This window comes from Centroberyx gerrardi, chromosome 7, assembly GCF_048128805.1.
Source record: "Centroberyx gerrardi isolate f3 chromosome 7, fCenGer3.hap1.cur.20231027, whole genome shotgun sequence".
NCBI lineage: Eukaryota > Metazoa > Chordata > Actinopteri > Beryciformes > Berycidae > Centroberyx > Centroberyx gerrardi.
In genome coordinates, this window is record NC_136003.1 from 5,605,046 (window position 1) to 5,746,319 (window position 141,274).

The 141,274-nt window shown below is 40.9% G+C and overlaps 4 protein-coding genes across 4 annotated transcripts; 1 reads left to right on the top strand and 3 right to left on the bottom strand.

Annotated features, from left to right (window-relative positions):
• The first annotated feature begins 11,530 nt into the window (after positions 1-11,530).
• LOC139919975 (syntaxin-binding protein 4) lies at positions 11,531-82,583 on the top strand. The gene is made up of 21 exons (XM_071909866.2): positions 11,531-11,705; positions 34,759-34,832; positions 41,023-41,118; positions 47,377-47,446; positions 47,572-47,646; positions 51,333-51,412; positions 55,563-55,686; positions 56,315-56,456; positions 65,968-66,074; positions 66,397-66,538; positions 67,240-67,312; positions 72,608-72,696; positions 74,996-75,092; positions 76,292-76,419; positions 76,819-76,911; positions 77,548-77,613; positions 79,104-79,301; positions 80,670-80,786; positions 81,832-81,881; positions 81,990-82,120; positions 82,440-82,583. Exons 1-21 carry the CDS (start codon positions 11,641-11,643, stop codon positions 82,496-82,498), a joined length of 2,076 nt encoding a protein of 691 aa, XP_071765967.2. The 5' UTR covers positions 11,531-11,640; the 3' UTR covers positions 82,499-82,583.
• Positions 82,584-84,112: 1,529 nt separating this feature from the next.
• Positions 84,113-94,872, bottom strand: rrn3 (RRN3 homolog, RNA polymerase I transcription factor). The gene is made up of 17 exons (XM_071909856.2): positions 94,465-94,872; positions 93,870-93,926; positions 93,674-93,763; positions 92,806-92,935; positions 92,492-92,551; positions 92,311-92,374; positions 92,118-92,187; positions 91,807-91,905; positions 90,833-90,928; positions 90,478-90,601; positions 90,120-90,250; positions 88,599-88,729; positions 88,256-88,443; positions 87,961-88,069; positions 87,267-87,419; positions 86,697-86,781; positions 84,113-86,523 (listed from the first exon to the last, which is right to left on the bottom strand). The coding sequence occupies exons 1-17, from the start codon at positions 94,558-94,560 to the stop codon at positions 86,374-86,376; spliced, it is 1,833 nt and encodes a 610-aa protein (XP_071765957.1). The 5' UTR covers positions 94,561-94,872; the 3' UTR covers positions 84,113-86,373.
• Positions 94,873-98,541: 3,669 nt separating this feature from the next.
• On the bottom strand, positions 98,542-100,728 carry LOC139919960 (transmembrane protein 238). Its single transcript, XM_071909844.2, has 2 exons — positions 100,118-100,728; positions 98,542-98,916 (listed from the first exon to the last, which is right to left on the bottom strand). Exon 1 carries the CDS (start codon positions 100,635-100,637, stop codon positions 100,125-100,127), a length of 513 nt encoding a protein of 170 aa, XP_071765945.2. The 5' UTR covers positions 100,638-100,728; the 3' UTR covers positions 98,542-98,916; positions 100,118-100,124.
• Positions 100,729-113,711: 12,983 nt separating this feature from the next.
• Positions 113,712-136,963, bottom strand: gspt1l (G1 to S phase transition 1, like). Its single transcript, XM_071909854.2, has 14 exons — positions 136,537-136,963; positions 135,309-135,353; positions 131,504-131,755; positions 128,930-128,963; positions 128,734-128,811; positions 125,807-125,987; positions 124,900-125,054; positions 124,041-124,181; positions 123,471-123,564; positions 118,161-118,241; positions 117,188-117,361; positions 115,762-115,851; positions 115,404-115,572; positions 113,712-114,081 (listed from the first exon to the last, which is right to left on the bottom strand). Exons 1-14 carry the CDS (start codon positions 136,727-136,729, stop codon positions 114,029-114,031), a joined length of 1,740 nt encoding a protein of 579 aa, XP_071765955.1. The 5' UTR covers positions 136,730-136,963; the 3' UTR covers positions 113,712-114,028.
• Positions 136,964-141,274: the final 4,311 nt, after the last annotated feature.

Sequence of the window (141,274 nt, forward strand, 5' to 3'; positions counted from 1 at the left end):
TGAATGATTGAAATACTGACCAGAGTGGACGACCTGATTTGGTATTCAGGTGCGAACGACAAGGACTTTAACACAAAGACAGTAACAAATTAAAACGGTAGTAAGGGGCATCCTTGTTTTGGCCCCTAAAATTTAAATATACCTCCCATGCAGTTAAAACTAAACTTTGACTCTAAAATATCACTACATTAACTATGTTGATTTGGTAAATTGTCTCATGATGGTTAAAGCTTCACTAGGCAGTTTTATATCAAACTCCAGCCGTCTTATCAGGCTAAATCACAAGGTAGGACTGCAACAGATGGTCCCTGGTGGGAAATCTTCTCCATACAGGAATTGAAGAATCAAAATTTAAGAGTGAAATCCAAATTGTCTTCTAAACAGCAGTGAGCAGCACTCTTTTCAGAGAAAGTTGGACTCTCCAACGTTAGATCTCCTGTCTCTCTTGTCTCTTTGGTTTCCTTTGGTATAAAGCATCACAGACTGGCTGGATTGGTAAACATGAGCGTGCTGTGTGCAGTTTACTGACAACACCTTACAGGATTTCTGGGTGTTGAAGTCCTTAAAATTCAAACAGTTACCTCTCACTGCCTTTAGGGCCGCAGCGTTTGATGTTGCCTAGTGCAGGTTTAAATGCCAAATTTAACTTTATGGCTCAATTAGTGGTTTATAAAGCACCATTCCAGCACCATGTCTAGGAGACCGGTTAGCCTGACTGTTGGAGCAATTAAAGGGTGTGTGTATCAACAGTATGTCAATGACAGGAGTGTCCCGCACTCAAGGTTAAACAAACACTGAGACATTGTTCTGCCATGAAACACACATATAAACACACAAATGTAGGCAGGCATTCATACAAACATAAACTGACAAAGCACGCTGACAAATGCACATATTCACACACACACACCCACTTCAAAACTATGCCAAGCCCTTTTCTGCTTAGCATTATTAAAATGCTCTATTGGCAAGCTACCGACTCCACCCTGCCCTCAAATATGTAATCCATTCAGTAAACACTCTGGTAGATTCCAACAGGAAAAAAAGCCTAATTATCTGTGCTCAGGTGAGGACACGTCTCATCTCACATCTCATTATACTATCACTCATTGTTACTTTAATGCTTCTATTGTAGATTAGAATGTGAGCCTTATCTAATGACCTCAATGGTTGCACTATCAGGGAGAGTTTCAAGTTTATTTAAAGAGTGACTCAAGACTCACAAAAGTTATTGGTTGAAGCATAGAAATATGATAAACACACGTAGTGTTGTTCTTCTGTGAGTGCTGAAATGTATGTCATGAAATTAGAAGACTGGATATTGCAGAGTAATCAAAGCATGATATGAAACATATGAACAACTTCCGAAGCTTGTGTTAAATCCTGTTTGGCACAGTGCATAAGGGAATTCTGGGACAGGGTTAGGGTTTAGCTCTTTAAAGGCTTTGGCAGCTGATGATAAGCAAGGTTATTGTTGCGTGCTTATGTGTGGTTAGACTGATGTATTGGTTTACAAGCCTATATTGTTTTTTTAATTAAAAATCAGATATCGGCTAGTCAGTGTCATCGACCTCCAAATCTGAGAATATTTTTATTTTTAGATATGATTTTGTCCAGTATGCCATGACTATCTTTATTGCAGGTAGAGAGATAACAGTGAAACTATGATCAAAACAGTCATTCTTCTACATTCTCTAATTGTGTTAACTTAAGTTTAACAATTCATCCATTTGCTGGGGACCCCCTGAACCTTCTCAAGGACCCCTGGTGGTCCCTGGACCCCATGTTGAGAACCACTGTGATAAAGTATTTGTATTTGTATTAGCATTTCTCTGGGGGTTCAATAGAGAGTTTTAGTGTTCCATGGTCTTTTCAATCCTGACAAGAATCAAATTATGGGGGAAACTGAAAACCTATAATATTTTGGATTTTTGGGCATAAAATGGTCAATTTTCAGTAAAGATACTGAAACTTGGCAGAAAATATCAGCTATTGGCAGCTTCAGTTTAAAAACATCAGTATCGGTCAAACCCTACATCCATGTTTTCTTTCATGTGTGCTTGTGTGTGTGTGTGTGTGTGTGTGTGTGTGTGTGTGTGTGTTGGGAGGAGAAAGCCCTGGGAGCAGCTGAAGCCAAAGCCCCCAAAACCCCAGCAAAGCCTCTCTGACAGGGAAAGTGCTGCCCTGTCCGTCCGGACTGCTAAGCCATACAGAGCCTTCCCTGGTCGCAGTCAGTGGCCAAACCCACCAAACACACACACTCACATATACACAAACAGTATGTGCACCATCGACTCCCCTTATCATCAGTAACCATCAACTGTGCAGTCCTATAAAGACCCAGAGAAATGTGACTTAGCTTTACCCTTTGTTCAGTTTTTAATCTGTTTTATACTGTTGTAATGTTGACTTGTATTTTTCACTTCTAGAGCTTGGTCCTTTGCCATTGCACATTGTTTCTTGAACTGTGGGTCGGGGCCCAAAATGTGTGGCCACAAGACTGATGCTAGGTCCAAGGTGACAGACTCAATTTTTAATGTAATAATCTGTTTTAGTACTCTCTATGTGATTGATATAACACAATAGTGATTCAACCTATATCCAGCTCATGAAAGCTTTTCCATTTGTTGTTCTAAACACCTGGTGTCTGGCAGCTCTTTCCTGGTCACAGTACTGGACACACTGTTTGATTGACAGGTGATGTCTGGAAAGTGCAGTGCAGAAACACTACAATGAGCGCTTAGCACCAAAGATGGAGAAAAAAAACAAAAAAAACAAACAAACATGGTTCTTGTTGATGACCATTTTGAAAATATCCTAACCTAAACTTCCACATATAGGAAGCTCAACCCCAAGCTTTCCCAGTTGTAGTTATCTGACAGTCAACATGGCGGCATACACTGTAAACACTACACAGCATTACTAAACATGCGTATAATCCTCACAATACACTTCAAGTTCAATTTTCAGCATTGCACATCTTTAAATCTATCAAAACACCTCTGTTGTAAATTGTTAAACATATACATTTGAAATGTGAAGTGCTGTTTACAGTTGCTAGCATTCTATGCTAACTAGCTACAGCTAGCGTTGCCAAATATCGACATAACATAAACTGTTGCATGAGGAAAAACCGCAGCTGTTGTCAGATCCTATTGAAAAGCTTTCCAACCCTTTTTGTGGATGATATGTTGGCCACACTGACTTCGATATATATCCCTCAAGCATAATTCATTCAAACTATATATAGTACATATGTGTTGTAGTGTGAATGACTGTCATCTAACAGTATGCGTTGTGATGCACAGAGAACAACATTGAAGGAAATTTCAATATTTCCATAAAATGTTTTCCATCATAAAAGGCTTGCTGATTCGTTAACTAGGCTGATAGATTAGACCCTATGCAGTGGGTCAAATATTCAGGCTACAAAGCCTTCTCATTTTTATTCCACCAGAATAATCAGGAAGGCTAAAAATATCACCACAGATCCCTCTCATCCGGCATATTACCTCTTTAATCTCCTCCCATCAGGTAGAAGATACAGGAGCATTAAGTGTAGAACATCTCGCTTCAGGGATAGCACCTACCTCAAAGCCATCAGGCATCTGAACTTGCACTGATTATCTCTAAATGCACTTAACCTAGCACTTTAACACGGTATGCACTTTACTACGTGCTGGGATAACGTGCTGTAAATGTAAATTCTGTGTGTTGTATATTACTGTTTACTGTTTTACTGTGTGTATATTGTGTGCTGCTGTTGCATTGTTGTTGTAGGAGAGCGAACCAAGACAAATTTCTATCAACTATGTTGACATGGCAATAAAATTACTGAATCTTGAATCTTGAATCTTAATTCGATAACCTACTGTCTGTCCGCCTACCCAAAGCTTGAGGAGAATAGCATGTAATCGGTGCATGATGCATAATACGACCCCACATTATCACCTGGATGGAGATGATTATCAACTTTGGCTCTCCACCTAATGTCATTGAACTGTTTCCTACATTGGGCAGCAGGTCTCCTAGGACCAGAGCAACACATCTTAAAGGATAATTATTATTTTCAACTCGGGCCTTATTTTCCCAGTTTACTTACTTCACTGTAGAGGGCCAGGGCCAGCGCCAGGTAGACACAAACCAGATGTGTCTCATTACTGTAACTACCAGGGAGGACCAAAAGTCTGCAGGACATGAATACAAATGATTTTGGATGTGGGTGTTCCAACGAGTAAAACACGTCAAGAACGCTTTCAAGCCCAAGCAACGAAATCCCGTTCTTCCACTTCTTCCCATATAACCTGAACGCAGCAGAGAACTGGCAGCCAAAGAAAACAAGGACATGTGTGAGCAACACTAAAAAAGTATCAAATAGACTGAATAATAACTGAAATGTTATGATAACTGTACAATCACAGCAGGTGTGGAACTGAAGTGTGAGTATTATTGTGTTGAAAATGCGTTATACTCGCTTTTTGGGTTCAACTGTTGGAGATTGCTTCAGTGTCTTGGACAGTAGTTGTTGAAGGAGGGGAGAGTGTTGCCCGGTCACTTCCCCCACGCACATTAACCCACTTGGCCTGGGGATTCGAACCGGCGATCTTCTGCTCACGTGTCAGATGTGTGCTGCATCAGTAAGAAATGCTGTCCCATGTCACATTCCCTCACTTCCCATATCTGTGTCTGCACACATGAGACCTTCAAGTGTCTGTGCTAGAAAGAGCCACACCTCATACCGGTATGAGATGTGAGGTGTGTGTGTGTGTGTGTGTGTGTGTGTCCACGCGCACACACACTTTACACCTGCAAGTGTGAACCTGCTTGGCCAGATCTAAACTTTTACGAGACATAATTTACTCTCTCAGTTTGCATTGTGAAGCAGGGAGGGTTGGAGACTTTCTCCCTCAGCCCCTCTCCTCCCCTTTCAACTCTAAAGCCACCAAGTAGAACACACTGCAGTCTTCTTATCAGAGGTGTAGGTCAAATGCTCTCCTCACTGACTGCAGGTCAATGACACCTGTACACTTTACAACAGGGTGGCTCCTGAGGTGAAAAGGCCATTTTGAAAGAGAGGACTAGAGCAGAAGGAGGGAAGGACTGAGGTGGGAGATATAAGTTGTAGCAAATGGAAACAGTGGCTTTTCAAAATAGCACTAGTTAAGATTGTGTAATGCAAGTGCGTTTAGGGGAGAGCGGGGTAAGATGAACCAATGGGTAAGTTGAGCCACCCACTGTATCCTAGCAATGATAAACACGATGTGTCATGTGACCAGGCCTGAAATATGGGTGGAAGCATTTGTTTTAGTTCTGTCTCATTTTTCCCCGCCAAGATAACATTTCGAGTAGAAACTGGCTCATCTTACCCCGATCTCCCCTATGTTTTTTCCTCTGCTTCTGCCCTTTTTAAAAAAAATCTGTGACTGTAACACTCTTGCACTTTTATTATCTCACATTACCAGTTCCTCTATTCCTATTCTCTTGCTTCTCTTTGCACTAGGATTGGACCGATATATTGGCCTTTTATTAAAGCAATAATCCATAACATTTTCATATAAATAAATGTTTGTTTTGCTACTCTCTACCACTGATTGACAGAACTCAATAGTAATTCAACAGCCAGTTCATGAAAGCTTTTGCATTTGCTGTTCAAAACGCCTGGTGCTGGTAGCTCTTTCTCTGGAAAAATCCTCTGGTGCACAGGAAGTGATGCGTTTTACTTTTGCGGTTTGTTTGGAACAAACAGAAGAAGAACTGGGTAGTTACCATGAGCAGTGATAGCCACCATGGCTGAACAGACAAAGAAAAGAGCGCCACCTACACAAACTCAAACTTCATCAACAGAAAATCCAAGCCCCGCCCACACGGTTTGATTGACAGGTGATCTCTGGGAAGTGCAGTGCAGAAAACACCACGGCAATGAGCGCTTAGCAACAAAGATGTAAAATAAAAATAAAACAAACAAGGAACTTGAAGATTACCACTTTAAAGTCACAATGAAATTAAAAATTACTTTTTAACCTATTTAGCTAATTTTCTATGCCATAATATACTCCTATTTGACAATAAACGCCAACAAAGTTAGTTATATATCAAACTCCCTTTAGTTTTAGTGTCCCATCATGATCAAACTGCTGTTTCAGAAACTTTTCCACCCTGATAACAATACAATTCTGAATAATGAAAATGGTCAAATGTGAAGATATTGAATATCAGGGCAAAATATCAGCTATCAGCAGCTTCAACACAAAAATGTTGAATGTCTCTTTCTCTCTCTCTCTCTCTCTCTCTCTCTCGCCCACTCTGTCTCTCTGTCATTTATCTTTCCTTTCTTGTAATCCCACTCCCTCCCTCTCAGTGTATTTGCTTATTCAGGGATTTGTGTGCCTCGCTTTAATCCCAGCCTTTGAATTTGGCTGCTCTCCCACAGATAAGATTGTGTGTATGTTTGTATACATATATATATATATATATACTGTATGTGTGTGTGTGTGTGTGTGCGTGCGTGTGCACGTGCAAAATATATCATTAACTCAATATGGCTGATGCAGCCAGGTTTATTTTTGGAACTGTTTCAGGTGATTTTTAAGTGTACATACAAGCTACACTAGAGCCATCGGGCATCAGCCATGGAGCGAACGCTCCCTTTAAAGTCAGTTGACCTGCTACAGGCTGCTCTGCGTCCAATAGCAGCAACCAGGGAGCATCCAGCATCAAGATTCACCTAGATCCAATTCCTGATGGCTGATGCCAGCTTTCATTCCATTGTGTGAATGGGAAAAATGAATATATTGTTTCTAGTGGCTTAAATTCATAGACTGTTTCTGGTGATTTGGTCAAAATAAATGTCCACCCATATAATAGCCAAGTGCAATATACCTCTAGTATTTTCAGTTTTATGGTAACTAACTTGCTAAATGTTATATAACCTGTCGCCCAGATCATGATGATTTACATAACATTATCAAAACAATATTACTTAGGCATAATGAGTCAGCAATATGATGAGTGTATGAATGAATGAAGCCAATGATCTACCGGGGACACATGAATGATTTTGGTGTCTGTGTTCTTGTCACTTAACAGGGAAGCTGACTAATGGAATAAAACCTTTGTATTTTCATTCAAATGTAAGTATAATCACATTATGGTCAAAGTGCATTAATAAATCTGGCCTATTTATTATCTTCATGGAATTGTGGAACAACATGCTGGAGCAACTGGACTAACTAAATCAGAATCATATTGTAAATCTCTATAAGCTTTAGATAAGTGCTATATACATAAATGTAATTTCAATTGAATAAGTTATCCTGTTCTCTCAGTGGAGAATGAGAGAGGTGGAAGAAGAGCAGCTTGTAATGAGTTGCAGGATTGTCCAGGAGAGGGCGATACATGTCAAGGTGCCTGTTGCCTATAAAGACTCTGTGTTGCCAAGCACATGAACATTCTGACACTGAGCTATGTCTTACGTTGATGTTCTAAACCTCAATATGCCTTAATATACACCCATAGAGCCACAAACTGAACCATTAGATTATGGGATATGGGAGTAAAATTATTCTGTTTTACAAAGCTAGAAATGTCTTTCTATATTCTTCATTTTTGACTATGATATGAAAGTGAATTCATATTATCATGGTGTCCAAAAGACAGAATTTTTAAGGACATTCATAAAAAGGTATATGCATCTTTCAATGAAATTAATGTGATATCATGAACCAATGCTGTTTACAGTGCTAAAATCATTATTTTTCTCACACTTTAAAGGCATCGTAATAGTAACTGTCATTTTGAAAGGGGGGAATTAACAGGCTCATCTGATATCTTACAGCTCCAGTACAACAATCAGCTCTCTAATACATTCTCAAGCTGATCCTATTTAACCCTACTGAATATTTATGAGGACCAGGCGACACCGGACTGCTGCACTATACTGGACACTCACTACAGTTTCCCTGACAGCTGCTGTCATAATTTATGCAAATGTTGCTTCTGACTTTGAATATATTGACATTGAATATCTATTTGTTAACTTAATGCAAGTCATCCTGTCAGAATGAAGGTTTACATGTCTAATATGGACACGCATACAAACACTCTTTGCATTATGACTTTTATTTATGTTGTTAGTGACATTTTCAAAATAGCTAATATTTCATAACAATGCATGAATTTGCTTATCAGAACATTTTTCTTCTGTGGATTAGTCAGAGTGCATTTTCCCATTTCATTCTGATGAATAACTAAATAGTTGTTCATTTACATTTTTTTTAATGTAAAATACCTCATAAAAAATAAATGGCAGAAGATATCAAAAAAGCAAAATAAAGTAAATTATTTGTTATTTGTTTTTATGAAGCAGCAGGTCAAATTTGCTGTCCATATCTACAAGTTAAGCATACAGGGAACATACAGGAAATAAATCATTTTGAGAAAATGGCTGTTACATTTTTTATTTTTTTTAAATTATTTTTTATTTTATTATTATCATTTTTTTAGTTAATTTCCTGTACTTGCTGCAACTGGTATAGAAACTTATAAATTATATTTCCAATTGTTTTTGATAGATTTTTTGTATATTTTATGAAACTACAGCAAAATATAATGTCTCAAAATTGACCAATCCAGCCAAAATAGCCATTTTCACCTGTGGTGCCTCTCCTTAATGTTTAGATGCTCTCAGCTTGTCATCTAAATGCATGCCTTTACTGTATGTGAGGTCCTGTATGACCTTGTACCTTGTCAGTTAGTATGTGACTCTATTTCACAAAATCACATATCTTGTGCATTCATTGTACTTGACCAGAATATTGTGATTCAGATGTTTTCTCCCATGCCTGTTAGATACTCCAACCAATCACATATTTCAATGACAACACCTCACCTTAGGGATGGGACGATATGCTTATCTCACGATACGATTTGATATGTGATTATAGGGTTCACTATTCAATACAACCATGATATGATGTAATAAATAAAATTCAACGACAACAAAGTCTGACTGTGCAGAATTCTGTTTTTTCTGAGCCACAAATCTTTCTAGCAATGGCACTGTCTTGCTAGAATGTAAACAACAATTTAAAAATGTTATTTTATTATTATGTTAATTACAAAGTGACAATAATATAATTTGGATGGAGAGCTTGTGGAATTGTGATGGGCAAGCCGTCTCATTTGTGATACTACAGCAGAATAAAATGGAGCTAATATCACCATTCATTTTTCTGCCCCACGATACGTATCATCACATTTTTGTATCGCGATATATTGAGTTTTGATATATTAGCCCATCCCTTGTGGTTAATGGTCAAAAGGTAATGATCGGTATTTGGATAGAATGATCCTACATCTGTGGCAATGGCTGCTATAGGCAGTTGCCAGGGCATAGAGGAAGAGGATGGGGGATGGAGGGGAGGGTGGTGGTGGTGGTGGTGGTGGTGGTGGGGGGTGTGGGTGGTGGTGGGGGGGAACCTTGGACTTGACCGGATTAGCCCAGGCTAGTGTTCCTCTAATAGCAGATCTAAGATCACAACTCGCTGTCCCCAATCCTATCTGTAACCATTAAGTCAGAGAGGAGATATGCCGCTGGGCGAGAGGCTTGTTAATCTTGGAGCTGCGTGGTGGGATTAAGGTGATGGGAGGATTGGAGTCCAGACACCCTGATGAGAGGCATATGGCTTCTCTAATTACATCTAGTCAGGTGATGGAGATGGATGCCACCAGCGAGGGCAACAACACATCGCGAGTTCCTCTGATCATTAAGATGCGTGGGAACAGTTATCAGTACTTTAAAGGTGCTACGTGTAGCATTTTACCATCAATAAATCATTCATTACCACATTCATCTCGAGACATTAGTATAATTTCTGTAAACAAACAAGACGATCGCTGAGAAGACTGGCAGTCTCTACCAGCCTCTACACTGCATTTTACATTGTGTGCCACCAGATCAGATTTGGAGGGAAATCCGCTGGATTGCTTTACGGCACAAAGGGAAATTGCTTTACAGCACAAGACAGGAGGAGGGCGCTGTAAAAAGAGAAAAACGTTTAATGAAGAAACAAAGATCGTTACAAGAAGCAACAGGGTTTATGGGAAATGTAGTCTTAGTTTTGAGAAACACTAGCACTAACAATACCACTGATGTGAGATAGAGGCAACCAATTATCTCCACTCTGGTGTCATTTGTTTACAGTAATTATATCAAGGTGTCACAATTAAGACTGGAGACTAAATTGCCTGTCCAGGGTGTCTCCCTGCCTTCCAACCAATGCATGCTGGGATAGGCTCACCCACCACCCTCAAAAGCAGGTAGAGAAAATGAATGAATTTGGAAGGTTTTGCAGTGTTGTCAATTATACATGTATTCCATAAAATAAATAAACAATAGAAAAAATACTGAAAATAAAACTGCTGCACTCCCATCTCCAGCCATTTCTTTCACTCGTACAACTTGAAGGTTACACACAGTGAACACAATATACTCTTAAAAGACAACCAAAAAGAAAGCCAGCCTTGCTATGACGTGAACACGAAAGATCTGAGCCTGACCTCTGTGATGCTTAATTTGGAGGAGCTCTAATGCAGCGCCAGGGGTGCTGCCTGGCAGGAATGCTGCGTTCAAGTCTTCTGTGAAAGCTGGTTGACATGAACTACCTACTAGAAAATACCATACGAAATACCACCAAAATACCATCTCAGCGTTTAGATGGTAATTACTAGAAAATACTGTTCACCTCAGGTTTCAGATGGTAAAAAGGCTACTACTAGAAAATATTGTTCACTTCAGCTTCCTGAATTCTAACATCACCAGCAAGTAAACTGTAGTCAAGTGAGATGATTTGTTTATTTCAAATAAAACCAATAAAATGAAGTTAAATCACAAGTCTTCTTGTGATCACAACTGTTAAATGCCATGGCAGGACCAGGACACAACAACTTGTTGGATTTTGGTTTGGTTTGCTGTATAAAAATATTAATTCAAATGTTCACTCACTAGGCAAATGTATTCACTCACCGAATTAATACATTTGCTTAGTGAGTGACTCACTAAGTGAGTGTATGCTAAGTGTGAAAAGAGTTGATCAGGAGCAACTGGAGTCTACAGAAAACTTCAATCAATGGCGTATTTACTGATTCAAATGAGTCCGAATATCGGTACTTTTACCCGTGAAATTTGATCCGACGGTTTTCCCTCGGGTCTTGAACGCAGCATTACTCCTGTCTAGGAGTCCAAGAGACGCTGCCTCCCCAGCATACGGACCCGGGTATCTATAAGAATGAAAGTGGGGATTATTGTGTGCTACGGCTGAAGAAAGATTGAATTAAAAAAACAAACAAAAAAACAAGGTTAGGGTCAGTCAGCAGTAAAAATCCACGTGTCGGTCAGATTAGAAACGGGCCGACTGAGCCCCCGTTACCGTTAGCAGTGTCTGTCCCATTGATTTGAAGGGGAATGAGTGCTGACACATTCTCACAGTCAGCGAAGGCACGCGGCTCAGCGCAGCGCGAGGCCAGTTGAAGAGCGGGCAGAGTGATGCGTTTCTAGGACCGGGACTGTTTGGTACTCTGAAACTTCGCAACCGACACTGTGGGGGCTGAAGAACCGGACCGTACCCCATTCGTTTGGATACTATGTCTCTGTTGAAACAGCGGGGGAGAGAGCTTGAGCGTTTCGATGGACTGTCGCTCATATACTGGTACGTGAGAGGTGAACAAGTTCGTGGCGTTCGCTCTTTTACGGAGAGAAGGTCATGCCAAACTCCATTAAAAAAATCCGGTAGTTTAATGTTGCCTTGTTAATTAGCTAACGTACATTCTCGGTAGAACAGGTCTTAAGACCTTTCATTAATCAATAGCTTCCACTGATAAATTCGGCACACATATAATCCATCAAACAGCTGTTATTTTGATAAAATTCCAACCTTTAAAATTGGTTTACCTGTTCTTCCCATAACCTGCGTCCTCTAAAATACACCGTGGAGGGCGGTAGCGAACAGTGAGAACCAATTCTAAAAGTTAATATTTTATTGAAATAAAGTGCTGCTTGGTGGGTCGGGTGTGTGTGCCGAATTTACCAGTGGTCCGTCATGATTCGTAAAATATCTTAACTGTTGCTTTACGAGGTGTGTACATTTGCCGACAAAGTTTACAAATTGCCAGGTTTTTGAACGAAGTTCGGTGTTGTCACCACACAAGAGGATTGTGATGCTGGCGGGTTACCATGGCACGACAGTTCGACTGACATCCATGTTGACAGTTACGTGCTTGGCGCGTCTCTGGAAATGTGAGTAACTTCAGTGGATTTTTGGGCTGGTTGTGTAGAGGAACACCAGCCTGCTAGTCTAGTTGGTGTTAGGATGTGGTCTAGATTTCTTGGCCCACTCTGGGATTTATTTTCTTTAATGGTTGCTATCAAATCACACAGGATTGTCACACTTATCACACTTACATTAAAATATTTTAGGATCAGAGGAAAGGTCAATTCATATTCGTTTTCACCTATTTCCAATAACCTCAGGCTAAAACCCTTGCAAATCAAGCTAATTAATCCTATGCACTAACAACTGTAGCAAATGTGTGCAGGCAGTTTTAAATGAGATCAAATAAGATAAAACCTTTTTCAAGGATAGCCTATATTAGCATTATATTGTGTATATATATTAAATATATCCTATATTATATAGCCTATAGGATATATGTATTGGTATTTAAAAAAAAAAAAAAAAGACAGAAATTAGCAAATGATACAATAAAGAGTGAAGAAAATAGGAAAGGGAAATATGAAAATGAAAGAAAAAAATATAAAAAGAAATATAGATTCAATAAAAAGCAGTAACCACTAATTACCCCCGCCCACTTAAAAAAAATAAAATAAAATAAAAACAAAAGATCAAACTTCAATGATCCCCTTGGGAAAATAGGGCAGTTTGGTGAGGCAGCAGAAGGGAGAGAGGGCGTTCATTTTGCGCTTGTGCCCTGTCCGGGGGTGGGTGGGGAGGAGTCGGTCAGCCAAATGTAGGTGCTGAGTGGACAGTTGGGGCTGGGTCAGCTGGGAGTGCTTAAAGGGAAGCTGAGGGGAGGCGATCAAACACTGTTGGGTGCCCCCCTCTCTGGACGACACCCATCTTTCCCCCAGGAGGAACCACTGACTGTCTCTCCCGCAGCAGCACCACCCTAAGGTGTCCTCCATGTTTCTCTCCTCCCAGAAGTTGCCCGAGCTCTGGGACTACTTTATGATTTACGTGTCAGGAGCCCTAGAGTTTAATCCTGACAGCAAGCCTGTAGACCTGGGACTCTTTCCTCTCAGGATGAACCCCACCATTAAGACCAGGTAGGTGCCATACAGGGACAGATTGGTTTTCTGATAGGTGTGAAAAGTTGCTGCGTAATTTTCAGGCGCCTGTGCTTCTTGCTTTGGTTCAGGAGAGCTGAGACACCGCTACCCCAAAATGAAAATTGATGTCCGGTAACAGGAGAGGGTTCAGTTTCTCTGGGTTGCTGCCAATCCACGGGTCACTGCTTGGGACTGCTAGAGTTGTAGAAACATGACGTAATATAAACACAATGTAAACTTCAGCATGACTTTTACGTGACTTTGAGGTAGCTCAAGGAAAAAAAAGTTCAATGTCTGGTTGGGACTTGGCAATTTTTGTAACATTATACACTCGTAAAAAATGGTTCTGTATAGTACCAGAAAGCAGTTATTTCGGTTTGTGCCCCAGTAAATAAAAAGGTGGGTAAACTCTGACCTCCAGTCAGTAATCGTCGTATGGGAATCCTATCTTCAAGATACAATGACATATTCTAATCCCAGAAATGTCAACCGGAAAAAGCGGTGCATTCTATACCGCAAATAGAAAGGTAATCAAACTGACTTTAGGTGAGCTTACCCTCCACTGTCTCCCTGGTTGGGACAAAACTATGAGTTTGACAGGACTGTGTCACTGTGCGGCTGCATGATGACGATGGTGAAAATGTGCTGGACACACATGAAGCCCTGAGACGTGACTTAGCAGTAACTGATGCCACTATAAAGCCATAGACACCAGCCTACCATTTCTCTCTCAATACATTTACATGCCAAAACAAGATCCTGAATGCTCAAATATGTTATAATCTTCTGCTTGTAAACACGTAAAATCAAATTCAACTTGAACCCAGATATGCGCTATTTCCAGTGCAAACACAAAATTTAATTTTGGGCTTCAAGGGAGGTGTTTATGTCCTTCTACAGAATTAAGAATGCAAATTTCCCAAGTAATCTGGCTGATTTCACTGCTGATTTAGATTTTTGTCAGTAAAAATTTAATGGCTGTCCTGCAGTTTCAGATCAGTTAAGATATTCAAGAAATGCGAAAGGCCTTTTTCAGTTTTGTGCACCCAAGAAAAAAAGGGTTCTTCAAGGGTTCTTTGGTCGAGGTAGTGGTTCTATATGGAACCATAATGACTCAATGACGCATAGCGTCACTATAGAGCAGTGATTGTCAACCTTTTTCATATCAAGGACCCATAATTTAGTATACATTAGGGCCACGGATTGTCTCTCGGACCCAAATCTGAGAATATTTTTATTGTTAGATATGATTTTGTCCTTTACAATTCCATGACTATCTGTATTGTAGGTAGAGAGATAACAGTGAAACTATGACCAAAATAGTAATTATTCTACATACATAAATAGCATGAAGCATGTAAATTCTATTTTAATTGTCCTTAATTGCTCCTTAGGTTTCACTCATTCTACATCCTGAAACACTTGTACAGTTTCCGCCTCAATGATATCTGAACTATGAGCCGTGTTGCTGCTGCCAACAGAAATCAGACAGACAGACAGATGGTGAATTGCTGAGGGCAAACACTGTTCACTTCCTTTTCTTTTTCTATCTCTGTCTCTTCCGCCTCGATTTCATATTTTGGTCATTTGCTTTGGGCACTTGATTCTAGGGTTAGACTGATATATGGGGGCCGATATTGGCCTTCTATTAAAATTCAGACATTCTTTTAGTGTCGTCCACCTCTGATACGATGGAGGTTCCTCCCTGATCACAGCTATCCATAGCCATAGCATAGTAAGAGCAAGAGCATGCAAAACACAGCATGTCTTGGCTGCATTGCATTCTGGTCTATTGAGGCTCCTGTCAGTGGAGAAATTGGTCTCTCTCCTCTTCTATGATGGATTTCTCCCTGTATGATTGTTGAACATCTCTTGGTGCAAAATGGCGGCTCTAGAAAGAAGCCTTCGCTCTTTGATTCTGAGGGACTGACACCAAAACCTGATGTTTACCACTGATGAAAAAATTTCTCTATCAAACTGTATTTTAGCTGCTGGAAATATTTCAGCATCACGTCGCATCATCTACATTTGGCCATTTATCCCTGGGATCAAGAAAAATACAGCACCAAACAACAAAATGGACCCAAGAATGCAATGTACATCACCAATAGCTGTTTTAACAGTGTTTTGGGGTGGATTTTTCCTTTAAGGAGCTGCTAACCCACCTAAAAGAATTACATTAGTCTGGCTTTCAATGACGAATTTTTCGTATTCCATGATAGTCTAAATGCTGTTTCAGAGGCTTCAGAGACATTTTTTTGGCGTGGAAATACTCAAAGATACTGAATATCAACTATTGGTAGCTTCTATATAAAATATCGGTCAAACCCTCCATGCTCCACTGTGTTTGTCCGACTTGGTGTCCTTGAACTTGAAGATTTTCTATTGTGAAACTCACCAAAAGCTGCGACAGGGGGGACGGCAGGTGTGACTGGATGCGGTGTGACAGGTTATTTACTTGACTCCTGTTCTGTGGATTCAGGCCTGTCTGGTGGTGGCAAACATCACTTTAGCTCTGCTGCTCCAGAGGAAAACAACATGCTCTCATTACGTCACCTGGCCTTAGCGTCCTTCATCTGTTTCACTGGGATGCATGGTTACAATTTACATATGTCTTTTATTCTTGTCCTGTTGATACGGGCTCATTACTGCACACTGACTTGGGTTCTGGTGACTTGGGACATGACTTTGACTTGCACTTTGGTGACTTTTTTTCTGAATTTGTATGGAATGAATGAATGTATTGAAGCTGAAACTGATAGAAATCAAACTCATGATGCTCTTACCAAGTTTTTATCCTATTAAAACCATATTGCATTGAAAAGTCCTTGATATTTAGTTTTCTTTAAGATATTAAATTAATACTGGACTCTTGATTTTTTCTGACTTGACTTGCTGTTCTACATTTAGACTTGGGACTTGACTTGAGGCTTGTGCCTCAAGACTTAAGACTGACTTTGTCACACCTTTGACTCTTTATTTCTGAACATTTTTATTACTATTTTTGTATTATCCTAGTAGTATCATTTTCACTTCAAGATTCACTAGCACAGTAAAAAAATATTGAACAGTATTATAAAAAATCTAAAAGGTAAAGTGGCTCTTTTGTTTCTCAGTTTCTCAGTGAGTCTTTTGTTTGTATCCGGAATGTCATTTTCAATCTTTTTCTTCATGCATGGCCAATGCATATTGATGTGATCCTTGGTCATGGTGTGCCTCAGGAAGCTGTTATTTCAGTTGTCTTGAAGTTAAAGGAAAAATGCACCCTAAAACAGTTTAACACTGGTAGGCTTTTGATGATGTACCTTACATTTCTGGGTCCATTTTTTGTTTGAGGTGTATTTTTCTCATTGGAGAAAAATACACCACTGGCCAAATGTAGACAATGTGACGTCATGTTGAGGTATTTCCAGTGCAGCTGGAGTTTGATAGCAGAAAATGTTTCATCTATCTAAAACATCAACAGTAAACGGTTTTGGTGTCAGTCCTTCCCATCAAAGAGCACACACTTCTTTCTTCTTTCTGGTCTATTGAAGTGAACCAGTCTGCACATAGTCCAATACAACAGTAAAGGTTTATCGTCAAATACTGTACCTTGGTTACATAAATGTCAAGTGTCAGGATATACGCAGCATAGTAACAGCCTCATAAATTAGCACTCAAAGTAGCTTGTCATACAGCATCTGGACCGTTGCATTTTTCCCCCAGGCATTTATTTATGTATCTAGTATCTATCGGTTATTTATAGCATCAATATTTATTTGACCTCTGCTGGGAGGGGAATTTACAGCTGTGATTGGAATGGATTAGCTGGGAGGGCATTTTGGTTCCTGTCCCTGATTTGGACTGCTTGTTGAGAGGACATGACATTGAGGTGAAGAGGTTACGTGAAGAGATCTGATTCAGGGATCTGATGAAGTCCAGGCCACTGTTTTTGGAGGAATGTGGGGATTTGAGGTCATGAATTTTTGTGTGTTTGGTAGATTGTCCCCTTGGCCAGCTTACCCATTAAGTGATGAGAACGTACACACCAAAATCATCCATGTGTCCCTGGTGGATTGTTGGCTCTGGAGCTCCATGCTAACACTTAAGCATGAGGAATGAGGTGTAGTACAAATGAACATATTTGCTAGTTAATTGTGTTGAATTTAAATAAAGATTTCACTAAAAACTCCTGCTGATGCAGTTCAAGACAAGACGACAATCGTTTAGCTTAAGCATGAGTGATCAAATGCTTAACGGCAATTAATGGATCATCAATTCATCATTTACAACCCGAGCCAGAATTAGTTATTCTTAACCAAACAAGTTTGTTCATTATTTGTAGTTGCTACTTGGAAAAAGTTGAAACACTCTGGGGGCTGACTGTGCAGCATCTGAACGCTCCGTTTTGAGGGTGAAAGCTTAATTTTGCTCTCCCTACATTGCCAAGTGTGCACTTGTTCCACCGCGTTAATTGTGTCCGACAAGCTATATCAAACACGCCTCACGTATTTCAAATTATTACAAACACATTCACGCCCAAGTCTGGATCAAATCCACATTGGATTCTTTTTCATTTTGCTGGAAATGTTTTACGATGATTACTGAACATCGGCCTGGCCCCATTCCTCTATCTGTCTAAACCCCATGCATCATCAGCTCCTGCTCCATCCTCAGTTCTCTTTGCATACTCTAACAGACATTGTGAGAATCAGCTCCATTTTTCCTTGTCAGGCAAAATCAATTGGAGGTAATGGGATTCCAATTCACCCCTCATCGACCACTCTTGTCCCTATCCCCGTTGGTGGCTATCGATTTGCCGGGAATGACTTCATTGGTTTTGATTTTCCCTCCACCAGCGATCTAGATCCAGAAGCGAAACGCTGACTAGGTTTGCCCCCAGGGAAGTCCGCTTGTTGCTGATTTTTTCTCTCTCTCCCTTTCAACCTATTGACACTTCCTCACTTAGCTGACTGGACCTTTGTGTCCATTTAGGAGCGTCAACGGTGTTTGACTGGCTGTCCCGCACTGTTTCTTCATTGGAAGTGAGAAGATGTAAATAGACTGTTGATGTGTGCCCATGGCAGTTGTAATTAGCTGAGAAGAGCCCAGCGCCTTTCATTCAACTGAAGGCTAATTAAGTAATTAACAAGGCCTTCACTCATGCGTTTCACCCTCTGCATTTTTTCCTCTAAGATGTTGTAGTTTGGAATTTGTGCAGGAGGCAGATTGTACTTCCACCCCATCTGTGTTAAAGAGCCTTATTAAAAGCAAAATCCACCCGCAAAAAAAACCAAAACAATAGTTGGTGGTGTTATGTACCTTGCATTTTTGGGCCCATTTTGTTGTTAGGTGGGTTAGCAGCTCCTTAAAGGAATCCACCCACGTTAACACTGTTAAAAAACAATGATTGGTGATGTACCTTACATTTCTGGGTTCATTTTGTTGTTTGCAGTGTGTTTTTGTTATTTCTGTGGATAACTGGCCAAACGTAGATGATTGTGATGTCACGTAAAGATATTTCTAGGGTAGTCTGATAGCAGAACATTTTCAGCGATCTAAAACATCAGCGTTAAACGTCAGATTTTGGTGTCAGTCCCTCAGAATCAAAGAGCGAGGGCTTCTTTCTAGAGCCGGCATTTTGCACCAAGAGACGTTCAACAATCATACAGGGAGAAATCCATCATAGAAGAGGAAGAGAGACCAATTTCTATACCAACAGTAGCCTCAATAGACCAGAATGCAATGCAGCCACAAGACAGGCTGTATTTTGAGTAGGATAAGTAAGCTATGTAAATGCCCATATAGTTTTGATTGAACGCAACAAGTTGGAAACGCTCACTCTCTTGTTGTTACTATCGCTATCACTATCACTATCATTATTGTTCTCTCCCAGAAGACGAGGCAGGTTGAGGGAAAGTGGATACAACAAGAAAGTAAATTACAACATGTCATCACAAATTAACTCCTGGAATGCATTACACATTACAAATTGATATATAACAGTGGAGGAGGATTTGGGGGTGGACTTTGTCCTTTAAGATTAAATCTGGTTATTTTGCAGTTTACGGCCATCTTGTGAGAATTTGTCTGAACAACTGTGTTGAGTCTTTGGATTTCAAGCAATGTTTCTCTGATCATCACATTGCTCCCACTGCCCTGCTAGATCCCCCTTTACCCTCTCTCTGATCCTCTTATGTGACAGGTTAAAAACAAAATGTCCAGGTACTCACAGGATATTAAATAGAGCAGAAACAATCTCTAATGCATGTTGTCTCTTTTCAACTCGTATCTATCGAGCCCGGGGCGTTTTTCGATTTTCGTTATTAAACTTTTCAGTCTTTCAAACTTCATCTGGGAGGAAAATTACTCACCTTGAGTTTTGAAAACTTAAATAAGTGACATGTCTTGAACCCTCACCTCCAGGGCTGGAAACAAACTTTTTGTCCACCAACAGTTGTAGGTGAAACCCAAAATTAATTTATAGTGAATTAAATTACAGTGATATTAAACTATTCCTCATTTTGCTGGGGACCCCCTGGAACCTCGTCAAAGACCCCTGGGGGTCCTCGGACCGCAGCTTGACAACCACGGAATTAGAATGTGTCTTGATGCTTGTTGTACTCGCACCTTCTCTTCCTCGGCTATAGAGGGCAGCCTTGTAATTGGAAACAGTTCAGAGCGATTGCCCATATGCCCACACAAAAGGGTTAGAACTTTTATCAACAAGAGTGGTGTGTATGTGTGTGTGTGCGTGTGTGTGTGAGAGAGAGAGTGGGCCCAGGCCTCTGTTTGATTTCTCAATGTGGATTGGATAATCCCATAATCTGATAACAACCCACTGTGCAGATTTAGTGATTAAAGTTCTGATGCAAATGGTCGTTGCCATGGCTGCCAAATAGAAGAAGAGAATAAATCTGGGCGAGGAGAATGTGTGTGTGTGTGGTGGTGGTGGTGTGTGTGTGTGTGTGTGTGTGTTTAGACTGTGCTTGTGAGAGAGCGTGAGAGAGAAAGATTATATTAGTGCACAGAGTAATACAGTGGTATGTGTGTGCAATTACACACACAATGATGGTAGTAGTCCACACGTGGGCATTGAGTGGATTCTTTGAAGAGAGAGAGAGAGAGACAGACAGACAGACAGAGTGTGTGTGTGTGTGTGTGCATTTTTGTTCTTCTGTAGCAAACACTCTGTACTGTATGTTTCCTCTTTCCCATAGTTTCTCATTCAGTGCCAATTAGCCCTAACGTTTGTGTTGCTCCTAATTAGGATTAAAGGAATACATCAAGCTTTTGGTAGATTGTCCTGTTGGTCAATTTAGCCTTTAAATGATGAGAACATGGACCCCAAAGTCATCCAAGTGTCCCCAGTAGATCATTGGCTCCAGTGCTCCAATTAACTGCAATTAAATCCATGCAATTAAATGCAATTAAAAACAGAAAAAAACATCTTAAAAGTGAGAAAATGAGCAGTAAAACTAAATGGTAAGTAATCCTAAAAGCCAAGTTATACTTCTGTGTCGAAGTGCCGCCATAGCTATGCTGTAGGTGTCTACGGCGGTGTGAGCATTTATAGTTCTGCATTGGTGATTCTGCGCGTAGACCACCGAAACACTAGATGGCAGTGTGGTGCTTTGTTGACACGGAGGTAATAACAGCAGAAGTAGTAGTGTTTACATTCTCTGAAGCTCATGTTCTGGGATATTTCTCACCACGAATTCAGTGACATCTGGTTATCTTTATAATTCTGAGATGAGGTGTCGTACAAATGAACATATTTGCGAACCTCCTCAGCTCGTCTCTCTTCGATCTGCTCCATGTTGTCTTCACTATCGGCGGACGTTAACCGGATACACGTAGGAGGAAATACGAAGCGGGCTAATCACAGTTCTTGTGGTCGTGCGTCGCCCTACGCGTAGTTACATTTTTGGACAGGTGCACCGCAAAGACCTACAGCATATCTACGCCGACACTTTGACACAACATTTACATGAAATATGCTAGAAAAATACGGTACTGTTTTAAACTAGCAGGGACTGCTTTCCCTGTTTCCATAGGAAGTCAAGGTGGTGTTAGCATGGAGCCTACTATCACTCAACGTAGTGTATGCTAAAGTGTTAGCATGGAGCCTACTATCACTCAACGTAGTGTATGCTAAAGTGTTAGCATGGAGCCTATTGTCACTCAACATGTGTCGCTTGGTCTCAGTGGTGAAGTCGGTGAATATGCGGCAACACCCTGCAGCACTCTGCTGCTTTTGTTAGGATTTTGTGCTCTTTGCAAGATGCTTTGAAGAACTGTTAAGCCTCTCTAGGTATTAGATGAAAAAAAAAAGTGGGGTTTCATATGTTACGTAATCCAGTGCTGATCAAAGTAAACACAAGTCACCTAAATCAAGGCGCTCATTGAAAGAATTTGGATGGCTGAGCAAAACAAAAAATATTTCACCATCTATAGGAAGTAAAGGAAGATACTGTGGAGCGTAAGGCTTTAGGACTCGGATAGGCAGGAGAGTCACATCCCACTTGAGGGCCGTTGGTAATGATGGATGGAGGAAAAAATTGATAAATTGCCCCATGTGCAACTGGGATCCCTCCTTCATTCCCAGTAACACCACTTGATGCTGTGATTTAGTCACGTGTGCACACAGATACATACAAATACGACCCTCCCACCATTAATCATTACACTGAACAGGGTGAATATGTTGTTTTCCAAATGGATGGAGGGAAGGAGTTCGGGTTAAACCGATATATGGGGCTGATGTTGGCTTTTTATTCAATCAAATCGTCAAATTTAAAGACATATGTTAAAGACAGCTTCAATACAAAAATATCAGTCAAGATCAAAGTAATCCAGCGCACACCAGGATTGTTCAAATCGACTTTTTAAATCAGTATCAGTATCGACCCATATCAGTCAAACCCTAGAGGGATTGAGTGATTTCCTCCAGCAGTAGTGTTGTTGTCCAGTGTTATTTAAGATGTTTGAGGGTTTAGGAGTGTGTTTTTATGATCATAAAGGGAGTTGATTGTCTTCCATCTTTTATTCTCTTCTTGTGCCATAATTTCATAGAGGGATTGGTGTGTGCAAGTGTTACATCACTAAAATGATGAAATTTGCCAGTAAAATCTGTCACTCCACTGTACACACGCGCGCACAGTTGATCATGTTAAATTACACTGAGCCTTCAAGGACTGCCAGCGTTAATCCCCATGGGTGGTGTACAGTACATGATGTGTCAGGCAGCACAGCGTAAAGAAGGGAAAAAAGGAGCAAATGGACAGAAAATTAGAGATCCCTGGAACACTGCAGGGATGTTTGAATGTGAAAATGGAAAGACAACATGCCTGTATTGCCTATATACCTATATTAATAACATTTAAAAATATACACACTTAGACATGTGTTGACTTCAAATGAGAAAAGGGGCTTAAAAATCTGCCTGATCATGTTTAGTTGCACAGGCTTTTCCGAGCTGTTAATTTGTTTCCCTCTCCCTAAATAAGGTGTTTTTTACACAATTAGTGCTTATTTATTATTTGGGTCTACAGTAAATCTTGATGCTGACATTTAGTACAGGACATTCTTTCTGATGTCTGTGGCCCGACAGGCCAGCGTTACCAAACAAGATAACGGTGGTGACTACAAGTTGGCTACCATACCACTGGAGTGTTAGCCAAGCTCACATCTGTGGTCCAAAAGCCCGTCTCTGGAGCCAGTACAAGACCACTGGGTTAGGTAAGAGGTTGGGCACGCTCCAGCGTCTTCTGAGCTGGTCGACTGGATAACCATCAGAAAGTTTGGCTCAACTTTGGAGGGATCGTGGGAGGTCAGTGATACAATGTTGGAGTACAGTCGCAGGTGGAAAGAGTACTGAAATATCCTCCAGTAGAAGTACTGTTACTGTACTCTAAGTCAACTACTGGTGTAAAAATCAACTCAAGTAAAAGTTAAAAGTAGCTAATTTAAAATGTGCTCAGAGTAAAAATCAGATACTGTTACGTATGATCTTTCCCATGCAATTCAAATAAGATGAGAGTTTGAACTAGGTTCTTTTAGTTAAAAAAAATGTATATAAAGTGCATTAACAAAATAAAGCAAAACATTTCATTCAACAAGATTACGACTGGCTAGTTTGTAAAGGATGCAAATTAAAATGGAACACAGTATAATACTCAAGTCACAAATACTTAAGTGATGTTGAAAGAAAGCGATTCAATTTGCAGACTGACTAGTTTTTTATATATTGTCAGAATCTGCTTTGTTCGCGTTTGTTTATGTGCTAGAAGTGTGATTTCCAGACCTGTTTCGCCATACAATGGCAGTGCCACTCAGTCCAGTCACAGCGATTCTCAGTCCAGTTACAGTGTTTCTCGGTCCAGTCACAGTGTTTCTTGGTCCAGTCACAGCGATTCTCAGTCCAGTTACAGTGTTTCTCGGTCCAGTCACAGTGTTTCTTGGTCCAGTCACAGTGTTTCTCAGACCAGTTACAGTGTTGCTCAGTCCAGTCACAGTGTTTCTCAGTCCAGTCACAGTGTTTCTCAGACCAGTTACAGTGTTTCTCGGTCCAGTCACAGTGTTTCTTAGTCCAGTCACAGTGTTTCTCAGACCAGTTACAGTGTTGCTCGGTCCAGTCACAGTGTTTCTCAGTCCAGTCACAGTGTTGCTCGGTCCAGTCACAGTGTTTCTCAGTCCAGTCACAGTGTTTCTCAGACCAGTTACAGTGTTTCTCAGTCCAGTCACAGTGTTTCTCAGACCAGTTACAGTGTTTCTCGGTCCAGTCACAGTGTTTCTTAGTCCAGTCACAGTGTTTCTCAGACCAGTTACAGTGTTTCTCGGTCCAGTCACAGTGTTTCTCAGTCCAGTCACAGTGTTTCTCAGACCAGTTACAGTGTTTCTCGGTCCAGTCACAGTGTTTCTTAGTCCAGTCACAGTGTTTCTCAGACCAGTTACAGTGTTGCTCGGTCCAGTCACAGTGTTTCTCAGACCAGTTACAGTGTTGCTCGGTCCAGTCACAGTGTTTCTCAGACCAGTTACAGTGTTGCTCGGTCCAGTCACGGTGTTTCTCAGTCCAGTCACAGTGTTTCTCAGACCAGTTACAGTGTTGCTCGGTCCAGTCACGGTGTTTCTCGGTCCAGTCACGGTGTTTCTCGGTCCAGTCACGGTGTTTCTCGGTCCAGTCACGGTGTTTCTCGGTCCAGTCACGGTGTTTCTCGGTCCAGTCACGGTGTTTCTCGGTCCAGTCACAGTGTTGCTCGGTCCAGTTACAGTGCCGCTCAGTCCAGTTATAGTGCCGCTCGGTCCAGTTACACTGTTGCTCAGTCCAGTCACAATGTTTCTCGGTCCAGTTACAGTGTTCCTCAGTCCAGTTACAGTGACACTGACCAGGTAACACCCTCTAGGGCAATAGAAATTAATAGAAATTACACTAAGAAAGACAGAGAGAGCTCATATCAACACAGAGGCCTATGAGAATATCTTATGCTCTCTAAGCACAGTAGAAAGTTTTCCCTGTCCACCTCTCTCTCTCTCTCTCTCTCTCTCTCTCTGTCCCTTTCCTCCCTAATTCTTGCCATGTCTTTCGTGTGAACTAGTAATACATTGATGGACTGCCAGTCCCTTTGAGTTAATTACATTTGTACTGTGTTTTATCCAGATGGAGCCCATCTAAACCACTGCGTGTTGTTTATAATCTGCCGATTATGCAACTGTATTGTGAACAGGTCAGTATTGGTGGAGAGAGTTGAGGGCGGGACAACAGTCATACTGAGGACTGGACAGGAGACAGATTTCACCAGTGTTGGGGGGGGGGGTTAGCAATTTATCCTTATAATATTGAAGCGTCGTGACCACCTTTCTCCCCCCAAATCTACGCCTGTTGTTTAGAGTAATTGACTAGCCTTCTTTAAAAGGCCTATATTTAGCATATGGTGCCATATGGATTTGTGCATGATCCTTTTCTCATAAGCTTATCATCTCTTCATCAACTGGCACTCTTCATATCTGCTTGGCAGCCGCAGTACAGCATGACTAGAAATGTTCAGAACCAATGTTAACATCCTAGCGCCAGGCAACCAGGCTTTCACACAAAAACAGAGATATGTTCCAAAGGGTCAAAGTGCCTCTGGGTTTTGCCAGGTAGGTTTTTAACTTATTTAAACACAGAGATAGGCCGAATTTACATAGAGATATTTCCTAGACCTGGATGCCAAGGATAAGCTGCTACGTTGAGCTGATAATGTTGTATTCTAGGAGATAATAATGTCTGATTGATCTGGTTGTATCTAATTAACATTCTGCCGAAACAAGCACATACGATACACGTGTATAAACAAAACAGATTTTTCTATTTTCAGAACAAAAAATGACAAGTATTCAGCGTTTTATTGTCCGAAACAGCATTTAGACCATCATGGGCTGCTGACCGATATCAACCCCATATATTAGTCTATTTCTATTTCTAGTTGTATGGAATGCTTTGGGAACCCTGCTGGTTTGGTGGGGCCCCGATAAATCTGGACAGGGATTTATTATTATCATTAGTAAGGGTTTGACCCGGGGTTAGTACGTTTTTGCATGGGGCTAACAATAGGCAAAATCCCTTGTTGCCTGCACGCAACCACACACGCGCGCACACACACACACACACACACACACACACACACCTAAAAACACAGATGCTCAGTGGCTTGGATGACAAATGACAACGCTATCTAATGGATGACAACATAAGATTAAATTGCTGTTTCCAAATGGAGAGTGGGGCACTTAATGCTGTGATGTGTTTAAAGTCATATAAACCCCACCTGTCATTTCTGTCCTAATTCTCTTTGGCTGAACAAGCATCCATTGTTGTTGTTGTTGTTTTTTTTTCTTTTTGCAGGGTGGGATGGGAAACATTTTATTTAACCCATTTTCTAAGACTGTTTTTGGATTTATTGGAAACTTGTGATACCATTTGTGAGCTTGGAATTATAAGGTTCTGACTTCTTTTAAATGATAATTGAGTTATCCACAAATTCATGATCTTTGAACATTATGCTGGTGTTACTATGTTTTTCATTCTCTTAAAGTCATTTTGATCTAAAGGCTTCTGCTTAAATGCTTGAAATGTGTTTCTTAGACAAATATAAATAGTGAAGTTGATGCCTATGTATGGATTTCTTTCCAAAGCCTTTGCCTTTCCATCAAGGCAAACGGCTGCTACCTTAAAAAAATATGAGATAGTTTGGATTTTTTGGTCACTGCATAATTCCATTTGTGTTATTTCATAGTTTTGATGTCTTTACTACTATTATTCTAAAATGTGAAAAATTGTAAAAATAAAGAAAAATGTGGTGTCCCCAAACCTTTGACTGGTAGTGTCAAAAGTATGTATTTAAAAAGATAGAATAATAACAGCTTTTGATACTCAATATCTCAGAACTGCATCCACCCATAGAACCCAAGCTCGCCAACTGGCAAAGTTCGACAGTTCCCCATCATTTAACTGAGCAATTTAACTCCTGCATATGTTTGAATTTGAAATACCGCACTAAAAGTGGTTTAGGGTATGTCCTTGCACGTGCAATTTTCAGCTGTGGTTGAAAATACTCCTATAAACCACAGAATAAGCCGACTGGTAGTCTACTCTCTCTCTCTCTCTCTCTCTGAAAAACTTGTGAGAGTCAGACCTCCCCCGGATGATTTTTTTTTAAGGCCCATTACATTACACACTGCGCGCTTTTTAAAAAAAAATTTGTTGGTGACTTCTCTTGAGTTATGTAAGCGATTTAATCTGTGGGTGAAGGTGGAGATGTTTCGGAGCGGCCGGTCTGGTTAACTGGAATTAGAGAGGCTGTAGACAGACCATCATGTGGCTGTCTGAAGGCTGAAGGCTTGGGGGAGCTCCGACCTGACGCGTCCTAACCGGGGGAAACGGACTCCGTGTCAAAATGCCAACCTTTTCTGTCATGTATAAAGGAGCCGTCATCATTAGCAGGTAAAAATCGAACGGGAGACGTGGTTTGTTGCGGTAAAATACGGGGTGATAATGCCGTATGCCTGTTTTTATCCAGTAGTTATTTAGTGTGTCTTGTACAGGCGGTGCTGGAGTGGTGATTGGAGCGTCTGGTGCGGGAGAAATAAGCGAAATATTGTGGTTATGTGGGAAAAAAACAGTAGTTTGGAGTGGAAGCCGTGCGCCTTTGAATACGCGCCTCCGTAGGCTTAAGCGGTGATTCCTTGTCAGTCAGTAAACCAGTAAACATGTGGCAGTGATGAAAGACAGCAACCGTGAGGATGACTTTATTCTACCTGTGTTAGAAAATCCTTATTGGTGTAGAAATTCATAAAGTGGAAAAAGAAATTGAAAAAAATGCAGTGGTGCAGAAGCTTTATCTGCACGTTCGTGACATGTTTTAGCTGGATTTTACCACAGTATTTTTATTTATTTATTTATTTCTGGTGAAACCGTGTTATTGTGGCATCCATGGCACAGTACAGAGCAGACCTGCTCATCCATCCATCCATCTTTCGACCATCCCGTTCATGCGCCGTGCGTAATGGTGGATGCTGCCTGTTTCTGGTTTTGAATAAGGTTTTTCAACAAAGACGAAAACGTATAGCCTATTCAAAACCCGTAACTATAGTAACGTTAACATGGATAAACTCAGCGAATGAATTATTGTAGCACCATACTTCCATATAACACTAAGCTTCCAAAGAATGGCCAAAGCTGGCGTGCCCGTGATGCTACTACAGCGGTTAATACTAAAATACAAAAAGCTTATTTATCAAGAATGGTTCTATTAAGCACCCTTAGGGAACTACTAAAGTCTACTGAAGAACCCCTTTTGAAAAAAGGGGTTTTCAAGTGGAAAAAAAACAAGAAATGATTTTGGTAGAACAATTTTTAAGAGTGTAAGGATGAAGTCTAATTACCATTTATTCTTAAAAATCATTGGGGTGAAACTCCTCTAAATTACATTTCCTTATAACAAATGCTTTTGGATTGAAATGACTACATTGCATAGACTTCAGAAAATGTCCAATATATATATATATCTATCTCTCTATCTCTCTCTCTCTCTCTCTCTCTCTCTCTCTCTCTCTCTCTCTCTATGTATATATATATATAATTTTTAACCTTTGGTAGTACTGGAAAACGTCCAAAAACTCTAAGAGGGATGAATTATTTTTCTAACCACTGTATCCATCACAGTCTAAAATGAATATGGATAAGCTGTACCAGTAAATTCCACCTCCAGTATTGTTGACATCACCTCAATTGGCTTTTTGGTAAATATCAGATATCAGCCAGTCAGTGCTGTCCACCTCTGATATGATGGAGGTTCCTCCCTGACCACAGCTACAGAAAAACTGTATGGAAAACAGCAATGAAATTTGATTTTTTTGTAAAAAAAAAATTATTTTATTTTAGTGTTCAGTACTCATAAATATTAATTCAATCTTCATTTAAAGGCAGTAATGTATCCCAGAGTTTGCTCTAACATTGAATAGGTGTGGTGGGTCACCCTGCATTATCTGCTAACCCTAAAATAATCTGATTAGTCTGGGTTTCAATGGAGAGTTTTAGTGTACCATGGTGGTCTAATTGTTGCTTCAGAGGCTTTTCCACAAGAAGACAAAAATTCTGAGGGAAACACTGAATACTTGTATTTTTTTTGCCATGAAAATGATCAGATTTAAAAATATTGAATATTGGCACAAAATATCAGCTATCTGCCATTTATTTCTAAAAATATCAGTAGCCTACTGGTATAGCTTTCAAAAACCATTTGTTGAATCCTACCATGACATGAGACTACAGTCTAATAATTTCTACCACAACCAACTATAAAAGATTTCTCATATGAGCATTGTCCAAGATGTTTTCTAGTGAGCAGTTCAGCTCGTCTCAACTTAACTTCAGTCTATTCATAGGCTATACTGTCTCCACAAATGGAAATTTAAACGGACATATAGCCTACACAGAAGTACATGATATCCACCAAAGTTAAATTATATTCAGTGGTAGAATGGCAGAAACAACACACCTATCTTCATGTATCTTGTGATAACTGCTTAAAGGATAAGGCTGGTGTTTTTTAATGCATTGCTTACCGTCAACAAATCCTATGAAAATAACAAAATCAACAATGATTTTGTATTGCCAACAAGTCTCGTCCATGTAGCCGGTGCCCAATGTAGCCATGTCCCAGCAGCCATAGAACTCCATTGTATTAAAAAAACGGTTAAAAACTCGTCAAAGAGCCATGCTGCTGCTCTGGGCAGCATATTTCATCATCGCGATGCACCGGGCCAGCCGACTTTTTCCTCAAACAGCTTAATAAGCCGGCTGTAAAGACATTTGCGATCTCAGGAAAGTAGTTCTGTAGCACCGAAAATAGTCCCCGGCGTAATGAAGAATTTGTTCCTGTTTGAATTTGATTTGGTAATAACTGACTGACTTTTCATGGTAACAGTTAGCGATTTTTAAAATTGAAACTATGTCTTTGTGAGCTGTATTTAAAGGTTTTTAACTTACAGTTGGAGCCAATGACTTCCGGGTTGACGGCTAAAAACGGTACGTGGGAAGTCAGAAAGTAACGGGAGTAGAGCAAACGCATTGTTGATTGTGTTATTTTCACAGGATTTGTTGACGGTAAGAAATGCATTGAAAAACACCAGCCTTATCCTTTAAGCCAGCTACCTGGAATATTTTGGAATATTTAGTAGCTAACCAGTGGTTTTGCGTGATATTGGCAATATCTGAAAAATGGCTCAAGTTGACTCAAGAATTTTTTGGATAAAATATTGTTGGTGAAGGAAAGGACTGAAGCACATTTAAAGAGAGCCTGGTACCTCCTGCCGCAATAAAAAATTCACACAAGAGAAAGAGAGAGATTGTTCCTTTGGTCAACTTAGGCGTTTAGTGATGAGAACATAGACACCACAATCATGTCTCTGGTAGATCATTGGCTCCAGTGTTCCATGCTAACACTTTAGCATACACTATGTTGAGTGATAGTAGGCTCCATGCTAACACTTTAGCATACACTATGTTGAGTGATTGACTCCATGCTAATACTTTAGCATAACTGGGGCTCATTCAGAGCATTTGCCTACCGCGCCCCTTATCTGTGGAATGGACTTCCATTACATGTTAAAGAAGCAAGCTCAGTTGAAATATTTAAATCAAGACTGAAAACCTACCTCTATTCGCTTCATTATAGCCTACCCTAGAATTACAACTTCAGTCAGGTCTATCACCTTTTTAAACATCCTTTTAATGTTGTTGTTTTTACTGTGGTTGTTTTACTTTAATATTCAAACATCCTTTTAACATTGATGTTTTCAATGTGGTTGTTTTATTTTAACTATTTTATTTTTTTTTGCTGTATGTTTTGTCCTATGTATTTTTTTAATTGTAAAGTGTATTGGGACCATGTTTCATGGTGATTCTGCACTTAAATAAAATTGATTGATTGATTGATTGATTCATAAAACTCTGTGATGTATGCTAAAGTGTTAGCATGGAGCCTACTATCACTCAACATAGTGTATGCTATGTTGACCAACAAGACAATCTACCAAAAACTTGTATTCATTTAACATTCAGTCTCTGTTATCATGCCTCACAGGTTTTCTACTTTATCATGGTAAAATACTGTATGTTCCCTAATGGAGGCATTTGGGATGGTGTGCCCATGACATTATTCTTGCCCAACGTATAGCAAAGAAGTGGCAGACACTGATTATGCAATGCTAACCCAGTATGACTTGAACCAAAACTAAAAAGGAAATCAGGCTTTTAGGCTTAGCCAGAGAAAAAAAACATCTCCAGATTTTTAAGAGAATTAAAGAGGAAATCTTGGCCCTTCTTTGTGTTTACAGCGCTGGCGCCAGACCGTCCTGATTGAACGGAGTGAATGTAGTGGATGATCCCTTTAGAAAAGACTAGTCACTGACTAGACACTAGAGCCACTGGAGGAGGGAGAGGGGCTACAGCCTCTGCTTTGGCTCAAGGGAATATTGGTTTTGTCTAATTTACAGGGGGGGTTCATTAGGGCAGTCCATGTTTCTGCTTTTAAAAGAGTTATAAAAATCACCTGAAAAGCTACAAATTTCATGTTCAGTACAGTAGAAGGTATGAAAATATTTTCCCATAGCTTTGTTAAAACGGTGTTAAAACACAATCAAAAGATGATGGTGTATACATGTTACTGGCTAAGTTGTCTTAATGTGGGACATGTCAGATGCAGTTGTCAGTTTATTTACCCTCTGGGACTGCCGAAATTGAACATACACATGAATTGACATAAGAGTGTCACTCCCAAAAGAGCCTCTTAAATCATGGTGTCATATGAGTCAATAATATGAATAATGATCCATGATTCCTCCCGTCTTCAAACAGAATGAATAGTATGTTCTGCTGCCGATTGCCTGAGGTCGATGTTTTGGTTTGCTGACTTGGAGTTCAATATGTCTTCAATCTGCCTCCTCGTTTTACTGACAAGAGTGTGAGAGTCAGGTTGTTGCTGATGCTGATGTGTCAATCTGAAGCCTCTCCAGCTGAAATATTGATAGTCTTCCCTGCTTCAGGGTGGCAATCAGAGAGGCTATAGGCTCCATCGCTGAAAAGACATTGCTTCAAATTCCTACTATTTTTAACACGAAAAAAACCCTGGTAAGTTCCCACTCTTACCTATCTATGGGGTTTTCTGTTCTCATGTAATCATACTTAATCTTTTAGAGTTTGAACTTTAGGGGGAATAAGTTTGAGGGGAAACCTTATTCAAAATCCTTAACTAGAAGTTTGAGTCATACAAAATGTTTACCGTTGGAACCATTTTTTTTTTTGCCACTGAAGCAATTTAGCCCATATGAAACAAAGGGGCTGAATACTTTTCAAAAATTAAAAATGTTTGTTATTTGGATTTTGTACCTTAGTATAAATTTGGGGTATTTACCTTTCAATTAATGCTACTCTACTAATGCTACTTACAAAGAAAAATGCAATCCTGAAACATGCAATCCTGTTGCACAAGAAAGTGAAGGGAATGATAATGATAGCATATTTACCAGATAATCAACAACAGATATAACTGATAATTTGTACCATAAATTTTCACTCCAAGTAGAGAAACTTTCCTATTACACTGGCTTAGTTAGTTAATCTCCAAAATAGTTTTCTCATTTAAAAAAAATTTTTTTTTTTTTGTAATGTATGTACAAATGGATGCTTTTTGGTAATTGTTACTTGAGCCAATGTTATATGGATTAAAAATGGGGTACAAAATAACTTTATACAAGCCAGGGCTTTCATTCTTAGTTAGGTGCCTAAAGTTCACAGAAGCTGTAGCCCAAAGTTTTTGGAGGCAAAACTATTTTTAGACATGCTAAACAAATTTATAGAGGGCGGAAACCTGTCAGAAAGGGACCTGGCAGTGCTCATGCTTTTAAGACTATTTTTACAGATAGATGCTTCAGTCTTGGATGGGTTGATGTCTGAGATGGCAACAGCAGACAGACACACCAGAACTTCCATCTAACATGCCTGCAGACTGAATATATTTTCCAATCTAGGCTTGTTTATTTTTAACCCAATGTGTTGGAATGCTCTTTTGTAGACAACACAAATGCAGGATTCACAGGCTATCAGTCTTTCTAACCACAATCTTGGATCCAGAGGCATATATTGACTTTTACAACAACAAAAAACAGAAAATAGTCTCAATAGATAGACCCACTTGTCCAGGGATTTAAAGATTTATTTTCAACTTTTACCCAAGACCAGAAAGCCGATGATGCCAGATGATGAAACTTGGTGCACTTGACTGCAGAGATTAATGCACTATAGAGGTCTACCTTGTTGTTCTGTTGTCAATAAACAAGAAGCTGGTCGAGATCTGAGACAGAGCCTGAAGTTTAACCAACACCATTGCCAACTTGGTGACTTTATTGCTAGATTTAGCAACTTTTTAAACCCTCCTGGCGATTGTATTTCTTCAAAGAGTAACTAAACCCGAAATCCAAATCTTTGGTGAAGCCTGACACCTAATGGCGAAAAGTAGGGTAGTGAACTGGCCATCTGCTATTGGCTGGTCTTTGGTGCCAGGTGATGTCACCACCTGTTGTACTCTATAGAGGGTGATATCACCTGGCACCACTGGTCAAGCCAAATCTATTACTACATACATAGATTTGACAAGTTTAAAATGCAGTTTAAAATCAACTACATACATACGGTCCCTACCACCAAGGCACTCCTTCACTTGACCTTTTATTGGTTGCTAAGTGGATATTGACCTTCACTGTTTCCCCAGTGGTGGTATCACAGTGTCGAGCAACATCACCATTTTTGAAAAGTGCTTAAGACAGGGAAACCCAAAGAGATGAAGGTGCAAGCTGCAGCTTAACAGCTGCCACTGTGCTGCTGTAGAGCCAGATGACAGATACTCTGGATGCTTTAGGAATTTTGTGAATGGATGTGGATACCGGTATGTTACTATTGTTATGGTGATGCTGGTGATTCATATGGGCTGTTGTGTTGTGCCAGAGCTTTTGGATAACAGCAGGTGCCTGCAGGTCCTGAAAATCCTGAATTTGATTGCCTAAACTCAAAGCCTCAAAAGTTCTTGAATACTGTTAAATCCAGCCTTTACCACCTCAGTTCTGTTTCAGAGGTCTTTAAGATGTATTGTCTCATTTCATTCTGGCATTAAAAGTCTTGAAAAGTCTTCGAGTTACCTTGAGGAAACATACGGACACCTTGAACAGTATTAAAACCACAGAACTTGAATGGATAGAACGGTCCTTCCACTGTTTGTCATGGTAATTTGGCTAGTACAGCATAAAATGGCAATTATGGAATTTTAAGGGTTAGTTGCTATGGTGACAACACAAGTCTGGGCATTAAGACCATAAAGTCTGTCACACTTGCTTGTGCAGATGTGTCTGTTGCACGAGTGCTTAGCAAACTGTCATAACTCCACTGAAAGCTGACGTTAGCGATGAGGTTAACGTAACATTATCAAAGACTGTAGCCTAATTCTCTCTCTAGCTCCTCCAGTCAACATTAGCATGTTAGAAGGTCCAGAGAAGGTCCTTTGGTTCTTGCTGATAAACCTCTCACCTCAGTGACTTGCCTTGAGTCGGTTTATATGGAAGCTAGCCCTACGGTTCACATAAAAATGGCCACCGCTCTGACTGTTCAGGACGGTTGATTTGAATGGGAATGACCGTTCTATCCATTCAAGTTCTGTGATTAAAACAAAAAAACCTGAGACATCCACACAGGCAGGATCATTATGACTATCCTGAAAATGAAGTTGTTGTGTGAAGTTTGTGATTCACTTTTCACTTTTCACTCACATTTTCTCCTTCTCTCCTCTTTCTCCCCATCTCTCTTTCATCCCCATTCCCTTCATCCCTCTATCTTTAACCAGGACACTAATGGGTCCATATGGAGTAGACCGAGCTGTTCATTCCATGGAGTTTATAGACTGTGAGAATGGTCTGGGTAAGTTGTCTTTTTTTCTCTTCAGTGACCATGGATAGAAAGCCCTCTGCCTAATACCTCTGCCTCTACAACTAGTATGCTTGACTAGATTGCTGTACTTATACAGTAAGAATGTTGTACTTAGACAGTAGTGTTCATAGTAGTAGCAGTAATATTCAGAAAACTCACTGAAAGCTTTTTGTTGGGCTCATAGGCTGATGCAAACATTAGCCTGGTAGATCAGGAGATTGACTTATTCTATGTTTACAATGTCTGATAATTTTTTTTCCTTCCTTATAGTGGTAACACGCAAGATCCTGTTTTATTTTTCCATCTTTGATGGTCATTGCTGTGGTGTTTTTACTTTTGTACTGGTTTTTTATCATCTATATCTATTGATCCCGACCTCGCCTTGACATGTTTGACATGAGTGATGGCTTGTCAGACTCAGGGGACAGTTTACTGTTGATTGGTAATGTCATTTAAGTCCCTCCCCATTACCTGATTGGCTGTATTGATCCTGAAGTTGTATTGAGTTATGAGATCATCATCAGGTATCTGTTGATCCCAAAGTCGCATTTACATGAGTGACAGCTTGTCGGACTCAAGAGAGCTGGTAGTTGATTACATTCACCTGGTGTAATCAGGGGCTAAATGAGACCTGGGGCGCCAGGTAAATGTAATTAACTACCAGCTAGAGTAGAAAACCAGCAGGACTCTGGCCCCTGAGGACCAGGATTGGGAACCACTGCTCTATATTTATTGATCCAAAGATGCACTGACAAGAGTGATGGCTCGTCAGACTCAGGAGTGAGTATGCTATAGAGCAGCAGTGTCAAACTGTAGTCCTCAAGGGCCGGTGTCGGTGCAGGTTTTTCTTCCTCCCTAATAAGCCACACCTGGTCTCAAACCTGGTCTCACACGTTTGCATGCACATACCCTGATTGCCGGGTGTAACTAGTTTAAGGCAATATTTCAATTACAGCATTAATTAATTAATTAATCCCATTATATCAAGATTACGACTCAATCAAACTTTATTTTCTTGTGGTCACAATTTATTATCTCACTATCATTGGATAACAATTTCTCAAGATCAGGATTTAAGTAGGTTACTGATTGTGGTTGCAATTTCTTTCTGTGCCATGCCTTGATTTAATAAATGTGTTGATCAATCGTGATCTCTTCTTCTGACATTGTCAACACATTGGCAACATTATTGGGCTTACTAGGATTGGCAAAGCTTTGAAAAAGCCAAAAGTAATCTGATTTAGGCGTTTAGATGCTCCAAAAAATGGAAAGATTGAGCATAAATCAAGGTGTGTTAACTGGGTTAATGCTTATTCCAATTATGACCTTATCCCGATTAACATAATCCGATAAAGGCGTTTACATGAGAATTTCAATAGTCGCGTTAATCTGGTTAGTTATTAGTGTGCATGTAAACATAGGCAACTCATTATTGCATTATATCAATAGGTGGTAGCAAGAGTTCATTTATTTATATGAAAAACATAACCCTACTCCGTATCATCCTCCACTATCTGGCAACAAAGCCTGTTTGAATCGCTCATATAATGATAAGTCCTACTTTTATAGGGATTTTCTGTGCAGTGAGCAGCTCAGAGTGGGTATCCCTCCTCAGTATCACTGCGTGTATGCCTGGGAGGGGAAGTGGGTCATATGGCAAAGCCCCAACCCATTTAACTCAGCTGGGTTAAGTATGCAGGGAGCTGCTGTTGTTTTTATCCTTACCTCACATCAACATGCACTACATGCTGGTATGGCTTGTACATACGCATAGACAAGCAGCCAATATGCCTGAATACAAATAGTCAGGAGTGGAAAATATAAAATAGGTAGAACATTACTGCTGTAAAAATCCACTAAAATAAAAGTAAAAAGTAGCTAATTTAAATTGTTCTCAGAGTTACTACAAAAACATTGTTAAATTTTCCATACAGTGCCAAAAAGCACAAGGTCAGAATTCAGTATGTGATATTTGACGTTTTGACTATTCTGAGTATTCTAAAAATAAGATTCTGAAATTAATGTAAAAAAACAATGTTGCTGCATTTGTGTTTCTTTTAGCTATTCAGCTAGCTTGCAAGGCTTGGGAACTAGCTAGGCAACAACCAGGCTAACACAAACCAGCCACACTGTAGCTAGTTGGATGGCTTTTTGGCTAAAGGTAACTAAGCTACTATCATGGATAAATTTGAGTATCTAATGTTGCAGTTAGTTAGCTTAACGTTGGTTTAACGTTAACGTTTCCTCATCATATTTGCACAGGTTTGATGCAGATGCAGTTACTCGTTGTCCATCTTCTAATGCAATGCTTGGAGACAAAATTTGTACTCTGTAATGGAAGTGATTTAAAATGTAGTGAAGTACAATACTTCTGAACATACTTAAGTAAAAGTTAAAATACTGCCTTAAAAAAATACAAGTACACAAAAAAGCTATTTAATTACAGTAGCAAGAGTAAATGTAATTCGTTACTTCCACCCTTACAAATACAATGCATTGGCCATTCCAAATGTGTTGCACACATACACACTCACACACTCATTCAGCTTGGTTCATGTAAGAAGGGGATAACTGCCCCCAGAGCAAAAAAGCTAACATCAAGGTAACTGTATACATACAGAAAATCCTTTGAAATGAACTCCTGCTGCAGGGAGATAGTATACTAGAGACAGCAGTAAAAGGCATAATGTGTGAGGGGCGAGGGGAAAGAAAGAGTGTGTGTGTGTGTGTGTGTGTGTGTGTGTGTGGACTCTAAAACCAGCATACAGGTGAGAAGTAAAGCTACTTAGTGATCCAGTAGCAGCACGTGCAGGTTTCACCGTGCCAGTTGTACCTACACATAAAGCCAAAAGACCTACATACATACCTCTAAAGCGTCAATCGCAGCAGGGGGAATGGTTGTTGTTTACACTGTAGTAAATGCTCACGCTGTCCTACGCCAACGACAGCACATGCTAATCTCTTTGTTATTGCAGCTGAAAGCACGTGGGTGGGAGAATGTGTTTATTGTGAAAATCATCTTTGTTGCGGTAATGTTGTTGACATTTCAGTAGAGTCTGGCGAGTGGGTCTGAATAAAGCAGATTTCCAGTCCTCTGATGTCCAGAAATGGCTCTGATTACTTCAACAAACATGTTTTTTTTTATGCTTGTATTATCTTGGGTATTATAAAGCCTATTTCCGCAGCCACTGTACATGTTGAGTGAGTTCTATGATCTTTGCAAGGTCTTAACAAAGTGTTCTGTCTCCCATCCTTGAGAGGCAAACATGCCCTTGAAGCATCAAGAGCAGGAAATAATGACTTGAAAAACAAGATTTGAAATTGAATAGAAAAAAAACATGTCTTTAATATTCTGTACAGTCGCTCATACATTAAAAGAATGTGTTTCTTAACTGATGGTAGGCAGGAAAAAGAGAGTGCTTTGGGGCAGCAGAGAAGAAGGAGGCTGTTTTCCTTGGAGAAGAGAGGGAAAGGGAGGGAGATGTAAAGAGAAACAGAGAAGGAACTTCATAACCCCGTCCCTCCAATAGGAGATAATTAACATGCGCCCCTTCGCTCCAGACCCAATTAGTGTTAACCATTTTGTCTGCCTGGTAACAGGCGAACGGCAGCCTTAAGCTAAAGAAGGCCTGATCTAATGGATAAATGAGGCAGAGTGTGGCGGCCGGGCTTTAGTCACTTTACTGGAACACTAAGCACAGTGTTGGAAAACATCTGTCATGGGGAATTTGAAGGATTGTCTGACACTTCGGAGATTTAAGAAGCTTTCTCACTGAAGGTTGTAGGGTTGGTGTCAGTATACTGTTAATCAATTCAAAATGTAAGCAGTTCACTTACTAATTATAAAGCTTTTATTCTCAATTATTTGTTAATAGGATAGATAGGCCAACCTTTGCAGCCACACTGATCTATCAGAAAACAGACTGAATTATTGACGGATAGATATCTGTCCATTGAGCTGTTTTGGAACGTCAACATGTTGGGCGATGCAGACGTATGCAGACTATACAGTATAAATTAATGAAGAAACTGACCTGTAAAACCTCCAGTCATCCTAATGTTATACCAAGCTTCCTCTGTTTTATCTTTGTGTTGGTCGTACTGTTGTCTCTGTGTTTGCCGCTGTTTTTTCCAAAACAAACGTAGGAACATCTGTAATTGGCTAAATGGACGATGAAGAATCCATCCAGAAAAAGCTCAGTTGGTTTAAACTTGCTGTCCATCAAAACATAGCTGATGGGTTGACCACTTTTGATACAGTTATAAAAGTAACAGTTATATAAGTAATAAGTGTACAGCACGAGAAAAACCTGGATTGTGGTGATCAATTTCTGAAGTGTAGGCACAGAAGTCTGATTGGCTGTTGATGGTCAATGACTGCCAAAAGTTCACCGTTGGTCAATTTTTTCAGCCGACAAGCTACTTGAAGAATGAGTTGAATTCCTGTAATTAGTCCCTTTTGCATTTTGAAGAAAATCCACTTCCTGGTGGATTGACTGGAGTGAACTGACCCCTACCCTGGAGGACAGTTACTGTAACCCAAATGAATGACCATATTTCTGCCCCTTGAAATCAATGAATATCACCATACCTAAGGACTTAGTTACATAACCCTCCCATTCCTCCTCTGTCAGCAATATGCGATTATAATGGCAGTTGCTGACCAATGACATTCCCTTCGGTCCCTCGAGATCACAATATTCTGAATGCCATCTGTACAAAGTAATTACTATTCATTTATGTACTGTACTGCTCCATTCGGAGTTCGCCAGCTTTCTCCTGCTGAACCTGGGACAGTGATATTGACATGTAATAGAGTGTGTTGACCCAAAGGTTGATATAAATCCATATTTTAAGGAGTAGATGCAAAATCTACAACAGACTGAGCTCTTAGTTTTAGTTGACACCATGATATGCAATGTCGAGTTCTCTAGCTCTATTGTGTTCTATTACCCAGGAACCATGGTCAAGTCACTGAGCTCAACCTGAAGGAATCACTTGCCTACCTTGAGGGTTTCCAGGTAGTTCTACACTGTGGTTTCAGTGATATCTGCTGTAGGAGAATGTGGAAAACTCCTAAAACCTAATTTCCATGACACTGGAAAAAAACACAAGCATCTGAACAGTAATTTGGCTATTGCTATTTCCACTTTGTGTGGACAAGAGCAGGGAGAAATTTAGTAGGCAATTCAATCTTGAAGCTACACGAGGCAAGATTTTTTTCACCGGCTCAAATTACGAAGTGGGGCTGCAACAGAAAAGAGTGCCCCATTCTCTCTAGAACTTCAGGAAGAGAAGGAAGAGACAAATCAAAACTAAAGAGTGAAATACAAACTGTCTGAGCCTGAGCGCTCCATCCAGAGAAAGCTGGACTCACCAACGTTAGATCTTTTGTTTCTCTTTTCCCTTTGGTATCCTTTAGTGTAAAGCATCACAGACCAGTTGGTAAACTGATTACTGATGTGTCAGCTGAGTTTGTGTATTGCCATCACCAATTGGATGGTCTATTTAAGCTGTCAAACTCACTTGCTCATTCTTTGCCGCTACTCGTCATGCTGCTGCTGCTGCTGCTGCTGCTGCTGCTACCTATGCATCTCACACCCCACCACCATCTGAGCTCTGTTTCTTCACAGTTCCTCATGGGGGGTTGCAATTGATCTCTCTCTGCTCTCGCTTTTTGGCTTCCTTTGGCTGCCACCTCGCAGGGACTGATACCAGCCTCGACACCATAATAAAATCTGTGTTTATATTTTTCTTTATAAAATGTTTTTATTCAGTATGTGAATTGTCTGACTGAATTATTATTAGTAGTAGTATTAATAATAGTATATAACATAACTTCTAACAAAGGATCCCTAAAATATTGATGTAGATGGGCTCAGGCAGTGCCATATTTCAAATACAATTTCAGTAAAAATTATTTTGAAAACACATGGGTCGATCAGTGAACACATAGGTCATTGATTTCATTCCGTTTCACAGAGTTTAAGAGTAGATGTGGCCTGTTAACATTTTAATTAACATTACAAAGGCACAAACTGACTTTACAATCAATGCCTTGGGATTTGTAATGGTGTTCAAATGGAAATCTCTTACATTCCTTTGAGGTCTGATTGATTTCAAAATCTGTCCTTTGAAAAATGTGTGATTTTTGAAGTGATTTTTCTTTTGTTCCCAACAGGAATCAAAGTGATTGGTGGAGTGAAGGAGGTAACTGGAGAGGAGTTCGGAGTCTACGTCAAACGGATTTTACCTGGTGGCCTTGCTTCAAGTGATGGTAAGTACTTTCCAAGGGCACTTTTTCTTGTCATACTGTGCCTTTGTTTACTTCTTACATATCATTACCCTCACCGATACCTGTTGCACCAACTGCCAGTAACTGTTGTTGGGTGTGTAATCTGCACTGATAGCCTTCCCGATGAAGGATTGCCCAAACATCATCCGCTGATATCCACTGAAATCTGTCATTCGACTGAGCCGTGTTAAATTAAAATGCTCTGATCCGCATAATTCAGGCAGCTTTCACTAATGACCAGAGAGGAACAATCTCATTACTGCAAATGAGGCCTTTGGATAAAAAGCTAGAGGGTCCTTTTTATTCTAACCACAGTGCCTGAGAGGACAAATCAAGTCTGAGTCGAGTTCCGCACATCAACTCTTTGTGGGGTCATTGCACAAAAGTGTTGATGAGCAATCTTGGCCCTCTGCCATAGCAATGACACTTGATGGGGCAGGACACTAGAGACCTGAATGTGGATAGAGAATGTGGATATCTAAGAATGAAACAGGACTACTGGACACATTCATGGCACTCATTGTCACAGTGATGAGCGAGACAAGTCAAGTAGATTGCTTGGGAAGAGTTTAACTATGAAGACTTTAACTCTTTAGACTTTAACACATTTGGTTAATGTGGTACTCTTGTCCCAGGAGAACCGTTTCCCAATGTAGGAAGAAAAAACGTATGGAAATATTGAAATTCCCTTCACTGTTGTTCTCCGTGTGTCATGGCACATGCTGACAGTTCTATGTTGGATGACAGTCATTCACAGCAAGTTCACAACAAGTTACCAAAATACCAAACGGGCGCAGGCCAGAAAAAAAACCTGTGTGCACCCAATGAAAATGCCTCTTTGCCAGCGCAAAGCCCTGTCACAAATATAGAGCCCTGAGACTTATGTCTTTGACATAAGGAAAGACATTAGTAGTAGTAGTAGTAGTAGTAGTAGTAGAAAAATGTAGTAAATTAACGTGGATCCATATGCCTTTTTGTGAGAAGCCATGCCCACTTTTGGCCAATTGGTATGAAAAGTTAATCAGTTCTTCCTTACCCCCTGACCACCCTTTCCACAAAGCTTCTTGCAAATCCATTGATAACTTTTTGAGATCCTGCGAAAAGACAAACAGACAAAATGGATGAAATATCCAACTCCATTGGTGGAGGTAATCAAAAGCCAGTAATTCCAGTATCCTGTATTTATCCTGCCGGAACTAGCCACTAACTGAAAACAACAACCCTTTGTCAACCCTTTTTGGTGAGCTCCACATAATGAGCTCTACTAGCTCCATGTATGTGTTGTCTCTGGTTGGAGCTGCCTGTAGTTCTCCTGGTCAGCATGCAGGAATGTTGCAAAACCACACCACAATGACCCTCATCCCCTTACAATATGAACATATGTTAACACTACATACGTAGAGATCTGTCTGATGACAATCACTGGTTATACACTGTTGGGCAACTGTATATGCAGCACTACTACCATGTGCAGCGGGCCATTAATGCAATAAAATGCATTTTTTGTATGAGCAGCATAAGAATATAAAGGATTGTATCTCATTTATAACCATAAATAAACCATTGTGTAATTCTAGTGGGACTGCCGCGCTTTTATATCATTAACATTTTCAAGTGTACAACCTTGAAATGAGCTCAGTATGATAATGTATTACTGAATACTCTTTAAATAGAATGAGGGACCACTGTTGGTTTTGTCCTTGTCTTAACACTGAACACACAAAGTTTTGAGTAATATAGCCAATCACTGCATCCGTAGAGATTCATGTTTGGCCTCTTGCTTTAATTATTAACCTAATGAGCTCAGTAGAGATTTCATAAAATATTATTCGGATTGTAATTAATGTAGAGTTTGGTGGTTGTCACTGTTTTATTTGAAAGTTAAATGGGCTGGACTATAGTTCATGTCTACTAATGTACATGAAACTAAGATGTAACAATCATGGTTTTGTTTGTGTTAATGCATTGATTTAGAACAAGCATCTTAAAGCTGGGACTGGCTAAGAACAATTTGGCTCAACATCATCAATAGAGGGGCAGCAGCATGTTTTAAGGCTAGGCTTATATATTTGTGCACAGGACACATGCGCAGTTTGGATATATATAGCTATACATATACTCAAAAAGAAGAATTTATATTTATGTATTATTGTATATATGCATATTCATATATGTACACGTCTGGATAGCAATTAATGTAACTTCTTTTTGAGTAGTACCAGTTGATAATGAGTTGATACAGTGAATGTTTGACACAGTGGACTCCCTGTCAAGCTGATTAGCTGTGAAGTGACAGGAGAAGTGTGTTTAGGGTGATGTAGCCTCTCTCATGAGAGCATGATGACATTAATAAAACACACTACAACAATGTCATGGCCTACTTTCACTGTCCCATAAATGTGAGATATAAGGCAGAGATTTGGGGGTGAGAACCTTTGCTATAGAGAGCCTAAGTCCCTCCCCTTCCGGTGGACCACCATGGGACCTTATTTCGGAAAAAATATGTACGGTAGTCAACGGCGAGAGACAAATAATTGTTTGATCCCGTTTGAATTGTGCCATGAATTACACATATGATGTTTTGTCAATTTAAATGATAATTTTGCAAGTCAAGAAAGTCGCAGTTTGTCGTAAAACTGTTGAACTATAAGACTGTAAAAATACGTAATTAGAAAGACTACACACCCAAAAGTCGCGCAAGTGACGTAACTTCCTCTCTCCACAAGCTACCCAGAGCCGCTGAAGCTAAGTCCCTCTCAGATAGCAGGAGTATTATACACAACCTGGAAGGTAGACAGTAAGAATGGATTTAAACTGGTTTAGGATAGTTTTAGTACAGTGGGCGCTAACGTTAACTCGATGCCTGTGTGTTTCCTATGTTTCGTTCCATGTTGGTGTTGGTGACGTATATTGTGCGAGACGAGAGATGTAGTTCACTGAGCGGTTTCACACAAAACTAAACGTTACTGTACTGTTTTACAACAAACTGCGACTTTCTTGACTTGCAAAATTATCTTTTAAATTGACAAAACATCATATGTGTAAGTCATGGCACAATTCAAACGGGATCAAACAATTATTTGTCTCTCGCCGTTGACTACCGTACATATTTTTTCCGAAATAAGGTCCCATGGGGGACAGCGGAAGGGGAGGGACTTAGGCTCTCTATTGTGACTTTAAACAATCACCACATTTTGTGTCTGTGAGATCCAGGAAGATACTTTTGATACAAATTAGGTCAAGTTTAAGCTGGGTTTGCCTATCCAGGTATACTCTTAGAGTACACATTAGTACGGAGAACACTAATATAACCAGTTTTGTCAAATCAGACCATTTCTCTCCAAGGACTCTGCCCAGATCCTTGTCCAAACTTTAGACATCTCTCGTCTGGACAGCTGCAACTTCCTTCCCCCGAAACTCTCCCTCAGCTGGCTGCCTGGAGCTTGTTGTGTTGAAATCAAGGGCTTAGCTGTCCCTTCCCTCCGGCAGCCTGGTCCTGACTCCCCAATGGTACAATGACCTTCCCACTCCAGTCAGAACAGCGGAGTCACGCCCCATCTCCTGCTGTTAAGGCTGAAAACTCATCTTTTTAAGAAGTACCTCACATCACCCTCTCCCCACTGACTCCCACTTTTCCCTCCTTTCCACGCACTCTCTCATTGTTCTAACACACATTCTACCTGTCTCTGGCCCTGATACTTGCACTCCTTTCTGTTGGTGTCTTGTAATTGTAATTGTGGTGATTTAGGAATTGAAGGTTATTCTCCTGTTGCACTGTAAGTCACTCTGGATAAGAGCACCAGCTAAATGTGAACCCACTGTCAGACATTAGCAGGCAAAAGTCTTATACAGCAAATACGGCGAGTTGTGCCGGATAAGGTCAGTTTTCTTTAGCTCTCCGTATGGCAGGTGACTGTTGGTGGGATAGAAATGTTTGGTACTAATTACAGCAGCATCCTACACATGTGAAAGGAGGCTCAAACTCATTTTCAGTCACCTTATTTGCAGTTTTCGTTCCCTTTTATCATTGTTTCCAGTGGAAAGAATGGACTGTTGTATGTTTTCATGCATTGAGGGCTTCTTTTTAGAGCTCAGGGCACTGGGCCCACAAAATTAAAGATTTCATTTTCAGCAGAAGAGCTCTGAGGAGTTTTCCGATGTCATGTAGCAACAGTTGACATGACAGCTAGAGCTTCCCCCCTTAGTGTAAACCTACCATATAGCCTGGCAGAAAACGTATTTTTAACAAGACATGAGCAAGTAGAGGAGGACGGTAAAGGGGCGCGGGATGTGGAGAGTTTCTTTTTATAATTTTAATTTTTATTGCCTTGGACTGCTGACATGGGTGGATCTGCTGCCATGTTTGCCACCTATGTTGACACACTTCCACAATTCACAATGTTAAGTGGGAGATATCGGAGCCTACAAAAAAATTCCCACATGTCCTACTTGTAATTACCTCCTGGAGGCTGAACATGTTTTTCCATTCTGCGGCTCGTATTTACAGAAAGGAGGAACTAATCAGTGGAATCAGCTGGTGTAGTGTTTGGTTCTGTGTTTGGGTCTGGACGGTTAAGAACTGTCATACAATCACCAGGGATTTGAATTGAATATGAGCGGCTACAGGCAGTGTGTTGAGTCTAGAAGTTGGGTGTCATGGGAGAACTTTCTGAATGAGCTGACGGGAGTTAAGGGAGCACTTTGGGAACCCAGCCAGGAGGAAGTTACGAAGATGACTAGCACTTGGAGAGGGAGCTGGGCAGAGTCCCTGGTGAGGAAGTGTCTGATTTGGTGGATGTTGTAAACGTACAAGCTTGTGTTGTTGGGCAATGTGGGTCTTACACAGCATTTGGTTGTCTATCATCAGATCAGTACTCTTGGCAGTCTGGCCAGGAATTTTGGTGGACTGGTGGTTTTTCTTTGTGGACTTCTCCATAGACTTGATGGAGACAAATATGGCATGGGATCCTTGCAGAAAATTATGTTGGCAGACTTGTGGAAATCTTCCAACTTGGTAGAAGAAGGTGTGTAGTAAGCAGCTTCTCTTGTTCACCACAAGTACCTTGAGAATTAGTCATGTGAAGTCCATTCTTCTTCTAGGTGCTAAGCAAATGACACATGATGACTAGGTTGGCTACAGCTTAACTTTTTCGTAACGTTGCTCTTCAGCAGCCAAATACATACTAACGTTACTACCTGCTTGCTGTATCTCCTTTGCCGTTGTAGGTAGCAATCACTTTGTTTAAATGGGCCAAAGAGCAGTGAATGGATGCTATGATTGCTTGCTGGCTATCTGAACCCACTGTCAGACATTAGGAATGATAGCAGTTCAGCAGGCAAAACTCTTATACAGCAAATATGGTGATTTGTGCAAGACCAGGTCAATTCCTGCCTGGAATTTCTGCCATTTTCTTCATTACTTACTTATTTAGGCCTTAATATTCCCTAAGGAACATAGGCCAATCGACGAAAGCCCTCCATCCTCTCCAGTCTTGTGCCCTTCGGTCAAATTGTTGCCATGACAGCCCCTCAGCCTTCATCTCCTGTTCTGTGCTTCTTCTCCAGGTGGTTCTAGGTCTTCCTCTATTTCTCCTGCCTTGTGGGTTCCATGTTAGTGCCTGTTTGGTGATTGATTTATTGTGTCTTCTTGGTGTGTGGCCATTTTCTTCATGTTCAATACTAATTAAAGCTGCATCCTCCATGTGAAAGGACGCTCAAACTAATTTTCAGTCACCTTATTTACTTGAGTGAGACTTAAGAGCTTACAGTCTTAGGTGGTGTGCCCACCAGGGTCTGTCCTTGTGTTAAATCTTTCGTTCCTTTTTATCTTTGTGTCCAATGGAAAGAATGCACTGTTGTATGTTTTCATGCATTGAAAGCTAACCATTTTTTAGAGCTCATGCACTGAGTTGACAAAATTTAAAAATATTTCATTTTCAGCAGAGGGACACTTGAAAAGAGTTCTCCAATAGTCATGTAGCAACAATTGGCCTACCCTGTACTCCTGATTCTAGTAGTGCACTCACTTACATTTCTGTAATAGTGGCCTGAATGCCTGTGTACAGTGCATGAGCCATGGAAAGGGAATCTGGGAGTGGTCATAGTCATGTTCTCCCACCATTGTGTACATCAGTAGGTTCATTCTAAGTTTCTCCTTGCTTCTTGTAATACAATCACACGTATCTGATACCACCACCATACCATAGCATTATCATCTGATCTTTGACCTTGCTTTGACAGGAAACCTGCTGCCAGGAGACCAGATCATGGAGGTGAATGGGGACAGTCTAATAGGAGTCACAAGTGAAAGGTAGGCCAGTAATGTCTGATTGCTGTCACCTTCGTTTGAACCGCGAATGACCAAGTGTGATGCTCGAACAATGATGTAAACACATTTGACTGTGTGTGTTTGTCTTTGTGTCTGTGGTTTTGCAGAGCTGTGGACATCCTGAGGGCGGCCTCCGCAACCAATCACATGCGCCTTCTCATAGCCAGAGATGAGGAAGCAAAGTAGGTTGTGTGTGGGAGAGCTCCATGCATATTATAGATGCATTCATACAGTGGTACATTGCTTTTCACCCTGTATTCTCATGATTATTTTTTCTCAAGACTAAAAAACAGAATTTGCAGGCTTTTGTTTAGTAATCTAATAAAAATGAACCTTGTGTTAGACTACTATGCTACTATCCTACAATATTATGCGACAAGTTATGGTATGAGAAAAACCAAAAACACATTTTAACCCCAAAGCCCCCAGATTTTTCCATTTAGATACTTGCTATACTACCATTTTCCCCTTGCTTTCCCCTTTCATATTTCAACTGCCTATCCTCACCACAGTGCAGTTACTAAAAAGATGGCCTTTTTAATGTTTTAAAGGGAAAATAAATTATTTTTTGCCTAAACTAGATCTAGAGCCCATGTTGGCAAGACTCAGCGAGTATCTTGGCATCTTCTTCAAACAGGCACCCTGGGAGTGGGAGGCAGGGTGCCTGAAGAGGGTTTTTTTTAGGTGCCTTCACTTCAGCCCCTCCAGCTATTACAATTCCTACAACTCAAGCCCTGACAGCACGAACAAAAGGAAAGAAAAACTAGTCAGCAATCCAAGCAGCTTGACAACTGACCATTGAACTTGCTGAGGTCTAGCTGGGAAAAGGCAGAGTTACTTGTGTGTAGTCAAGATTGTTTAATGGGAGATCCTTGGGGATTTAAATGTTTGGTTCTGTATCAATTGCATCACTCACTGTTATTTTCATTCCATCTGGTATTAGCATTTAGCCAGGTTTCTAATCTGACCACAACCTGTTTTGGCAAAAACTAGGTCAAAGTCAGCTGTCAGTGTCACGGGCCTCATATGGATCATCTTCCCCTTAAATCCATTTCAAGCAATTAGATCTTTAACTGTAAGTCGGCAAAGGTAATAGAGGCTTAGCATATTTAAAAGAGCATGAGCGTAACATATGGCCATATGGCTTCTCCTCAGTCGTACCTGGAGATTTTTACTTGTGTTCTATCTGTACATGTAGGCTGCATCTAATCCTCAGTGGAGACTCTCAGACAGGATTTTACACCTCAGTAGTAACATTCTCCCCTCCCTCAACAATTACTGTCCAGGTGTCCTTGAGCAAGACACCGGACCCCCAACTGCCCCTGTGGAGCTGCTCAGTGTCCACCAGTAGAAGGCTGTGGTTGTACTGGGCAGCTCCCAGTGTGAATATGTGTGGAACTGTAGGAATGTGAAGCAGGAAAAAAAAGCGTAGAGGTCAATTGCCTTTCCCTGGATAAATGAAAGGTTCATGCCTGTACATTATATGGAATTATATCAAATATTGTGGTGAGTTTCAGTAGATGATGGTTCCAGACACCAAAGCTTTGAGATGGTGGTTTTCATTCACGGTGGATTTACAAGTGTCTGCCATTGGTAGGCTTTGAGATAGCGTGAGTCCACCCCCCCTCCACCCCCACCCCCCTCTCACCCCCCCGCTGCCTCTCTGTCTTTCTCGTTTCTCTGTATATAGAGGAATGAGAGCAGACTAAGGGGGAGAGAGATCTTAACCCAGGACTGTGCTCCTGATGAGATGAGCCTATGTGTTAATCTGGGCTCTGTGCTTTAACTACCATGCAGCCCGGGGCAGGGGAGCTGGAGAGGTGGGGAGAGGAGAGGGAGGGAGGGAGGATGGAGGGGGGGATTATACCTCTCTGTCTTTGTCTGCCTCTCCCCCCCACCAGATTTCCTGTACTTCTTTTAAAAACAAGTGAAAAGTAGCTTAGCGTTAGTGACATGCTTGCCAGCTGTGTGTGTCTTGGCAAATAATAGAATAAAATCTAATCCCCAATAATAGCTCACTATTACAATTTAACAACTACATACACGTGGCAAGGCCTACTACACTAACGTTACATCCCCAACAAAGGATTAAGTCCACTTACAATGAAGAAGTCCCACAAACAAAATACAAAACTTACATCAAATGATATAATGTTGTAAAATGACACAATTTACCTGGGAATCTTCTCCTAGCTAGCCAAACGCTTCCACAAGCAATTTGAATTGTAGAGAAATGTGACACTTGAAACTGCAGTGTAACCTAGCAGCAACAGGTGCAGTAACTTATGGATTGCATTTTACATTGTGTGCCACTGGGTTAGGTTTGGAGTTTGCTGGATTGCTTTACGGCACAAAACAGGAAGAGGGCGCTGTTCTTCCAGAGCAAACAGAGCTAAAGCTTTCAGAGTTTCTGGTAATGGCAGATGGTGGAAGGAGTGAAAGACTGATGGAAAAATCACCAGAAATAATGGGGTTTATGGGAAATGTGGTCTTCATTTTGGGAACACTAGCACTAACAATACCACTGGTGTGAGACAGAGGCTACCAATCGTCTCCACCATGGTCTCAATTGTTTATGGTAATTAGTTTGACAGTGTTATACTGATGATAAAAATGATACACAGAGCACCTTTAACCCAATCATCTGTTGCTGCTAGCTATAAAAGAGGCGCAGCTTGAGGTCCCCTTCTTGTGCTTACCAAGAACAGTTTGTGTCCCTATTTACCATGGAGCCAATGTGACCGCTTATCATAATCTGCTTAGACTGAATTGAAATCATCAGCCACAGGGGAAATCATATTGTTAGATAACAACATTCTTGAAAAAACAGGAAGCGGACGCGGTGTGTCCAGTCCAACATATCGCTGTCCTTCTATTAAAATGTGTCGCTGAGATGGGCAAAGGGTCACGATTATCCAGTCAGGGACATTCCAGACAGATTGTAACCTGAGGTCAAAGGGACATTGTCGGGGGAATATTCATCATGTATTCTCTCTTCATCGCTGTCCAATCTTCTCTCCTCCTCGGTCTTAACTGTTGGTGTTGATTCGGCGACCTTTTCCGCCGACTGAAATCTCATTGTTCTGAGGATTTTTGAGTAGATGCCCCGTACCTCAGAAAGGGATTTACCACCCAACCCCGTAAAGTTCATCTGTTCAATAATGCAATATGCAATTTTGATGAGTTAATACCAAAGCTTATCAGCTTGTTTATGAAATGTATTAACTTGTGGCAATAATATTATGAAATCTTTTTTTTAATCAGAGTTCTGTGAGACAGGGAGGTGCTGGTGATTGGCTTAGATAGATTCCAAGAGACAGATTCTCCTGTTTATTTGTGTTATTCTGGTACTTGGTGTGAATATAATGTGGACACAGAATTCATCATCACATCCATACTTGCCAGTTTCTATGCTTACCTTATAATCCAGTGCATGCCTTGTACTAGGGATGCACCAGTAGGAATACTGGTGTCTGATATCAGGATACCTGGCTGTAATAGAGTAGCATTATTGGAGAATTTTCCATTTCCCTAAGCCTGATTTAGTGTAAAACATTTCAGAAATAAAAGCAAAAGGACATGATTTGATCTAACAAGAACAATGTTAGATCACTGTAATTGAGCAAAAATATTATATCTCAATTATTTTTGTCCAGTGCCCCCCAAACTAACTACCAATAAGTAACAGATCTTATTGGTAGTTAGTATCAGTTCCGGTTTAGTTCTGGGTTAGTAATGAAACAATCGCATGGGTGCAACATTGTTCTGTTTAATAGAAACTTGTGTATCGGTGCATCTTTCTATCTGTCCATGACTTCTTTAAAACGGTTGTTATTACCAACATTTTTCTTTTGTTTTCCCTGAAAAGGAAAGAGTTTGCTGAGCTGCTGGAGAAGTATGGATCCAATGGTAGCACAGGATCGACACGCAACTCTCCTATCCAACAAGGTAGGAAAGCCCCTGCTTTAATCTTTGTATGATACATTCCACATTCAGCATTTTCCACAAGCGCTGGTTACTTCTTTAATGGCAATTATTTTGTTTTTAATGTGGGCAGTTCTTTGATGTTAGGAGCCGTGTAGTTCTGCATCAGGCAGATCTACTGTATCTCCACACTTGGTTTTAGTGCTGCACCGGTGCAGGAGAAAGAAGTTTTGGTCTTGTTGCATCTCATCCAATCTGACAGATCTTTGTGAAAACAAAAGTGAAGCTTTAAATTCTTCAGTACACTCCACACTGCTCGCATGTGTTTCTAACTGTGTGCTAGACAGTAACTTGGCATTTTACTTATCTGAGATGTGCAAAAGTCTGACAAGTCAGTCTGTAACTAGGGATGCCCCAATAACGTTTTTTGAGGCCGATCGCCGATTGCCGATCGTCTATGAGCCATATCTGCCGATACCTATCGGCCATAGATAATTTTTTTGTTTTGTTATAGCAGCTGGTATAGCAGTATTATAGGTCTAACAGTTTCCATTTTACATACATTTCATCCATCAAATTGAGTCCTGGTTAAAAAGTATCCACATTGTCTTTTTTTCTACCTCAATATTTACTTGATCATTAGGTAAACAAAACCATGTGCGTTCTAGGTAGCGCAACATGATTTAGTGAGATAACCGAAGCACAAGACTCAGACTGTTGCCACTTGCTTGTGTTGTTGAGTCGAGTTAAATAAATGGAGACACCCTCTGAAGATATATATCCGTTTCAGTCTTTGTTTTTGTATAAGTGAATGTTCTTAAGAGGGAGAGAAATGAGACTTTTCAGTTGCCTCTCCGCTGATAGGGGCTCGACCGTCGTCCAGTACGACGCGGACAGCAGTGCAGAGTGCAGACCATTATGTAAACAAACACACATGGCATGCGATGAATTGATGCATTAAATAAGCAGAGAATTAAATGAGGGGAAGTAGCGGGCGTGACGAACTGTGACGTTACTGGTTGTCCATGAAGATTTGTGTTTTTAATTAACATGTAGCCTAAAGAAATATGAATTCAAGAAGTTCAAGAAGAGAAATGGCTCACGTGTCATCACGTCATCGATCGTTTTTGCAATCGCTGACTATAAAGCATTATCAGAATTCTCAGATCTCATATTTATACTGAATATCGGCCGATTCCGATTGCTGGCCGATCGATCGCGGCATCCCTAACTGTAACATGCAATGTCACTCATGGATTCAAACGTTGCCCCTACTCGCAGTTTGATTTTACACACTGTACTGATAATTGGCAATATGAAGCGAGATTAGTAATAATAGTAGGATAAAAGACACTACTTGAAAAGTCTCATTATATACATTGGGGCTAGACCTAACCATGCTTTAAAAGTATGAGATAAAAGCATGAATGACTTTCTCTGCATTACTAAATAATAAAAAAACAACTTAAATTTAGAATGGAAATCAAAGCTTAAAACAGCATCAAAAATTACTCCCAAATTTCACATTGGCTGGGTTTACATTGCGTTCAGAGACTACTACCAACATATCACAGAGCTCACGCTTCATGACCATATGTTTTTCCCTTATGGTTTTGGCATTGTAAGAACCATGCAAACATGCATAAATTACTATACATTTTACTACTATTTTTCTTAAATAAATACAGTGTGTTTACGGTGATTGCACATCTATTTGTTTATTTAATGTTTTAATGAAAATAGTCCTGATGTGATACTATACACGTCACTAATCAATAACTAAAATTACAGTGAATATAAAGGTATACTGCAAATTATTCTTTTTCTTACCAAAACTACATTAAAATGGCTATAATTAAGATGTATATATTGATTCAAGGTGTCAGAAAACATGAAGACACCAAAATGGAGCCAAATGGAGCACAGAAAATTTCCCCCTAGCTCGCTACTTTTTCTCTTGAGTTAGTTCAGCGTGCTTGTGGAAAACACCGCACATTCAATTGAACACACACAGAATATTCCTCTCCTATCTGCAAAATCAGACGACCTTCTCATCTCCCATATGTTCTCCTTTACAGGTAGTGCTTCTCAACTTGTCATTTTTCATTTCTGTACGAGCAGATGGTTTATTACCATTCCTCGCCTCTGTCTCCTCCGCTTCACAAAGCAGAAACACCTCCTTGCACCAGACAAACAGCACGTCTGTCACAGTCGTACGCGAAAAAGAAACGTAACCTTTTTGTGCTTTGCAATGTGCTACGCCCAAGGGGTGGATGGAGTAAGTGGGCCTTTAAAAATGGCTTATGACAAGTGCACTTGTCCGTTACACGATTTCCAACATCTGTTCCGGTTGGGGAAGAAGCAGCCAGCTGGTAAAGATGCTTAAAAACAGGGATTCAGCACGTGAGCGGCCTTGTCTGCTTTGTGCAAGGGATGTTGTTGATACATCTTGGTATATTCAGAGTCTGGTTGTTAAGAGTTAGAAAAGGGCATAAAATGACCATCAAAGTTTATGCTGTGTTTTGCATCCAAACAATTGCACTGTGAATCCAAAATGCCTGTATTTATCTCATCGAGTTTTCTTTTCCTCTACCTAGAATAACGTTACAAAATGAGGTAAATTTAGGCCTTTTGGACTCAGAGTGCCATGATTTGGCTACAAAACACTTTGTTTATGCTGCACAAGGTGTTTAGAGATATTTAATGCTCATCCTCTTTTTGGAGCTCTAAACCAGTGATTCTCAACCTTTTTCATATCATGGACACCTATTTTAGTCCAGATTAGAGCCATGGACCCCCATGTGATGAGATTTTGTCTCTCGGACCAAAATCTGAAAATATTTTATTGTTAGATATGATTTTGTCCAGAATTCCAAGACTGTTGCCAAGAGTCCAAGATTGTAGTTAGAGAGATAACAGTGACAATATGATCAAAACAGTCATTCTTCTACATTCTCTAATTGTGTTAACTTCTTGTAAATGAAATAATGGTGAAGTTTAACAGTTCATCAATTTGCTGGGGACCCCCTGGAAACCCCTAAAGGACCCCTGGTCCTTTAGGGGGTTCCAGGGGGTGAGAACCACTGCTCTAAACCACTGCTCTAAACCACTGCTCTAAACAATCAGACGCCATTCACTTCAATAGTTTGTCAGAAGGCTGAGATGGAACTGCAGTATATAACTGTGTGTTTGATGGTTGTACGAACATCAATGGCGCTCCCACTGACATGGAGATAAGTGGATTGTGACAGAATTTTCATTTTGGGGCGAACTATTCCTTTAATCTTACAGAATTCACCGGATTCAAAATATTTTGATTTTCCCTGCTCTGTTTTGCTCTGCTTTTTTCCCCCATTTGCACACTCACAAGCAAGAGCACAGCATGTAATAGCTACAAAATGAGGTCTTTTCATCTTTTTTTTTTTTTTAAAAAGAATCCATGACATCCCCATATACCGCTGAATGTCAGCATGAATTACCTCTGCACTGTGAGATGTACCTTTGATTTCGAAGCAAGGAAAAAGCAGATGTTTAACCACGGCGGTGCATGAAAAACAAGTCTGGGGGGTACTTAGGCTTTCCGGCAGTCAGTTTGGTCAGCATATTGGGTATTATTCAGCGCTTAGAGTCGTTCAAGCTTACTAAACACTTGACAGGAGGATATGCGTTTTGAAGTGAAGGGCCCCAGTCCCCTTGGAGCCTTTAACAGGATCTGCCTGGAGCAGCAGCAAATTGACTAAGGCTGCTCAACACTGTGTAAATCAAATGACAGTGGGTAATCAAAGCCGTTTTAGATGGAGTAGTTCTGAGTTATGATTAAGTCCTGGGTTATGACACCCATTTTGGGAACCTGTTTCTGGAAATATCTGAAATGTGTGAAAAGTCTACTCCCATTGTGCTTCTCCCCTAATGAAACACAAATTAATAGACCGCCATATTTGCTTGCTGTACCACTCACCTAAATAATCACATCATCTATAAGGGTATAAAGCAGTTTAGATGACATCACAGTCTGGTGGGTTGAGGCAGTTCCCTCTATCCCTGCCACCCATCTTTCTTTTTTAATTGGTTGGATGGTTGGCATTTACACCTTCTAGATGAGCACCATTTTAATTGCTCTACTCACTCTTTGTCCGTTATGTGTTATTTTTTTTCTTGTTTGCCCTTTGAAAAGGAGGCCGCTACCTGGATAGCACATCCTCCGGTTCCTCGTCCCGTTCCCAGAGTCCTTTGTTGTTGAGCCCAGCAGGTTCCCAGAACATGTACAACAACAGTGGGCCCCTGCTGCGCTCCCTCAGGTAGGACACGCATATACAGGATTCACTTAGACCACCACACTTGTCTCTTGTTGTTATGAGACTGTCAATTGACAGCTTGTGTTTACCAAAGATTTAAATTCAAGGCAGATAATAACAAGTGAAAACTAGATTAGCGCTATTGCATGCTTGCTAGCTGTGTGTCTGTATTACTACAAAGCCAACAATGGTGACTGTCTACAGCTAATGCTAACCAAGCTGAACACTCACAGACAAAAACACACATAACAACCATTGCCCTGAAAATATAACATAATATAACAGTGAAAAATACAATAAAATCACCAATAAAAGTTCCCTACTACAACTTAGCAACTAACGTTACCTTGCGATACCTCTTTCTATGTTTCTTCTTTTAAAACAACTGAGAACTAGCATAGTGCTAGTTACATGCTCTGCTGTGAGCGTTTGGGTAAATAATGTAATAAAATCAAATCACTAGTACAATTTAACAATTAACGTTACGGCTAACATACACGTAGCAAGGCCTGCTATGCTAACGTTACATCCTCAACAAAGGATGAAGCCACTTACAGTGAAGAAGTACAACAAACAAATGCTTTTTCTTTACTGCAAAGACTGATGTGTTTTTCTGTGTTTGTGTTGTTAGCCACCCAGGCGAAGGGGTGATTCAGCTCATTTCAGTGGCGCGATCCTGCAGTCTGGGCATCACCATCGGAGGAGGCTCCAACCGGCCCGACGGCCCCGCGGTCTTCATTCAGGAGGTGCTGTCTGGAGGCGACTGCCACCGGGTAAGGAGGGAGGAAGGGAGGGCAGAAGGCCAAAGGGGAGAAAGAGTTTTGGGTGGGGGTGCAGTGAAGAGAGGGGTGAAGGGAAGGAGACAGCCATGGAGGGAGGGTGGGGTGGAGATATGGAAGTGGGGTAAATCAAAGGTAAAATCAAAGGTGGTCGTGGTCCATTTGAACATATCATGTGGTCATATGATATGGTCGCATTCTTGTTCTTTTTGATGCTGATTTGTTTCATATCGGTCATATCAAAACATTGCAGCCTCGACACTGGCTAAATCTAGCCAAACATTAACAAGTCAAAGATGGCTGTTTTGGTTCCAGCATTGGCAGGAAAAAGAATAATAAACCACATTGACACAGACACACTCACTCAAAAGGGGCACAAAATTTATAAGGTATCATGGCCAAATAGAGCGGCACTGGTGGCCATGACTGCATGGCCGCCGTGAAATTTATGCCCTTGTCAGCAGGCTAGCTAACTAGCTTACCTAGATAGCTATAGGCTAGTATGGTTAGTTAGAACTTGGAAGGTCAGCTAGGCTAACTAGCTAACCTAGAAAACTTAGATGGGTAGATTGCATTTTTTCAGTTGGTAGCAGAGTGCTAGGCTTCATAATATTACCTTCCTCCTCTTTTATGTCTTGCTTTTTTCACTGAGCTTTGGTCTAACATTACTTAGCCAGAAACTGAGGTTTAACTCAATCAATGAAATTATTTCTGCCTCCAGAGCAGCTCTGCCTCCTAGAAATGTTTATCTAGAACTCTAATCTGCCAATTTTACCCCTTGGGCTTTGACTGGAGGACCATGGGGATACTTGGTTAAAGCATGACTTAGATGAATGGATGCAAGTATAGGAGAAGGGAGAGGGAGAGGCTAGGGAAATACTTGAAGGGAACTGAAGCGAACATGATGGAGGAAGGAGAGCGAGAGGGATGAAGAAGGAGAAGAAAGACTGCATATGCAGACCTCTGCAGCTTTTCCTTCAGATTAGTGTAGAATAATGCTGAGCCATGGTCAGGGTCACAGGCTGCTGAGCCTGTTTCTCTGACTGGCCATCTAGATGGACATAACAGACTATCACATACACCCACATAGTGGTCATATACTGTATATGTGACCATCCCAAGCATACACAGACACGCACTTATTAAATTCAAACATACCATAACACTTTACACCTTTATGCTGACATGATTTGGGGAACCTCCCAGCAATACAAATATCATGTATCCAGAATTGTAATACCGGTAATAAAACCCAGCAAGCATTTGATGGACGGTGACATGGAGGAATTGGCGAAGTTCAACATAATTCCAAAACCAGCACAAAATGTTCCCAATATAATATTATGGCTTGCTAAAAATTAACAGCTTTGAAAACTATTTTTTGAAAACTATCTTAGTGTACCTAAAGAAAAAATAAATCCTTTAATGAAAGAAGCAGTCCAGTAAATTTGGCTTCAGTGAATATTGTGATTAGCCTATCTTTAACAAGAGAGTGACCTACTGGACCTTCCTCAACTTTTTGACCTTCTGGGATCAACGCCAAAACCGTGGTTCAGGGACACTTTCCTTATCCAAGGGCAGGATAATGAGCCAGAGCTGTAGTATTAAGAATAGAAGTGACAGCCCCGTAGTAGCCGCATGGTGTGCACTCCACAGCATGCAAGGAATGGAAAGTGAGAGTGGCATACCTCCACTAATCTCGCTATTAGTCTCCCTCAGTGTCAGAGGGATCTGCTGCTACAGCCTCAGAATAGTGTTAATGGCGAATTAAGTTTGGAGTGAGTGCCATGGATCACTAACACCCCTTGTTAGGTTAATAAGGGTAGCTTAAGAAGCATAAAATTAGTGTAGACCAAATTGAATTATGCAAAAATCCTGTCTACTTGTTAAAGGGGCAGTTAATCCCACCTTTATCAACCTCTATTGGCGACCAGTAGGAATTATTATAACAACACTGACAGAAATTATCTACTCCTACACTTGACTCTGGTACAGCCCCACCCCTATATTCCCCTTGAGCTACGGTGGCCTGTGATTGCCAGAAACAGTACAGTCACATTTTCACAATGTAGAGCAGTAAGCTAGCTAATTAGAGCAGAGATCCAACAGAAACATCTAGTGAAGAGGTAATATATCACCATGCTAAATACTGGAATAATAATACTGCTTTGAGAATGAGGCATTTTGTCTAAATGTGTTGCGATGCCGGTTTGTTTGCTCATAGCACCGTTCTCAATCGTTAAGCAGTTGAAATGCAGTTGAATCACTATTTTATTAGATCAATCTGCAATAGAGAGTAGCAAAACTGACACATATTCATATGAAAATGTAGCGGAGTATTACTTTAAATAGAAATTTGGCTATTTTAAATGAAATATTCACATCTCCACCACTGGCCTCACTGTCTGTTACACCATCCAAAACAACTCTTTCCTACATGTCTGTCTTTATTACAGTTGATCCGTTGATCCCCCTGCGGATGCAAATGATGGGTCATTTTTAGGTCTAGGAGGCTAGCCAAGTGTCAGGGTGTTGTTAGCCAGATGGCTGATTACTAGCCCGTGTAGCTGAGTGGAGGACATAGAGCCTACAGTATCCTCCCTCTGGATGGAAATAGGGCTTGGTTTTGACTGATGAGAGCCGGGGTCATGCATTAAAAGCAGCATCCAATGGGTCTTCCAAGACCTTTGTTCAAGTAGTCACCCATAAAACATGACCAGATCGGGGAGAGGCCGCCCTGCAGAGCCAGGCCGACTCCTGCTGTTCAAGCGTAGAGGGTGGTGGTGAAGAGAAGGTAGGGTTGAAGAAGGGGAGGCATGCTGGTTTGGAAGGTTAAATAGGGATGAGCAGTTGGCAAGAGATTAAATGCAGTGCTAGTGTCATAGAAGTCCCCCATTATGCATCCACCCTGCATCTATCCTGTGTATCTTATTAGTACTGCAGTGGCCCCCTGGGTCTTTTCTTTCTAAATTTCTCTCTAATACCTAAGTCCAGTGCAGCAAGTGCTTTTACGTTTATAATGGCTGCTTTTGTAGACATGTGTTTTTACCAGGGTTTCTTATAAAAACTGAATATCTAGAATAATGTCACCTTGTTCCCCTTTAGGTTACAAATACTGTCAATTCTTTACAGTATATCCTGTTGAATAATTGGGAATTCGTGCTAGATTTATGAACTTTAAAAAATACTTGAATATTTTCTGGCATTTTTGTTGCTTTGTTATGAAATAAAAGCACAGTGCTGCTCCAGCAGCCCTGGTGCAGAGGAGTCCCCGCTCCCAGAGTCCCAGGACAGACACAGTACACCGAGTGTGAAGGTCAGCCACTGAGTTAGGACTCTGCTTAGGGCATCACCCCTGCTGCTGCTCCCCCGTCACACACACACACACACACACACACACACACACAAACCTACACACACGCCAGCAGAATTAGTGATCAGAACCAGAATCACCTTATTCACCAATAAATGTACAGAAATCTGCTGCAGAAACATATGGCTCACACAGCTCACATAGTGATATCAATACATACTGGCACATGCACAGGGACAACAGACCTCACATTCAGTACAAGGGGATATTGCAGGGTGCACAATACAGAGCAGACAATAGAGTACATATCACTCAAATATATATTGTACATTTATACATTTAGAATTCTATCACACTACGTGCATTTGTGTAGGCATTGTGGCAAACAGTGAATTGCAGCAGTAGAGTCAAGCAGTGCATTTGAAGATACCATGGCATAGTTGTTTTGAATAGGATGTGAATACATGTAGGAGTTCTGAGCATTGTGGAGCATGCAGGAATTATCAGTACAATTTATGTAAACAGCACTAGGTAATGACAAAATATACAGTATTCAAGACTGTATTATGCAAACACTATGAGTTGTGCACATTGGGAAAACAACACTACGTAATAACAAGTAAGATAAATGAAACAGTAACAGTTGTGGGATTACAGTCAGTTGCTTAGACTGAACAGGTAATAACAGCAAGCAGTCCCACAGCACCTTTGTGGTAATGAAATATATACCTAATTAATAATCAGTTTATTTGAATGTGATTTCAGCTCTCTGGCTCCCTAGTTGATCAGCTGCCTTCATCTCCTCTATGGAGAATACAATAATGTTAGGCTACTTGGCTTGCTAATTAATGTTAGCATCTGAACTGTTAGTAAACAAAGTTTATAGCATATTCCATAGATACATAGAAGCATGCTGATACAACAATGTGAGTATGTTTTGTCTTACCATCATAAAAATATTTATTATTTATTAAGAATATAGATGAAGAACCCAGAACAATGTTCTCCTGTCGAGTGATGCCATCTAACTCATTTGCATGTGAAGAGGATTATGAGAGATTAAAATAGCAGCAATTGCAAATGTATAGTTTAAGTTCAACTTTCATAATAATACAGCTTTTATTTCTTTTTATTAATTACATACTGCTCAGTAATAAACAGACTTGATATGTACAAAACGATTTCTACAACACCATGGTATAGTTTCAAAGTGCCCAGCTATAGAGCGGTGAAGTGTCTCACTGTGGGCTGCTCAAGCTGAATTTGGCTCTTGAGGACCACAGTGCCATGGCAACCGTGATATGATGACAAGGACGGGTTACTGAGGAAGATGTGATCAAAATGTTTGACACAGACTTTGTGCAACACTTATCACTTGAGCACTCTGCACTTCACATATTGCAGAGCATCATGGATCATTAAAAAAATATATTTTTCCAATGCCTCAGTGAGAAGGATCTTCATTCCTGTTGGTGAGCAGTGTGCGGATTCTTGGCATGATACTTTGAATTTCTTATCGGAATTTATGCCCCCTGTAGTCAAGTACTGATGGACTCATATTTGTGCGCAACTCTTCTCTCTATTAATTGAGAAACAAGGATGGGTTATACTCAGGGTTTGTTGAGGGTGACAACTCTCAGGAATAAGCTGGGACAAGGTGGGAAGTAGTCTTGGTGTTTATGGACCGGTTCTGTTTCCCAGAGGAAAGGTTCTTGAACATGTGGTTCTTCTTCGTTATTCTTTTATGTCAGTACTCAGCAAGGGTTTTGAACTTGCCATTGCTGTCTTTCTTGTTACTACCCTCTCTTCACTTCTTGTTTTTTATCACTGGAACATTGCACCCCATGTTTGCTAAATTTTCGGGAGCAGCTGATTGCCCTGAGGCCGGCTGCCAGCCTGGGGCCGAAGGATCTACCATGCGAGTTAGAAGTGCGCTAGAGAGGGAAGCATGTGGGCTTTAAGGTGAGAGCGAGAGTAAGGAGATTTAAAACTATGCTTCCGTCTATCGTCATGGGAAACTGCAGGTAAATGTGATGGATGAGCTCTCCGCCTCGGTCAGGAGTCAGAGGGAATATCGGGAATGCTGCCTAATGTGCTTGACGGAGACAAGGCTACAAGGGAGTATCCAAGGCATGGATACAAGGGAATATGCAGTACCAGACACTGCAACCCCACTTTTCAGGTAGTGTTATCTGACCGAGGGAAGGAGAGCAGCAAGGGAAAGGGAGGTTGTCTTGCCATTGTTGTCAACTCTGGATGGTATAATCTAGGGCATAACAGCGAAGGCAAATGTCTGTAGACTGGATGTTGAACTTCTGGCTGGGGGCTTGAAATGCTGCTTTTTGCTTCTTTACTACCCAAGCCCACCCCCCACCCAGGCTGGCTCTGTCACAGGGCTGAGCCTGAACACCCTGGAGGTGGTGGCAGGGGGGAGGATGTGGTCCAAGCTGAGCTCCATCTTATACAATGCTTCCAGCTCTCTCTACACTGCAGCTATGGGACTTCCTCATAACCGAGGTGAACCAAGGAGTACCTCAAGAATTCCTTCATGCCGACTGCCATCCAGCCGGCATCACGCTTCCTGTCACAATGGCTCCAGTCTCAGCCAGCTCGGAGGGCACTTAAGCCTGGACTACTGCCGTAGATCTGCCCTGCTTGCACAATCTGCTCTGTGTGTTTATGCACATTACCTGTACAAATTTCTTCACATATGTCGGTACATGACCAAGGACATATTTCTGGGCATGTTGCTGTACGTACGTTATGCCCATTTCTAAATCTGATAATGTGAATAGCTTACAATGCACTTTAGTTAAAATTGTTGTCTCCATCTTTGGTGCTAAGCACTCATTGCTGTGGTGTTTATGCATTGCACTTACAAAGATCACCTGTCAATCAAATGGTGTGTCCAGTACTGTGACATCTTTTTCCTTGGATTTTCTGTTGATGAAGTTTGAGTTTCTGTAGAGTTTCTCTTTTCTTTGTCTGTTCAGCCATGGTGGCTATCACTGCTCATGCTAACTACCCAGTTATTCTTCTATTATTCCACAAACTGGAAATGTAAAACACATCACTTCCGGTGCGCCAGAGGATTTTTCCCAGGAAAGACTACCCAGACACCGGGTGTTTAGAACAGCGAGTGTAAAAACCTTCATGAACCGGCTGTAGGTTGAATCACTATTATGCTATATCAATCAGCCATAGGTAGTAGCAAAACACACATTTATTTATATGAAAATGTTGCAGATTATTACTTTAAGCAGTTTGATTGATGCATGTGGGAGATACAGCAGATAGGCAGGAACTCAGCTGCACAAACTGCCTCCTATCTGTCAGGGAGTCAGTTATGCATTCATAGATTGAGGGGGAAACATTCAGCTAAGACAAGTTTGCCAAGGAGAAGTTTTAGTATGATCGTGTTAAGGCAGAGTCAGCAAACAGGATCCTACAAAGATCCTACAGGCACAGACAAACAAATATATACACCTTCCCTGTCCACACTTAAAATCAAAATAATATAAATTCCTTTCTTCCGTCTTCCTTCTCTCTAGCTTGCTCTGCTTCTCTCTCCCCAATCCCATTCTCCTCGCCTCTCTGTCCGCCCACACATTGTCAACTGCTGGAACATGACAAGTAAGGACAGGAGGAGGAGGAGGGGAAAAGAGAGAGAATACAGGAATCTGCATTTGTGTTTACATGCATGAAGGAAGGCGTCGTCTTAGAACTGTTTATGACCATCTGTTTCTTGTTGTACTGTATGTTGTCAAGACTACCTACAAGGTTTTGCACTATTGATGGATTAGAGATGTGCAAACATCCATTTTTTCAAGGTCGACTAGTCAGTGGGTTGTCGGAATGATTAGTTGACTAGTTGGTCTCAAGAGAAGCCTATATTTAAATTAGGCTGTACTATGGATAGGTTTAAGAATACGTTTCATGGGTATCTTAATACCTTTGAGCTTTAGGTTTAATTGGTTTCCAGATATGTCACCCAAACGAGGTTGGGCAGAGTCATTAAGTTGCTAAGCACCTGGAATTTACCTGATGTACAACAACATGGCGAATGTTAATATCGATGCCCATTGTTTGGACCAAGCAGCGGGTGCAGCTAAGCCAGCTTGTCCTTGTTCTGAAAGCTGAGCACGTTGTCTGTGTTACTTTTAAAAAGATTTTAAGTGCCATTTAAAATATTTTCAAGTTCTTCCCACACAGCCAACATAAACTCTATTGACATTTTCTCTCCCTGGACAATGACAATGGCAACGAATCAGAAAGAAAATCCTCCAATCAAACACCCACCTCCACACTAGTGATGCTATTGCTGTAGGCATCATCAAAGAAAGTCCCCAGACTCTCTGGGTCAAAGAGTCAAAGAGTCTGGTTGGGACTAGGCAACTTCTTGGCCCTAGGACCCACAAAACCCACTGAAAACTTGCCGGGTAATTTCAAAAATGTCTGTCAAATCCCTAAAAAGCTGGCTTTTTTGATACAAAAGGTTTTTATCCAGTGGTACAATTGTTATGACAAATGTGCCCTAGAGTAATGGTCCTAAGGGTACAAGGGTAAAAGTACACATGAACTTATGATGAAGGTAAAATGCATCTACCTCAATGAGATGCTGACTGAAACGAAAGCTTTTGAACTTTTTTACAGTGATAGTGACAAAATCTCTCCACATTGCATTTATCCTGCATGAGAACGACAGGATTTTCTTGGGGATGGGGCTTCAGTGCAACAGCAGTGTGGCAGGCATGTAACGCATGGGATTTCTTGTGGGTGTACTTGAGTGCCTCAAAATCACGAATCACAGATGAGCAGCACAGAACAGCAAGACTACATGAAACTATGTTAGAGACAGGGCACTGTAAACCAAAGCTGTATCTCCATGCTTTGTCATCAAGTCTCTTTCAACCTACTGTACACTAATACCAGGATCTCTTACAGCAACTACTGACACAGACTCTCTCTCTCAGTCTTCTGCTTATGGAAGCAGCTTGTCCATCCCCCCCAATCCCAACTCTTAATCCTTTGTGTCACACATATATATATATATATTCCCAAGGGATTTTAATTGGATATGCAGGGATCAGAGACTCTCTGGTACAGTTATTAGTTTTTTGCTCAGTTATGAGGCAAGCTAGCCATTTCATGTGCTGAGGTTTGCTGTGTGGGAGGGGTCAGCAGGGAGATTATGCAGCTATGCATTTATCAGAACAATGATGGCTGTAAAATGGCAAAACCTCACGTCAAATAGGAAAGGTAGATTGGTAGATTAGTAGGGAGGGGAGCTAAATTTTCCAATGTAGATCATCTATAATCTTCAGTAAAAGTTAAAGACTAGCTAAACCCCAAACCCAAATGTGTGTAAAGCCTGACATCTAATGGTAAAAAGCATGCTACTGAAATTACCATCTGCTATTGTCTGATCTTTGGTGCCAGGTGATGTCACCACCTGTGATACTAGAAGGTGACATCACCTGGCACCAAAGATGTCAAAAGATGTCAGATTTGGGTTGGGGAATTAGTTACTCTAGAGTGAATTAGCACTAAATCACGGTTTTTGAATGAATAGCATTAATCCTGTACTTAATTTCAACATTTTTCGATTTAAATTCTGCATCCGCCTCTAGGGGCTGCACTAGGCAATTTTGCACATTGGTTGCACCAACTGGCAACGAGAGGTGACTGCTAAGAGGATTTCAATACGAAGTCATGTAACATAACAGTAAACTGCACAGGGATGTAAATGTCTTGTTGGTGAGTCCAGCTTTCTCTGGACGGCACACTCACTCACTGCTGTTTCGAGAGTTTCGAGATTTCCTGCCAGTGACCATATCGGACTCCATCATTTAATTTGGGCAAATAGGGTACCTCAATTAGTGCAGCATGGGACGCTTTTCTTTGTTACACCACACTTTGTGATTTAGGCTGATAAGACGGCTGGAAATCTTGCTTAGTGCAGCTTTAAGGTCTAGTGAGAAATCAATTTGGGTTTTTTTGAGGCCTCCAGGTCTACTTCCAGCCTTCCCCTTGCCACTCTTAAGACTGCTAACGGCATCACACCTGGACATGAAAAAACAGGCTTCCAGATCCTATTTAGCAACATGATCCACCAGTGGAAAATGGGGCATAATTTTGTTTCTTCCTCATGACGACTAAAGGCTAAAGGCCCTCTGTCTCCTTCTTGTGCAGGATGGACGTCTGAGGCCTGGGGATCAGCTCATTGCCATCAACAAGGAGTCCTTGATAGGCGTTACCCACGAGGAGGCTAAAAGCATGCTGAACAAAGTCAAATTCAGGTGAGGAACATGTATGGACAGGACCTGGGGCCTTGTAGGATTAAAAAGAAAGTGAGAAGTAGTGAGTTCAACTTCGCTTACTGGCCCCAGGGCCCAATGGTCACGGCTATTGGATATAGATAAAATGCTATTTCAGTAATACAGAGCGAGTACAGAGTCTATGATTTTCTGGGGAGATAGAGAGCAGAATCGAGATTATCCTTCTTTCCTCTGCTTATATATGCGCTTGTGTATTTATGCATGTTATACATATATATATATATATATATATATGTATATGTATATGTCTTTGTGCACGTGTTTGTGTGTGTCTTGTCTCCAGCCAAGACAGTGTGGTGGAGATAGCCTTCATCCCGGGCAAAGGGCCCTTCCCCAGCAGCACATCTCTCCACAACGGGGTCCAGCGGGCCATGGGCAACAGCTACAGCTCCGGACGCTTAAAAGTCCACGTCAGATCACCTGAGGTCAGCTGCACTTGGTTTCAGACATCAAATAGTACCAGATTATATCAAAAAACTTCCTTTCAATGGAATTTCAAGTTTCGTAGTCGTTTATCGTTCTAGCAGCAGCGTCGAAAATGAAACATCAGCAGTCGCTGTAGTATCAAGAAATTTCTGATGATACCAAGTCGCAGCAGCATTTCAAACTGAACTGAAAGGAACTAAGCTTGGGTTTCCCAAAACCACCGTAGGCCCAAAGATCCACTGACTCGCCATAGCAAGAAAGATGAAAGATAAAAAAAATAAAAAATATAAAAGATGAAAGCCCCAAGCTGTTCTTTGCAGTGACTTGTTGAGGTCAAAAGACATTTTTTTTCAGCAAGTGCAGCGTGGGTTGGAAATGTTATTATTAATCTCCAGTTGTATCGTTCTTGTTCTCTCTCTTCTGTGATGTGCAGTAGGTGATAGATGGCCGTGTCATTCCCTGTAGATGAAATAGAATAACACGTCTTGATCAGCTGGAAGCTCATTTTGCTTCTCTGGAATCAGTTAGTGGAACTGCAAATTATATCTTGTGGTCTTTTGATTGTGTTTTTTGTTGAATGCCAAGTTATTATTTTGTCGTCCACCAAGGACCAAATGTCTGAATTATCATGCATTTTTGTATTTCCCATATCCAATAAAAATCAAATGTATTTGTTCTTCTTCTGTCTTTTTCTGTGCAGATCTGTACAGAGGAGCCAGTCCAAGTGTCTTCACCGTCTCCTGACATCTGCCCACCGGACATTCACATTTCAGGTACAACAATTCACTACACTTCACACTGTCTCTCTCTGTCCCTTTCTCTCTTGCTCTTACCCCTCTCCTACACTCCTAATCCTCCCTATGCCTCTTCCATGGGTGTTATTATACTAATACAGTGCATTCAATCTATCGTACATCAAAACCCTGACAGTATTTAGTTATGATGCGTATGTCCTCTGCTAATGCCTGTGCCGATACTATTGAAACCTGCAGCATCTTAGCATGTGGCCTCCCCAAAGGCCTGAGAGAAAATGTCACTGCTGACAGATTACTATAAAACGTCATACATTATCTCCAAAAGGTCAAAAATATTCTTATTTCAATATTGACAACCATATATTTATAAATTATACAACTTGAACAGGTTTTAGGAGTCCTAGTGTCACTGTCTTAGAATATGTACATTTTAAAGCCTTAAAAGTGTTAAACTGTCTTAAATGCGGTTATACAAGGTCTCATTTTTTAGGTTTCTTTGCACTGCATGTCCACTCTTACATTAATACAGAACAGGGTTAGTAGTACAATCTGCATCCTATCTGCTTTACTAAACACAGCTGGACTTCATGTTCATTAATTTCCTGGTGTTCTTTTTCTTATTCTGCCCATTTATAGTTTCAGAACTTTCATTCAAGCAGAAATATGCAGATATTGACAGCCTTGTTTTATTTTGGCTGTTTAATCCTTTAGTCTTAAAGTGATGTTGAACTTTGTTAGTATCTTGGGTTGTGTATCTTCCTCCATGATATATCGGTGATTCTCTGTTATCTGTTGCTCTGGTAGAAACGTTTTGCATTTTTTTTTCTCTCCATTCACTGCCATTGTATGGAGGAACAGGTCTCAAAATCATACTTCTAGCACATAAAGGAATACCTACAAAGCAGATTCTAACAATATATAAAAAACTAGTCATGTTGCTGAATTGTGGTTAAGTGAATCACTTTCTTTATGTTTATTAAACCTTTCAGTTTGAACAAGTGTAACACCGAAATCCAGTCAGAGGAAACTTATGCCGATGGAGCAAAGCAAATAATACATTTACCAATAATTGTAAATCGGCTAATTGATTTTTGTTCCTATTGGTAGTTGCCTTATGATGATCACCAACTTGTGGTCATAGTTTACACTGCTCTTTGTTTAACACTACATCACTGGTTATAGGTTTGAATCCAGCTCATGCCTTTCAACGCTGCCATCCACCCTTGCTCTTTCCCATCCTGTTTCATTATAAAGTATACTGTCTAATAAAGCAGATATATCATAAAAAATAACCTTCAAAGTGCTATCAAACACACACCAAATTGGAGTTAAGAGATTTTCAGTGATTTCTCCCAGAGGTCCCTCAATTCAGACACAGACCAGATGAACCCAGTTCAACTGAGAATGAAAAACGGGGAAATTTTCTCTCTTTTCTGGGATTGGGGATTAGGTGGAGGGGAGAGGATGGGATTTAATCGGAACCACGGCGCAGCAGGGTGTCTCAGATTGCATGGGAATGTGAGGGATCATGAAAATGTCCCATCTTATTAATAGCTGGTATGTTTCGTTAGTAGTGTGCGTGCAATGGTGTGTGAAATGGTTTATATTGTTTTATTTTTGTGTAAAGCACTTTGTAAAGTCCGCTTTTTGAAAAGTGCTATACAAAAAAGCACATTATTGTTATTATTATTATTATTATTATCAATACAGGAGAGATAATAAGAGACAGAGTATTAACAAGCAAAAGAGAATAAGGTAGAAAGCAAGAGAGAGAGCAAGAAAATACATTACAGTGCAGCGATGTGGATGTGTCAGATGATAATCCCCTTCTCCTCATCCTCATAAACAAGATAACAGTGTATCTCCATAGCCGCTGCTACTTAAAACCCAATTCAAAATCCTTCTCTCTACCCTAAGCCTAAACAGCTCAAGGATGATGAGTCATAATTTAAGGTGATTTCCCTAAAACCTTCAAATAGTTAATATCCTTTACAAATTTAAACATTTGAATATGCCTTTGAAACCGCTGGCGAAAAGTAACCCCGCATCTAAACTATGCTTCACTCATGCATAAATGATGAAGAAGATGACAAAAAAGATGAAGAATATGTACGGTGTTAGGTTGTAAGTCAGTGGTATGAAACCTTTATTATGTATTTGGTACTGTGAAATAATGTCCCGTCCAGCATCATAGCTTTTTGAAGTATGTTTCTCACGCCTAAATGATGCTGTTTTGTAGGAGTTGAACTGTAAACCGAGTTTAACTGAACTGTGTTAGATTGTAACTGACACAGTACCAAAGCTTTAGGCAACTTTGCACTTTTGGCGGCCCCCGAGTGGCAGTGGTAGATAATTGTTGTTGAGTTTGAAGAACTTCATTACCCAGAAATCCAGTAAGGAGACAGTGACACTGACTGACCGATGTCTGAATTTTAATAAAAGGCCAACATCCACTCAATATATCAGCAAACCTATATATCGGTCTAACCCAACACTATTTTTGGCAGCGGAACATCAATATTGAAAGACAGGAGGGAATAAAAAACCGATGAATACTGTCAGTCTTGAGTTAAAAGCGCTTAATAGTAGACAGGAAAGCTTTTTAAAGGACCCACCAGACCTGCAGCCACCACGTTAAGGGTCACCCACAGGCTCAGCTCAAGGCCACCCGACAGCCCGTCACAATCCTATTGGCCTGGATTACCCCAGCCAAGGTTATTTCCCAGGTGCTGTGACCACTTAGCTCCCCTCCAGGCTCTTATTGGTTAAGCCAGTTGCTAGCCGTGACAGATGTCAGCAGTTTCAGGTTCGCGGGGAGGCGAGCAGATAGACTACATTTATCATATTCACCAAAAAGCAACATTTAGTCATATGATAAACATGTTGTGTATGCAGGTAAACTGAGGGAATAAAGCCTCGTTCATTTGTTGTCAGCTAAAGCGACTTGGTACCTGTGCATCAGCTTAAGCCTGCGTACTATCACGGCTTTACACACCGCTGAGAGGATATTGGGACACACACACACACACACACACACTCATCTCCTTGACTGGATTGACCTATTTGACAACTTGACCTTCCCCTTTCACCACCACTCATCCTATTCCACAAGGGCTTCAACCCCTTTGACGTCCTATGTCAAAATGGGTTCAATCTGGTTAAGGACATGAGTGTGCCCGTGTCAGTGTGTGTGTGTGTGTGTGTGTGTGTGTGTAAGACGCCAAGGGATGCCATAAGAAGAGGGAGAGCCTGGTTGTCAAAGACGGGTAAAGGATGAGGAGAGACACACAGAAAAGTGGACAATGGAAAAATGCACATTTTATTTTTTAGTGTCTTTTCACCATTTTGCTTGACAGTTGGATGGAAACACACTTTATGATGTGGACTAGTAGCTTGTGTGTAACCAGGGTTTAATGCTAGGCTGTTGTCACGACAGCAGGTCTGTCAATCATCACCGGAGTCATGGGTGTGTGTATGTGGGTGTGTGTGTGTGGGCGTGGGTGGGGGCGGGGTAAATCCTTTGGGTGGGAGATAGTCACCGCAATCAGCTCATATCCCTAGCAACAGGGGGTGTGCGCACACGCACGCACGCACACACACACACACACACACACACACACACACACACACACACAGGAAAGGCTGCCATACCCGTAGCGGGCATACACACAAATCTGGGACAGACAAACTCATCAAATTAATATTAGGCATTGGCTGTCTGCCTCTCTCTCTCTCTCTCTCTCTCTCTCTCTCTCTCTGTTTTCCCTCACTCTCATCTATGTAATCATCCACCTTTCCTCCACTCCTCTCTTTTTAATCATCTGGTTCTCACCCCCCCCTCACCCCCGCACCACACCACCACACACCACACCCCCCTCCACCAAATCCATCTCCAGGCAAGATAGGAGGGAGTATCTGTCCATCCGCTCTGATATTAGAGATTATTCAACAATAGTTCTCCTCCTGTTGTCTCCCAGGTATACAACGGCCTGACATCATGTGCAAATGTCTACTCTCCTCATTATATTTAAATGGGAATAGCCCCATATCATTACATGACAAACTGTCTCCCAAAGGCCACTCCAGAGGTATATAAAAAATGTTCAACAAGAAAAAAGTTTGAAGTTTGGCGTTTATTTATACTTTCGATCTAATTAGACTGGAATCGTTATAAGTTATTGTTGCTGATATTAGAGTGCATGTGTCAGTTGCTTACCATAAAGTATGGTTACTCTACGTCTATTGATCTTTGAGTCATTAAGAACAAACCAGAAAGTGTCTCTGTTGTCCCAGCTTTACCCTACATGTATAACCACAGCTGAATAATCACACTTTCAAGCGATATATTTTCCCATACATATATACAGTATGTTCCATATATTCCCATTTATATGTCCATATGCCCACCTTTCCCACCAGCAAGTTCACGGCCGTTCTCTGGTAGTTGTCAAAAGGCATTCGGGAAAATGTAGGAAACCACTAAATGAACTAGAAGCAGACCAGGCAGGTTGACATGAGGTGGGGACACCAAAAAAGTAAACACATCTGAGGGGGATTTTTCCTTTGAGTGAAATCCAAAACTGTCTCCTAAACAACAGTGAGTGGCTGTCCAGAGAATGCTGGACTTTCCAATGACACACTAAGAAGAAAACAGTTAGTTTACTGATGTCTCCTTACTGGATTTCTGGGTAATGAAGTCCTTCAAACTCTCAAAAATTCAAACAGTTATCTGCCACTGCCACTCGGGGTCACCAAAAGTGCAAAGTTGCCTAATAAAGCTTTGGTACTATGTCATTTCTGGGTAATTTCTGGGTAAATTCAAAGTTACACCCACGCCGACGTACAAAGTTGCCTAGTTCAGCTTTAAATGAAGCATGATCATTTAAGAAATTGACTCAAATAGAAATGAAATAAATTGAATGAATGAATTTAAATCTACACAATTCTCTCTTAATGCCAATGTATTTCAAATGTGTTGAGTTTATTAGTCCAATAACAGTCAGATTATTTCATGGCTCATTTTATCTGTTTCAATCTCACTGATAATAAACCAAACTACATTTTTTAATATACATTTTGAAACAGTATTTATTTGGATGAATTCAATTTAAACTTTTCTTCTGATACCTACAAGGGTCAATGCTGATTTTCTTTTGAGTGTGCAACAAGGATCTAACAACCATATTTGCCTTTCTGATCTTACCCTCTTCCTCTTCTCTTTTCACCCCTCTACCTCCTTCCTATTACTCTTCTCCCCATCTTTACCCCCCCACCAATCCTCTCCCTGTCTTTTTTCTCCTCTCCTTTTCCTAGGCTCCACCAGCCAGAGATCTCCAACGGGGGCCAAACCCAAGATCACCCTGGACCCCTACATCCGCCTCAAATCAGACAAGCTGGACCTGGTGAGTCCCGTCGTTCATTTTATTTTACAGCCAGTAACTTTTATTTAAACTTTTGTTCTACTCAAAATACACCTTCTGCTCTTCCTACTACTCATACTCCTTCTACCATTCCTATATTCACACATAAGCATTCCTAAATACTTTCTTACTTTTTTTTACAAATTTTAGAACATTTCTAACATTATTACTTATCACTTTCTTACTGTTTTTACGGTCTAACTCTAGTTGTGAATTCCTTCCTCAATACCATAACAACAAGGGGTTCATCTATTTCCGATGAACACGCTTGTGTGTGTGTGTGTGTGTGTGTGTGTGTGTGTGTGGGTGGGTGGGTGGGTGGGTGGGGGGGGGGGGTGTACAAATTTTTCACAGTTGTAGCACTTTTCCACCCCCCTCCCCCTAAGCTTTCTCTCCATCTCATTATTGATCTCTCTTGCAGTCTCACGCCACTTGCTCTATCACACTTACGCTTTCCATTTATATATTATTTTTTTATTCTATCATCACTTTCTCTTACTGCCCCCTCCCCCCCCCTCCTCATCTCTCGTCTTTCCCGCTGATGGTCTCTGTTTTCTTCTTCTACCTCGTTCCCTCGCTTTCTCTCTCTCTGCCCCGCGTCTGCACAGCCTACCGCTTCGTTGCCCCGTTCATTCAGCGGCGATTTTAATTTCGTCCGCATCCCCCGCTCAGCAGTAGGTTGACCCTAATCTACCAATTCATTAATGGGATTGGAGAGAGAGAGAGTTTAACTGTTGAACACAGACACAATTCTCTCTCTCTTGATCTGTTGGCTCCCCTGCAAATACGCCAGGATTATGGATATTTTTAGCTTCGAGAGGTACTGTAATGGGTGAAGAAATATCACAAAAGACAAAAAAGCGAAAAAGAAAGGAGAATAGAGAGAGAAATGAACGGGGGAATGTTGAACACAGTACAATGCTTTCTCAATCTGATCAATAGCGTGGAGAGAGAAAGAGTGGCTGGGGGTTTATACATGCTACTGTATGTCAAACGCTGTTCAAGGCTTAGACAACAGATGGCTATGATAGGGACTGGCTGTTGTACCATGCAAACTGTATAAAGGTCAGCCATTCTACAAAGCTTGTAACTGGTGCAAGGAACCAACTGAGTTGAGGTGTCCGTCTGTGCTGTTTTTGCCAGATTTTTGTTTCTTTATTTTGCTGGTTAAATTGGTCTAAAATCGCTTTAAAAAGGTCTTAAAAAGTCTTAAATTTGGCTTTCTGAAACCTGCAGATACCCTGTGTACCACATGTGAAAAATGTATTTGAGTTCTGAGTTTAAAGTCAGAATTCTGAGTTTAAAGTCAGAATTCTGAGAATAAAGTCAGAATTCTGAGATTCTGAGAATAAAGTCAGAATTCTGAGTTCTGACTTTATTCTCAGAATTCTGACTTTAAACTCAGAACTCAAATAAATTTTTCACATTTGGCCCTAATCCTCTTCCATACCTGTGCAATGAACTGAAAAGAACCAAATTTTTACTGGAAAGAAAATGAGAATGTAAGTGGGAATAGTGTTATAAGTGGAACAAAATGTTGTTGCTGCTGTTGATTTTTTTTTGTTTTTTGTTTTTTTGCTCCCATATGAAATAGTCCAATATTGGACATTGAATTCTTTGTAATGGGATGCAACATTAATTATTTAATGCTAAAAAATGCTTCCTTTTCCATTGCAAAAAATAGGAAAGCTGAGCTAGAGCTGGAAAGAGACGAAAGATCTGCTTATGCCTCTGCCAAGATTTTACACACCACTTTTTTCATGTTTATATTATAAAATCCAATGCATAATTAATTATGCATAATAATAAAATTAATTTGAAATATCCCAAACATCATAAAACATCAAATAAAACACATCCCCATAAAGACTCATTAGGCAGTGATAGCACAGTAAAAGTATGCTATTAAGCCTATAAGCCAAGTATTAGAATGTAATATGTTTATAATCATTACCAGTATGCTTTCACAGAATTACAGAGATTAAACAGCCATAAAGAGGATATGCTGAATCTAGAAAACGATACAGTGATTCTGTCTAGTCTGCAGTTAGCCACAAACTGGTATCTGTAAATATTACAAATATGCGTAATGCCTATAATTTGCGCACATATCCTTACCTTACTGTGTTTCATGAATAATGCTTCTACAAACACCGATCAACTTAATCTGCACACTCTGCTGAAAAGCTTTTAAGTTAGCTCACAGTGCTATATAGACCGAATTTAGTTTATTTGAATGTGATTTCATCTCTCTCTCTCTCTCTCTCTCTCTCTCTCCCAGGCTTTGTCCTTCCTCGGTTTGGACGTCACAGAGGAGAAGAGGAGGAAGTTGAAACAGAGTCTGACCACAGACCCACAAGGCACTGTGGCCTATGGAGGTGAGGCCCACACACACACACACACACACACACACAAACACACACACACACACACACCAACCATACACACTTCCACTTGTGTCAACACCAAGGTGAAAGATGTGGCTTGAAATGCTGTCAAATCAGAGCTGCGTGTGCCGCTGTATGTGAGCTCCTTGTTGTGTCACTTGTGCACCGTGTCACATTGTGTAACCGTAAGCCCTCGCTGTGTCTGCTTGTAGCCAGGCAGGCTTTGAGAGTGCAGCATTTTCATGACTGTATGTCACATGCTTATGCAAAACCTTCATCTTCACATTTTAATTTACAGCTGGAGGTGTTAAACAAATGTTGTGGATAAAAATAGTAAAAGTATAAATTTAAACTATGAAAATTAGGCTTGGGCCAATATTCAATATTATTGAATATATTTCATGAAAATCGCAATATTTCCCACGATATCAAATACCCCCCCCCCCCCCCCCCCCTCCAAAAAAAAGGAAAGGAAAATTGGTAGGATGGTAAAAAAAAAAACTAAAATAATTATACTTGAAGTGAAAAATTTTGTCTTTTTAATTCAAGTGCGTTTCCTTCCCCACAATCAGCTTGTATCTAGGCTGTTAATAATAATAACTATTATTATAGCCTAGAAATTTGATTTCATTTGGAAGAAATAAAATAAAATCCCCCCCCCCCACTTTATCTTATACTGACTTTTGGCTTCAAGCTGTTTAGTCACAACTATTTTTTGTCTCTGATTGTCTCATCATTGTTTCCAAAACTCTTGCCAAGATCTTAATTAATTATACAGTCCTATGTGATTTAACACTACTGCTGCAAGTAAAGTTGAAAATGTTTTCAATCAACTCTGCTTACGTGCTGTTACAGAAAATCCACCAATAAATCAAATAATAATAACAAAAAAAATGATTTCCATGGTGCAGGGAAGCTGAATGAAAATGGAACAGTAGTGGACTTGGGATCTTTTTATTTACGTATGAAGGAATTAATGACAGAAATCAATAATGCAGTTAAGGTTTCTCATTGAGAGCTTATTGAGAACACTAACATTCTCTTTAGTACCACTAATATGTTAATGCCCCATGTAGTCATTTCCATTTTCTTGAGAAATTGAGAACATAAAAGTGGTCATGGTAACTATTTTCCCTAGTATTTCCCTAGTATAATCTAGTTATTATCTGTGCTTGTTTGTGTATTTCCAGACTTCGTGGAGGCCACCCGCAACATTTTCCAGGAGAACCTGGAGGAGGCGGGCTTAGCGACGGGCCCGTTCATGTTCTCCTATCACGAAGCAGCCAGCTTGATGGACACGTCCGCCTTCCACTCTCCTGTAAGGAATTCCCACAACCTCTCACATGCTAGCACTCCTTCAGAGATGAAATAAAACAATTCTAAACAGGTGGAATATATTTGTGTCGTCGTGAGGGAACCGTGTATGTGTGTGTGTGTGTGTGCGTGTATGAGTGGGATAATAACCACTCACACACACACACACCCTCACTTACTGTTAACACACTCCTGATTGGCTCTCTGGCTGTTTAATAGACTTAATGGCACACAAAGAAAAGAACACACACACAAACAACAGGATGCAGAATTGGAACACATACTGGACTGCACACATACAGATACACACATGGCTAACATTAAAACCATCGCAACTAACTCTCTGGTCTGTGTGTGTGTGTGTGTGTGTGCGTGTGTGTGTGTTGTGTGTGTGTATCTGCAGACATATGAATCGGAGTGCAGCTACAGCAGTGAAGAGATGGAGCAGTTTCAGACGGAGGTGAAGCAGCTGCAGACCCAGATGAAGCAGCTCAAGGTGAGCACACACACAGCATAAATGTAATCTCATTAGTGTTGTCTTGTAATGTGTTGCTGCACAGACACAGACACAGACATGGGGTCAGGTGCAACCGCCCCCCTGCTTACATGACTAGGGATGGGACGATATGCTCATCTCACGATACGATTCGATACGTGATATGGGGTTCACGATTCAATGCAACCACGATACGATGTAATAAATAAAAGTTCAATGCCAACAAAGTCTGACTGTGCAGAATTCTGTTTATTTCTGAGACACAAATCTTTCTAGCGATGGCATTGTCTTGCTAAAATGTAAACAACAATTTCAAAATGTCATTACAAAGTGCAAATAATAGAATTTCAATGGAGAGTTTGTGAAATTGTGATGGGCAAGTGTCTCATTTGTGATTACTACAGCAGAATAAAATGGAGCTAATATTGCGATTCATTTTTCTGACCCACGATACACATTGTCACATTTTTGTATCACGATATATTGAATTTCGATATATCGTCCCATTCGTATTAGAAACTACTTGTGAATTAACAGTTCCACTATGGTTTACTGACAAAAACTGTGAGTTTGCTTCCTTGATTGACACAAGTTGTAAAACCCTCCCAGTCTTCATCTGCTCCCTCTCTGTGGCAGGTGATGCTGAAAGACACGGAGCACAGCAAGAAAAACCTGGAGGAGGAGCTGCAGAAGACCTCTGAGGTGAGGGAGGCCGCTACATGTTCATATACTGTATGATAAATATGCACTGTGTTTCCATAACAAACCCACACAGCTCTCATATTCCAAACCCAGACCGCCACCAGGCGAAATCCCCACCAACCCCACAAACAGAGATTCTAAAAAAAAAAAAACTACCTATGCGGAAAATACACCCTGAGGGCGGCGTAGGCGTGGGTGTTGTTTTTTTAATCTCTTTGCCCTCCAAAATAGAGGCATTTTAAATTTAAACTCACAGTTGTTGCCTGGACCTGGATCAGTGGCGGCTGGTGACTCCAAAAATTTGGAGGAGGATAGGAGGCACCCAACCCACCGCCCCATGAGATTTTACATATGCTCGCCACTTATCTCTACTTCCCTGTCTTCACTGGAAAATGAAGCAGTAAAGTAACAGCTTACAAGATTTCTTAAAACAACACAATACATTTATTTAAACCAGTCCATTGCATCAATGAGACAGATCAATGCATCTCAGTTTGGTCCCAGTTTGCTCTCTGCAGCATCTATGAACTTGTTGATAGGCGCCCTGTGTAAAAGCTTTGGTCAATGGCGTTACATTACATTACATTACGTCATTCAGCAGTTGCTTTTGTCCAAAGCGACTTACAATAAGTGCATTTTGTCAACAGTAGTGAAACCAACTGTGCATCACAGTCTTCTAATCTTCAAAGATTTTTTTTTTCCTTAAAATGTATTCCCTAACATGCACTAGTCACTAAAAATGAGCTACTAGGGCTTATATTTTTAGTCACTAGTCACTATTTGGTTACTATTTTATTTTGTTTTTACTTGACTTTTCTATTTTTACTGGTAACAATTTAATAAAAACAATTTAATAAATACTCGTACTTAATTTTTAGTTACTAGTGACTGATTTAAGTTTTGCTGATCACTTTTATGTTATTAATAGTTAAAAATTAAGCTGTTTTTTTTAATTGAATGATGCTACACATACATCGACCAGCCCACCAGGAAAACTCCCGCTACTCCAGATGGCCAGTCCACCTCTGGTAGTGACATTTTAGGGCATAAATGACATAACGGCCTGCCATAACAGTCTGCTATTAGCACCTATGTGATCGACGCACTTACGGTGCCTGTTAGTCGCCCTCTCCAAATTCTTCAGATCACAAAACCCTTAGGCAGACCAACTGCTAACGGTACAGTTTCCCATCAGAAGGAATAGTCAGCAATACAATCTGTTAGTCGTGAGAATGCCTGTTAGCCAAGGATATCTCTTATACCAACACTTGTTCACAGTGGAAATTTCCTTAACACCTGATCTAGCATCTTTCATTGTGAGCTTTACCTGCGGAGTTGGCTGTCCACTGGTCAGCAGGGTTTCTCCTCCTCAGTCTCTCTGCATTTCAATAAAATTAGCCCTAACCCAAACGAAAACAGCAGTTATGGGCTTCTGAAAAGATGTTGCTTTACATGAATACTGACCCCGGCATGTCCTGTTGGGTCACCAGAAAGCCTGTCTGACTGTGGAGGAGAACAACCGTCTGAAGAGTCGCCTGCAGGTGGCCGAGGCCGAGGCGGTGCAGCGGCAGGCCAGCAGCGCCGAGCAGGACTACGAGGAAGTCATCCAGCTGCTGGAGGCCGAGATCAGGGACCTGAAGAACCAGCTGGCCGGCAAGAGGCAACCGCGAGGCCTGGAGGCCACCAAGGTCAGTATGCACCAGGATACAGAATCTGATTTTTTCAGGTGTGTCTACGGAAATTTTGCTTTACTTGACTGCAACTAGTAGAGAGAAAGAGGACAGAAAGAGGGCAGAAAGAGGACAGGATGCGCACCTGCCATATTCCAAAATTCACCAGCCACTTTCACTGTTTTACCAGCCAAAAAAGATTTGCACCTGCAACTTTTATGACCGATCAAACTGCTTCTAAATCCTCACATTCCCTCTGCCGCTTTTTCGCACCAGTTGTTGTTCTGAGTTTCTGTCACCACGTTTCCAGTTCCCCTGGGTTAAGGTTTCCTCTTTAATCTTCATGCGCCCTCACTGGCATCTAGTGTAAATAAATGAAGAGTACAAAGCCACAGCGAGTATACACACATTTGTATGCAGGGACATATTTGACTGTGTTTATATCGGGCGTATTCGTTTGTAGCCACGTCTCGGTGAAACACATCAAGCTGCGTTTCCAGTATTCCCTCTGTCTCTTGACTAAGGCAGAGAGCTATTCAGCTTTTTCACCAGCAAGCTCCTTGTACCCATGACGATAGATGAAAGGTAGGGTTTAGATTTCATTCCTCTTTTCACCTCAGGTGGTAAATCCCTCGGCTCTCCTCTTTAAGTGCTGTAATAATAGAAAAATACCAGGAAAATGTGAGAGCTGCTGCAACAGGTGGCCACTTAGATGGATGGCAGACGTGTAAACCCACCTAGTAGCAAACAAACAGGACTTGATCATTAGGATTTGATTAGGGCTCCTCCTCTTAGCTGATGGTAGTTAGACTCTCAGTCGACAACTGTATTTCATTTTTCTGTTATTTTACATCCTGGAATCTTTGGGGGGTTTCTTTGGCACCACAACAGTGTTCAAATACTGTACATGTGTAGACCTTTGAAAAAGACCAGATTGAAACTTATTTTATATGATTGCATTCATTTTAGAAGACAAGATAATGTGGAAAAAGCTATTTTACATTCATTCAGTTATCTTTTTAAAAAATTGGATGACGATCGCACACAAACTTAAATGTTTATTGTCGCAGCATGATGCTGATAAGGGTCCTTATGCTGTTGCAATGAAAATGTAAGTTTGTTATGTGTGCAATGGTAATCCAGTTTTTGAAGAGTTAATTTTTCCACCATGATCAGCAGCTAAAGCACAACTGATTGGGTTCAAGTGCATTTCTTTCGAGCTTGAACTCTCTCTTTGAAATCCATTAACGATTAGGCAACTATTTCTTTAGTCAGCTCCTCCAGTTAAAACAATACTTTAAACAACGTGGTCAAGTGTGTGTATTATGCACACACTCACACACAGAATTGATTAGATGTGTGTGTGTGTGTGTGACTGTTTCCCAGGAGGAGGTGCTGGAGCTGAACAGGAGGCTGACGGCCATCGACTGCCAGCTGAGGAAGTCGGAGCTGAGCAGGAAACACCTGGAGATCTCCAACAAGAAACTGCTGGGCTTTGCACAGGTAAAACCTCCACATGCACCGGTTCAGAGAACGCCTCGCTTGTGAAAGTGCTGAGGTTATGGGATGTGATAAACGCCAAACAAATGCTAGGTCAAAATTGGTCCTTTCATTGGTCCTTTCATCTTATCAGTATGAAATGTTCTATGTGCAATATGGACACAAAAACACTTTTTGCATTATGACTTATTTATTTTGTTATTAACATATATAGCTAATATTTCTTACAAGTACACAAATTTGCATATCAGAATGTTGTATTTCCTCGGTCGATAAAGCCAGAGTGTATTTTCCTGTTCCTCAATTTACAGAGGGATTCGTAAAAAAATGTAAAAAAAAAAATTATAATAAAAAAAAAGACAAGAAAAAAAAAGCAATTTATTTTCATGTAAAATATCACATAATATAGAAAATGAAAATATAAATACATATATATATATATATATATATATATATACATACAAGTTACATTTAAAAAAACTTTTTCTCATACAGGGAATATGTCATTTTGAGAATTTTTTTTATTCTTAGCTAATTTTTTGCTAAATTAAACTATTGTTGCAATTCCTACTGCCCACCAATAGAAGTCGATAAAAGTCATCCATTACTTAATGGGCCTTTAAGAAAATAAAGTCCTAGACCATTAAGGGGCCTGTCAATAGAATACTAGCCGTTGACTACATGACTATCAGTATATGTACTGTCACATACCATAACCACTATACACTATTACATACAGTCTCATAAAAGAGACTGAAGATGCAACATTTGGCACCAGAGGCCACCAAATACCATGACAGGTTCCAACCATTTCCATCTGTCTCTATCAGTCCTATGTGCTGTTATGGAGCTCCTCTGCCCCCTAGTGGCCAAAGGAACAAACTGCAGTTCAAACTGAAGCCTACAACTAGTCCAGTGGATTTTGATCAACTTGCCAGCTATTCTGACTTGACTTTCCTCCCTGTCTCCAACCCTGAAAGCCCTTGCTGATTGTTTTTGTGGGAATCACAGAAAGTCATGTCATTCGTATCGCCATCTCTCTCCTCAGAACGTCCACAAAGTGCTAACAACTCCCAGCTTGTTTGGAGGGGAAAATGGGTAAGCGATCCTAAACATCTCATGCTGAGAGTTCAAGTCAGTTACCTACAGTGTGCGTTGAGGCCCGTGCTATAATCACCGTTCCTGTGTGTTTGTTCCGTATGTCAGGAGCAACAGGTCGTCTCCAGCCACCGAGAGCCCGGACACCCCGTCGCCCCTCCCTGACACGGCTTTCCAGCTGGCTGTGGAGGCCAAAGAGCTGGTGGAAGGAGTCTGCGCCCTCAATACTGACGACACAGGTACAGAGAGTGGAAGACACTAGAATGAAATAGACTAGATAGACTGGAATAGAAATACAGGACAGTGAATCAAGAAAAGAGTTGTGGAAGGAGTTTCGAGGAAAGAGAAATCACCTCATCATTGGAAACCCATTACCTGTTATTAGTCTCCTCTATAATGTACACTCTACTACAACCAGGCCACAGACTTTCTATCACGTTTAAAATATAATAGGAACAATTCTTTATTACATTACTTTTTATTTCTTCCAGTCCCTTGTTCATTTTTATTCTGTATGTTGTTTCAAGCAGATTCTAATAAACTGTATTTGACCTGCAGCATTACTGAGCGACTCGGAGGCGGCGGCGGCCCCGGATGTAAGCCCTCGCCATATGTAGCCAATGTGGGACGAAGATCCAGAGGAGACTGGGAGAGCCTGGGCAGGGCGAAAACCGGGTCCAGTAACGCTGCAGCTGACCGACTGGCCGAACCTACAACTCCGAACCCCCTTAGACGACAGACAAAACCGGAATGCCGTCCAATACGTTTCTCGAAAATAACGAAATAAACTTTCAGAACTTCAAATCCAGTGTCTTTCAAAACGATAAAACGATCTTCCAGCATCATTCGAGGCTTGTGTGTGTGGGGAACGGCTTTGCAAACCACAAGAAATCTTGGTTTTTCGATGAATTTACATTCCTGCGTTGAAGAGTGTAGACGTCCAGGCTTCTAGATGCGGCCGGGCAAAGTGTAGCACAGATCTAGCCTCCGTTTGGGTTGTAGCCTACAGCAGAGACTGTAGCAATGAGACGCAGTTCACATCCAAGGCTGTGTCCTGAACCTTCCCTTACGTCTTACTGTACATCCTTCTCTTACGTCCTTACATTCCTTACAATGACAGATCGACTAGAAACAGGACGGCCAAAGTTTTCATGCCAAAGTCTGCTTGCACGCGTCAAATTAGTGTCTTCCATTGAAACATTTGGCAATCTCCGGTTTTCAAGGATTCAAGGGAAGGTAGGGAAGACGGTGTAGGTATCGCCACTTTTGCCACATACATGTGTAATAATTCAGAAGTGTTTTGGACTATGAGCCAAGGACTCTCATCATTTTGACTAATCAGATGTACAGACGTCTCGATAAGAAGTGCTCTGACCGAAAACAAGTCCTTATTTTGAGAATTTTGTACTGGAATGATGTTTTCTGTTACTGGGACTGCAGGGGGCGGTGGAGGAGCTGCATGCCCACGTCTAGACAAACACACATGCTGTTGTAAATCTTGTTAGCGCTCCTTCTTGACCTCTTTTGTCCCCACACACACACACACACACACACAGTTATTAGTCACTCCTCCATGGATTGTCTATGGAGGACGACTTGTTTGCCTCTAAACCGGTCAGCGGTTTTCTTCTGTGAATACTGGCTCATCTCTGTTTCATACTAACATGCTGCCATCTCTATCAAAGCTCCGCCTCCGTCATACATCATCGCTTGTTCGCTTAGCCACCGAGGGTGTGCACTCTCAAACAGGAAGTAGAAAAAGAAAAAAAAAACCTGACATCAACAGTGTCTCCATTTCCCTTTTCCCATCTCGCTAACTTTCATCGTTTCCTCATTCAGTCAAAATAATGGAAGGCAAGGAATGAAGTTTTTAAAGCGCATTTGGACATCGGCAGTGTTCATTCAAATTCATCATCAGCGGCTGAAAATCACTGCATGGTTCATGTTATTACCGTCTCCAGCATCCAGGAATGGGTCGAATGTTTTAGGTTTGGGAGATGCAATCGCTACTACTGTGTAAACATGGGTTTGAGATACATGTCGGAAGTCATGGAGACTAGGGAGATATACATAAAAAGCATAGATTAAATGTGTAATATTAATTTTGTTTATATTGACTGCAAATGCGTTACAAAAAAACTGACATGTCATATAATTCAACCAGATTGCATCTTTGGTGTGGCCTCAATTTCTTTCTGTTACTGTTTTATATTAAAGGAATAACGTAAGACTGGAGTCTGGGTCTTGTTTATTCAGCTGTACAGTTTTTGACTTTTTTACTACTACCACTGCTAGTACTATTGAAGCATACTATTACTCCATTGTAACACATGACTGAAATGTGCAAGAGGTCAGATGTTTCCTCTGATTCCCATTAGCCTGGTGCGTTGCTAGCTTCAAATTCACACTGCCCATTAAAACTTGCCAAAACACAAGCATGTACTCTTTCAAACTGTTACGGAATTGGAATAATTAACCCATTAACAAACCACAGAATTAAATTAAACACAAATGACATGGTAACTCTCAGACAGTGCAGAAATACTGCATTATTACTAGCTACTCAAGCTTCCTTCAGACTAGGTTGGAAGTCACCTTATTCCTGGTCTCAGAAATCCTGTTCAGACCATTACCCAGAACACAAAACGACCCAAAAGGCCTGTTTAAATCAAGGCTTTAGTCCAGACCATCTCAGCCACAGCCAAGACAACCCAAAACAAAGTCTAGTTAAGACAGAGTCAAAACCAAGAGCAAGTCAAGCTGACCCTTATAGAGGCTTTGCAGTTGCATCACAAATCTCCCAGCAACCAGGCCTGGTGCCACCATGAAGGTCCAGTGGAATATTGACTTTGTGCAAATATTGTCTAAATATATAACAACCAAGGCTAGGAAAAGAGAGATACCTGAAAAAGATTTTTGTGGTGTGTGTTTAGTCAATTCAGTAATGTTCTAAGTAAAAGTGAATGGTCTGATAAAGTAGATTTGTTTCCAAATGTAGGTATTGTGAGTCTGTGACACAGTAAACTGTCTTTAGCCCTAGTCTCTACTCCAAAACAGAGTTAGTTAACCTGAACAAACTTAGCTAACTAGCCAACAGGCTCATTAAACAAAGCAACTGATGTTAACATGTCACTGCTAACACTAGCTTCTACTAGATGTTTGCTAGTGTTTACAAGACACTCATGGTTAGCTACCCAGATACTATGGTTAGCTAGCTAAAAGCTGACATTATCTTACCAGACAATCAGATTTATCAATCATGAAATGATCAGCTCCCAGTCAAAAACAGCACTTAAAAATTAATCATGCCTACTCTGTTGAGATGGACAAGTTGTACATTTAGAAACAGTCAGCTGTTCACAGCTATTGTTGCTCAAGAACTAAGGACTTCCAATATGGCCGCCAGGGAGTGAGTTACATCACCTGAAAGCTCTCTATACAAGGTCAGAACAGAAAATGTTTTAAAGTTATTATGATAGTCAACTGTTTTTGAACAGAATATAACATAAAGAACAATTGATAGAGTCCATCTTGACATTTTCACAATAGGATTTCGGCTTTTGTTGTGCTCATTTAGCCTGGAGACTCCAGTTTGTGCTGCAGTGGCACCCAAGATGATACAGGTAAAGATGCATCAAGAGTATCTTAATTACAACCTATTTTCCCATAGTAGTAACTACTGCAGTTTCATAAATAACCAGTTATTAAAAATATATATATATTACACCAACCACCCAATCCAACAATATGTCAAGATCAATTTCAGGAGTTGAAATTTAAGTTGGATATTTTCTCCCATACAGCCAAGAGAATAATAAACCTTTCAAATAAAAAGTTGTATTGTCCAGTCTCTCTGATCATGATAAAAGCTCTGACAGTGACGCTGTTGCCTACAGTGGAGCCTTTACATTGACCATGTTTACATGGGCACAAAAAAATTGGATTGTAATGCGATTAAGGCAATAATGCGAGAAAGTAAGGACCCATGTAAACACCACACAGATTATGTTAGTGCCATTATGCTCTTTGAGTAAAGTGCAATTGCAGTAACATTTTTAGAGACCAGTCACAACATGGATACACATCACCAACTTAGTGATATAGCTCATGTTGTTCTGTTGGTTTTTGGTAATTTATATTTGAATCCTCATAATAACCAAATGTCACATGTAAACCGGAATATTAGGGGAGGCGTCACTTGATAGAATCATGTAAATGATTTAATCACACTATTGCCTTAATTGGAGTCACATTATTGTGCATATGTAAACATAGCCATTGTCACACTGCAGGTTCGAGTTAGGAGTCTGTGGCATCCAGATAGCAGAAGGTCTGAGTGAAGGAAAGGTCCGGTCACAAATTAATGATCCTGGAAAGGATTTTTTTCAGAAAGGATGCCTGGTCCTCAGATGCTTCTGAAAAATACAGAGCAGCAGGTCCATCTCAAAGACAGCGGTGTATGTGTTGGTTGGAATAAGTCCGTGATAAGGGATTAGAAAGGTCTCTGAAAGGCGATGGGGGGCGAGCCCACGCTGCTCGGGCTGCGGAGGTTGGAGTCGTAAGAGCCGGGCGTCATTCCCACAACCCCGTCTGTCTGGGGCGTCTCCCCGTGCAGGAAGTCATCCTCCTCCTCCTCCAAACCCTGGGAAAGACAGTATGAACAATCAGAACCAGGTAACAAGTGATCAGGCCTCATCTCTGTACATCAAATGCTGGAGAAAGTCTGAATCCTAGACTGGCTCTAATCTAAATCATAGAGGGAGGAGATTTATCAAATGCCTTGATATTTACATTATTCAGCTCCAGACGTCTCACCTTTTGGCCCGCTTTGGTGGTATGAAGCTCTGTGTCTGCTGGTTCCTCCCATACCTGGTACAGAGGCTCTATCAGCTGCCCAGACCTGCAGAGACACACACCACAACTCACACCGAGGGACTACAAATCACCTACATTCAAGATTGTTTCAAGTGGAAATCACGTTTTTTATTTGCAATCTTTGGTGTTAAGTGCTCATTGCTGATAACGGCCAATATACATTCTGACCGGGTAAGCTAATGTCAAGTTGAAACTCTGCAGTTGGAATAGTGGAACTGGAATAAAGCGGTGTATCATCTGCAAAGCAAAACGCTTCTTGTTTTGTGCCATAAAGCAACCAGCAGTTTTCCCGCCAAATCTGACCCAGTGGCACACGATGTGAAATGCAGTGTAGAGGCTGGTAGAGGCTGAAAATCTTCTTGGTGATGGTTTGTTTGTTTACGGTAATAATATCAATGTCTCAAAACTAATGTGGTAATGATTTGTTCATGTTAAAATGCTACACGTAGCACCTTTAATATACATATCAATACAGTAAACGTGAGTTAATTACTGACACACACATCATACCTCTTGAGCAGGTAGGGGTCGAAGGGGAAGAAGCTGTCCAGGGGGTTGGTGTTGGTGGTGATGCAGTCTCCCCCCGTAGAACTGCGAACCACCGGCAACACGTGCCGGTTATTCCTCTCTATAAGGGTATAGCAGAACACCACCTGATACTTCCTGTGATAGAAAAAGATCCACATCCACTATAGATTATCAGGTAGGCACAAAACTTCAACTGTCTGCAACAAGTTCAGAAATATTACTGTGTTTTGGCATGTAAATGCAAAATTGTGTTTTACTGAGCCACTGCCTGAAAGGCAAGGGAATGAGGCTAACATAAGGTTTTACACAAGTAGAAAATGCCCAAGATAAAATAGACCTCTTTCATTCTTATAGTATAAAATAAAATGTCCTAATTGATTTTGCACATATACTGTACAACATACTGCACACATATAGGCTACATTTGCACATATATGTTATACATACATAGTTTATTTTTGCATTGGTATTTATTCTCCTAATTATGTACCTGGCTTTGTGCTTTGTTTTGTCTATGTGTGGTGTCTTAAGTGTCCTACAATTTGAATTCTATCTAATTCTACTCTATCTATCTATCTATCTATCTATCTATCTATCTATCTATGTAGGTACACGTAAGTAAGTACAGGTATCTCAGGTTGCTGATGTATATCAGAGGCTTCAGGTGGCTAGATACCTGGTGATGGCGGCAAACATGTTGGTGACCGACGGCAGGCAGACTTTGAGCGGGTTGAGCTGGCACATCACCACCCGCTCTAGGTTCAGACTCTGTAGGTATGCCAGACCTGACACACACACACACACACACACACACAAAGATACTAAGACTGTCAGACTCTGGACACAGCTTTGTAAGTGTTATTTTGGTCGATGAAGGTAGGAAAACTAGATTTGGTATATGGCTCTCACTGAGCTTATGGAGCTCAGTGAGACTCAAAAAGTTAGAGTAGGTAGAGTATATAGAGTTGTACCTTTCTTCATGTTGCCCTCCAGGATGGCCCTGTGTCTGAAGATGAGTGTGTAGAAGACAGCCTGGCAGGTGGTGTAGAAAGGCCCGTGCAGGTTGATGTCACAGCAGGCCTGTCTGCCGCTGCTGTCCTGGCTGTCAATGTAGCGATGGATCCAGGACAGCAGCAGGTCCAGGCAGGCTCGCACTGTCCTGGAGGAGGGAAGGAGAAGGGAGGGAGGGAGGGAGGGGACAAGAGAGAAAGAGAAGCAGGCGAGAAAGGTGAGGCCAAGCCCAATGGGTTAAACTGATATATCAGCATAATTACATGGGATTACATGTGTCAAATCTACGGTAAAATAACTCACGCTACGGGTATGAAGTTGGCGCGTGCCAAGAAGCTTCCCAAGTATCCAGCAGCGGCCTGGCGAAGCACAGCCGGCTGGGACGGGCTCTGGAGGATCTTCCATAGGTGATCCAGAAAGGCTTCTGCTAGGGCCTGGGACAGAGGCACAGAGAGACACACAAAGGACTTCAGAAATGACTCATCTTGCAGGAGGTAAATTCAGTAGATTAAATGAGAAAGCAAACACAGTTCACATTCAACGAAAAGTCCTTTGGCTTAAATGCAGAGGGAAAGGACCCAAGGCAACTTGGGGGTTCACTCCTCATCAAGGTTACTGTTGTAGGGGGTATTAGTGGATGTGTATTTCCAATGTGTTTCAGGTTATGGCCAAGAGGTAGTGCTGTTCTAGCAAGATATCTCAAAAAGTTAAAGAGGGATTTGACTGAAATTTGTGGACAGATAGCCTTTGGCCAAGGGATCAGTTGATTAGATTTTGGTGGTGATCTGGATCTGGGATTGCCGCCATTACAGGATTATCATTTTTTTTAGCCATAACTATTATGCTGCGTTCATGGGCAGGTGGGAAAGTCTGACATCTGGAACTGCCAGGTCGGCTGCTAAACAGCATCGCATTCACCTGCTATTTTGTCAGAGAATCAATCCTGGAAGACAAACGGTAAAGAAAAGGAAACTGTAACAGCGGCTGCAGCTTTGCAAGTTGAAGAATTGTTCAGCATTGGCGAGGGTTTGTACTTTAATGGGTGACTTCTAATTCAGTTATGTTTTTATGAGAAAACATAAGTCTGCTCCGGTAAATTCTGAAAACTTCAGTCAGTCGTAACATTGCTGACATCTATTTTTACACTGCATGATGACCGAGGATGCACGATGATCCGTTTATGATGGTTTTAATGTGAACAGGAGTTGTTCTCCTCAGCAGGAGTTTTGCCAGATTTGCAATCAACACATGCTGAAGACTTTAATGAAGAGGTGATGAACACAGTGACTCTCAAGGAAAACTGAGGAACTACCTAGTACCATCTCCGTTCCTTGTTAGCAGACGTCCAGGGCCTTGACCCTTGTAGCCTGCCTACCAAGGCCAAAACCAAATACTGCCGTGATGAAAGCCTAAAAGTCAAGGAACACATCTGCAGAAGATCAGAGCTCCAAAAGATGGGTGATGACCATTTCTCACCAACTATCCCCCAACTCAGAAGACAACATGTCTTCAACTTGTTTTTCGTCTCTTATCAGTTCTGCCAGAATCATTCCCTCAATAACTGGGGAGATGATCAGTTGGAGTCTGATCAGGAGACGACTGAAGAGGGAGGGAGCTAAAGTAGACCCAGGATGGTGATGAGAGTAGCGGCTCAGAGATTCTAGAGGAAAGTTCGTTGAAGTGCTTGAACCGTTTGTCAGAGCACTGCGGTCAAGGAATTTGGATGTTTTCTTGCAACCTGGCCATTTGAATACTATTAAATGTATGCATGTCATCCTCTCTCTCTACTTTACTTTATCACATAAAGGCAAAAGTGCCACTCACCAGTCTGAAGCTGCAGAGGTAAAAGAGTGTGTACTGGACGTGACAGGACGCATGTGTGGGGAGGATGAGCTTGTCGAACACGTTCAGCAAATCTCTGTACAGCTCCTTAGTCCTTTCCACATCCAGACAACCTGCGAGCAGAGAAAGGGAAAAAAGGACACAGAAAAAGACAGATCATTTAAGAGGATGACTCTCTTTAAGACCCTATTTACACCAGATGTAAATGGTGTAAGGGTGTGATCAGATTGTTCGTTATTCGGACAGCATATCCAGATCGCGATTTTTAATACTAGGTGTAAATGAGGTCTAAAGGTCTGTGTGATTTGTGTGTGTGTGTGTGTCCATGTCTTGTGCTCACCGTTGACATGACAGACGTCCTTGATGTAGGCTAACAGCACAGCCATGAGAGTGTCCAGCCTCTCAGCCACTGGGTGGGTCATCGCACCGATCCTGGAGGTTTTATCTGCCGGAACATCCTCATCCTGACAGAGAGACAAAAGAGAGAGGGGGTGGGGGTTTCGGCAAATAAAGGACAAAGGGAAGAGAAGATTTGATAAGATTCAACTTTTCAAGCCAAAAAAAGATTTAAGTATTCACCATTTCCCCCAATACATTATTCTTGTCAGGATGGAAAAGCCTCTGAAACAGCATTTAGACCAACATAGGACACTAAAACTCTCCAGTGACCATATCGGTCTGACTCTACTTTTTACCATGTCAAAGAGTCCCTCCTCAGTACACTCTTCTGCACTCTGGTTCTGCATGGCGTTCTCCTCCACCTCTTCAATCTCTGACCGTGATGCACTCACCTGAAATACATTAGACACACTGTTACAGACAGGAACAGACACACACTTCATGGTCCAATTGACCTTATTCACACAGAGGCCATCTTGAACACATCTTAGGAAACTCTACCTGGAAGGGCAAGTCCAGCCCAGCTCTGTGCTACTGTTGTGTACAAAGATATGTCATACAAACATTTATCATTTCACAGATTCCCCACTGAAAAACATATCTGAAACAAATAAGGGTCAGAGGGATGTTTTTACATTTGAATATACTTGCTCCATTATCACTAGCTACCAGAACCTAGCCTAGGTAGCTAGCTAGTAGCTTACTAATATACTTGTTACTAACTAGTAAGCTAGCTAACTAACTTCCACGCTAAATTAAAGCAGTCGTTGTGGTTGTTGTTCTCTGCTAGCTAATTTGATAACTGTTAGGTCTATGTGAAGCCCTCACTTATGTGTTGAAGTAACGCTAGTTTTATATATATGCCAGTCTATATAGAGGGTAGAGTTTCTCACCCAAGTGTTCAAAATGGCCGCCGTGTGAATAAGGTAAATTACTCTGCAGTCAAGAAGTTCTGTCCATTTCATTGATTTCTAATCAAATTAACTAGCAACACCTTGTGCCAAAAAGACACTGCTCCTTGGTTACTGCAGACTTTCCTGCTGGACTAGATTATTTTTTTGGCAGAAACTCGTGATAAAATCATTTCCCATCAATTTTTCATGTTAAAGGAGTAATGTCTTGTAAGCAGACATGACGTGTAACAAGCAGGATAATGTCCAGTGAGCCTCTGCTTCGCGTCAGTCTTGATTCACCCTGTCGGGGTTTAGTCTGCCATAATGACTGGCTCACTGTACATTATCCCTTACTTATTCTGAGCTGAGCCGCTTACATCCAGTTTGAGCATCTTTCCGATGATGACCTCCAGTACATCTCGGCGTATAGAGGGGATGTACACCGTCACCCTCAGGAGGTTGTGGACGTAACACTCCTGTGGAGAGCAACAAACTATTCAGTCATTTTTGTCTGCAAATGATATATTCAAGAGCTGCAAACGTGCAAAAATTACCTACTGCAGCTTTAAGTTAAATATGGTACAAAAAAATGAAAAGCTGATACAACAGTATATACCCTTCAATGTGTTCTATATTGCTTTTTAAGGTTCCAAGGTATAATTTCTTAACTATCATCCGGTTCACTCACCAGGGTTCTGGAGGATTTTTGTACGAAGGGGAAGTTCTCGTGCAGAATGGGCATCAGGAAGCGACTGGTGCTGAAAGCAGAGGAGGAAACTTCACACTCTGCCTTGACAAACAGCAGGATACAAATAACATGAAGCACGTAAACCAATTGCTTACTTTCAACAAATAAGCTGTGTGGGGTTTGAGTGACTTACGATGGGACGTATCTGGTGATGACCTGCAGGGCCTGGTGACACTGGTCAAAGTTCCTGGGGAGGTCTTAACAAATCAAAGGAACAATATCTTTATTTATTTGGGGAATTTGAGTACGATACTTTTCAGCAAGCATCGTTCAGTTGTGCAAACGTCATTTCATCTAAGAGTGATGGCACCTACTCTCATCTTCATCGTCCGAATCGGAGATGTCGACTCCTCCTTCACAGATCTTCACTCTCTCTAGAAGCAAATACATGACAGGTCAGTCTTTGTCATCTCTGTATGAAACATGATTGGTGTGACACAGTGAATAGGTGGTTAGTTACTGTTAAACCTTTTCCTTACAAGTAAAAACCACACCAAAACAGAAACAAGCAGAAACTGACAATAAGCATGACAATAGACAAGTATTGTCAAGATAACCAAAATTTCAACACTTTGAGATTGAATTCTCAGACAGACGGCCCTTTCTCTGGACGGCAAGGGGAACCTACTGGGGGTGAAGTGGGAGACCACCATCTTGAGGCAGGCGCACAGGTAGACGGTCTGGGCTGACACCAGGTTACTGAGGAAGGCCAGGTACTCCTCCACCACCGCCGGGCTCCGGCCCACCCAGGGGAGCCGCTAGAAAACACACACAACAAGGGAGAATGAGGGGTAATAGCATGTCATCAATAGTCCTAATTTATGGCATAAGTTAGGTTTGCATCTGAGTACTTAATTATGACCTACTGAATTAGTAAAGCTGAATAGAAACAGAAAAATGTCTTCCTCAATTTCGCAATTTTTACGCTCACTTGAGGCAGATTTTGTTATGTCAATAAAGCAATTATGTGAGAAATAGCGATGTAAACGAATTTGTCAAATAAATAATGACATAGGCTTGGCATGGTCAGTCTGACTGTTTGTTCAATTTCATTGCACAACAGTTCAAAAGTGGCTTTGGACTTTCTGATTGTATGACCATTAGTTGGTACATCAGAATATCATACATGTTGTTTCTAACATGTATAAGTCTCCATCGTGGTTGTATGACCATTAGTTTAATCAGTAATTCTTGGTTTTCGTCTTCACATGAAAGCATGAAATATGACCAACATTAGCTGACACTAAAGCACAATAACAACTAATAACATCTAATCAATTGTTTCTCTCTTCCTGTTTTTTGTGGTTCCATTTTTGTGGCAAGCTCCTTCTTCTCCTTAGAACCAAGGTGTGTTGGCAGGGTTTACCCTCGTTTTTAGAGTCTTATGTGGTAACATGGACAGTCTGGTGGGTTTTAATAAATATAGGGTAAAGTCATTCTTTATATGTAGAGCGACAATGAATGCGTTTCTACATTAGAGGAGCTTCCATACTCACCAAAATTGTGTAAATCAGCTGTTCATGGTCTTTGCTGAGCTGGGTCACGCAATTACGAAATTCTTGCAGCCAGTTGATGATTTGAGCATCCTGTCAGACATGAGAGCTTACTTAGACACAAGGGAAAGGCTGACTTCACCGACCTATTAGTAGTGACAGTTCACAATAAATCACACATGCTGACGCTTTCCTGTACCTTTATCTCAGGGTCGGCCAGCTGATGCTTCAGCAACTCATAGTCACTTGAGTCTCCCTTCAAACAACAGAGAAACCGTTTCAGCAGCAAATCATAAGTGTAAAGTTGGTACATAGTTTAACATTAACTAGGGAAAAGTGTGCCACGCCAAACTACACACCTCATAAAACATGACTTTAAACATTTTACAAAGCACAATCACTGTTGGTACCGTCGGCATTCAAGTGATCCACCAAGCAGTACCTGAAATCAATAGAATCTCAACTTTATGAACTGGATCAAATTATCGCCCTCCGCGGTGTATTTCAGTGGAAGAGGATTGTGGTTTTAAGAGGCGAGCCAATTTTAAGTTGAAACTTTACTGTGGTAAGTGCTGCTTGGCGTATTTAGCTGTGTGCCGAATTGAAGACTGGGTCCTGACAATTTCTTAAAGGTCTCCCATTCGTGTTCTGCGAAGTATATACATTTGCTAATAAATAAACCCGGCCACATTAAATTGCCACATTCAGTATGTTTGGCGTGACATTCTCTCCATACATTAGAACTGAACGTTATCGTGACTAGTCGCAGGTACATTTCCATATCTGCCACTCACCTGTTTATATTTAGCTAACGTTTCCACAACACTGCCTCCAAACCTGACCGTCTTCATAGGAGGAGTGTTCATGAAATCCCGACCTTCTAACTCCATATTGCACTGTGCTAATGGGAATAATAGCTAATGGCTGGTTTGCTGTAAAATAGTGTTTCGCTGAAATAGTGAAGTAGGTGAGCTATCTTAATCCTTGCTACGCTAGCTAGCTACGTTAGAAGACTAACGATAATGGCTAAGCTAAAGGAGCCAGCTGAAGAAGACAAGACAGCTTGGTGAAGTTATCCAGCGGTAACGTCACTCACAGTCTAATGTTCAAAGTTATTGTCAACCACTACTGTGGCGTTCAAACTGTCCTGCAAATAATACATGACTGTCTATCCTCGAAACATGCCAGCGCATGTGAGAGCTCCATTTTCACAACAGGAAGAAAACGATCTGTTTACGGAAGTGAATGCAGGGACATCAACGCTGCTTTCGAGGTCTCGTCGTAAGCTCGACTTTTGCATGTATTTGCTTTTGGTCGAAAAAAAAAGAACAAGACGAACTCTGGCTGTTGTTTTATTGCAGAAATCAGAACTCATATCTGCTTTGAACAACAACAACAGAGTGAAGAGGAGAAAATACACATCAGACATGTAATTGATGTCTTTAGACAAACGTTTATTAGCCAAGGTTGAAAAAAGAGTGAACATGCAACAAGACTATTTATTTACATAGAATTCCAAAACATAAAACAATAAAATATTTCACTTTCATCATCAGTTGTTGACACGGCTTCAACATCGTGGCAACTAGGGTATCTAGGAAAATCCAGACTTTCTCTGTATTGTTTGGTCGTTCACGTGCGATCAAGTTATTTTCGGGATTTGTCCGGGCAGCACCTGAAGGCACCATTCTCCTTCCCCTGTTGCACCTCACTGTCGCCATCTATTGCTTTGGAGGTTAAGGGCACTACAAATTACATGTGACAAGTTATTTCCAGTTTACCGGCACAATATATAAATATTAAATTATGATATTGATCTTAAGTACTTTGGATTTTTTCTTCCAAGTAGATAGCAAATCCAGTTTTAAAATGTTCTGTATACACTGGTAAGCACTTATTATGATATAAATAATGGAGTGACATGGGTCTCAAGATGAATTTCGTGTTTTCAACAGTTTATTTTCATTAGGTGTGAGCAATGTGCCATTTCCTAATACCTGAGGTGTAAGTATGAAGTTTCTATCATGTACTTCAGTTACTCACATGTTCACAAGAATGTGTCTACACACACACACAGAGAGAGAGAGAGAGAGAGAGAGAGAGAGAGAGAGAGAGAGAGAGAGAGAGAGAGAGAGAGAGAGAAAATGTTAGTTAAGAGATGGAGCACATTGGGTGTCACAGGGAGCAGGAAGTAAAGCAGCTATAAAAGGAGAAGAAAGAACAGCACAGTAAACCCATCTGGGTCCAAAGGTTGATATAGATGGTGAGGCTTCTTATCGCCATGGGTGGGAACCACGAAGCCGGCTGCCAGCTCCTTAAAGCAATATTCCACTTAGTTTTAACACAGGGGTTATTCGGCACTTGACCACCATGAAAACCAGAATATAAACTACTCACCAAGATCGGATGCAGCCGGATGAGTTTGTAGCGTTCAGATTTTTACTTCCCATTCATTTGAATGAAAACTGACATTTAACACGTTTGTGAACAGATTCAACAACAGATCCTGCTTTTAAGACAACAAAGCATCCTGGGTCCTTCTTCATTTAGGATTTATATTCTTGCTTTACACTAAAATTAATATTTAAAAATAAAAGTAGATCCGGTCTCCCAAACAGGAACTATCTCTCCTAAATGGTATCCCTCTGCTATGTTCTCTTCTATCAATAAAAATGCTATTTGGCGAAATTCTGTTCTAAGACGTTGGACCAGCAGTCAGCTGAAAATCACAGTAGCGTATCTGTTGTTGAATCTGTTCACCAACGTGTTCAATTACATGACAAATTATCATCACTATTTCATACAGTATACATGTTGATATTTCATATTTAGTAATCCATGTTTGAATAAGAAATTGCAAGTAACATCTGTAAGTAACAAATAACTAAACACATATATGTAAGTAATCCATACTCTTTACCATATTTCCCACCCATACATTCTCTTTAACGTGTTGAAATTGGGCTGTTAATACAATAGTTTATATTGCATTTTTTATGTTTCTATTCTGATTTTTCCCTGTTGTATGATCCTGTTACTACCTGCTTGTGCATCAATCAATAAAATATCAATAAAAGATAGATCAATAAAATTTCAATCTGAAACATAATTTAACCATAATCCTTATCTAATTCAATATTTAATATATATTTAAAATAATATAATTTAATATTTAATATATAGATAACAAGATATATATATTGTTTTGTATATTCATGCTTTTTTGAGTATTTGGAGATATTCATAAACTCTTCCAATATTTTATTTCTATATATATAGGCCTATGAATACAGTATATTTGCTTTTGAATTTGAGGAAATGTATGGAGATGGTGTATGTTTTGTACCAAAAACACCAATGAAAAGAGTTTCCAAAAAAAAAAAGAAGAACAGAATAAACCGGCAGCACCTAATTCCCTGTCTTTTTCCTGGAGGAACAGCAATCATCATCTGGTCATATGTCAGACACATTATTTTCAAGGTTAGCTTGCAATTTGATCTTGAACTCTTCTGCAAAGACAAATGGGAGAAAATTCCTAAATCCAGATGTGTTAAATTGAGACTGATCCAAACAGACTTAGTGCTGTTATCAAAGCAGAAGCTGCTTCTACTTTGAAGTATTAATTGAAGGGTGTGTATACTTAAGCAACCAAGCTGTTTTAGTTTTCCATTTTTAACACATTAACTTTACTTTTGTTTTTAACTTTATTTTGCTGGTTACTATATCCAAATAAAAGTGAAAAAGCATAATTTAATGGGTTTTCATTTCAGGCCTAAAGGCAAGAAAATGTAGAACATTAAGGAAGTATAGCTACAGAAGCTGCATGACCAGGTACATACAGCTGCACAGTTGTCAAGAACAGCTATGACTTTGATATGACTTTAATGGAGTGCTGGTGGTCTCACATAGCCAGTAGATCGGTTTATTCAGTATATTTAATTCCATTCAGTTCAATAAAAACAAGGCACATCAAAACCATGGTTTGGCTGATCAATAATCTAATCAACCAGAGTCAAGGCCAGTTCACTTGCAATCCCAACGACTCAAACTGTAGAATGAAACTACTAGGAATGGTACGATATATTGAAATTCAATATATTGCGATACAAAAATGTGATGATAGCCTACGTATCGTGGGGCAGAAAAATTAATCGCGATATTAGCTCCATTTTATTCAGAAATGTATTCAAATGCCATTGCTGGAAAGTTTTGTGGCTCAGAAATAAACATAATCCTGCACAGTCATATTTTGTTGTCACTGATTACACATCATATCATGGTTGTATTGATTCGTGAACTCCATATCGCGTATTGTATCGTATCGTGAGATAAGCATATCATCCCATCCCTATAAATTACATTTCACTTATGAATGAGTATTCCAGTTGATCAGTAGCCTTGTAGCACCTGATACTGTAAGAACTGCCTGTTAATGTAAGACTTTGTCAAAATGTAATAAAAAACATTGCTCTAAATGTGTTAAAAATATAATAAAACCTATTAGTGTAATACATTCCTGGATAATGTCATGACAAAGTGTCATGTACATCACATTATTGTATTAAACTTTAATTATTACTTCATAAGGGGTGTAACATTTTGAGCTGATGATACAATAATAATAATCACTAATAATGTAATAACTCATAGCAATAACAATGTAAAAACTAATATAGGCTATTATTAGTCAACATTATTATGACATCATCAGCTAAACATAATGCAACATTTTAGAAGCAATAATCGGCAGTTAATGTAATAATGTTGTTACACTATCCAGCAATGTATTACATTAACAGGTTTTATTACTTTTTTATTATTCAGGGTAACATCTTATTACAATTTGACAAGTTATTACATTATTTGATAGTTATGACATTATCAGTTGCTACAAGCCTGCTCTAAATATTACACCCAATTTAATTCATCTCTTACATCAAGTATCAGCTGGACAGACTGGATCCATGTTGCCACATTAGCTGCCAGAAGAGACTTTGACAAAATGACAGAAAAACAGTAAGACAACCATGAGAAACTTCACCAGCCAAATATGGTTATTTTTTTCAACAAATTCTTCTCGGATTGATCAATTGCTAACAAATCATCCACAGGTATTGAAATAAATGATGAACAACATGCTCATTAAAGGACATACAGTGCAAAAAAAAGTTGAGAGTCTGTTGAAGAGAGTCTGAAGACATTGCGGAGCCTCCTCAGGTCAGTGCTAAAGCAACAAACACTTCTCTCTGTTGGGTGGAAAAAGAGGGAAACATCATTACAAAACTAAACGTGTGAAATGAACTGTGATGGCTGCAGACTGATAGAAACACTGGCCTGGTGTTGATTCTTGCACTCTAACAGTAATATTAACACTGTTGCTGTAGGGGAAATTCTGGGCAGGTTTTTAAGGAAGTTCCAGGTTCGCCTTTACTATTGTTTGAACAAACAGGGCTTGTCTTTGAGAGCGGCATGGTTAATGGTTAATCAGCGATAAGGATGTTGACTGCCATAGGCACAAATTGTTCTTTCAGGTCCTCATTCAGTCAAACTAGAACAAATAAATTCAATAAAACAAAGTTACAACTTCAGTAAAAACATCAATATCCTTTCCATAGCTTAACCAATATATGAAATGTGTATAGACTTGGTTATTAATCATAATGTGTAGGCCTAAGTCCAATGCATAATACCCACAGGCCAAGGCACCAACACTTGCCAATTTTGCTCTATAAGATAACCTGGTAGCCTTTGCTTTCATTTGTTACCAATATGACAATGATTAAGTCTCACTGAAATTAAGCATATGATTTATGAAAGTGCATTCACTGAACTATGATCATTTATGAAACTGACTAAAATCCACTGCATTAATTTAAATGTAGGCTATGAATTTTGTCCTCATAATGCCAATGCATTTCAAATGTGTCCATGTGTCTAAATGACTAATGTCCACACTTCAAAAAATGTGTTCATATGGTAGTATATGTTTCAGTCTAGTTGATATTAAACCAAACAAACTTGTGTTGGACACATTTTATTTATTTATTTTATATCAACTTAATATTTTCTGTAGAGGGTCACTGTTATTTCATTATTTATTTTCACATATAGAACATTTACGGGCTATAGTCACACATTTAGCCTACATATTATCACAAACTGTAAACCTATAGCCTACTAGAATATAGGCTATGCATAATAGGACTATAGCCTATGTGTATAATAATAATGTTATTATTCATAGATTGCACATCATTTATGTCATAATGTGCCTATATAGCCTATAAGAAAAATAAAAAAATGCCAGGTGTTTTATCTGTACAAAATAAACTTCTATATATATATATATATAATAATAATTCTATAGCCTAGCTTTGTTATGCCTCATTTCATACAAAGTAGTGCCGTACAAAATTGTTTTGAGCGTTATTATGAATATGGCTTCACCTTTACATTACGTGGGTGAAGTCTCCGTTGTTGTGTGCGGCATCGCTACGTCACAATCCACCGCTGCAGACACAGTGTGCGGGGTGTCCTCGCGCGGGGTCATCGTTGCCAGAGCGACCGGTAGATTCTCCGGTTGCCGGGCGACCCTCGCGTGCGCGCTCGACCCGACGCGCGGCGGCCCTCCGTTCCTGCGGAGCGAGCTCCTGATGCCGCTCGACACGCGGCTGGAGAGGCGCCTCACCGCGCCGCCGATGCCGCCCGAGCCGCCCTTGTCCTTCTTCAGCAGCCCGACATCATCCTCCAGCTCCGCCGGCGGCACCTCGATGTTCCCGGTGTACCAGAACACCCACCAGATGAGGCTGAGGAAGATGATGATGGCGCCGGCGTAGATGAGAAAGTCATAGAAAAACACGTCGGCAAACACCCCAAGGAGAAGTATGAGCAGTCCAAAAATGTCAAAGGCTACGGCCAGCCAGAAAGCGCAGGCACAGCGGCCCAGACCCCGGTAAGCGGGCTCCATGTCACCATATGGCCCCGAAGTGACACTCTGCTCTCTGACAGTTATTTGTGGTCGTTTTCCCCGCGGGTCTCCGCCGCGGCATTGGGTTTCAGAGCCGTTTGTCTGGGCAGGTAAGCTGAGCCAGGTGAGGCGTCCAGCTCTGTTCAGGTAGCCTGGCTGGGCTCGGAGAGGAGGGGCGTGGTGGCCAGGTGAGAGGAGGGGAGGGGAGGGGAGCGGCACTGCTAACACACACAGCCCGGTGATGGTCTACGCACACGGGCTTATCGTGGAACACTGGGGTTCAGAGTGCCAAGGGGTGGAAGTAGGCTAACAAATTGTATTTAGGGGAGAGCGGGGCAAGTTGTCACATGCACTGGAAAAAATAGGTCTTTTGATTTTTGTGAAATTGTGTACATTGGTTCCATAGCGTACATATTATGATTTTGTAAAACTGACAACCAATCTTTCCCTTTTTTTCAGTGAGTTGTCCCAGTGGCTTTTTGAAAAAGGGCTAACAAATTGTATTTAGGGGAGAGTGGGGCAAGTTGTCACATGGGTAAGTTGTCTAAATGGCATTATCCCTGAAACTAAATATTTTAGAGCCAAAAGGCCAATTACACAAATGTTTACTTTGGTGAGATTAAATTTGTTATTAAACTATATATACTTTTTTTTAAAGATTTTTTTTTATTTTTTTTGCCTTTATTAGATAGTTCAAAGTAACGCTGCACTTTTCTTTTTGACACAGACTGTTATTGCAGAGCAGACATGTCACTTAGCGGTTGTTTCGGTTTTACCAAAAGTGATGTTTATTGAGCTTGCGTCCTCCCCCACTTGCCAGGTCCGCGGTTTCCTGCTCATTTGGTTCTGGAGTATACGGGGCGGTTTTTCAGTGGCTCTTGTGCTGGAAATTTTTGCTAGACCTGGCAACCCTGTCCTGTTACTCAAGACTGTCCCTGCTGATTCATTTACTGTCTTTTGGATCCCCATCCATTACGAAAAGGCCTCTGAACAAAACAGTGAGAGAGAAAGAGAGAGAGAGAGAGAGAGAGAGAGAGAGAGAGAGAGAGAGAGATACCAGGGGAGAGAGACACACACACGAGGCTAGAGAGACACACACCAGGAGAGACAGCATAAAAGATTACCAGTGTATTAAAGAGCTAAAACAAAAACTGAAAACTCTTTAAAATGGAAAGATCAGTGAAATTGATAAACAGAATGGTTGAAAAACAGCAGTACTCAACTCACACCCATATTTAAAAATATGGGCATTATCACACCCATATTTTAAAATATGGGTGCGATAATACCCAGATTTTAAATATGGGTGTGATAATAGGCTATACCTCTGTTCCAGATCACACCCATATTTAAAAATGGAAATAAATCTCACCCCAGCAGTTATAGGGGAATCTGCATCAATAGTAATCTAGGTCAAGTTTTTTTTGCAACATATTAAATACCAGATTATTGTTATATATGATTGAGCATCAAAAAGTCAAATTGGTTTCTTACCCAAACATCAAACTTCAGACCATATGTATACCCTTCATACACTTATTAATAATTATGTCCACCTCAAAACCAAGGAAAGATACTGTGCTGTACTGCTGGAGAACTACTGTAAAAACTGGGCAATATCCATCAACCTGGAGAAAACACAGATTATGGTGTTCCAAAATATAAAAATCCAGATCACAAGCAACCAAATAGCACTTTATTTTGACCCAGTATGTTGATGTTTTAACATCTAAAATCCAAGTTATTCTTAAGATTTAAGAATAACCCCCCCCCCCCCCCCCCCCAACACACACACACACACACACACACACACACACACACACAGACACACACCAAATTTGCACCCATGCCTGTTACATAAAATCTACAGTAGTAGTAGTTTGGCAGTACATAGTTTTGTGTGTTGGAGTCAATGAGGTCAAATGGAAGGGAACTGATATGCAGTAACTAAATTAACCAGTAGATGTATTCCTGCTCTCTGTCAGGAATGATTGCAGGGCTTTACAACAGGTCAAAGTTTTAGTTTTGATGAGTGTGCGCTGGTTACAGATTGAACACGATTGAATAAACGACTATAACAGTTTCAGCCGTTCACAGACAGGATTCAAAGCCAGACTGAAGGAAGATTGCGTCGCCTCTTGCGGCGGCGGGCCTGCGAGCCATTTCGGTTTACAACACATTTGAAGTGTGAAGAGAGGGAGGGCAAGGACAAAGGAAGTTACTCAAAAAATGCCACAAATGGTTCTCCACAGAAGAAGACAACCCATGAGAGATATATACTGTATATCGCAGTCACGCTCATAACAGCAACATGGGACTTTTGGTAAACTGAAAGCACAGATGTGTGACTTTGCTGATCTTAAGGATTCTGTGATACAATTGATTTCCTAAAGCCTCTCATGGGTGCAAAAACCTTTAGCATGTGCAAAACCAATGACATCACCCCTGATTGGTCAAGCAAATTGTGTTGCACCTATCACAAGTCTTAGTGCTGACTTTGAACATTGCAACGGTTTTTGTACCCACTAAAGGTTTTAGTACACCTGGGCTTAAAATGTCAGTGATTAAGTCAGAATTCTGACTTTAAACTCAGAACTCAAATACATTTTTCCATGTGGCCCTAATCCTCTTCCGTACGCGAGTGATGGTGCAGTGTCAAAACAGGGGAAAAAGCGTGGATAGCAAGACAAGAATTCCAAACAAACGGAGGATGGAACATTCAGCTGTAAACACTGGATTCCAGCGCAGGCCGAGGCAACGCCCAGCCTTTGGTAAATGATGCACAGAAATGTGGTGGGGAATAAAAAGTCACCGTGCTTTTACAATGCTTTTCCTAAGGCATGTCCAAGAAAAGGACACAGATCAGAATCAGAATCAGATTTACTGTCGCCAGGTACATTTTCACATACTAGGAATTTGAGTTGGTGACGTTGGTGCAGTGCAATATACAAGCATTTAGACAGACAGACAAACAGCAATCAAGCTTTACAATAAAATATCAAACATCAGATACAAAGAAGAAAGAAAGAAGAGATTCCTGAAATATTATATACAGTATATACAATAAGTGTGGCGGCTAAGTGGGTCAGCAAGGGGCTTTTGACCAACCAAAAATGAATAAATCGTGTTACTGTACAGGGAATACAAATACGATAGATATGACTATGTATTTACAGATGTACAATTTGTGTGGAATTGTGCTCAGAGAGTCAGTGAAAGACGAGGATTGTTTGTAAGCCCCACTGCCATGGGGAAGAAACTGTTTTGGCGTCGTGAGGTTCTGGTCTTGATAGACCGCAGTCTCTTGCCAGAGGGGGAGGAGTCTCTCAAAGATGGGATGACCGGAGTGAGAAGGGTCAGCCATGATCTTCTCTGCCCGCCTCCTGGTCCTGGAGGCGTACAGGTCCTGGAGAGAAGGCAGGTTGCAGCCGATCTGGTGACTTGGGAGGCCATGGACGGAGTTTGACTTCATCTTGGTGTTTATGAAACCAGCAGTGTGTATGGGGGCAGAGAGCTGATGACTCCCAGCAGATGGTGCTATACCATCACAGATCCACCAGCATGTTAATCAGCTGTTTACCGACATTGTGGGTCGAAGGCTTCTTTTGTCTTTCCAAATGTAAATCCAGCTTAATGGAAGAAAAAGCTCCAGCCTCCAGGTTTTGTGCTCCTTACACCAGGTTATGCATCTTTGAAAGCAATGGTTTCTGACACAGAGGTGTTGGATCAATTCTCTGGTCATTATTGAGTCTGTAGTTCTGTGGCTGTTTAGTAACTATCCTGCTAAGCAGCTGTCTGTCTCTTCCTCTTAACACCACTGTTCCTCTTTGCCGATGCAGTTTGTGTTTGGCAGAATGTTGTCAAGACTGTTCCTCTTGCTGCATCATGTTGCAGTGTGTGTGACTGATGCACCTGCAGCTCAGGCGCCAACTATTTGGCCTCTGTGTAACTCTGCTTCACATAAAAGTGATGATTGTCAGAGCTGTTTTAAAGCTGAGACATACTGCTAATTGGCATTCAACATAATATGTTCTGCTCTCTGTTCATGCTGTGTTGCACCTCTGGGTGCTGAAGGTGCTCCGTAGCTGCATCATCTCACCATAGAAGGGGTAGGGAGCAGACATGAGCAGTGTTTCAATTGTATGCATTTGAAATATGCATTTAATTACCTTTTTGTATTTTGTCATTTGTTAAAATATAAGATGTGTGTAACTACTTGTTATAGTGAAATAGGTTAAAAGCCAATTAAATAGTTATACACCAGTATCTTAAGTGTAGGCCCTGTAAGGAGGATGATAAGTAAGACACAAATACTACTTTGTGAAAATAGACAGAATAAATTTATTCCAAAAGAATAAAACAAAATCCACCTTTCACACGTTTCACTTAGATTGGCTATATGGAAAAAATATAAACCCTTTAAAATAAAACAAACCAACTTAAATTTGTCCCTCTCGTTCAGAGCTCTTATTCAGATACCAAACACAAAAAGAAGAGAAATTAAATTGTCCACCCTTCAGTTTCTATTAATACCCAGGTAGTAGGGCTGGGACGATATGCTTATCTCCCGATTCGATACTGTCATGATACTGGGGTGCTGATTCAATATGTACTGCGATTCTTAAGTATTGCGATTCTACAAGTATTGCGATTCGATATTACAATTTATTGCGATTTTCGTTTGCTTTTTTAACACTAGACCATGGGAAAAAGTTGAATCATACACTTCTAGAGACTGTATATCATGAGTCATATTTCCAAAAACAATGCACATCACATTACGGTGACCAGACGTCCCGGTTTGTCCGGGATTGTCCCGGTTTGTCCGGGATTGTCCCGGTTTCAAGATGGGTGTCCCGAGTCCCGACAAATATCTGTAAAACACTAAAATGTCCCGGTTTTCAACATTCACTACCAAATTGTCCCGGTTTTCACCACGATTAAAATAATAATAACAGTATTGTACTTGTTTTCAGCGCTTACATAGACGTTTATCATGTTCTGTCCCGCTCATTATTACCTAACCCAATCAAAAAACATAAACAATGCACCACGCGTCTGAATTCAACACTGATTTGTCTGTATGTGTGTGTATGTGTATGTCTGTTCTGGCGTTCACCGAGACGTGGCCGGAGCCCGGCATGATGGCACAGTCGGGCACGCTGGAGGGTTTCTCCTATCGGCAAGACTGAGGAGGGGAGGGGGTGTGTGCTTTATGGTTAACTCTTCGTGGGCCACGGATGTCTGTGTCTTAAATACGCACTGCTCCCCGGTTCCGGAGCTGCTGACCATCAAAGTCTAGACCAGGGGTCTCAAACTCAATTTACCTGGGGGCCGCTGGAGGCAGAGTCTGGGTGAGGCTGGGCCGCATCAGGTATTCCACAAGAAAAGCTTTGTTAAAAAAATTCCAATCTTCTCAAATGTCTTTATTTTTATTTTTTAACACAAAATAAGATTTAAACGTCTTTATTAACAGTTCTTTAACCTCAATGGGTTCTTCTGAATATGAATTGTCCTGAACATGAATGGAACATTGAAGAACATGAACTGTTCTTCTGAACATGGCTTCTCTTGCCTACTCCTTGCTGCTAGAGACCTGGCAGTAGTCATAGAAACAAAAAAAACAAATGACATCATATAGAAATATATGTAGTGTTCATCGTGTGAGGCAATGCAAATAGCGCGATGCAAATAAAAAATAATGACCCACAAATAACGGTGCGACCCTATAATTGGTCCGGGTTACCGGGGACTGTTATCGCCGACGGACAGGTGTCGCTATGTGACTGCAGACTACATTAGGCTACATTGAGTTCCTTACTTTTCTTTTATCCCGCCGCGTACGCATCACTTTGATTTATTTTGTCAGAGAGAGACATATATACGTATAATGTCCCGCTGGGCAGCAACTTAAAAAACTTTTTTTTGGAAGTGTTGTGAACGCAGCGCGCTGGGACGAATGTCCGCGTGTGCCCAATAGAAACGAGGCAGCCAGCCAGGCACGAAATAAAACTCTCCATGGCAACGCTGCTGTAACTTTCACTCATTGAGAAATGTTTCTCTGCTTGCATCAAGCCCGGTCGATGTCCCACCCCCGAGAGCCATATACCCCACCGTGATTGGTAGGTTCGTTCAGCTCCGCACACAATACTGTAAAGTGCCATCCATATAAAACTTGCGGGCCGCACTAACATTAAACTTTCATATTAAGGTGGGGGCCACAAAATATCGTCTCGCGGGCCGCAATTGGCCCGCGGGCCGCAAGCTTGAGACCCATGATCTAGACCAACTACCTCAACACAAATACATTTCGCCATCTGCTGGATAAAAGCGGTAACTTCTTTCCACCTCGTCTAATAAGCATAGATTAAAACGAAGCAATTGAATTTGAATTATATCGATTCAGGAATAAAAAAATCGATTCAAAAATCGTTAAAAAAAAAATCGCGATACTTAAGTGAATCGATTTTTTTCCCACCCCTACCGGGTAGCGTTACATTTTGGTTTCAATACATTTTCTTTAGTCCTTGTTTATTTCCTCTTCGGATGCAAGTTTCATTTGTCTTGAAGTGGAGAATCCGGCGAGTCCAAATCCATGGAGCGGCTCCTCGACTCCTCCACACGCAGCAGTGGCCATCGTGCCTCCCCGCTCGCTGAAAATCCTCAGTCCTCTCTCAGAAATCGACCATACAAAAAACCAACCTGCATATCGTTTAAATTACAACAAATGTCAATTTTTTACAATATGCAGATAGTTTGCAGTTATCTCATAGTCCTTTATCACTCTCATTACTAATTTAAATGTTCACAAAACCAGAACAACACCAGTACAATAAAATGCCACAAGACAAACGTTTCTGAAGCAATAAAACTTCACATTCAAATCTCTTACACAGTCATTTCTACAGTGCTGGGTTTCTATTACACGCTACATGTTTCTCCGATTGTTTTTTTTCCATTTTTAGTCATGAAAATGAACACGTGCTACGTTTGGTTTAAGCTAGCACAGAAAAAGAAAATACACTCACCGGAGAATAATCATCAAAACACATCAAATCCTGGTCCTCCGTAACCTTCTTATGAACAACAAAATGCCGAAACACGGTACCTCTGTCCTGAATAACTTTAACATCAACTTTTAAGTAGTAAAACAACTTTTTCTTATCATTGTAGCTAGCTTGCATACTGGACCCTGCTTATTTTTCTTCTCCGTTTTTTCTCTCTTTCCTTTTTTTCCCCCTTTGACCTCGGCTGAATACGGACTGTTCCTGCAGGCGCCTAGCGCCCTCTACGGGATATTTTGAAAACTGCAATATTAACCCTACAATTGAATTTGACTGTTTTCCGTTAAATTTATGGGAGTTACATGTGGAAATGGTATTTTTGTATTTATAATACTCAACTTATAGAACTTCCAAGGTATATATAAAAGCGCTATAAAATACACTTTATTTTGGCCATTGCCCAATGATGGATATTGTGATCATAGGAGAGAATGTGTTACTGATTTATAAGTCCACGGCTCACTTACCAGATTACTTCGATACAACTGTGATACACATAAAAAAAGCATCACAGGGAATCATAGCCAGCCTTTTATGTTATTAAATGGGAGGATCTGAAATACGGAGTGCAGAGTTTTTCTCTATCTCTTTCAGAAAACAAATCATTTCATTCAGTTAAAGGAGTTGAATCCCCTTTTATCTTCCATGCTTTGAAGCTTTGTAGCTTTGGAGAGATCTTGGCTCCTCTTTGTCTTTTGATAGCAAATGACAAAACAGTATTATTATTCCAGTATTTAGCATGGTGATATATTCCCTCTTTCTGCTGGATTACTGCTCTACATTGGGAAAATATGACTTTATGCCAATTGCAGGCCACCATAGCTCAAGGGGACGGATGGCTGGGAAAGATACGTTCTATCAATGTTGTTGCAATGCCTATTGATCACCAATGGAAGTCTATAGATGACTTAATGCTGCTGTAATGCTTTTCTGAGATAACAGATTTTTATTTATTTTGGTGGTGGTTTGTCTTATGAAGATCACTGACTGGAGGTCATAGTTTACCCATCTTCCTATTTAGCAGTACATCACTGGTTGGAAACTATGGACAAAATATTGTGTGTGAAAATTATACATGATGGAATGAAGTTTCTAATCAGCAAAACTGAAAAAGTATCACATCCTCTTTTATTGTGAAGGAGATAATTGCACGCACTCAATGCCAGTCTCCAGCTGCGTAAAGAATTAAAGATGGAGGTTGAAGGGTATTGTGTATGGGTGGCTAACAGTGTTCAAAATGACAGGAAAATATTGGTATCGCAGGCCTGCATTTAACTCTCCAATAATACAATGTGAAATATCTCTGGAAACCAGGCAAGAGGAATAATAATATAAAAACAGAACATCGCACAGTACTGTCATTTTCTAAAGGAGAGTTAAAAAACAGCAAATCCATTCAACACATGGACAAAAACAGAAAGACAAGGAAAATGAAAGACTTCCAACAGGCTACATGTATATTATTTTTCATGTCTGCATATATGGCTTTATGGTGTTCATCAACAAACCGCTAATCTCACTCGCAGCATATCATCTGTTGCATTTGAACAGATGGAGTTGGGTTATAAGGTTAGATCATTCCATTCTGCGCTTTTTGGGCTGGAAGCAGAACAGAAGATTGAGGCGTGTGTGTGTGCGTGGCAAATGTCTATGTTGACCTCAGAGCCATCAGAAAATGGCCATGTCCCGTAGCATTTCTCTGCCTCTGTAATCCTGTTTCAAAGGGATTTAGCCATCCGCCCCTTGCAATTCCACAATGAAAATAGCGGCTTATGGGGAAGGCGACAAATAAATAAATAAACAACGCGGCGACCAATAAGGACACACAGCAGCCGCTCTGGATCACAATGAGACAGATGGGGAGCAGAAAATGACCCGTGTTTCGCTGACTGTCTGTCAGAGCAATCACACACTCTCCAGTAATACAAAATGGAGGATGTTGTTTGCCACATTCGTCGAATAAAGTAGGAAATAAATATGGGAAATATTGTCCAGATAAAGCAACTGATGAAGAGCAGATTGTTCATACTTATTGTAATATTTTTCCCAGAGGGTCTACAATACAGATTTGTAAAAAACTTGCATATGGAGGGACGATATGCTTATCTCATGATACGATTCGATACGTGATATGGGGTGGTTGTATTGAATCCTGAACCCCATATCGCGTATCGAATCGTATCGCGGTATAAGCGTATCGTCCCATCTCTAACTCATGCCTTGCTAACTCAGTCCCGTCCCAGCTTCCTGTCAGCGGGGTCTGCGGTCCACCTGCGGCCCCTTTCCCTGGCTGACCTGGGTCAGCGCCTTGTGCTCCAGGCTCTGCTTGACCACGGGGACCCAGACCAGGCCGGTGACCAGGAACATCAGCCCCACAGAGAGGAACAGCGGGCCCAGCAGGTAGGGGACGTGTCCCACCCGGGTGAAGTAGAGCAGGGAGAGGGCCGTGCCCGTGCCGAACAGCACCGCGCCGACACAGATGGCCAGGACGGGCTTGTAGTAGGAGAAGCAGCAGGACGGGCCGTCCCGGTACTGTCCTGATTCCCCGTGCGGGACAGGGTTGAGCGGGACGGATGCTTCAGCGTCCTCCCCCTCCCGGGAGGAAGGATCCATGCGTGATATAGTGACGGCTGTGGAGAGCATCCTGGCATCGGACACAACTTGCACAGGTCTGGAAAGGTATGGAAAGGGTTAGAAAAGTCTGAATGTGCATGAAAATTCTTAAAAGTATGGGAAAAAACATTTCCAAGCTTTTCATTACCCTATATACCATATATTAGCGAGACGAAACCCATCTCTACATTTTGTGATTGAAAAGCAAAGATTAGTCTGCTTATACAGTATCTGACCCTTTGCTCGATATACACGTGTTTACCATAGTCTTATATGGGAAAAAATCCTGCTAAGTCAGGAAAATTAGGTCTGAAAAAGTCATGTTGTTTGAAAAAGTGTTATTTTAAAATGGAAAGTGCACAAGAACCCTGAACTTCACCACATAAACTATGCACAAGAGCAAACCCCCAATACAAACTGTATTAATCAGCATTTTTACTGCAAAGAGATGCAAAACTGATTTTTCATATCCGGATCCCCTGTATGGTCAGTTCACAACCTTCATCTAAATCAGCATCATTTTGTATCAGCTAAATGCAATAAACATACAAGAATTTAACTGATGTTAAGTATAAAATGTCTTACCTAAAGTCGTTTTTGCGGGTCTCTCTCCTGTGCCGGTGTTGAGCAGCCACTGATTTCTCCTCAAATAACGGCTCTGGCCAAAGCCACACCACTTCCACTCCACTCACTACCCCCCCCCCCCCCCCCCCATCACCAATCCTCAAACGTCATCACTGCAATCTGTAGCCTGTTCCACTCTCCGTCTATCTGTCTTACGCTATGGATTCAACTGTGGAAGTAAAGGCACAGAAAGAGTTCTAGAATTCCGCTACTCTTGGAGAATACTCGACAAAGCTTTTTATATTTAAATCCCATATTATTCAGTTTTCATGACTGAAAGTTTCTGAAACTCACTCCAGATAACAATAATGTTCTTCGTAATATTTTGCTAATTCCTGAAGTTTAGTTCAAAGGGTATTTATTGAATGAATTTGAGGACCGTGTCCTCACGGGCCAGGCTGGTCTCCCAAAATTCTGTGAAATGAGTCTTAAGATGCAAATAATGTGCTCCGTGCACAACCAGTGAGAGAAATCTGAAAGGATTAGCTACATTAGAGACATGACTACAAATAGCCAGTAATTTGAAATTGAAATAGCACAGTGGAAAGTAAGGGTGTGGAGGTTAGGTTTAACCCAACCCAACCCTAACACAAGTTTTCAATTGAGTGGTTTTAATTTTCAGCTCATGTTTTTCTTATTTTACCATGATCAAAACCTTACCCTAACTTTAACCACATTGTTTTAGTTGCCTATCTTTAATGCTAACTTTAACCAAATTGGTTTAGTTGCCTATCCTTAATGCTAACTTGAACCAAATTGTATTTGTTGCCTAACTTTAAACACAGTTTTTGTTGCCTAAACCAAACCCTCACTTTAACCAAAGTTGTTTTTACTTGTTGTAACAGTTAGCTAACCTTTCATGTGTCCAATTTGTACTATTATCACATAACCCTTTCATGATTTAGGAACATAATCTTCACATAACTCGTGTCTGCATCACGTAATCTGCATTTCGGAGTTCTTGCTCATTTCAGAAAAGCTGCTGCTGAGTGGAGGCGTTCCAGTTTTAATGCTGCAAACTGGCCTGATGGGAAGGATTTCAGTCATTCTTTAGTCAGGGAGCCAATCAGGACCAAGTCCAGTTGTGATGCGTTGACTGGATTTAGACTGAAACTGCCTAGAAAAAAGGATTTAACCACTATAACCTCTCAAACAGAAGGAAGTTAAAACAATGTGTTCTTTATACATCTTTGATCACAGCAGCATAAAGAGGAACACTGGAATTCCCATAATAGGGCCCCTTTAAAAACCAACATGTTTCAACTACAGTAGCCTTCATCAAGGTTGCAGCCGAAACATGTTGATTTTTCAATTGTTCTACAAGAGGAGCTGAATTCTTTTTATTCCTTTGGCTCTTTTTAAATCAGTCACATTTAAATGGCTGCAAGGTTGCCAAAGATGTTTTGCTCTTTAGGCGATAGAAGTGTGTCATTTCCACACACTGAAGTTGATCTGAGTATTGTAGGTGAGAGGTGTGTCAACTGATTTCCAAGACATGTAGGTCATGTCTGCTTCTTTAATTCTATTCCAATGATTGCAATGGGATACTGAATCCATTAGCTAAAAACAAAAAACATTTGTCACTGAGCAATCCATTTCATTACTGATGACTTGCTATTGTGGTGATGGCACAACAGATGCAAAGACGCCACCTGCTGGTGGTGGTGAGATTTCCACAAGCTAAAATCTGCAGACAGTCGACATTAGTGTGATACATTTTGCGTTGTAAGCACCTATGTGACCATTTCTGAGCAGGTAGGTTGCAGGAACACAAGCATTTCACATTGGACCTCACTGCAGCTCAAAATGCAGGTCTGATTTCCTCCAGCATTTATGAACAATGCAATAAAAAAACCCAAAAAACTGAGATGCTGCGGTTTTCTGCGATAAATTTCTCTTTATGGTTAGATTTGGAATTGGGAAGTATGACAATTTCAAAACAGAGGTGGATAGTTCTTTTTTCTATAATTTCTGGAATTAATCAGGCCTATGTGTGCACTGAAACATACAACCATAATTAATATTGCAGTGGCTGCCTTTTGAAGCTGTTGGCTGTTTCTAATGTTATTACAGTTCCAGAAACGTGTGATTTGTCCTGATGCTTTTCAACAGTCTTGATTGGAAAAAAGATCCATCATGGATGTAGGTCAGCCTATAGAGCGGGAGACAGCACATGTTCTGAGGTCAAGTGACAGATTAAGAATTGTACATTTAATTAAAAACAATGTTTAAGACCATGTGCCCAGAAGACATCTGAATTGGAAACCTCAGTTTAAAGCAGTGCCCATTTGCAATGTTACATTATAGTGGACATTTGCCAGCGGCAGCTTAGTTTAACTATTTGGTAGAATCCAACTGGTAATTTTTTGAACTCTTTAATTCAACATCACAAATCTTGAGCAAATAATCAACTTTCTCATGTAAAATATTCAAGCCAGCTACCCACAGGAATTTGCTCTGCAAATGAACACGCTTTGTTTTTCCCAATTTAATATTTTATTGTCATAGTAGTTTGCTTTAATAACATTTGAACACGCTCAAGCACACTGCCAGAACGCCGTATGAGAAACCAAAAAGTGGGTAAAAGCAAAGGGAGACATGTACACCCAATAAACATTTTGGTTTCAACTGGTTAAATTTGTTCAAACTATTTCTTTTGCAATTTACTTTTGAAAATCATTTTTTTTGTATTCCAAGCAAATCCTGGTCCACATCCGTTTAGAGATATAACTTCTGCCATTTTTCATTTCCATTGATGAAACAAGAAAAAAACTGGAAGAGAAAAATAATCTTTAATCATGAGTAGGCCAGAGTAGGTAGATGGGAAGGGTGGGAGGAGGGCTAACCCAGAAATGGCATAGCTGAGCTCTCAATATGAGAAAGCTGACTCGTGTGGACTTTCATCTTGGTTTTTCATTTGCTTAAAAACAGGTTTCTTTTTCACATGAGTTTTTTTCTGAAGCTGATCTTCGGCAGGCAGAAGGGGGCGTGAGAGGGAGTTGCCGTCGCCGCTGACAACAGTGTTGGGCGGGTTATGACAAAGCTCCGCCCCTTCCTTCTCACCAGGACTCGCAGGCCACTGCATCCTCTTCAGTCCCGCTCAGCAACGAGCTTCAACACCTTGCCGATGGCAATGGTCTTACCTGGAGGGGACGGACAGAAAGTGAATGAACAATAATTCGATTTTTTTTTTTAGAGCTTGCTCATATTTATGCTTGCCAGAAGGTCCAACATTTGCATGTGCTGATGCATCTAAAAGACTGTAGTATTTTCATTAGGTCCTTATTGAACTGCCATGTGTGAAACACCTGTGGTAGTAACCTTTATAGATCAGCTGATGGACCATAAGTTACTGCTCCTGTTGCTGATAATTTCACTGCAGTTTCATTGGATTGATTTTTTAATTTCTCTACAACTCAAATGGCTTGTGGAAGCATTTGGCTAGGTAGGAGAAGATTCATTTCAACTTCCCTGGTTTACTGATGAGATCAACTGTCACTTTACAACATTAGATAGTTTGATTTTGGTTTAAGTTTGCATTTTGATTGTTGGACTTTAATCCTTTGTTGAGGATGTAACGTTAGCATAGTAGGCCTTTTTAAGTGTATGTTAGCAGCAGTGTTCGTTAAATTGTAATAGTGAGCTATTATTGGTGTAATGACATCAGTAATTTTTTCTAATAGTTCAGAAAAACTTGGATACAGAAGAAATCTAGAAGGAGTATAGAATGTAACATTTGTATTTGTTTAACAGCCTCATATTTTAACTGTAAAATTGGTTATAATTGACAAGAGATTGCTGGCTAGCTACATTACGTTTACTTTTTACTCTGCCTGCCAGTCAAAATTATTCAAGGTTATGCTGCAAGGGGAAATGCTTTGATGAACATTATTCTGGTGTCTTTTCATGAAATAAAACATTGATTCTAACATTTAACTTATGCATTGATTGTACTCTTGGTTATTATTATGATACAACAGGACTATTTTCTAGGAAAACAAGTAACTGGCAGGTGGGGCCAATGCAAATATATGAGTGTCATTGCATTCAGGTTCACTTTGAGTGTTTGGGCAATTCTGCACATCTCTGACAAGTTGAAAGTGTCAAGTTACTATCTAGCACACACCATTACAAACATATCCGAGTAGTTTGGAGCACTGAATAAATACATTTCATTTTTGTTATCATAACAGGACGCTCTTGTCAGATTGGATGAGATGCAACAACAGCAAAACTCTTTGCTCCTGCACTGGCACAGCACTAAAACCAAGTGAAACAAGTGAAGAATATCACAGATTAAAAACAAAAATGACTATTTAGAAAGTAGCCAGATGAAAAGGAGTCAGTAATTCGTTTTTTAGCCAGCAGCCAGCATTAATAATTTCTGTTGTTGGATCTTTTTAAACTGCATCCACTCCTCCAAGCCCCAGTCCTATTGCCCTGGGAGCTGCTCTGGGTTCCCTACCTTCGTCCCGTAAGGTGAACCGTCCCATCTGGGGAAACTCTTTAAAAGTTTCGAGGCAGATGGTTCCTGCGGTGCGCAGACGGGCGATGCAGACCTGGTCCTGTTTGACAAATCGCGGTCGCGTCTTGCTCTTCTCTCCTGACTTTTTGTCTACCAGACAGATTAAGGCCTGCAAGGGGAAGGAAGTAAAAAAAAATAGTGTACAAGAGTTTGAGGAAAAGATTGCAGGTATATCGCTATTGGCATGAAAAACTCAACCTGCATTTCCACATTCAGGATCCGCTGGTTCTGAAGTCTGGCAGTAAACCTTTAGTGTATACGCTTCATTTACCATGTATCCATTAGGGAAAGGCCTTACCGTAATTTGTACTTCTTCAATGCAGGTGTGAATGTGAAGGACTGCATTGTAACCCGGGCAGATGATGGACTTGTGTTCAATGATGACAATCTGTCAGAGGAAAAAAAGTGTCAAATAATGAGAACACCATGAAAAAATAAACATTAAGGCACTTTCACAACAGCTCCCAGAATTACCATTTAAATATTTATGCCCATGTTTGTGCATCTGCTAGACCAGGAATGGGCAACCATGTGCCATGTCCAAGTCCAAGCCAACTTCAACGATGAAACTATTAACAGGTGCGGTGATGTCAGGAGTGGAGATGCTTAAGTTCGGATCAGGTAGCGCTTAGTGGCTACGTTTACGTGCATGGAGTACCTTGGCCACTGTCCATACGCTTGTTAAGTTCTTATTCAGGTTAATCAGTTTACATGAACTTTTGATGCCCTGTGAGTCTCCCTGTTGCCACAAATAAACCAGTAAACACAATATTCCTCCTCCCTCTTTGACTGAGCAATAGTAGTTTACTTCCAATACAGGGGAAAGACACCATGATCCCAATAGTAATACTAAGTACTGCTTGCCACTATGTTTTTGTTGACATCACAGTGTACCCAATAGTGCTGTGCGATGTTAAAGGCCTCGGTTTACTTGCTGTGGAAATTAATTTTGGCCGTTTTGTATAGACAAAAGGGGGAAAAAAAACAAAGCTCCACATTGGCTTCGGGCTCCACAGTGTGAACAGGCTTGCTGGCTGAACTGGTCAAATTTTTCACACACCAGCATCCTCTGTATGACCATCTGTAATTAGTGTAAAATATCATGATTGGTTGCGCTGCCTTGTGGAAAAGAGTCATTGTCTTCGTTTCTGACTCCATGCTAACATTGCGTGCTAAACTCTTCTAAATGAATGCTTTGGAGGCTCGGCTTGCTGAGCTTGTTAGAAGATACCTGCAAATTTATGACCAATTGCACGGCTTCTAAATCCTCAGATTCCCTCAGGCGCCTTTGCTGCTCTTTCACCACAGCCATTGTTGTTCTGAGTTTTTGTCACCAATATTTCTGGTTTGCCAAGGTTATGCTCACCTCTTTAATGTTCACGTGCATCTACTACTGTGTGTGTATTTAAACAAACAATACAAAGCCACAGTGAGTATACACAAATTTGTACGCGCCGACGTGTTCGACTGTTTCCATTTCAGGCGAGTTCAACTTTACTGAAAGTATACTGCCTTAACCCGTTTAACACGGGAGTAAACCAGGCAGTTTCTCATATTCAGAGCATTAACTTAACTGGGTTATTTCAATACAGTTTACACCCATGACGTTTACATCCATCTACCCAAAAGGTTACTTGAGTAACTGGGTTAAGACTGGAAATCTCTGTGCATGTAAACATAGCCACTGATAACTCAGGGGATCTAGAGCTGCTGTGTACACTGACCTGGGCGTCGAAGGTGCGCCCCGAGTGGCAGAGGTTCTCAGCATTACACAGGATAAAGCCAGGCAGGATCTCCTCCTCCTCGATGCCCTTAAGCCGCAGCTTGAGGTTTTCCCCCGGCTCGGCGTCATCAGTCTCCACGTCGTCTGACAGCAGGCTCAGCACCTCCACCACATGCTGCGCGAGAGGGAGAAACAAGTCAGAACGGGTAGGAGAAAGAAGAGTAAGGGTGGAAGATGGCTGACAAGGCAAGATGGAAAAGACAATGAGGGCAGAGATGGTGCGTTGGTAAAAAGAAAGATAGACAAGGAGGGAAACAGCACAGGTCATTGAGAAGGAAGAGTATAGGTAGATGAGGCAGAAGACTCAACTCACTCAAATCCAGCATTTAAGCATTAGCCATGCTAGCGCAGATTACTACTGACTGACATTAGATCCATAGGCTTAGTATAAGTAGACAATGCAATAATCTTCCAAATTTGAAACCACAAGGTTCTGCTTCATTAACAAGTGAACCATGTAGTCTATGTAACTCTTTAAACCTTAGAAAAACAACAGCGTTGTAAATTAGAATTGGAATCCAGGACAATTATACCAGACAGGACATGCGAGATCAACTCCCCGTTTGCCTGTTAAAGGTGCCATGTGTAGCATTTTTAACAATCAATATGTCACTGTCAAATTAATTGTGACATCTTGGTATAATTAGCGTAAACGGAGACAATACTTCCCAAAAGTACGTTTGAAAGTTAGACACATTTATCAATCATAATTTACTATGAAAACACCCAAAACATCACCAAGTAAACCAAACAAATGACCGTTGGTGTAATTGACAACGTGTTTAAAAACCAGACTTCAAAAGCCAAGGTCATAATGTTTATTACCCCATTCTGAGGCAGACCCCCAGCTTCAGCAGCAGTCAACATTGTGTGGGTGTTGCTACTGGGAAGAAAAGGTTTGTAAAAGCTCTTACCCTGTTTGGCATCATGACCAGCTGCTGTGCTTTGCTGATGGAGCCCGACTCCAGTTTGCCCAGAATCACAGTGCCCATGTCCTGACGGGGGGGAGAGGGCAAGAACAAGAGTATTAAAGAATGTGTGAGTGGAACCATGCATTCACACTGAGCAACATGATCAACCAGTCCATTTCCTATAGAGCTAAGCGACCAGGGAAACAAGTGGATCACTACAGCAGGTGCCGTCCACAGCGCTACATGCACATCGATCGAAAATATGCACATTTACTATGCAATTTGTAAATGTACACATTGATCAGATGTGTGCATTTGCCATTTTCCAACATTGACTAACACATACACCTAGGGATGCAGCAATTAACCAATGTCACCATTAACTGTGCTTTAAAAGCACCAGTTTTCTAACCATTTTAGAAGCTACAGTATCTCCGTCAGTAGGGTTTGAATGCAGCTTTGTGTTGGCATGAGATTGCACCTGTCAAAACTTCTCATGAGAGTGAATCATACAGTGTTTCCCACAGAATTCTGGCAGACTGTGGTGGGTCACCAACCGGGGTGGGGTGGGGGTAGTGCCATTATAACTTTGTGCTTTTGTGAGCAATGCAGTCATGATTATAATATATATATGTATGATTATTATATCTACAAACTACAAACAAGCCTATGATATTGATTAATGCATATATTTATGTTGTGGAGTTATATTTTTCCTAAAAATGAGCTCTTGCTCTATTATTACCATGCTACCTCTGATGTTGGTTGTTTCTCATCATCTCCTGTTTTGATTAAGTAAAAGGTGTACAAATACAGCAAACATACAGCAAAAAATAGGGTGTAAGCATGCAGCTAAAAATAATGGTTGAGTTGAATAAACGTTGGGATACAGTCACGTTGAATTTTCACTCATACTGCGATTCGATAGAGTTCTACAAAGGACGGGTTGGGAGAATTCATTAGTTCACTGCAGTGACGGAGCTGCTGCTGAGGAACTGATGACAGAAGTCCAGAGGAACCCAGCGCTATTTACAAAGACCATCACCTCTAAAAATGTTGAAAAGAAACGTGACATACCGGTCGGGATCGGAAGAGCTCTTGGGATTAGCGGTAAGGCTGTTTACTGACCTGGAAGCTAGTTAACTCGCTAACTTTTGCTAGCTAACTAACAAAATAGCATCATGTCTTGGCCAACCTGACCGCAAATGCGCTATTATCCTATGTTTTTAATATGACCGGGAGGTAACAACACGTGTCCCTCCAGTAGCCTGTTGAAACCAGTTTAGCCACGGTGAAGTTACAGGTGTTTCTCTCAACATGGGCTACAGGGGACTTGACTCGTTGATCTAAAGTAGATGTGGTGTGCAGAGTCTCCTACTGGTAAAAAAAATGAATAGCTTCACTTGGTGGCCATTAGTACAATTAGCTCTCATATGAACAAAGCACAATAATGTACTGAAAGCGCCATATAAGAGCATTGATTCTGCTAGCTCCTCGCTCTCCTCGCTCTTTGCAGAACTCCCGTTCCTGCTTTGACAGAACAGAGACTAAAGTGGTAGTCTCTGTTCTGTATGTATTCTGCACAGTGTAATACATGCAGCATTACATACATACATGCCATTTTAACCTAGTTAAAAAAAAAAAAGTTAAAAAGTTATGGTATTCAGTGTGCTTGCCGTAGGCAGAGCACACTCTTACTATCTTGCATACTTATTATTATTTTTATTCTTATTCTTCTTCCGGACAAAAGTTTAGCATGCATCTCCTCCTACAGTTTTTACAGTACATAGACATATTAAACATCAAAATGCGCGGCTCATTGAGGAATCGTGCGCTATTATTTTTCTAAGAGATCTGTCGTAAGCTCTTTGAGATATTAATGATTCAATGGCATTTTTAGACGCAATACACACCCATTGTAAAAGGATGAGAACCTGAGAACCGTGTGGACTCAATCACAGGATCACAGAGCCAGAAATTTAAGTTTGGTTTTGTCCTTGTTTCTCCGTGGAGATCGGGAGCCTCCCACTCAGTAGCTGAAGCTAAGGTAGAATCAGATCAGTATGGATGTATTTGGACTTTTATTCTGTATATTAAAAGTCTAGTGCAGAGTTTTTAATGGCTGGCTTGATGCATTTGGGACAGACGGACGGAGATCGGGAGGTACGTCTGGTTTCTCACACACAGTAGCTGAAGCTAACTGAAGCTACGGTACACACACAGAGTATCGTGGTTTCTGCGCTTAACGGAGCTTCTCACGAGCTCAGTTTTTAAGCTAGAGCGGAGCTTTTTTATTAGCGGAAACTAGACATCCAGACGAATACGTAGGTACCAGCCATGTTATGTAACATAGCTCCAAAGTCGGCGAAGTTTTTGACAAAGGTAAATGGGCATGACTATTTTCAAACGGGTCCCTTGACCTCTCACATTAAGATATCTGAATGGCTCATTAGAACCGCAAGAGTCTTAGCTTTACAGCCATATCTGACATATGTCAGCTACATAGGGTATATGAGCTCCAGGGTACTAAAGACACAGTGTTCTGCATGCAGTGAAAAGATGTTATTCTCGCCTTTTTTTCTTTCCCTATTTCTGCACACTGTGGTACCTAAACAGTCATGGAATTGTAGAAATTGGGTATGGCTGCAAAGCTGAGACTCTTGTGAATCCAAAGAGCCCAATTGCATTCATGTGTGATGAAATATGGCCTCATAGCAACCATTTCAATGTGATGACAGCATTTTTTAAAACTTGACCTTACTGTATAAAATGACATGAAATGAAATGGTCGAGCTCATTCATGTCAGTGCTTCGACACAGCCAGCAGATGGCGACAGAGACCATGAGTTCCCCACATGGGCTTTCTGTCAGTCTCGGCACCGTCTTTGTGATGCGTTTAGGATCCTTGGAAAGCTGGGAATTTGTAGTTTCGTTCGATACCAAACATGTTGCTGTGCTGTGATGAGAAAAGTTTCCCAGTGCCTTTGAACACAACTGGCTCTGTTTACTGAGTCTAGTCTGTCAAAATGCTAACAATTGCAATGCTGAACCGCTTAGCAAAGCTAGTGAATGCCAAGTTTAAGGGCAGGGGCATTGCAAGGGCGGCAAGCACACTTAAATTTTCTTTAGAAAATTTAGCCTTTTCTAGTTTTCATTATTATTATGACATCAAACATTAATATGGGTGCTCACTTATTGAATTTAACGATTAAATACAAAGTGATTGGTTTAAAACAGTATTTCTACTGATTTAAAATTCTCGTGCTTTTATTTTGAAGGCTAAATGGCAGAACCGGAAGTCTTGTTTCTGGTCATGGGAGTGGGATTTCAGCTAAATAATAATGTAAATGTTGGTTTTTTCAAGTCAGTTTGGGATCGGTTGGCTTCAGGAGACTTGCATTATGCTGGACGAGCGGTATGGAGTCATTTTATGGTTATTTTCCGTTACTTTTTTAAGTCTGAAGACCTGAAGTCTGAAACGGTCCCCAGCAAAGCCAGTTGTTTTGGAGAGCTCTGCAACTTACTTCACCTGGAACCTTGTATCGACTAAAAAACTTTACTGGATTTTCTACTGGCATGGGGGTGAGTAGATAATGACTGAATTTTCATTTTTGGGTGAACTATTCCTTTATCTTTACACATCTATACACATCTACTAAGCAACACTGCTAAATAAAAAGTGATTTCCTGCAAATATATCAAAACATAATATAATGTAGTGTTTCCCCTAGAATTTTGTTCAGGCTTGGTGGTACGCACCGAAAAAACCATGTGTTGCATTTAAAACTTGCATTAGTACAGATGGATTCATCAACAACAACAGTGAAGACCCTGGTAAGTTGATCATTTAATATATTTGTGCTTCTGTGGTGATATAAGGGAGATATGACCATCTATAGTGTTTTCTATGGTGTTTTCCTGTGAAATGCGCGCTGTGGCACGCGGAGAAAATAGACCAGATGCCGAAACTGGCGCTCCAGATCGCGAGCCGGCCGCGGAGCTCCCCGCTGTGGCGCGGCCGGTCTGAACGGGCAAATCTTAACATGCGTTAACATGGGCGCCGAAAGGAAACTGGCTGCGCTTCCCGGCGCTTCGTGGCACTTCCGCATGCGGTCTGAACCCAGCGCTTAGGACACGGTGTGACAGCAGTGGCACTTGCATCGCGTCAAGAGTTTCCCAGGCAACGACACAGAGGTTGACTCATGTTTCGGAACAGCGCCGCACAGAGGCTCCCAAACGCAAATGATTATTGATTTCCGAATGAATGGATATTTGGCGTTATTTTTGGCATTAAAAAAAAAAGTTTTTTTTGGCCTGGCAGGGGTTCTCGTTGTACAATTATAGGGGAAACACTGATGTAGTTGTCTGTGGAGGAAACACTTTTGTCATAACGGCATATGCTAACACTCAAACTCTGGCTGATTATCGATATGTGTTCTTGTGTCCTCCATGATGCGTTTTATGTAATATCTAACTGCCGAAGCACGATTCCAAAACAAAAGAACGACAGGACAGATAGAAACCCCGGAAGTTTCCTTGCCAAACTCCAAATATCGAGGATGCATCGGATGGAGACTTGACCGACGAGAACGAATTGAAAGCCCCAAGATTCAGCGTGACAACGGTGAGCAGCGCTGTAGTCTGCAGTACAGAGCCGGTTAACAGCTGGGAAAATTAACAGCTGTGTGTCTTAATTAATCACGCGCGTGACATGAAGCACACAGTCCATCTCAAACTGTAAGGAAGCTTCTCTGTGCTTACTTGGATGAGAAGAACGTTCTCCCCAAGACAACTTGGAAAGAACGTTCTCCACAAGGACACAAGTATCGACTTGGCGTTCTTGGTTTTGATAATCAGCCACTGTCTGTGGACAGCACAGGCTAGCTTACCATCATCTCAAAAGCATTAGCATAGGCACTGTGGTGCATGTAAATACTAGACAACCAGCAGTGAAACTGCTGCCAATCTTTTCACTGTACAACATTAAGTTGATAAAAGCTGGTTTTCAAAATGTCTGCATGTTAACTGTAAAGACCCCATGAAATGGCATCTTTACTTCCTTCATTTGATGTATTTCCTGCTTAAACAGGATGTTGGGGTGGGACATAACAGTGAGGGATCATTCAAAACTCTAAACCAATGGAATATCAGTTAGGGAGAGAAAGGTAGTTTTGTTGGAATTTTTATTCACGTCTCCTGGTGCAGCATGAGTTCACCATGAAAGATGCTCTGTTTTGCAGGAAGTAAAAGTAACAGGAATTCATTTCATGGGGACTTTAAATTAAGAATGGGGTGAAAAAAGAAGATCCTTACCTTGTATTTATCTACAATAGGTAATCTGACAGGGCCGTCACTTGATCTGTTGAAATTTGGCAAACTGTCCAGGTGTGGAATGAATGGTAACCCTCTGCAATTACAGCAAATCAAGACAGGAGTGAGTAGAGACAGACAGAGAAGAACACAAATTGAATTTTCTGCCTTTTATGCATCTAGAAGGATGTTAAGATTTATCTATACGAGGAAAAAAGAAAACATATCAATGAGTTGTCCATGTTAATGTTCTAAGTCTATACTGTTCAGTAAAAGAAATGGGTCAGATTGGAAGCCTGTCAAGCAGATACTTAGTTTAATAGAATGGTACTGGCAGTGGAAAAAACAATGGTATTGATGCACCACTGAGTAAGAACAGAGCAAACAACAGTGAATTGATTCACACTGGGGCTTTTCTGGCAGAACAGACACCAATTCACTTCAGCTTCAGAATGGACAGGCTGAGCATTGAGGCAGCAAATAGAAAGTAAATAAACCGCGTAATACCATCTACAACAAGACACGGTGTTGTCTTTGTGTCAGGCGGGGCGAGGAAGAGGCTGGAGGACTTACGTATACCAAGTGCACAGTTCGGCGGGCTCCTTCAGGTTGGCTCCCGTCAGGCCGGAGCACGGCATGAAGTGAATGTCTTTCTTAGGGTTGAAGCCCACCTTCTTCAAAAATGGCACTAGTTTCTCCTTACATTCTTCATACCTGGAGGGGGACAACTTGAGTTACTTCAGTGTCAATTAAAAAAAAGAAAGAAAAGAATTTCAGATATTTAAAGATGCATAAAGAGGTCATGTGCAAAGACAGCTATTATACAGAGGACTATTAGTTTATAGACCAGTAAACTTGGCCCATTTACAAGTGCAAAAAAAAGTCAGTAGCCACTTGTTGATGGCAGCACTACAGCATGCCAGGGGCTAAGTTGAGTTGATGCATCAAGAATGGGGATCCACCTCATCGATAAAACACCTGACATCAAGGTGACAGAGAACATCAGCGACTCCTTAGCAGAGCGGTGCTGTTGCCACCAGGCATCCTGCCCAATGCCCAAAAATGAGATGCATAAAATCAGTTTCTCCTCCATCTTCTATCTCTATCTCCCGCTCACATCAAGCTGTAAGCTCACTGGTTGTATTTTGAAAGGTCAGCGGCAAACAGGGTCAAAATTCAAATCAACTTTGTGCCCCTTACCTCACAAAGTCTAGGAGGTAAACAGGAGCTAGAAACCTACTATGAGTGTACCACAAAACCACAAAGGGTTTGCCTCATATGATATGGACTGGCTAACCTAATCATGCCTTGCCTCAAGTATGACCATCAACAAGTGATCACTGACAACAGATATACCAAAAAAAAAAAAAGGTCTACAGAAAACCCATAAGTATTCATAACTGCATCCCAACGATATCATCCATCGACCTACCTCTCCAGGCTCCAGTTGACTGTAGGATCATCCATTTTGTTCACCAGAACAATCAGGTGCTTGACGCCAGCCGTTTTGGCCAACATGGCATGCTCCCGCGTCTGTCCGCCCTTCTCAAAACCAGTCTCAAACTCCCCTTTCCTGGCAGAGATTACCTGGTGGGTCAAGAAATTCATTTGGTCAGTTTTCTCGTTTACAACTGTGAGAAATGATTCCTAGTTAGAGCAACTAATAGGTTAGATCAGAATAAGTAATAGGAAATTATGTTCCTCAACTCAAAAAGACAGTTGGGATGGGACAATATATCGAAATTCAATATATCGCAATACAAAAATGTGACATTACATATTGTGGGGCAGAAAAATTAATCGCTACTATTAGTTACATTATATTCTTCTGTAGTAATCACAAATGAGATGTCTTGCCCATCACAATTTCACAAGCTCTCCATCCAAATTATATTATTTGCACTTTGTAATGGCACTTTCAAATTGTTTACATTCTAGCAAGACAATGCCATTGTTAGAAAGATTTGTGTCTCAGAAATAAACATAATTCTGCACAGTCATACTTGAACTTTTACAAATCTACAGAGGGTGCAAAAAATGTACGCAAAAATAGCTTTGAAATCTGTTCTGAACTAATATCAAAAAGATAATTAGGTCTTGATTTCACAAAACGATGCAGGTAGCAGCTATGGACGACTACAGACGTCTCAATTTTTATTTTGCTGCTATGTATATATATATATATATATATATATATATATCTACACACACAGGTTTCCAATGTCTAAATGTTTGCTGGAAAGCAATGACTGCTCCCCTAGTTAGACTGCAAAACTAGGGTTCAACTGATATGGGTTGTTGAGGGACAGTACTGAATATGGGCCTTATCCTAGACTCACCAGGACAGCCAAGTCAGCTTGCGATGCGCCTCCAATCATGTTGGGCACAAAGCTTTTGTGGCCTGGAGCGTCCAGGATGGTAAAGTGCTTTTTCTCTGTCTCGAAGTATGCTCGGCCCACCTCCACCGTCTTGCCCTTGTCCCTCTCCTCTTGGTTGGTGTCCAAAGCCCAAGACAGATACCTGGGAGACAGAAAATTATTACACATTTTTAAAGTTGCCCTAGGTAAAAAACATTTAAAAGTACACCCAACACCAAAACACTTCCCTTTAGACCCTGTTCTCCTCCTGCTGAGTGACGACTCCAGGTTCGAGATCTCAGCGAGAGAGAGAGCGCTTGGCTGGCATGATGGCAGCAAAAAAATAAAAAATAAAAAAATACAAAAATAAAAAATTGTTCTACGTTGGCTACCTCCCCACCAACTATCATTAAAACATTGGTTACAGGCTCTTCTTTGACGTGATATACTTGGAGTTGTCATCAGCAAGGGTTAATGATGCTAAAACACAAACGTTGGACTTGTGTAGGAATGCTGCAGAGAACGTTAAATGTTTGCTATTGACATGAATTTAAAGCGTGCTTGTGTTTTCTTTTTGTTTATTAATGACCCGTTTATTTGTACAACTTTACTTTGTATGCATCCAATATTCTAATCCTGATTATTTTACATTTAACTGGATATTGCTATTTTTATTTATTTTTAGGACCTGATCGCTCTGTTTTGTGTGTCCCATGGAGGGAGGGATGGTAGGTAGGTGAAAAGTAATCTGTTTTTTTGTATGCCCTCATGTATGTAATCCCCCCCTAAAGAGAAATTTAAAAATAAAAAACATTTAATTACAAAAAATTTTTTTTTTTACACCCAACTTAGCCTAAATCAAGAGCATCCCATCCCCACTAATGGAGACACTGAGCACGTTTACATGGACTGCAATATTCCGATATTAACCTGATTAAGACAATACTCTGAATAAGACACTGCTATGTAAACAGCATTTTCTGATTACCTTAACCCGAATAAGGTCATAATCGGAGTAAGCAATAGTCGAATTAAGACGTGGAGTATTCCGATCTTAGTCGCATTATTGAAGTGCATTGTAGACATGTATACACCTTAATCGCACTATGACGTCCTATCGGAGTTTTCGCAGCATTTTGCGACACGTACGGCAACCCAACTGCTTGACGACGCATGCTCTAGCTTCCAGCGAGTGTTGCGCAACTTGTTTACAGAAGAAAAGATGACTGCCACCGGTAAAAAGAAGTCCCAACATTTTGTCCCGACCACGGGAGCAACATGACAGAAAGGATTTCAGGTTAAATTCCGGAGGGAAACTCGGACGTAGGACGTAGGGACGTAATGTGGGTGTGCATCTTCAGTCATTAATCGGACTATGCTCTGTAGCATGTAAACGGGAATATTAATGGAATATTCTATAAGCAACTCATGTAAACACCTTAATCAAAATATTGTCTTATTTAGAATAAGGTCAATAGTCGGATTATTGCAGTCCATGTAAACGTAGTCACTGTGCGAAACTGACGAGTGCAGCTTTAATATTGCCGCAGTGATTGCATGTATGTAGCTTGTGTGTGTTTATGTGTCTATGCATGTTTGTATCTAGGAGGAATGTGACAAGACGAGTTATAGTTACTGTGTCTAAAATGGCTAACAGAGTAAAACGCACGGTTAAAACTATTGTCACAAATTCTCTTACACTGATTAGTAACAGTATTGATTAGTATCAATAGGAGGAATTCAGTGGCTCTCAAACCACCATATACTTAATTTAACACATTATTAAACTGGCAGATTTTGATAGATGTTAAACTACAAAATAAAAAATAAATAAAAATACAACAACTCCTGTCAAGTTGCCCTCAAGCAAGACGTAATTCCCAGTGGCCAGCAGGTGAAGTGCAACTGTATGAATATGAAACAGGGCTAGGCTGAAAAAGAGCATGCATGCTCAGTCAGGAGCAAGAGAAAGGTCAAAAAGAAAAGAGGCCCACAGAGCAATGCCCTAGCGCACCTATAATTTAATGTAGCCTAATTAAAATACTGAAATAGCATGACTTAAAATTGTTTCGTGCCATATAACTGGACCATTAACTCAAAAAAAGATAACAAGGAACTACGTCACCTCTTTCATCAAGACTGCATGTGTAGCCCTAAATTCAGCCAGGACAAGAGCAGCCTAATAAAGCATATGGCAGGGAGGTTAATATAAGACCTATTAAAATGAAGTTTATTTAATGTTTAACCATACTGCTGGCCTCCATTGCACACATCACAGGAATAATTGAATTAATAGCTGTCGTCCTAGCACTTGAACACTAGCTTTTTATGATACCACATAAAACAGAACTTGCGCTGGTGTTGGAGTTCTACACCAAAATGTTATCAACATGTGTCTCCTGTCTTTTCAGCATAGAGCTGGTTTCAGCTTCCCTGGTGCCAAAGCCACAAATGTTCCCCACTGAAAACTATAGCCTATGGCTCCCTCTTGTGGGGCAGTTTAAAGGTATAGTTCGCCCCAAAATGAAAACGCACTCATTATCTACTCACCCCTTACATCAGTCGAAACACCTGTGAGCAAACATTTTGGCTAACAGGCTACTATGATACTGAAGCTGTATAGTAGAGTGGATCTATTCTTCTTGACAATACATTAGTGAATGATGTGGTTATCCTGAATATTCCAGGACTGTAGTAACTTCAACTGCAACAACAGTTGAAGCTGCACAGCTAGCTAGGCACCATGGGTCTGGACAGCATCTGGACTTGTCTGTGTATTTGTTTCAACAAGCAGAGCAATTCAAAGTGAGTCCGCTTTGTGTTTTGGTTGAGGCCCCTCCCTTGTGCCATAAGTCAAACCTGCACATTTCGCACCAAATCACATAGTCAACAGTACTCTGCCTACTCACCAGGTTTCCCTGTTCTTCTCCTTGGCTTCTCTCTCGTACTTCTCTAAAGTTCTCTTCTCTACCATGCCTGTTAGATACCTGTCAGAGGGGGAGGGAATGACAGAATTGCAACAAATGTCAAAAAGCCTCATGTTGTGAATATTACCTCACATAAGAGGAAAGACTATTAATTGAGAGAAGGGAGAGTGCTACTCACATGATTTGTCCGCCAATGGTGGACTTGCCAGCGTCTGGAGGAGAGACAAATGGTGTGGGTTTAGATTAAAAGAAGAGAGCTGTGACACTATGTTGACTGATAGTGTCCTCCATGCTAAGACTTAAGCATACACTACGTTGAGTGACAGTAGACTAGGGGTGAAACGGATACCGGAAAAAATCCGAACCGTTCGGTTCGCCACCCACGGTTCGGGTCGCGCATGTGTGCCGCGGTTCACTCGGTTCTGTGTCCCCCCACTCCCCACGTGGGTCTGATCTCCCTGGAGAGTGTCTGTCCAATCAGTTGTCAGAATTACATGTCAATCTACGATGACATCACAGCTGGATTAGCCTACTAACACAGGAGTAGCCTATGGAGCAAATTGTGGAATTTTAAGTTTCACTTTCAGACTCTGCTGCTGCTGCTCTGCTGGTCAGTGAATCGGCAAATGACAAACATGACGTGATGCGCACATCGGCGCATTAGAGATCGATTTGGATCAATTTGACCAACTTTTCATTTTGTGGCTTCCGTGTCGATATTGCGGCAGTGCGCCGCAGAAGAGCCCGACGTCACTCATGTCACACACGCAGCAGGAGAGGAGGAGAGCCGGTAGGACCAAAACAACTTTTTGTTCCCGCAGCAGCGATCTCTCAGTGCGAGTTCAGAGAGCAATAACTAAAACATCGGGGGTAGTGATGCGAGGGTCAGGTTTTTTTTTAACCCGCGACCGCCCAATCCGACACGTCAACATCCGAACCCGCCCGTTCGTTCTCAATATTATCTTCAATCGACCCACCCGCCCCACCTGCGGGAGCCGCGGGTTTCGGGTTTACCCGCGCATCACTATTTGGGGTGTTTATAGCAAAGATTTGTAGCCCTATTCAGTAGTGGAATATTTCAGTAGGTAGGCCTACATGATTTAAGTTGCATTTTATGTTGATGCCCTGGAGTAAAGCCACTGAAGGTTGCATTTTATGTTGCAATGATGTTGCTGTTGGCCTACATAGCCTACAATGCAGGGATAATTTATGTTAAAATAATAAAGAGCCAGTAGTATTTACTTTACTTTTGAAAGAAAGTCTGTTGATTTAGTTATACTGGACTTTAATTTTAAGTGAAAAAGTTTTCATTCAGGAAAACTTAAGATAAATACATTGTGTAAATTGGAATTTGCAATTGTACTTCCCCTGCCCATTGCACCAGATATAGGCCTATATACCGTACCGAACCGAAACCGTGACCCCAAAACCGTGATATGAACCGAACCGTGAGTCTTCTGAACCGTTGCACCCTACAGTAGACCATGGTGTCTATCACTTAAAGAGTAGCCTTGCAACTAGTTAGAGCTTCTCTCCACCTACTGCGCGATTTTGAAAAATGCAAGAAAGTGGGCATGAAGAACGGGGGAGAGGAGGGGGTTTGGGGTTGGGCTGGGTTGGTGAGAAGAGGAACGGGGTGCAGTGTTCGCCTTCTCAAATCTCCCTTTTACACTAGGGGTGGTAACATTTTTTTTTTACCAAATGACTTATCTTAGGACAATTGTCCTTGTCCACAGCTGCATCTCCAACTGAACACCAGCTGCTCATTTTAACCGCAGGGAGGGCAAATTGAGGTTTAGTGAGATAACTATAGCACCGGCACATTTGTGCTCAAATGTTGACAATATGACCAGCACTGTTGTATTTAATAACTACATAGTACTAAATACCAGTGTACAACTCAAAAAGTGTTTTAGTGTGGAGTTACTATTTAACAGCTATGTTGACTAATGGGCCAATCTCCCAAAAACTTGGTATATGGACGGGGTTGAGTGCCTGTGATGGCGGTGGTATTTGTAAACCTAAACTGTAACCACTAAAAAAGGACCAACTCCTGGCCTCTGGGACAACTCATCAACAGGGGTTACATATTCTGTGCAAGAGCAAATATGGATGAGTTGCATATGTGACCAAAATTGAAACGGTATGAACTAGAAATTAAATGTGGGCACACTGGTACACCTACAATTCATTTTCCTGGTGGGACACTTTGAGAAACTTTTTTATTTTTTTTTTTAGAGTGAGCAAGGCAACCCCTCTCCTGTCATCTGTTCTAGCCAATCAAATAGCACCTTGACTTTGATTCTTAACACCGATTTAAGTGGCTAAATTAAAATCCCTTCCAGAGGCTTATTTCAAGACAGTGTTTTCCATAGATAGGCGATATCTGACTCCTTTCCAGCTGAGCACTTTTTAAAAAGGCAATTTCTGTTTTTAGTATGGGTAATGCCCTCAAATCTGATCCCTGTATTGATGGTCAGATGTTTTGTTGCACATATGTTTCTATTTTCCTATCTAAATATCCAGTATATCCAGAATACACAATTGTAATGGTTTTCCAGCATTGCCAACTTTTCAAAAAAAGATGTTGCTTCTTCAGGTTTTTGGGATGCGCCTACATTTTTGCTGGCACGCCCAAGTTTTTGAGGTAAAAGTTAATTTAGAGCTCTATGTATTGATTTCTATATGTCCCCTCCTCTAAACAGCAACATCAAATAAACAAGGTCTTTTTTACAAAAATGTTTCTACTGACCTACATGGCCGATGAACACAACATTGACGTGTTCCTTCTTAGGAGCATCTGGCTGAGCAGGCGCCACCTTGGGCATTGGCACTTCCTCTTCCTCCTCCATAATCTCCGGAGCTGCCTCCTCCACCGTGGCCGCCACCACCGGCCCCCGGTCCCCGCCAGGCCCGCCTCCTGGCTCCGCCTCATTTGGCTCAGCACCTTTCTGGTCCCATGTCTCCTCTGTGGTCATCTCTGCATCGCCGTTCTCCACCGGAGCTGCACAGGGACAAACAGAGCAGAGGTTTCATGATGCTGGAGGGGTTTACACTAGCGGTGTTCCATGTCCAACATTTACACAACGCCCATTTTGAGGAAAACATTATTTTGTGAAAGTCACATCGGCACTGCAGGATTGTCTACATGGTTTCTGGGACAATTAACGAGTAACTAAACACCAAACCCAAATCTGTGTAAAGCCTGACATCTAAAATGGTAATACGCATGCTGCTGAAATTACCATCTTCTATTGGCTGATCTTTGGTGCCAGGTGATGTGACTGTCTATAGAGTACAACAGGTGGTGACATTACTGTTCGGGGTTTAGTTACTCTAAGTTGAGATCTACACTGACAAGTTCAACACCAATAGGTTTATTATAATTTTATTACTTATCTGTTGGGCAAATGTTGAAGGCTGAGATGAGGTCTTGAGTTACATAGTTTAGACTCAAGTCTGACTTTGTCTCGAGTCGTAAGTTTGATGACCGACTTGTGATGAGTTGAATACTTAGAAATGTGATATGAAAGCATATATTTTCTGTATTTTCAGTAATAATCTGTGACATTTTTGTTTTGCTACTCCCTATCTGACTAATATACTAGTGATCCAACCTACAGCCAGTTCATTAAATTTTTTACAGTTGCCGTTTAAAAAAAACCCCTGGTGTCTGGTAGCTCTGTCCTGGGAAAAATCCTCTGGCGCACAGGAAGTGATGCATTTTCCAGTTTGTTTGGAATCAATAGAAGAAGAACTGGGTAGTTAGCATGAGCAGTGATAGCCACCATGGCTGAACAGACAAAGAAAACAGCGCCACCTACAGAAACTAAACCAACAGAAAATCCAAGGAAAAAAACACTACTGGACACACTGTTTGATTGACAGGTGATCTGTGGGAAGTGCAGTGCAGAAACACCACAGCAATGAGCGCTGAGCACTAAATATGGAGACTAGCGATGTCCAAATCCAGCTCTGTCTTTGATACTGATCCGGGTTACAAAATTTTGAGTATCTTCCGATACCAGGCACTGATCTCATATTTTTGTAATTAATTTTAGAAAGTGATAATTTTTCAACACCGCACTTTGTAAAGCAAAGCTCTAATCAAACCAGTGCGCCAGTAAACTCTGCAGTGCCATGGGGCAGACGTCTAAGCTCCAAATGCCTGTAGTGAAACTCACTAAGTTCCTAATGTTTGCTGCATGGGCGTAGACTTCTTCTGAGCTACTACCTGTGAGAACTCTTTGTAGTCCTTTGATTGATGCTTTTTCAAATTAAAGTACTTCCACACTGCAGACATGACTGCAACCCAGCTGCTTTCAAACAGTGGGCCGCACTGACGTAAGTGGTAAACAACACTTGTTTACGGCAAATACTTTTTCCCCGTAAATGTACATAAATGAATCGGAGAGGGTCGGGTTGGGGTGGAGGGGTTGCCTAAATACATACTGAATACTGGGTCGGTGCAACCCTAATGGAAACAAAACAAAATACCACAGCAATGACCGCTTAGCACCAAAGACGGAGACAAAATTTGAAAAAGGAAGAAAAAAGGATCTCGAGAAACAGACATGTAATTATATGGAAATGCCGCGGATTAGTATTACTTTAACTTCGTCCTACTTGTGACTTGACTAGGCTTGATTTATTGGCATTTGACCCCTTTGACTCGGGACTTGTTTGAGACTTGAATGCTATGACTTTGGACTCCAGTGAGGCCGATGTGGCCAATACTTAGTTACTGTTTAGAGGGAAGAGAGAGTGTATTATGGCAGCGCCTGCCTTTTCCAAACAGTTTTGGCAGGGCTTCAAGGGCTTTTCCACAATCTTGCACAGTCAGTCTCACACTGGGGTATACCCCTTTAAACATCTCCCAGTCTGAGTTAAATGACACAGAGCGCCGTCATTACAGTGGGGGTGATGACATTTTACAGTTTGTGACATGAAAATGGAGCTGAAGCAGCCATCCTGCACTGTGCAGACTTCAATCAGTGGGGTAGGGAAATACTAATACCACATTTGCTCAGAATCATTGATTAAGCGTGTGTTCACACTATGAGCAACAGGTTCAACGAGTCACTGGACGTCACCACTCATTTTCCAGGGAAACTAGGCTGCCGTGTGGAAGATCAACAAACATTCCCGCGTTTCCTTGTTTCCCTACCGATGTGATTCTATCTCATGAACACTAGTTCTGCCTGACAAGTGCAACGTGAATGAGAAGTTGATCACAGCTGCTCAAAGCTTCCCAGTTCTCTACATCTTTTATTTGAAAGACTACAAGAATAAACATCTCAAAAAACGATGCTTGGAGATCAGTTGCATCCATTGTTGGGGTTGATGGTAAGCTCTGAAGTCATTCTATTTGTTTTTTTATGTTGATTTCCAATTAGCGCTACCAAATTCACACTACCTCGCTAGCCAATACCTCTCAAATCCTGGATATTTCAAAGCCTGGGCTTGTTGATCAACCCCCATTCAGACCGCTAAGTCTACTCCAGGTTTTTCTTGAAAAGCCGTTATTCAAACACACTGACCAACTCCGTGTATTTTAGTTACGTCAGACCACTTCCTGTCCTATGATCACTTTGGTAACGTCACCTCCTTGTTTACATTGAGCTTGGCAAAATAGCGGGTGAACTATATTATTTCAATCTGATGCTATTTTTCGAGTCCGTTTATAACACGCAATGTGCATTGTTATTACGTCTATTGGCAATTTGGTGTCAGACGTTTTCAGACTGACACAATTCCAAGAAATGTGCCAATGCCTAGGAAGATTGCTGTGCTGTACCATGGACCGATATTCCAGGACTTTGAGCCATGGATCTATTCATGTAAAAACCCAGGATTTCAGTTTGGTCTGAAAGGGGTATTAGTTAGCTAATCAAAATTATGTAACGTTATGAGAGACAATACCAAAGCAGTGAAAAATACACAATTTGCCTGTTCAAATCTTTCCTGCAGACCACTACATAGAAGCATTCAGCATGGTGAGACTGGGACTGATCTATTTCACCAAAGACAAAATCACATCTATCAATTCAGAACTCAAACAACATGTTAAAGTGTGCAACTTCCCTATAAGCCTCTCTACAACTTGGGTGGGAAACCTGCCATTGAATTCTAGCTTATTTAACACTTATGGTTTCCTTGTAAACATAGTTCGGCCTCCTGCAATTAGACAAGATCAGGGCTGTATCACACTTTCCACAGTAACAGGGTGATGTTACTGTGCAGTTTGTGGTGCTGCTGCCCGCTGACAGGAGGGCATGCCAGTTTACACACAGAGTGTGACAGAGCGAGATAAAGAAAGCAAGAGACAGAAAGGACAGCACAGTGCATTACAAAACTGATGCTTATCTATTTGTGGCATACCTTGCTCATCAGTTAGTGAGCGCTCATACATACAATTTCAATTTAATATGCCTATACTTTCATAGAGGACTGCGTGGATGGGGGGAACGGAGCCTCCAAGCAAGGTGAGTAGTAATAGCATGTATGTGACACAAGGCGCAAAGAGAAAGCCACTCCAACACACACTCTATACATACCAGCAGTTTCTGAGACCTCCATGGTGGATATTGTTTCAACGGCAACTGAAAAATGAAGAAACATGTGTCAACTTAATCATAAGGAGAAATGTTCCACAGTCTACAGGTGAACTTAGTTAAAGGCCACCTAAAGCCAAAGGCCAGATGAACACATAACACCCCCACATAGACGGACTTTAGACCACAAAACACCCATTTGATGACAGGTTTTGCCCCAAAGACCTCCATCTGACATGATTTGTCTATACTGTCTGTCTTTACTGTAAGTGTGAGGTAACAGTGGAGAGTGTGGAACCTCTGATCAGAATTGTCCTTATAACTAACTCCAAACTTTAAATGAATGCAATAATACTGAAAATAACTAACTTTGCTGTGGACCGCATTGTGGGAACCACTGACATGTTGAGTATGCTCAACAGGGTGAGCTGAAAGCAAGTAAGCCAGTAAGCAATTCATTCGAGTTTTAGTCATTATGTTTAGAGTTGCTACCTCAAAGGCAAAATGAACTAACGTTTTCCTATGAGGAATCCATTTTTACTGAAATACTCAGCCATGTCCATTTCCTCACCCCGCTCTGCCTTAACGCGGTATCTAACGCCAGATTTTGCTCCACTCAGTCTTGACCGTGCGTCAGAACATCCACGTCACACCAAACACTCTCAACCCCAACTATTCCTTTACAATGACGAGCTTCGCTTTAATCATCATGTGAAGTTAGGAATTCACAAAATGACAACAAAACCACTGTTTCTTGTTTCAGAACAAGCAACTAACTGGTTACACAAACATGAATTGAACGTTAGATGACGATGCAAGTGCTTAACGTTTGAGTTAAGCTGAGAAACCAGACCGGCTAAGTTAGCTAACATAACGTTAACTGACGTTAGCTACCGTTGGTTGTTTGATACAACCCGCTAATGCCGGTTGGGTTGGTGGCTCTCTAGACAGCTTCGACAGCATTGAACAAGCTAAAATACCTTTAGATATCTGGATGGCTAGGTGATATTAGTTGGATGGATAGGTTCTACAAACAATGTCAGGTGTACCCTCTAAATTGTTGCTACACAAAACAACAGAGCAGTTAGCTGACCACAGCTAGTTTGTAGCGCTTTCAGGGACGCGTGTCTTCAGTGTGGCTAGTGAGCTAGCAGCTAACCAGCCCAAACTGCCAGGCTCCTGCTAGCGGCTAGCTAGCTAGCATAGCTCACCAACGTGACTGTGAACTTACCGCCGGAATCGAGATTTTCCGAGGGCGCTTTCAGTAGGAAGGCCGGAACAAATTCGGCGGCGTTTACATTAGGGACAAACGGTTTGGCATTCACATTTAGGGCTGTGAATGCGGAATCAAGTTGCCCGTCGACTGTGGCCTCCACATCGTCCTCTTGTTCCCAGGAATCAGGGGCAGTGTCTCTCGGGTCCATCGTGGGTCTTGGATTTTCACTAGTGTGAGACTTGAGCTACGCAGTTCTTGGTCTACGTAAGTGTCCGCCCAAAACCCGGTGTTAAGGTCACCCCTTGAAATGAATGAAACGTCCCCTCTCGAAGGTTTAATATTATGTCTCCGATTCAGGTGAAATAAAGCAGCCGGTTTCTGTCGGTAGAGACGCCAGAAAGGATCTTCGACTCAGCACTCCCAGAGACAGTCCGCGTGAGCTGCTGACTCTCGTCAATCGATAGGGAGCAACCCGCGGTGAACTCTGGGATATGATGTGCTATTCAGGAGCTGACGTCATCCGCGTGAACGGACTGGAGACGGCAACTAAACTACATTTCCCTGTGCGGAATAAAAGATAGTTTACGTCAGTAGTGCTTGACCTTTTCAGGAACCGCAGATTCGACTCAGTTTTTGTTGTAGCAGTTGGAGAAAGACTTTCTTGCTCAGTAATATAACTTAATTCATTCACTTATGTGATTTTTATTGATTCATTATGTTTTTAAAGTGTATTATACTTCAGCACACAACATTCGGAGTCTTCTAAATATCGTGAGATTTGAAAAAATCCTCATTGGCATTTGTTATACAATTCTTTCTATAATAATAACAATACTAATGACCTCATTCAATCATTTTGCCTTTCCACAGCATACCTCCTATATTCTGAGCAAATTAGGGTAAATGATGACAACACAACAGCAACTGATTAAGTTCATGTTTTAATAAAAATCTGTTTGGTTTCCCAATACACCAATCTCAATCACTAACTTGAATTCAATATTTAACATGACTTCCTCTTAATTTCACCAATTTTTAGAGATAGGTGTCCACTACTGCGCTTCAACCGTCTTTGGGCACAGGAGGTGTATCATAGCCTTGTAATAAGCTCTACATATAAACTACACTTAAGAAATATAACCAAATTAACAGTATATCGGTATAATGCCCACAATCTGACAAAAATAACAAATTATTACCTTTCCCCACATGAAAAAAACAGAGTTGCTCTGACTAATATCTGATAAAATTACTTGTGTACATGATGTAAATCACCTCAGAACAATTTGTGGTATGGAATATGCCCTCAGGCACGGGAAGCGCTTCAACTATGGAATTACAAGTTCAGCCAGGGAAATGGCCTATTCATAAAAAGAACAGCCTGAAGGCTTGAACTTCAAAAGGATACAACTAGCCTATTCTTCTTTTAGAGGAGCGCTATATAAAGTTATTATTATTTTGCCAATTTTTATGTAGACTCCTATTTTAGATATTCAACTATATTTCTGTTAATTCTTTTCTTTGTAGCGTATGCGAGAATGTTACTATTATTGCCACTATTCTCTCTTGAGAATTATTTTTATTGTTTTTTAATTATTTTTATTATTTGCCTGTATCTCATTTTGACTACTGTTGTAGGCAAAGTCAGCCTTTTAAATCTTCCTTTAGAACACATTTCTACAGACAGGATTTCATATCTTTTTACAGATTTTATTCTCATATGTCTGTAAACATGTTTTTAATTTATGTCTGACATTTTTTGTGGGTTTTTTTCTGACTGGCTTTCCTTTATTGCTCTGTTTGTCAAGCACTTGTGGGTCATGTACAATTAAAAACCTATGTAAGCGTGTTGAATGCTAATAAACATCAAACAATAAACAAACCAATAAAAGAAAAGCATGTCAATGGCATTGTATGACACACTCACAAGAGGATATATAGAGGCAAATGGAGCCATTCCATCATGCCCTTGAGGAAGTACTGAAATTCAATTGGATGAGTACACAAGGACTGAAGAGTCTTTTGAAATTATAACAGAACCATAGAAGTCCATGAACTGACATTAAGACTAGAACTACAACACTTAAAACTGTATGCACTGAGAGACAGATTTGAACCAATTGTAGACTAATAACAGAACACATTCCCTTTAGAAAATAAATGTTAGTTTGGAAGTAGAGAGCGCATAAACTAAGACGGTGATAAGATTCTGGTCATTAAATACAATCAATCATTAAAACAACGATAGAGGCAGGACAGTCCAGGACCTTGCATCACAAATCAAGTGTCATACTTCTTCATCAAAGTAGTTCTTGGAAGGAAAGTTACTGATTTAGCTCTGCATTATGATCACAATAGAAATAAAATAATCATTTAAAAAAAGATTTTGATTAACTTAAGACTTACACCATATTAGAAAATTAAATAAAAGTAGTCAAGTAATCATTTACAGAACGAGTGCAATAAAGCTGAAAGCTGTTCTATCGTAATGTTCATTTGAACCAACCCTAAGCTAATTCCTTATGTTACCAGACAGACCTCTGTAAACAACTCATCATGCTAGACCTTCCACCAGCACCTGGCTCAAAGTACTAGCATAAAGCTGCACTAGGCAATTTTGCACATTGGTGGACCCAAATGGCAGAGAGAGGTAACTGAATTTTGCGGACTACAATACCCAGAATTCCTTGCTTGCTCATGTTTCCCAAGGAAACCAAAGGGATGAGAGAGGCGGAAATTCGCTCACTCACTGCTGTTTACGAGACACTTTGTATTTTGCTCTTAATGCTGCGCTCCAGAGATGTCGTAAAGTTGGAAATTCCATCTTCCTACTAACAAAGAAGGCAAAGGAGTGGCTGAAATTCCGAGCAGAAAACACCGGCAAGATTCCTCAACCTCTACGTTTTTTAGATGCAGTTATCTGATGTCACATACAGTATGCTAGACAGCATTACTTTTAGCATGTCTATAATCCTCATAATACACGTAAGACTGATTTTCAGCTTTGCATGACCTTAAATTATATCGAAACACCTATAACGTAAACGGTAAAACATAAAAAATGAAAAGTAAAGTTGCACTTACAGTTGCTATGCTAACTAGCTAGCTAGCGTTGCCAAATATCGTTGACGTAACATTAGCTGGGACAGTATTTTGCGTTGGGAAAAGGAAAATCTTGCAGGCGTACATTGGGTTTTCTGTGCTGGACACGGTTAGAATTATGACCTACCAGCTGGGAATTTCCAACTTCCGACTTTGAACGGGACACAACTTAAGTTCCGATTAGTCACTTCCTGTGGGCGGAGAAGATTTCCTGCCAGTAACCATACCCGATACCAGAATTGAATTTCTGGTTTTAATTTAATCTCTCAATTAGTGAGGATGGGACGCTCTGTTGCAACAGAATTCTTAGATTGAAATCTTGCCTAGTGCAGCTTTAAATACTTTCAAACACATTTCAGTGACTTTCAGTGATCAAATTGTCCAAAAAAAAAGTGCGAACCCCACCTGTTTGGCCCTCTAATATGGCACTTGGGAAATGCTCAAAGGGTTAATCCTCAAAGTACAGTAAGTATTTTGACCCAGGTCTGGCAGGATGTTTTTTGGCAAAGAAAAGATCTTCCTCAAAAGTGCCTGTTAAGCAAATGCTTCTATGTGACAGAAGGCCATTTTTCGCTCAGGTTGCCTTCATGACAAAATAATAAAGTTCTATCAAAATCAAAATGTTTACATTATTCTGGCCCCAGATATATGTGCAAATATAAAGGGGTGATTTTTTTTTTGTTTATCCATAGCTGCGGGTGTGGCCTGTATATAGGGCAGTGCAACACATCGAGGGAGTGTTTTAAGGTGACTGGAACTATCAGCAGGCTTTTTTTTTTTTTTTCAATTCCAATTTTTTTCCACAAGACTCCACGCCTTCTATAGAGATTTATTTCTATCATTACAGTGAGCGAGTGGATAAAGATATATGCCGTGTGCGTACAGTATTTACAGTGAGGTACGATCTAGATTTGTATTTGCAGTGATACTCACGTTACTTGAATATTAGGCTGCTTCATTCCCGGTTTAGAGTCAGAGTGAGGGGGGAGCAGGTTACGTCTGGAGAAATCTTTGACCTGATCCTGAACCATTCGGATTTCTCCTCAAACCTCAAAGATCCCTGTGTGCAGTTTGGCTACATCTCTTGCTCTTACATCCAGCAGGACACACAGAATGTCACCCTTCCTCATATATTTGCCAGTCCGACTGAGAGGCTGGACATCAGTGTAAATATCCCCGACGTCATTCTGAAATCGCCATTCCTTCCTTCCTCCCTTAAAAGAAAAATCCACCCTAAAACACTTCAACACTGCTGTTGGTGATGTACCTCGCTTTTCTGGGCCCATGTTGTTTGGTGGTGTGTTTTTCTTATTCTAGTGGATAACTGGCCAAACGTAGGCGACGTGGCGTCATGTTGAGATGTTTCTAGCGCAGCTACAATAGAGTTTGATAGCAGAAAAAAATAAAGTTATGTAAAACATCAACGGTAAACGTCAGATTGTAGTGTCAGTCATTCAGAATCAAAGAGCGAGGGCTTCTTTCTAGAGCCGCCATTTTGCACCGACATTCAACAATCATACAGGGAGAAATCCATCCTAGAAGAGGAAGAGAGACCAATTTCTCCACTGACAGCAGCCTCAACAGACCAGAATACAATGCAGCCACAAGACATGCTGAGTTTTGCACGCTCTTGCTCTTAATATGCTATGGC

What these genes read in the sequence shown, in the direction of transcription:
- LOC139919975 (XM_071909866.2), top strand. Translation starts at nt 11,641, where the DNA reads ATGTCTCTGTTGAAACAGCGGGGGAGAGAGCTTGAGCGTTTCGATGGA. An exon ending in TGGCCTTGCTTCAAGTGATG is followed by an intron (nt 41,119 to 47,376) that starts GTAAGTACTTTC and finishes TTGCTTTGACAG; the next exon opens with GAAACCTGCTGCCAGGAGAC. An exon ending in TCCACGTCAGATCACCTGAG is followed by an intron (nt 66,539 to 67,239) that starts GTCAGCTGCACT and finishes TTTTCTGTGCAG; the next exon opens with ATCTGTACAGAGGAGCCAGT.
- rrn3 (XM_071909856.2), bottom strand. Translation starts at nt 94,560, where the DNA reads ATGGAGTTAGAAGGTCGGGATTTCATGAACACTCCTCCTATGAAGACG. An exon ending in GGTCTCCCACTTCACCCCCA is followed by an intron (nt 92,552 to 92,805) that starts GTAGGTTCCCCT and finishes ATTTGCTTCTAG; the next exon opens with AGAGAGTGAAGATCTGTGAA. An exon ending in AAAAATCCTCCAGAACCCTG is followed by an intron (nt 91,906 to 92,117) that starts GTGAGTGAACCG and finishes TGCTCTCCACAG; the next exon opens with GAGTGTTACGTCCACAACCT.
- LOC139919960 (XM_071909844.2), bottom strand. Translation starts at nt 100,637, where the DNA reads ATGGAGCCCGCTTACCGGGGTCTGGGCCGCTGTGCCTGCGCTTTCTGG.
- gspt1l (XM_071909854.2), bottom strand. Translation starts at nt 136,729, where the DNA reads ATGGACCCGAGAGACACTGCCCCTGATTCCTGGGAACAAGAGGACGAT. An exon ending in GAGAAGAACAGGGAAACCTG is followed by an intron (nt 125,988 to 128,733) that starts GTGAGTAGGCAG and finishes TCTGTCTCCCAG; the next exon opens with GTATCTGTCTTGGGCTTTGG. An exon ending in TTGAAGAAGTACAAATTACG is followed by an intron (nt 115,573 to 115,761) that starts GTAAGGCCTTTC and finishes TTCCCCTTGCAG; the next exon opens with GCCTTAATCTGTCTGGTAGA.